Here is a 144,179-nt window from a genome sequence, read left to right as displayed (position 1 = left end):
CAAACGAGCTTCAATGCCATACAACACTCCTTCCGTGGCCTCCAACTGCTCTTAAACGCTAGTAAAACCAAATGCATGCTTTTCAACCGTTCGCTGCCTGCACCCGCACGCCCGACTAGCATCACCACCCTGGACGGTTCCGACCTAGAATATGTGGACATCTATAAGTACCTAGGTGTCTGGCTAGACTGCAAACTCTCCTTCCAGACTCATATTAAACATCTCCAATCCAAAATCAAATCTAGAGTCGGCTTTCTATTCCGCAACAAAGCAACCTTCACTCACGCCGCCAAACTTTCCCTAGTAAAACTGACTATCCTACCGATCCTCGACTTCGGCGATGTCATCTACAAAATAGCTTCCAATACTCTACGCAGCAAACTGGATGCAGTTTATCACAGTGCCATCCGTTTTGTTACTAAAGCACCTTATATGATCCACCACTGCGACCTGTATGCCCTAGTCGGCTGGCCCTCGCTACATGTTCGTCGTCAGACGCACTGGCTCCAGGTCATCTACAAGGCTATGCTAGGTAAAGTGCCGCCTTATCTCAGTTCACTGGTCACGATGGCTGCACGCGCTCCAGCAGGTGTATCTCACTGATCATCCCTAAAGCCAAAACCTCATTTGGACGCCTTTCCTTCCAGTTCTCTGCTGCCTGCGACTGGAACGAATTGCAAAAATCTCTGAAGTTGGAGACTTTTATCTCCCTCAACAGCTTTAAAAATCTGCTATCCGAGCAGCTAACCGATCGCTGCAGCTGTACATAGTCCATCTGTAAACTACCCACCCAATTTACCTACCTCACCCCCCATACTGCTTTTATTTATTTACTTTTCTGCTCTTTTGCACACCACTATCTCTTCTTGCACATGATCATCTGATAATTTATCACTCCAGTGTTAATCTGCTAAATTGTAATTATTCGATTTATTGCCTACCTCATGCCTTTTGCACACATTGTATATAGATTCTCTTTTTTTCTACCATGTTATTGACTTGTTTATTGTTTACTCCATGTGTAACTCTGTGTTGTTGTCTGTTCACACTGCTATGCTTTATCTTGGCCAGGTCGCAGTTGCAAATGAGAACTTGTTCTCAACTAGCCTACCTGGTTAAATAAAGGTGAAATAAAATAAAAAATAAAAATAACTCATTAATCATGAAATACCATAGGAACATTCATTTAGATCACCCACACACAAGATACCGATAGTTTCACTGTGTAGTTGCTCGTACAATCATTAAATATTGTAGTACAAAATATGTGATACATGTTTCATTATGCTACTACACGTAAATACATCACTGTAAAACGACTAGTAGATAGAATACTACAGACACAGTGGAATCATTGAACAAAATATGACATGTATTGATGAAATACAATAAAATCACAACATAGGTTTCTTAGAATCAAAGCAAAAATAATGAGCTACAAAAAAATGAAAAACATTTAAAGGTCAACTGCAGTGTTCCTCACCTGGCTTAATGTAAAAAGCTAAACAAAAGATTGATTACTGTACTTCTATATTTCCATCAACCCTGTCTTGTGGACTTGGCCACAGGTTCTCATCCACATCACAATGGATGTTTTCATTAGCCAAACATCTTTGGAAGAATCTTTGAGCATGGCGAATCCAGGCCTGACACTGGTCTGCCGTGATGTCATTGCATGCGTCATCCATGGCCTGGAGAAGGGTGGCTTGTTCGTGAGGGCGCCTATCATATACCTTCCACCATGTGGAGAAAAATTTCTCAATCGGGTTAAGAAAAGGAGAGTATGTAGGTAAGTACAGGGTGGTAAATTGTGGATGGGCCTGAAACCATGCTTGCACCATTTGAGCATGGTGGAAACTGACATTATCCCACACAATGACATAGGTCATGCCATCAGCTCTAAAGAACTGGTTTAGCTCATCAAGGAAGGTTACATTCGAACAGCGAATCATGTGGCTGCCTGCAACTCAATATATAGAGTATATGGAGTAGAGAGCATTAGATGTTGTTCGACCAAACATTAGAACGGGCAAAATGCGTAATCTAAGCAACTTTGACAGTGATATGATTGTTGATGCCACACATGGGGATTCGAGCATCTCAGAAACAGCTGCCTTCCTGGGATTTTTACGCACTACAGTCTCTAGCTTTACAGAGACTGGTGCGAAAAACAAAACACATTCAGTGAGCGGCAGTTCTGTGGGAAAAACACCTTGTTAATGAGAGAGGTCAGAGGAGAATGTCCAGACTCATTCAAGCTAACAGAAAGGCCACAAATGCTCAAATAACAGCTGTTTAAAACGGTGGTGTGCAGAAGGGCATCTCTTAACGTACAACACCGTGAATAATTCAGGCTGTGGAGGCAAAAGGTGTCTACCCAGTACTAGATAGGTGTACCTAATAAAGTGGCCGGTGAGTGTACAGTAATGTCAAATCTGAAAACATGGTCTGGAAAAGTGGTACATGGGACCATAGAAACAGTGTCTGATAAAGAATGATGATTAAATATTACATCCATAAATAATGTAGTCGAATTGGTTCATGTTCCATGGTAATTGGTGTCAATGGATCTCGTTATCCTGAAACTTTCATGATCTAAACATGGAATATTGTTTGTCAGTTTCCATAAAACTATGCATTAAGAGTAATTTTTTATTTATTTTTATTTTACCAGGTAAGTTGACTGAGAACACGTTCTCATTTGCAGCAACGACCTGGGGAATAGTTACAGGGGAGAGGAGGGGGATGAATGCGCCAATTGTAAACTGGGGATTATTAGGTGACCATAATGGTTTGAGGGCCAGATTGGGAATTTAGCCAGGACACTGGGGTTAACACCCCTACTCTTACGATAAGTGCCATGGGATCTTTAATGACCTCAGAGAGTCAGGACACCCGTTTAACGTCCCATCCGAAAGACAGCACCCTACACAGGCCCTGGGGCATTGGGATATTTTTTTTTTAGACCAGAGGAAAGAGTGCCTCCTACTGGCCCTCTAACACCACTTCCAGCAGCATCTGGTCTCCCATCCAGGGACTGACCAGGACCAACCCTGCTTAGCTTCAGAAGCAAGCCAGCAGTGGTATGCAGGGTGGTATGCTGCTGGCGTGCAACAGTTACTTATCATTTTGAGCAGTTGTATCAATTGATAGTTAGATCATTGTAATGAAATGAATAGACAGTCATCTCAGCTGTAATGTGTGAATTGCATTTTGAAATGGTAATACTTTGATGTTAAGTTGTGTCATTTTGAACCGGTGATTTTAGTTCACTGAACGAATGATCTTAGCTTTATGTGTATTGTGTCCAAGCAATTGGAAAAAGTGTTTGAATTTTGAAAAATGTGCATTTTGATCATTGGTTGTGAGTTTTGTGTCTAGAGTTTTGAAAAATGACATCAAGGTCCCGAAATTAGTGCCAAAGTGATTGTAAAAAAACTGTAACACGGCACGGTAAAAGGCAGTTTTGATTTATTTTAGCACATTCGTTTCATTCTCTTGTCTCGGTTCTCTCTCGCGATACTCCTGTTTGTGTTTTTTCCCCACCCCCTCTGGACATTATGTATGCGCCAAGCATGTCAGCCAGTAAATGGAGCATCAAGGTCATCGTTAGATGCAGGAAGCCTACAGTAATGAACCTTACAATCTAGTATCTAGAACCAGAATGCCTCAGAAGGCACTGCATTCTTCTCACTACAGGATGTTCACCTTATAAACAGTCTAAATACAAAATAAGGTAAGACTTTATTTGAGGCTCCCGAGTGGCGTAGCGGTCTAAGGCACTGCATCTCAGTGCTAGAGGCATCATTACAGACCCTGGTTCGATCCTGGGCGGTATCACAACTGGCCGTGATTGGGAGTCCTATAGGATGGTGCACAATTGGCACAGTGTCGTCCGAATTTGGGGAGGGTTTGGCCAGGATAGGCCGTCATTGTAAAATAAGAATTTGTTCTTAACTAACTTGCCAAGTTAAATAAAGGTAAAATAAAAATGTGGATAGTCCATCTGTAGATGCTCTACAAACTATCAGTAACATTTCAACTAACTATCTACTAACCCCTTTTCTTTACCTCACTGTAACCTTAGCAACCAGTTGCTTATCAACAGATAGTTTGTTGATAGTATGACCATCTGTAGAGCATCTCCAGATGGACAATCCGGACTATCCAAATAAAAAGTGTGACCAAATAGCAATTTTACAATGAATAGGAATATCTTTCTATTTTGGAAAAATACAGCTTTCACACCTGAGATATTTGTGATGTTTGTTAAAACCTCACTGACTATAGTAAATTGTGTTGTCTTCTTTGGGCACGTCTCCCTTGTAGAACACTGTAGTTATGTAATGATCACTGGAGGTTTACAGGTAACTGCCAAAATAATGGAAACACTTGAGTACATGAGGGATACAACGTATATTGAAAGCAGGTGTGGTTCATGAGTTAATTAAGCAATTATGCATAAAAATGCTGGGCAGACCATTATTTTAGCTACCATGGCTATGCCCCCATATGATGACAATACCCTCAACCACAGGGCACGAGTGGTCACTGAATGGTTTGATGATCATGAACACTATGTAAACCATATGCCATGGCCGTCTCAGTCACCAGATCTCAGCCTAATTGAACATTTATGGGAGACATCGTTTCCACCACCATCAACAAAACACCAAATTATGGAATTTCTTGTGGAAGAATAGTGCCGCATTCCACCAATAGAGTTCCAAATTTGTAGAATCTATGCCAAGGTGCATTGTAACTGTTCTGGCTCATGGTGGCCCAACGCCCTATTAAGACACTTTATGTTGGTGTTTCCATTATTTTGGCAGTTACTGTACCTGTACGTCAGAGGTAACCCAGCAAGCCAAAATTGGTTCTGTGAAAGTTCCCAGAACTTTCGTTAGGTTGCGGCTGTCAGGCGTGCTCCCTCTCCGGCCTCTAGGTCACCAGGCTGCTCGTTATGGCGCACACCTGTCACCATCGGTACGCGCAACAGCACATTATGACCCTCACCTGGACTCTATCACCTCCTTGATTACCCGCTCTATATATGTCACTCCCTTTGGTTCCTTCCCCAGGCGTCATTGTTTCTGTTCCTGTGTCTTGTCTGTGCGTTGTTCGTGTTTTCTTGTCTCGGACTATGTTACATTTATTAAAACACTCACTCCCTGAACTTGCTTCCCGACTCTCAGCACACATTGTTACAGCGGCAAATATTCTCATGACAAAAACCCTGTCCAACTGTGCTGATGATTATACAACGTTTTTTATTCAACATTTGCCTGATGTTGCAAGAACGTTCTCCGAACACATTCAATCTGTTCATTGCCTGGACACCTAATGAGAACGTTTGGGGAATGGTGGTTGTTCTGTGGTGGTTGCTACAGATGTTGTGCACAACATTTTAGTGAATGTGAGGACAATATTCCAAGGATATTTCATTTATAACGTTACCAGATGTATGTAATTAAAAAAAAATCAAAAAACGTTATTTTAATGTTTTTAGAATGTTATCATCCTAATGATAGATAAAACCCTAACTTGAACTTAATGGGAATCTTTGCAAATTATCCAGGAATGTTCCCAGTTTGCTGGAAATACAGTATTCCCAAATGTCTCCTCTGATCTGATTTCTTTCAAGTGTGCCACAGTTACCACAACTACCACTGAGCCTTGAGTGGGTTTACTTTCTGTTCAAGTTGAATTGTGTTGCCGCACCAACGGATCAGTCAGGGAGCATTTACATTTCATGGGAAGATCCCAGACAAGTTCGACTCCATGACCAGCCATTCTGGCTCTGCAGCTCCCCAGGCAAAGCCAACATGGCCGTCAGTTTCCACACAGGAAGTGTCAGAAGCTGCCAGAGGGCAGCGACAGGTTGCCTGGCTGTCTGTTCCTTCTGCACCATTAGAGAGCAATGCTTCTCCCAGGGGGCATTTTACTCACTTTAAGTCTCACTGGCATGTGTGATACTGTGACCATGGTGAGATATCACCAGCAGCACTGCCACTGACTGAAAGAAGTACCATGTCATAGATGAGAAGGATTGCGTTATTTTGAGAGATCAATCATCCATGTCCAGAGAAAAATCACATAGCATGATAACCTACACTAGGACCTGACACATTGCAGCTGCTCTGTAAACCAAATGACAAAAATAACATAACATTAACAAAACAATGCTCATAACATCATGCATATCCATCCCAATACATGATTTTAGTGTTTTCTCTATTTTGTATATATAATTTGCATCACACTACTCACAGGTAGTTGACATCGTGACATGAAAGATTGAATCAAATAACCTCTAGATCTCTAGCCTAGAAGGCAATCATGTGGGACGGATTATTAATGAGATATGGGTCGTGTCCCAAATGGCACCCTACTCCCTGACCTTAACCCCATCGGCCCTGGTCAAAAGTAGTGCACTATCAAGGGAATAGGGTGCCATTTGGGATGCATCTACAGACAGAAGAATCACACGAATTAAGAACATGAGAGCAAAGAAGCTGCTCATTATCATTCAAGAGGAGCTGTAAGACAATGACCTTTCCTCTGTCTGCAAGCTAAAACCAAGTTGTATTGCTAAATCACATGTGGCCATCATTATTCACAAGTCCTTGAATTAAGAAAAAACCTTAGACTTTACCTTTCAGGATTACATTCAAGAGATCGTGGACCTTGTGATGAAGGCTTGTTTCAAGTGTATATTTAACCTGACATAGCGGCGTTTCTTTCTTTCTTTTCCTGTTGAGAAAAGAACAACTGTCCAGGGAGGTTCTCTTCTGCACTGTTCAACCAATTCAGTAAATATGGATGAAGAGTTAAGGTGGAGTGTCGCCTAGTTACCGTCTAAAAGGGGATGTGATGTCACAGGCTCTCTTTACATTTCCCCTGAAAACCGGATGCATCCGGTCGTTGACGCCCTGCTGAGGGTGGTGCATATGCTACCAGAGATGTTTATGCAGTTTTTCTCGTTTGCTTAAACACAAAAACTGGTTCCTGAAGCACAAAAACCTTTACGCCTTTCCCAAAAACACACACATTTCCCATAACCGTAAACACTATTCACCTGTTTCCACACGTTTTAATATTCAAAACTCGTTCTGCAAAACCTTTCCTCATTGCACTATATATTCATTCAGCAAACACATGCTCTCAATATAACTAACTCAAGTCATCACCCACCTAAACTCAAAGAGCACACCTTTCTCCAGGTGCAAGCACTAAGCCTCAAAATTGTTAACACATCAATCAGAATTGCAGGATCAATAAATAGGGCCTAGATGCATGTCAATGTGCTTTGGAGCAATGGATCCTAACAATGCCGAAGTTGCAAGACAACAGAGAGGAAGAGGACGACAACGACGACGACAGCAACAACAACAAAGACAAGTAATCTCAGATGAAATCCGTGCCACCCTAGTCCATCATGTGCTCATACATGGGAGGACCATGAGAGAAGCTGGACAGCTAGTGCAACCCAACCTAAGCCGCTACACGGTTGCATCCATTGTCCGTACTTTCAGAAGGGAAAACAGGTCGTTTGCCTTGTTGTTACTGTGACACATGTAATGTTGTAGTGCATATAGACTGAATCTCCACTTTGTTCTCAGTGTAGTTTTTACCACAGTAATGGATGATAGGTCAGTAATGGTCAAATTGAATTTTTGCAGAACTGAGAGGCGGCCGTATATTGGAGGTAGGCGGAGACATTTCACAGCGGAGCAGGAGACTGCTCTGGTGAATATATGGCGATTGCCAGTAACGCCATCCATTTGAGGGAAATTCAAACCCAAATAGTTGAAGACCAGGTAGTCTTCCAAGGAATTGACAGCATCAGCATTTCCACCATTGACTGGATCGTTCAAAAGAACCACATAAGGACAAAGCAGCTGTACTGTGTGCCTTTTTAAAGGAATTCAAATAGAGTTAAAGAACAACGATTCCAATACGTCCAGGTAATTGCTATTCTGTACAGAATTTATACAGTATGTAGAGCACTGTAAACAGTACTGTACAGTACTGTATTTGTAGTACAGTAAAATGTGTGTTTTTGGACTTCTGTAGAGAATCTTTGAGCTAGATGCTATGGCTGACCCACAGGAGTACATCTTCATCGACGAGGCAGGGTTGAAAAAAATGGCGCAAAAGGGGGCGCAACATTGGTCACCGTGCCATCACACAGGTTCCTGGCCAGAGGGGAGGCAACGTCACCCTATGTGCAGCAATCGTGGCGTCCTCCTCCACCATGTCAATGTCCACCATGTCCTCCACAACACGGCACAACTCCTTCAATTTATAGATCGCTGCACAACATTCTTCAACGGGAAGGGGAGCCAGGGCAACCAGAGCAAATATGTTGTCATTTGGGATAACGTGAGTTTCCATTTGGCTGCGCTGGTTCGCGCCTGGTTCAATGACCACCCCAGGTTTACCGTTCTTTTTTTGCCAGCATATTCCCCATTTCTGAAAAAAATCTAACAATTCAGCATGCGGTAAAGAGTGTTTGACAGCAACCCCTACGCACAGCAAAACCTCCTGGAGGCAATGGTGGACGCCTGTGGTGATGTCTGTGGAGTCTATCCAGGGTTTTCTAAGGCACACAAGGTCAATTTTCCCATGCTGCCTGGCAAGAGCAAACATAATGTGTGACTTTGATGAGATATTATGGCCTGTCCCAGACCTGAGATGAGATGATGAGAATGCTGATGCTGATGCTGATGCTGAGTAACCTGTAAATTTGCTTTATTTGGAAATAAAGCTTTTGGAAATTGGGTATTTTACTGTGCATGGACTCTTCCTTACATGTTTTGTCAGTGTGACATTTCAAAGGTCAGGTTTTTGGCCAAAGCAGCATATACAGTAGTATTCCCAAATGCACTAATGTAAGAGGTATTCATTACAGTACTGTTTTGAATTTATCTTGCCAGGGTGTTCCTGAAAGGTTTATCTGGATAGCCGGTGCTGTGATTTTACCAAGTTCCAAATTATTTATCTGAAAACCTATTTTAAACATTTTGGTGGCAGTGTTTTGAATGAATCCCTCCAGTGTGTAACAAACAGTCATGTAGTCTGTGTTTTTGACAGCTTGTGTGTTGTCTGAGGGCAAAGTTTGAATTGGGACGCAGAAGTTAGATGTTTGTACCGTTGTGTGTGAGTTTTAAAACTGTGTGTGAAGATTTGAGAAAATGGTGAGTTGTTTCAAGAATTGTGCCTAAGCAATTGAGAAAAACTGTAATTGAATTGGATGTGAGGACGTCAGGGCTGACATATCATTCTCTCCTTCAGAGAACCGAGGTTACTCAAATCAATACACTTTGGTCACCCTTCAGTCTGTTCTGTTGTTCTCAACTGTCTGAAACAAGTAACACAAAGCGCCAGTGGACAAACTGGACCAGATCCCAGAGGAATTGAGTAAAGCTTCAGTTTGGTCATCTCTAAGGCTGCCTGTCTAACCATACATACAGTGCAGCCCTTCCTTTTATGCAAGAATTCTTTAACGTTACAGCCGTATTCTAAGATTGATTAAAAAAATAGTAATAATAAAAAGCAAAAACAGATTTTTTTAAAACATTTTGCAAATTAAAAAAAAAAAAAAAACAGATACCTTATTTACATTAGAATTCAGACCCTTTCCTATGAGACTCGAAATTGGGCTCAGGTGCATCCTGTTTCCATTGATCATCCTTGAGATGTTTTAAAAACTTGATTGGAGTCCACCTGTGCTAAATTCAATAGTTTGGACATGATTTGGAAAGGCACACAACTGTCTATATAAGGTCCCACAGATGACAGTGCATGTCAGAGCAAAAACCAAGCCATGAGTGTGAAGGAATTGTTCGTAGAGCTCCGAGACAAGATTGTGTCGAGGCACAGATCTGGGGTCCCCAAGAACACAGTGGCCTCCATCATTCTTAAATGGAAGACGTTTGAAATCACCAAGACTCTTCCTAGAGCTGGCCGCCCGGCCAAACTGAGTAATCTGGGGAGAAGGGCCTTGGTCAGGGTAGTGACCAAGAACCCAACAGTCACTTTGACAGAGCTCCAGAGTTCCTCTGTGGAGATGGGATAACCTTCTAGAAGGACAACCATCTCTGCAGCATTCCACCAATCATGCCGTTATGGTAGAGTGGCCAGACAGAAGCCACTCCTCAGTAGAAGGCACATGACAGCCCACTTGGAGTTTGCCAAAAGGCACCTAAAGGACTCTCAGACCATGAGAAACAAGATTCTCTGGTCTGCTGAAACCAAGATTGAACTCTTTGGCCTGAATGCCAAGCATCACATCTGGAGGAATCCTGGCACCATCCCTGCGGTGAACCATGGTGGTGGCATCATTATGCTGTGGGGATGTTTTTCAGCGGCAGGGACTGGGAGACTAGTCAGGATCGAGGGAAAGCTGATCGAAGCAAAGTACAGAGTTCCTTGATAAAAACCTGGGGTGAAGGTTCACCTTCCAAACAGACAACGACCCTAAGCACACAGCCAAGACAATGCAGGAGTGGTTTTTGAACAAGTCTCTGTATGTCCTTGAGTGGCCCAGCCAAAGCCCGGACTTGAACCTGATCGAACATCTCTGGAGAGACCTGAAAATAGCTGTGCAGCGATGCTCCCCATCCATCCTCACAGAGCTTGCAAGGTTTTGCAGAGAATACTGAGAAACTCCCAAAATAAAGCTGTGCCAAGCTTGTAGCGTCATTCCCAAGAAGACTCGATGCTGTAAATGCTGCCAAAGGTGCTTCAACAAAATACTGAGTCTGGATAGTCAGGTAAATGTGATATTCTCCATTTTTTTATATTATATACATGCAAACATTTTTTTGCTTTGTCAATATGAGGTATTGTATGTAGATTGATGAGGATTTTTTTTTATTTAGATAAGGTTGTAACATAACAAAATGTGGAAAAGTCAAGGGGTCTGAATACTTTCCGAATGCACTGTACATACAGCAGGCCTACCTTCCCATACCCAGACTAATAACTCAGCTGTCAAGCTAGAGTTGACCTTCTGAGTGACCTCAATTCAACCTATCAAAGATTATGTGTGCCCCCTGCTAACCTCCCCTCAGCCAGTGGACAGCATGGTCTGACACTCACCTAATTATCCTCATTCTGGAGCTGGCTGGATGATTGCCAGGCAGTAAAAACACATATTTCTGGTCTTTGTGCATATTAAGTACAAACGACAACAAAAAAATTGCAAAATGTTACAACAACAGAGTAATATCTTTCTAGCAGCCCTGTGTCACGTATTCTTGTCCCCCTCAACATCCACATCTGTGATATTATTGGCGGATTGTCAAGAAATTCTCACACACAGTGTTGTAATTGATTTGGTGTTTGTGTGTGTGTGTTTGTGTGTGCTTGCTTGTGTATGTGAATGTGTATTACGTGTGTGTGTGTGTGTGTGTGTGTGTGTGTGTGTGTGTGTGTGTGTGTGTGTGTGTGTGTGTGTGTGTGTATTTAGAACCCAGCCTCAGTACAAAGCCTTAATTTAACAAAAGCTACCCCCTGTTGTGAGGGTGGGGTACAATGTAGACACAGATGAAAGATGCTCTGTCCTACTTTGTTTGTGTTTTTTTGTGTACATGTGTGTACTTGCCTGTGTGTGTGTGGCTGTGTGCGTTGTGTGTTTGTGAGTGTGTGCGCGCGTACATGCGTGAATGTGTGCATGCAAGTGTGTGTGTGTGTGTGTGTTTGCCTGTACGTGTTTTCACATGAGTAGCTCAGGCAAGCAAAGTGTTGATTAGGACTCACACTGTGTGTCTCTGTAGCAATTAACACATACTCAAAATGGCTAATTAGTCTGTTTTACTCTTGCTCTCTCTCCTCTCTCTCTCTTGCTCACTTGCTCTTGCTCTCATTCTGTTTTTTTGTCCGAAGTAATGTGTTTACTGGGCAATATGGTGGCATTAGCTTGTTGTGTTCTTGAAAAGCCTGGCAAGGACATCCAAAAGCGCAAGGCAAAAGAAATTGGCCACAAAAAAAAACAGATACACTTCCTGAAATCTCTGTTTGAATTTTATTTGTCAGGTCATGACTCATAGGAAGTATATTTTTACTAAAGGAACATAATTTTATTCTCAGGTACTGAAAACTGTTTCAGGAATCCCATACAGTGAGTTACCTCTCTACCCCGTATATTTTCTGCCACTGTTGCTATGGTTTTTGATGAATACCCCTAATGATAACGATATGGCGGTCATCTAAGTCAGAAAATGAAACATTTTCCTCTGCTTTGAATTATCGAGAAAGCACAGAGCATTTACCTACAATACAAGGAAATATAATTAACTTCTATGACATTACATGACATACAGTTCTCTTTTAATCAAAGGTCAAATAGGGGGCGCTTATATTTGTCCTGTTTCATGCATGTAACGCGACCCATGATAAGACCCAGATGCAGCCACAGGAGGCAGACGGTTCGAATCTCAGATGTTTATTACAAAACAGGGGCAGGGAAATGGCAGGTCCAGGGCAGGCAGAGGTCGCTAATCCAAGGCAGCGTCAATCAGGGGCAGAACGGCAGGCCGATTCCGGGTAGGCTGAATGGTCAGAACCGGTAAGACTAGAAAACAGAAACTAGAGATACTGAAAACACATTGGTAAGACTTGACAAAACAAGACGAACTGGCAACAGACCAACAGAAAACGCAGGTGTAAGTACACAGGGGATCATGGGGAGAAATGGGAGACACCTGGTGGGGGGTGGAAACAAGCTTAAGACAGGTGAAACAAATCAGGGTGTGACAGTAGCGCCAACTGGTGTTCTACCCGGGCACATACCTAGTTGACAGGGGTGGAACTCAGCGATGAGGGTTGGGTCCAGGATGTTCCTAGCAGGGACCCAGCACCTGTCCTCTAGGTCATAACCCTCCCAGTCAACCAGGTACTGTAATCCCCTGCCCCAAGGTCGAGCACTCAGGAGGCGCCTCACCATGTCCCCAGGATGGCTGTTGATGAGATGCGGGAGAGGGGTGGGCCTGTAAACAGTAGACAAAGGGCTGTGAGGCATAGGTTTAATCCTAGACACATGAAAATTGGGATGTATACAGAGGGCGTGAGGCAACAGAAGACGAACAGCAGAGGGGCTAACAATCTCCTTGGCTAAGGGTAACTTGGAAAGGGGAATGAAATTGGCGGCTTTGGAAAACCTATCCACCACCATAAGGATAGTGGTGTTGCCATCTGATGGAGGGTGACGAAGTCACGGGATAAATGGGAACAGGGAGTGGTTAAAGGAGGCCAGCCGGAGCTTGCCGCGGAGTCTTATTCTGAGCACACACAGTGCAGGCGGCGATGAATGCAGAGACGTCAGGAACCAAGGAGGCCACCAAAACCAAGGGCAGGGTCTGACGGGAGCCAGGATGATAGGCAATTAGACAGAAATGAGCCCATTCCAGGACCGGGGAACCGGGAAGAGTCCGGGACAAACATCTGGTTAGCCGGGACGGATCTGATGGATTAAGATGGGAGCTGTGGTGAATCGATACTTGAGGTCCGAGAATGCCCGATCAGCAGCTGGAGAACACGTGAACGGGACCTTGGGAGAGGTGAGTGCTGAAAGGGGGGAAGCCAGGGTCCTGTAACCCTGGATGAAACAGCAATAGAAATGAGCAAACCCAGTAGCTATAGGAGGACTGGCTCATTGTAACGGCTGGAATGTAATGACTCCGTTCCATTGATTCCATTCCAGCCATTACAATGAGCCTGTCCTCCTATAGCTCCTCCCACCAGTCTCCTCTATGTGAATCGTAGGCCATGTAACTTCTGTCACATACTGTAGTGTGACAAAGTCAACAAAGCTCCCAAGCTGCGTATCCTTACCTTGTGTCTGAACTCACAGCCATTTTCAATGGGTCCATGTAAGCCTTGGTGAGGGTACTCACACACTTATCTCTCAATCAATCATAGGCCTAAGAGTAACATTCATGTACTACATTTGACATTTACGTCATTTAGCGAACCCTCTTATCCAGAGCGCATACATTTTCATACTGGTTCTCGTGGGAATTGAACCCACAACCCTGGCATTACATGTGCCGTGCTCAACCGAGACTACGAACCTAAAATCGGCTAAACAAGATATCTGAAATGTAACATTTGAAATCATGATTTAACAATTTGAAATCATATTCGCTGATGTGGCCTGACATCATAGCATGTAATATTCCCTTCTCACTTTCCCAATCAACAGAATCTCAGTGAAAGTTTAAAGGGCATTTTCCATTCAGTGGAGGTACACAGCTGGAACGGGAGCTGGGAATGCAATGTCTCGATTTTAGTTGACAGGTTTCCTTCGCACTGCGGCTTGCTTTGCTTGTGAGCTGCAGTGGATCCCATGTTTAAAGAGCAGAGGTCACTCTCCGAGCAGTTCAAGGACATTAGATGGAGTAACAACCGTTTATTCTGCTACACAGCTCCTCGATGCGTTCGCTGGAGAGAAAAGCAGGTGCTGTGCTAAGGAGAAATCTTTCCTGGGAATTGTGTGTTGCACAATGATTGGTTAAAAGTTATACTACTACAGAGTCAGAGACATTAAAGTTTACCAACCAAATCAGGAGAGTTGTAAATCATATATATTAATATAGTACAGTCAAATATTGTACAATTATACAGTATATAGCATATACAACCCATAAGTATCCTTCCCGTGCCATAAAATAGAGAGTGTGACAAATAAATGTAGGATTAATGGAGATGAATTGTAAAAGACAATAACAAATTAATTTAAAAAAATGTAGATAATGAGATGATCATAAGTGATCATATCAACGGATCATCTCCCATTTGTTTAAACAACTGCTACATCCAAACCAGGTCATACATATTTACACTTTACCCGTGGAGGGAAACCCCATGATTGTAAACGTCCTGGTGTTATAATTTTCTTTCAGCAGATACACAGGAGGTGTATCTCGCACGGGTTGTGAAAATTAAACTTTGCATGTAGTTACATTTGATGGTGATGGTGAAGATGGTGCTGGGGTTAGATTCGTGGCATACATCCATACATCTAACTACTTTCAATTGACGTTGGGTTAGCACTTTTTATTTATTGGGTATACCTGTGAGACAGTGTTGTTCATTTCCTCCTCGCGCCTCTTCACTGCCATTTGTTTCCTACTGCATATACGGGAGCTTTGTGTACATTAAACACGTAGAGGGAGGTGGTGAACTGAAAATCAATACAATCTCCTCCGGCTGTCACTACCTCCCTGTCTTCCTCCCGCTTTGACAGGTCTTTACCTGGCCCTGATTAGATCCCTTGGCATCCTAAGGGCGATACTCGCTTGCATGATAATGTTGTCCATTTAGAAGAGAGAACAGGGGCCTCAGGTGAAGAGAGAGCGAGAAAGAGAGCAAGTGAGAAAGAGAAAGACAACAACTTTGTCCTCTGTTAAGAACCTTTCAAATCGTTTTGTTGGATTGCTGCTTGCTTCCCTCTTCTCTCTTTATCTGGAGTTACAGGAAGGGCCACGGCGTTACATTATTGGCATGATAATTACGGCTGACCCCATTAACCACAGGAAAGTTCTATGGGAGAGAAGAAAAGCTCTAGATGATAATGTCCTTTCTAGGGGTTTTCACTGCACGCATTAACCCATCCTAAAACTCTTAAACTTTCATTCGTAATGAAAAGGAGAGGAAATTAACATTACACTTTGTGGGGATTTAATAACGCATGTGTTCCTCCACCTTTGACATAGCAACGCCTAATCTTTGCTCAGTATCAATATTAAAACCAACTTAGTGTCCAATAAATATATCGGTCTGCATATACTCCTGCAATTGGAACGCTGAAATATCCGTTGGGTATACAAAATATAAATGTCTATGAGATTCAATGGAGTATACAGTATGTCTGCCAAATATATATATTTTGAAATGTCCCAAAAAAATAAATGAGAGCGCATAAGACCTCTTTTGGTCATATGTGAATCATTTCTTTTTTAAAAGTGGTTCTCCGTATTACTTGTTACATGTGACCATACCATCGGTCTATTGACAGGGTCAGAGGCCTTACTCAGCACTCTGCGACTAGAATGCCAATTGCATTTTATCCATAAGCCAAGCAACAGCTGTAAACATGTTGACATGTACAGCAGCTTTCAATTACTGTGATATCCCTTAGAACTTAGAACATTGAACTAAAGCTACTGTTGAATGGAAGCCCTAGAACGCAGGTATCAAACTCAAGGTTCTGTGGGTTTTCACTCCCCCCTTGTACTTGATTGATGAATTAAGGTGACTAATTAGTAAGGAACTCCCCACACCTGGTTGTTTAGGGCTTATTAACTGAAAGGAAAAAACTAAAACCTGCAGACACTAGGCCCTCCGTGGAATGAGGTTGACACCCGGCCCTAGAAAATACTCCAATCCCCTAAATATAATAGAGTAGAATGGAACAACTGTAGCGAATGGAACTTGCATGGTACAGCCTCTTATTTACAAAAGCCTATTTTACAACGATAGAATTGGCCCTTTGAAATGAAAGAAAAGTATTCTAATCTCACAAACACACTACTTACTCCCTCCATGGAGAGAGAGAGAGAGAGAGAAAGACAGGGAGAGAGAGAGAGAGAGAGAGAGAGAGAGAGACAGAGAGAGAGAGAGGCTGCTGTGTGTAGTATGGGTTGCGTGCAGCCTGATCTTTAGGATCCCTAAGAGGATCGAAGCCAGGTAATTACAGATTTCTGCTCCTGCAAATTGAAGTCAGTCACTGAGAGCACGGTCTATCAGATTTGATAAAAATATAGCAAATATGGAGTGAAAATAAGTGCCATATCATTCATTCACACCCAAGCCTTACATACAGAGAGGAGAGATTTGTTAGCCTGTAAGACCATGACAAATATCATTGTAATACCTGCAATTTTGTAATACCTGCAATGAGGTATTCCAGTTTTCATAAAGCATTATGAAGCTAATCCACTACAGGCATTTGACTACAACAGTAACCTACCAGGGTTGATGCTGAGTCTCTATGAAGGAGATGTCCCTTGCTGCGGAAGCCTACATTAAGCAAATGTTGAAGTGGCTAGAATTCTAAATTACATAAGAGGAATTGAAACACCTCTCGAGGCCAACGATACAGTAGTACATGGTTAACGTTAGCTAGGCTAGGGGTTAGGGTTAAGGTTAGTGTTCATTTTTGGAGTTATATTAAAGGGTTAAGGTTAGTGTTAGGGGTAGGGTTAGCTAAAGGGGTTAAGACTAGGATTAGGGGAAGGGTTAGCTAACATGCTAGGTAGTTGCAAAGTAGTTAAAAATGTGTTAATTAGATCGCTCATCAAGACCAACATCATAGGGCTGTTTGGGATGTTTGATCTGTGAGATAAGCTTAGACAGATGATCACTAACTGCCTTGCATTTGCTCAATTCCATGTCCATTTTACATTTGAGCAAAATGAACAGATATTGCCATTTGAATGGAGATAATAGTACAAGAAATACCCGTAACTTAATATTGGTATGGAGAGGATACTATAAGTGAAGGTTTGAATTAATACGCTCGTCATTGTCGGTGATATGTTTTCCAATATGTGAAAGAAACACCAACACCCAGCAACAAGCATCATCCACAGATCACACACCAGCTAGGGCAACAACAAAAAATCCTGTTCTTGAATTCCCGAAAGAGGCAGAGGAAAGATTACATTTTGTGTGGCCAGAGAGCTCCCTGTCATCCCGCAATATTAAAATGACCTCGCGGGAAGGAATGACTGATTGAATTTGTTAGCCTGAGACAGAACCCTTTGCATTTTGTGAGTAACCCAATTTTCTGTTGCAACTGCTAGGCCACTGAAAAGTTGTTCGCCATGCTCTTGTCCTCCTGAGATACAACATAAATCATAGCCGCCATTTTATCTCACTGTGGAAAGTGACAGGACAAAATAATCCCTGGTGACCCTTTTGTCATTCAGTGTGTGCATTTTAGGTGCACTTATACAGGTACTTGATTTTGATCACGTCAGTATTCATTTGAATGTTTCCATCACAATTAAATCTATATTAAGACACATTTGACTGATGTGTAAAGTTAAATGGTTATTGTTTAAATGGCTAAGCATAAACTGTATTAAAAAAAACAAGAGCTTATCTAATGAGTGACATTCTTGGTCTCAGACCAACTTAGTGTCAGAGCATTTCATATTATTCAATACGTAAATCCAAAACACCCAATTTAGTATGATTTGTTGCGTTTCTTATGGCATGTATTAATTTGTGGATCCATTTCGTATACGTTATGAATTACAATTCGTATGATATATTATGAATTGCAATTCATACAATATATTGTGAATTTGCAAAACATACAATATGTTATGAATTGGTAAACGTATGATATGTTGCTAATTCCAATTTGTTGTGGCTAACGTTAGCTAGCTGGCAAACGTTAACATTAGCTGGCTGGCTAACGTTAGCTAGGCTATGAGTTAGGGTTAGGGGTTAGGGTTAAGGTTAGGTTTAAGGTTATGAATTAGCTAAAAGGGTTAGGATTAGGGTTAGAGGAAGGGTTCACTAACATACCAAGTAGTTGCAAAGTAGCTCGAAAGTAGTAAGTCACTGAAAAGTTGCTAATTAGCTCAAATGCTAAAGTTGTCCATGATGAGATTCGAACAACGTTTTCATTATACTGCCACCCATCCACCCCGACCAACCACCCTACTGTCACGTTCCTGACCTATTTCTGTTAGTTTGTTGTATGTGTTAGTTGGTCAGGACATGAGTTTGGTTGGGCATTCTATGTTTTCTGTTTCTATGTTGGTTTATGGGTTGCCTGGTATGGCTCTTAATTAGAGGCAGGTGTTTGGCGTTCCTCTAATTAAGAGTCATATTTAGGTAGGTTGTCTCACAGTGTTCGTTGTGGGTGGTTGGCTCCTGTGTCAGTGTTTGTCGCACCATACGGGACTGTTTCGGTTTGTTTGTTTTTTCGGTTTATGTAGTCTGTTCCTGTTTCATGCGTTCTTCGTTATATGTAAGTTCTTATGTTCAGGTGCGTCTACGTCGTTTGTTGTTTTGTTAGTGTATAGTCGAGTTCGTGTTTTTCCTTAATAAATAATGTCTACAAACTCCGCTGCATTTTGGTTCAATCCCTGCTCCTCCTCTTCTGATGAAGAGGAAGAGGAAAGCCGTTACAGAACCACCCACCGATCCAGAACCAAGCGGCGTGAGTTCGAGCGGGATACTACACAGGAATCATGGACTTGGGAGGAGGTATTGGAAGGTAAAGGACACTGGGCTCACATTGGGGAATATCGCCGCGCTCGTGAGGAGATGGAGGCAGCGAGAGCCCAGGAGCGGTGGTATGAGGAGGCAGCAAGGAGACGTGGCTGGAAGTCCGAGAGGAGACCCCAAAAATGTCTTGGGGGGGGGCTAAGAGGTAGTGGGCCAAGGGCAGGTAGGAGACCTGCGCCCACTTCCCAGGCTTACCGTGGAGAGCGGGAGTAGGCGGCGTGTTACGCAGTAGAGCGCACGGTGTCTCCTGTACGAGTGCATAGCCCAGTGCCGGTTATTACACCTCCCCGCACTGGTAGGGCTAGATTGGGCATTGAGCCAGGTGTCATGAGGCCGGCTCAACGCGTCTGGTCTCCAGTGCGTCTCCTCGGGCCGGCTTACATGGCACCAGCCTTACGCATGGTGTCCCCGGTTCGCCTACATAGGCCGGTGCGGGTTTTTCCACCTCCCCGCACTGGTCGGGCGACGGGGAGCATTCAACCAGGTAAGGTTGGGCAGGCTCGGTGCTAAAGGGAGCCAGTACGCCTTCACGGTCCGGTATTTCCGGCACTACCTCCCCGCCCCAGCCCAGTACCACCAGTGCCTACATTACGCACCAGGCTTCCAGTGCGTTTTCAGAGCCCTGTTCCTCCTCCACGCACTCGTCCTATGGTGCGTGTCTCCAGCCCAGTGCCTCCAGTTCCGGCACCGCGCACTAAGCCACATGTGCGTCTCCTAAGTCCTGTGCACACTGTTGTTTCTCCCCGCACTCGTCCTGAGGTGCGTGCCCTCAGTCCGGTACCACGCACCAGGCATATATTGCGCTTCGAGAGGTCAGTGTGCCCTGTCCCTGCTCCCCGCACTAGGCTTGAAGTGCGTGTCCCCAGTCAGGTGCCTCCAGTTCCGGCACCACGCACCAAGCCTACAGTGCGTCTCAGCCGGCCAGAGTCTGCCGTCTGCCCAACGGCGCATGAACTGCCTGTCTGCCATGAGCCTGCAAAGCTGCCCGTCTGCCATGAGCCTACAGAGCCTTCCGCCAGACAGGAGCAGCCAGAGCCTTCCGCCAGACAGGAGCAGTCTGAGCCATCCGTCTCCGCAGCGCCATCTGAGCCATCCGTCTCCCCAGCGCCGTCTGAGCCATCCGTCTCCCCAGCGCCGTCTGAGCCATCCGTCTCCCCAGCGCCGTCTGAGCCATCCGTCTCCCCAGCGCCGTCTGAGCCATCCGTCTCCCCAGCGCCGTCTGAGCCATCCGTCTGTCCCGAGCCATTAGAGCCGCCCGTCTGTCCCGAGCCGTCAGAGCCGATAGTCAGTCAGGAGCCGCTAGAGCCAGTCGTCAGTCAGGATCTGCCAGAGCCGCCAACCAGACAGGATCTGCCAGAGCTGCCAACCAGACAGGATCTGCCAGAGCCGCCAACCAGACAGGATCTGCCAGAGCCGCCAACCAGACAGGATCTGCCAGAGCCGCCAGTGAGCCATGAGCGTCCAGAGCCGTCAGCCAGCCATGAGCGTCCAGAGCCGTCAGCCAGCCATGAGCGTCCAGAGCCGTCAGCCAGCCATGAGCGTCCAGAGCCGTCAGCCAGTCATGAGCTGTCCCTTAGCCCAGAGCGGCTATTTATTCAGAACTGCCCCTCAGTCCAGAGCTGTCTCTCTGTCCGGAGCTGCCTTTCAGTCCGGAGTTGCCCCTCTATCCTGAGCTACCTCTCTATCCTGAGCTACCTTACTATCCTGAGCTATCCCTCTGTCCTGAGCTATCCCTCTGTCCTGAGCTATCCCTCTGTCCCGGTGCTGCCCCTGGTGTCGATGTTACCAAAAGGATTTAGTGGGGGTAAGATGAGGGTGGTCATTCATAGGGGGAAATGGAAGCTGGGATTGACTATGGTGGGGTGGGGACCTCGCCCGGAGCCTGAGCCACCACCGTGGTCAGATGCCCACCCAGACCCTCCCCTAGACTTTGTGCTGGTGCGCCCGGAGTTCGCACCTTATGGGGGGGGGGGGTTATGTCACGTTCCTGACCTATTTCTGTTAGTTTGTTGTATGTGTTAGTTGGTCAGGACGTGAGTTTGGGTGGGCATTCTATGTTTTCTGTTTCTATGTTGGTTTATGGGTTGCCTGGTATGGCTCTTAATTAGAGGCAGGTGTTTGGCGTTCCTCTAATTAAGAGTCATATTTAGGTAGGTTGTCTCACAGTGTTCGTTGTGGGTGGTTGTCTCCTGTGTCAGTGTTTGTCGCACCATACGGGACTGTTTCGGTTTCTTTGTTCATCGTTAATTTATGTGTAGGCTATTTTCCCTGTTCGTGCGTTATTCGTGTTATGTGAGTCCGTCGTCCAGGTCTGTCTACACCGTTTGTTGTTTTGTTAGTTTATTAGTCAAGTTCGTGTTTTCGTGTTATTCTTTAATAAATTATGTCTTCAAACTCCGCTGCATTTTGGTTTCCTCACTACTCCTCCTTTTCGGTTGAAGAGGAGGAGGACCGCCGTTACACCTACTTTCAATTTTGCCATAAGTAACCTTCTGTCTTATGTAACATACCAAACGTAACATAACATACACTGAATAAAAACAGAAACATAACATGCAATCATTTAAAAGATTTTCCTGAGTTGCAGTTCATAGAAGGAAATCAGTCAATAGAAATAAATAAATTAGGCCCTAATCTATGAATTTCACATGACTGGGAATATACTGTAGATCACATATGTCAGAGTCAAGGCCCGCGGGCCACATCCGGCCCGCGAGAAGGTTTTTTACGGCCCCTGGGATGATCTTGATTTATTATTAGAACCGGCCCGCAGACCGCAGCAAGCCGGCAGCCCGCAGATCTTTTACACGCACCAATACTACGTTTCCCACAATGCAACGGTGACGCACCGAGCAGTAGGCTGCTTCATTTCAATATTTATTGGCACAGCAGTCGTCAGCATCACAGTAAAATTAACTTTCAGATACCCATCAAAAATGGCAAAACGGAAGGTGGACACTGAGAACCGGGGGTTTCAAACAAGGTGGGAGTCGGAGTATATGTTCACGGAGGTAGCTGGAAAACCTGTGTGTCTTCTGTGTGGAGAAATTATGGCGGTACTGAAAGAGTATAATCTGAGACGACATTATGAAACGAAACACGCGGACAAAAACAAGAATATGGACATGGAACAAAGGCTACAAAAGGCAGAGGAATTAAAACGAGGCCTCAAATCTCGACAGGCTCTGTTCAAAAAAGCCAAATCACAAGGCCAGGCTGCTGTCAAGGCCAGTTTTATTTTGGCAGAAGAGATCGCTAAATCAGCCCGGCCATTTACGGAGGGGGATTTCATCAAAAACTGCATGATTAAAGTTTGTGACGAAGTTTGCCCAGAAAAAAGGCAACTCTTTTTAAATGTGAGTCTGAGCAGAAACACCATTGCCGAGAGAGTAGACCAGTTGTCCATCAATCTAAAAGAGCAGCTTGTGAAAAAGGGAAAAGATTTCATTGCATATTCCTTGGCTGTGGATGAGAGCACCGACATTTCTGACATTGCCCAGTTGTCAATTTTCATCCGCGGAGTGGACTCCAGCCTAAGCGTGACAGAGGAGTTTTTGGCTTTACGTCCTATGCATGGCACAACTACGGGGCATGATTTGTATGAAGAGGTGTCAAGATGTGTAAATGAGATGGAGCTGCCTTGGGAAAAACTCGTGGGTTTGACAACCGACGGAGCACCTGCGATGTGTGGACACAGGAGCGGACTGGTGGCGAAGATACGGGAAAAGATGCAAGAGGAAAACGCGACAGGTGAGCTGACAGCTTATCATTGTATCATACACCAGGAAGCGTTGTGCGGTAAAGCCTTGAAAATGGAGCATGTAATGAGCATCATCACGCGCACAGTTAACTTTATCAGAGCCAAAGGTTTGAATCACCGCCAGTTCAAGGCATTTCTGACGGAGTTAGAAACGGAGCATGGTGATTTGCCTTATCACACAGAGGTGCGATGGCTAAGCCAGGGAAAGGTGCTTCAAAGATGTTTCGAGCTTCGTGAGGAGATTTGTCTGTTCTTGGACAGCAAAGGGAAAGACACAACACAACTCCGAGACGAAATGTTTCTGTGTGAAATGGCTTTTCTGTGTGACATTACGAGTCATCTGAATGCAATGAACTTGCAGCTGCAGGGTCGGGATCATGTCATCTCTGATATGTACAGTACAGTGAAGGCATTTAAAACCAAACTGACTCTGTGGGAGACGCAGATGCGGAAAGAAAATTTGAGCCACTTTCCCAGCTGCCAGACCATGAAAGAGAAGCTCTCTACCAGTGCGTTCCCGAGCGCACAGTTGGCTGATAAAATAGGTATGCTTGCCGCTGACTTTCGACGCCGATTTGCTGACTTTGAAGCACAAAAAAGCAGGTTGGAACTGCTCGGTAATCCATTTGCTGTTGACGTGGAAAGCTCACCACCAAACCTCCAAATGGAGTTGATTGACCTCCAATGCAATGATGCACTGAGGGCAAAATATGCGGCAGTGGGTGCTGCGGAGTTCGCCCGTTTCCTCCCCGACACAATGCCCCAGCTGCGCATCCAGGCTGCTCAAACGTTGTCTATGTTTGGCAGCACATACCTGTGTGAACAACTGTTTTCTTTGATGAACCTGAACAAAACATCACACAGAAGTCGACTTACTGCTGAACACCTCCACTCAATTCTGAGGATTTCCTCAGCTCAGAGCCTTACCCCGAACATTGATGAACTTGTGGAAAAGATGGGACACCACCAAGTATCACCCTCAACCTCAAACAAGTGAACATTACTGTGCAATCACATATTTAGAGTTTTTACTCAGTTCAAGTTTAAAAGTTAAAGTTTAATATTTGTTTTCACTGCATGTTACTTCTCCTTAAACAAAGTGTTGTTTTTGATTAATAGATTTTTGCACTTTATTTTATTGTATTTCAATCCAATTATATTTTAAAAATATTTCAGTTGAGTGGATGATAGAAAATTGCTATTATTGTTTTTTTCTTTGAAGTAAATTTAGCCCACTTTTGCTAAAATAGAAAATATAGGCTACTGATGGTGCCTTGAATACCGGTTTCTTTCATTTAATGTTCATGTTATGGGGATTTTTATATAAAGGAAATTTGTCTTTTGTGTCTGTTGAAAATTAAAGATTACTGACAGAGCCATAAGAAAATATTGCTTTATTTATCTGATCATATTGGAATATATTTGTTAGGTTTTCAGTAGGTTCAATTAGGTTCACTAGACTATATGCGTCATTTAAAAATTTTTCAATGAACATTCGAACAGTCCGGCCCTCGGCTTGTAGCTAAATTTTTTATTTGGCCCTCCGTCCATTTGACTTTGACACCCCTGCTGTAGATATTCCTCTGTTGGTCACATATACCTTTACAAAAAAAGTTGGGGCGTGGATCAGATAGCCAGTCAGCATCTGGTGTGATTACCATTTGCCTCATGCAGCACGACACATCTCCTTCGCATTGAGTTGATCAGGCTGTTGATTGTGGCCTGTGGAATGTTGTCCCACTCCTCTTCAACGGCTGTGCTAGATATGGAATACGCTGTCATACACGTCGGTCCTGAGCATCCCAAACATGCTCAATGGGTGACATGTCTGGTGAGTATGCAGGCCGTGGAAGAACTTTGACATTTTCAGCTTGTTTTGTACAGATCATTTGCGACAGGGGTCATTATCATGCTGAAACATGAGGTGATGGCAGCGGATGAATGGCATGACAATGGGCCTCAAGATCCCGTCACGGTATCTCTGTGCCTAGGGCACTCTGCCATGGGGCACTCTATTTACAACATTGACATCAGCAAACCACTCGCCCACACAAAGCCATCTGCCCGGTACAGTTGAAACTGGGATTCATCTGTGAAGAGCACACTTCTCCAGCATGCCAGTGGCCATAGAAGGTGGGCATTTTCCCACTGTAGTTGGTTACAACGCCAGACTGCAGTCAGGTCAAGACCCTGGTGACCCTGATGAGGACGACGAGCATGCAGATGAGCTTCCCTGAGACAGTTTCTGACAGATTGTGCAGAAACTCTTTGTTTGTGCAAATCCACAGTTTCATCAGCTCCTCTGGGTGGCTGGTCTCAGACAATCCCGCAGGTGAAGAATCCGGATTTCGAGGTCCTTTGTTGGCGTAGTTACACGTGCTTTGCGGTTGTGAGGCCGCTGGACGTACTGCCAAATTTTCTAAAACAACGTTGTAGGCAGCTTATCCTGTTGAGGCTGGGGGTGCTGTTGTCACTATTTATGCTAATCGTGTAATTTTTGAAACGGCTTCCCACAAAATTCTTGATCGTACAATATGCATATTATTATTATTATTGGATAGAAAACAGTCTATAGTTTCTATAGGAGTTGAAATTTTGTCTCTAAGTGGAACAGAACCCATTCTACAGCAATTTCCCTGACATGGAGTCAGATTTCAGAAATGTTGGCCCCTGATCTGGAGTCAGTTAAAAGGGCACTGTTATTGCTATGAGTATACGGACACTGCTTACGTCTTCCCCTGGATGCCTTTACGTGATGACGATTTGAATGGGGTCGATTGCGCGTTCACAGGCACTATAAATTTAAAAACCCTGTAGCTAGCAAGTCTTTTCTTGGTGCGTCATGCGCGTGGAGGACACCGACCCGCACCTGTTCCAAGCATTAGTGTTGGGAGTAATCTTTCTCCGGTCATGTTAAGACTCGTTATAGGAGTTAAAAACATCATAAGGTAGTTAATTTAAAGCGTTTTATAGCAATTTATCCTGTTTGGGATGCAAGCCCGAAATCGGCCGAAAATGACACCCCTGCAGGGCGCGAAATTCAAAATCTATTTTTTAAAAATATTTAACTTTTACACATTAACAAGTCCAATACAGCATTTGAAAGATAAACATCTTGTCAATCCAGCCAACATGTCCGATTTTTTTAATGTTTTACAGAGAAAACACCACATATTTATGTTAGCTCACCACCAAATACAAAAGTGGACAGACACGTATGAATTATGATTATGAAGTATGAATTATGATTGAAGTAGCATGCACAAGCCAACCGAAATAAACTAAAACCAACCTAAAGAGCCCAGAAAAAACTACCTCAGATGACAGTCATATAACATGTTACACAATAAATCTATGTTTTGTTCATAAAAAGTGCATATTTTAGCTATAAATCAGTTTTACATTGATGCTACCCAAAAATGCTAATACATAGCTAGAGTCTGAATCCAGCCGGGAGTAGCCAGAGAAAATACATACACCAACGTCGGCTACTAATTACACCTCATAAAACATTTCAGAAAAACATATGGTGGATAACTAATGAAAGACAGATATCGTGTGAATAAAGCCAACATTTCCGATTTTTGAAGTGTTTTACAGCGAAAACACAATATATCGTTATATTAGCTAACAACATAAGCTAGCATAAGGCAGCATTGATTCTAGTCAAGCGCTAGCCTAGCACAGTTAGCAGACTTAGCATACAACAGTTCGACATATTTATGAAAAAGCATCCCAAATTGGGTCTTATCTTTCTTGATATTCCATCAGAATGTTGTAACGGGGTCCAATGTCCAGTAGAGTCTTTAGTTGGGTTCCAGAACGAATTATTTCCCTCTTTGGTTAGCAGGCACGATAGCATTGCGGCGCTAGAAAGCGTTTCTTCAAAAAATTCTTCCGTCGTTTCACATCTAACGTCCAGAATAAATTGCAATAATATAATTAAAGTATATTGAAAAAACATACTTTAGGATGATTTTGTGACATGTATCAAATAATATCGTAGTCAGGCATCATATTCAACGTTATCTACCTTGTTCCAGAAGCCGAGAACAAATTATCCTTCGCGCCCGGAATTTTTTTTTAACTGCGCAGGTCTCACAAGAAGGTGTGTTATTCAGTCCATGGACGAGATATTCGACTCCTTTCAATTCTCACTTCCGCATTACAGTCTGACGAACGCCTGTGACGTGTCCCTATGGTCCTAAGTCAAAGGGCCTTTTATAGAGAAGGTCTTAAAGAGACACATCGCATTTTGGAAAACTCAATTCGGCTGGGAAAATGGCTGTAAAAATATTTCTGTTCGACTTAGAGAAACAATTCAAACCTTTTTAGAAACTACAGACTGTTATCTATCCAACAGTAGTAAATATATGCATATTGGAAAATAAAAAGTTTCTTAGGAGGCCGTTTGAAAATGTGCACACATTTTCCAGTTTTTTCAATATTCAGCGTGCAGCCATAACAGGTTATATCCGTTTAGTGCGATTTTGGGACATTTATTTCTGAAACGCTGTGAATAGCTGGGCACGCTTCCAGTTCATCCCGAACGCAGTTGGCATTTCCACATGGCAAGAGAACAGCTTTCCACCAAAAGACGATTAGACCCAAGAAAGGATCCTTTGCCCAAGATACTGATGGAAGAACAGCTCAAAGTAGGAACAATTTATTATGATAAATCGTGTTTCTGTCGAAAAATGTTAGTGGCTTAGGACGCCATGTTTTTTGACGTAGCTTCGCTTGGCGCAAATTGTATTGAAAAGTAAGGATAATTAAAAAAATGTAATTCCGCGATTGTATTAAGAATTAAATTGTCTATCAATCCCTGTCCACCCTATATTTTTTAGTCACGTTTATGAGTATTTATGTATAAGAGTAGATCACTGTCTAATATGGCGCACGGACATTTTCTCACCAGCTGGGCTACATTTCACATTGTCTAACCATGATTTTGGTGGCTAAATATGCACGTTTTCGAACAAACTGTATATGCATGTTGTAATGTGATGTTACAGGGGTGTCATCTGAAGAATTCTGAGAAGGTTAGTGAAAAACATAATATATTTTGGCGATGTTTACGTTATCGCTCTCTTTGGCTAGAATTAATGCTGGGGTAATGTTTGCACCTGTGCTATGCTAATATAACGATTTATTGTGTTTTCGCTGTAAGACACTTAGAAAATCTGAAATATTGTCTGTATTCACAGGATCTGTGTCTTTCGATTAGTGTATGCTGTGTATTTTTACGAAATGTTTGATGATTAGTAAGTAGGTAAACACGTTGCTCTATGTAGTTATTCTAGTCCATTTGTGACGGTGGGTGCAATTGTAACCTATGCCATCTACCTGAAATATGCACATTCTTCTAACAAAACCTATCCCATACCATAAATATGTTATCAGACTGTCATCTGATGAGTTTTTTTCTTGGTTAGGGGCTATAAATATCTTAGTTTAGCCGAATTGGTGATAGCTACTGGTGTTGGTGGACAAATAAAAGATGGTGGATTATGCTAATGTGTTTTTAGGTAATAGATGTACATCTTTACATATTGTGTCTTCCCTGTAAAACATTTTAAAAATCGGACATGTTGGCTGGATTCACAAGATCTGTGTCTTTCATTAGCTGTATTGGACTTTAATGTGTGAAAGTTAAATATTTTAAAAAAATATTTTTTTTGAATTTCGCGGCTCTGCCTTTTCAGTGGGGGTGGGGGGGGAGTGCCGCTAGTGGCACCCTCATCCTAGACAGGTTATAGTAGAGAAATTAACATTAAATTCTCTGGCAACAGCTCTGATGGACATTCCTACAGTCAGCATGCCAATTGCGCGCTCCCTCAAAACTTGAGACATCTGTGGCACTGTGTTGTGTGACAAAACTGCACATTTTCTGGTGGCCTTTTATTGTCCCCGGCACAAGGTGCACCTGTGTAATGATCTTGCTGTTGAATCAGCTTCTTGATATGCCAAACTTGTCAGGTTGTTGAATTGTCTTGGCAAAGGAGAACTGCTCACTAACAGGGATGTAAACAAATTTGTGTACAAAAATGTTGATAAATAAGCTTTTTGTACGTATGGAAAATGTGTGTGATCTTTTATTTCAGCTCATGAAAATATCCGTTTATAGTTTTATTCAGTACAATTTAATTTAAACTAACTCGGATTTAGTTTACTATGTTACGTCTACTCTATGAGACCAGGCTGCTCAGACAGATATCCTCAAAAGCAGATGCAATTCTTCTGACAACTATAGAAATGGAAGAGCAAACCATAATAATACAGTCTATCTCTCTTTAACGCCTCACACATGTCTGCCATCCGCTAAAGTCGAAAAGTTGGATCAGATCCATGACAGAGCTGCTTAGCACACAAGATGGCACTGCATCTGTGCTGTGAAGTCACACACTTCCAATTACATAATTATATTTCATCTCCCCTGAAAAAACGTGTCTCATTCATTTTCTCCCTCTCTCTGTATCCATCCATCCATCCATCCATCCATTCATCCATCCATCTGTCTCTCTCTCTCTCTCTCTCTCTCTCTCTCTCTCTCTCTCTCTCTCTCTCTCTCTCTCTCTCTCTCTCGCGCGCGCTCGCTCTCCGCATTTGCTATGTACACTATACGTTATTTAATTGACTGGTGTTAGTCGAATGTTGCTGTGATGAGACGGTGGGAAAGTAAAACATTGAGAGGAGCGAGCTACATTAAGGAGGCACTGCTGTCTGTCCAGATGCCCAGAGCTATACGTTCCAAATGGTACCATATTACCACTCCTTTGGAACAGGACCCACACGGCCCTCATCAGAAGTAGCGCACTGTATAGGGAATAAGATGCCATTTGGGATGCATGGTCAATCTCAACATTTTTCAGCAAAATGTCCTGCAAAAAGTATTTGCTCAGCCTCACTACTTAATACCAAGCAAATCAATGCAACAGGACATCAGAAGCTACTGTGTAGTCATGATAGTATCCTTTCAGTAACAATGCTGTGGATAACAAGCGAAATCCCTGAGCCAAGGCTCAAATATATTGTTTATAAAGGAAATACTGTACTAGACACAAACAAGACTTGTTTTATCCACTTGTGAGTGTACAGTCACACTACTGCATTTCGAAAGTATTCAGACAAGTTGACTTTCTTCACATTACAGCCTTATTCTAAAATGTATTAAATAGTTTTTTCCCCTCATCAATCTACACACAATACCCCATAATGACAGAGCAAAACAAGTTTTTTAGAAATTTTGGCAAATGTATAAACACAGAATATACAGAATTTACTGAAATACAGAATTTACATAAGTATTCAGACCTTTTACTCAGTACTTTGTTGAAGCACCTTTGGCAGTGATTACAGCCTCGAGTCTTCTTGGGTATGACGCTATAAGCTTGGCACACCTGTATTTGGGGAGTTTCTCCCATTCTTCTCTGGAGATCCTCTCAAGCTCTATCATGTTGGATGGGGAGCATTGCTGCACATCTATTTTCAGGTCTCTCCAGATGGCTGGGTCACTCAAGGACATTCAGAGACTTGTCCTGAAGCTACTCCTGTGTTGTCTTGGCTGTGTGCTTAACTTCTTATGGCTGGGTGGCAGTATGGAGTAGCTTGGATGAAAAGGTGCCCAGAGTAAACTGCCTGCTACTCAGGCTCAGAGGCTAAGATATGCATAGTATTAGTATATTTGGATGAAAACACTCTGAAGTTTCTAAAACTGTTTGAATGATGTTTGTGAGTATAACAGAACTCATATGGCAGGAAAAAACCTGAGAAAAAATCCAACCAGGAAGTGGGAAATCTGAGGTTTGTAGGTTTGCCTATCCAATATACTATACAGTGGGATATTGGTCATATTGCACTTCCCAAGGCTAGGAGAGCTCTTTGAGTCAGGTGTCTGGCATGAGCTGAACATGCGTGCTCACGTGAGAGCAACCTGCTTTCCATTGCATTTCTGAAGACAAAGGAATTCTCCGGTTGAAACATTATTGATGATTTATGTTAAAAACATCCTAAAGATTGATTCTATACATCGTTTGACATATTTCTATGAACTGTAATGGAATTGTTTGACTTTTCGTCTGACCTGCGCGTCATAAATTTGGATTACTGGACTGAACGCGTGAACAGAATTGATGTATTTGGACATAAATGATGGACTATATCGAACAAAACAAACATTTATTGTGGAACTGGGATTCCTGCGAGTGCATTCTGAGGAAGATCATCAAAGGTAAGTGAATATTTATAATGCTATTTCTGACTTCTGTTGACTCCAAAACATGGCAGATATCTTTATGGCTTATTTATGGCTCTGAGCGCTGTACTCAGATTATAGCATGGTGTGCTTTTTCCGTATAGTTTTTTAAAAATCTGACACAGCAGTTGCATTAAGGAGAAGTTTATCTAAAGTTCCATGTTTAATACTTGTATCTTTTATCAATGTTTATTATGAGTATTTCTGTAAATTGATGTGGCTCTCTGCAAAATCATTGGATGTTTTGGATGCAAAACATTACTGAACATAACGCACCAATGTAAACTAAGATTTGTGGATATAAATATAAACATGAAGTCCTATGAGTGTCATCTGATGAAGATCATCAAAGGTTAATGATTACTTTTATCTCTATTTCTGCTTTTTGTGACTCCTCTCTTTGGCTGGAAAAATGGCTGGGTTGTTCTGTGACTAGGTGCAGACCTAACATAATCGTTTGGTGTGCTTTTGTCATAAAGTATTTTTGAAATCGGACACTGTGGCTGGATTTACAACAAGTGTTGTAAATTTTGCACAGGTGGACTACAATCAAGTTGTAGAAACACCTCAAGAATGATCAATGGAAACAGAATGCCTGAGCTCAATTTCGAGTCTCATAGCAAAGGGTCTGAATGCTTATGTATATAAGGTATTTCTGTTTTTTATTTACAATACATTTTCAAAAATGTCTAATAACCGGTTTTCACTTTGTCATTATGGGATATTGTGTGTAGATTGATGAGGAAAATATTTTTTTTAATACATTTTAGAATAAGGTAAATGAGACAACAAAATGTGGAAAAAGTCAAGGGGTCTGAATACTTTCCGAATGCACTGTATAATGGTGAATGACTGCAAACCAAAGAGAGAACATGAAAGGCCTTTAGGTCTTTCGATATCACTTGGTATGAAACCACATCCAGTTACTTCAACATCTACATGAATTTAGCACATTCTGTGTTCCTCAGAGGCCTGTCAGCTAGGAAGACAACAACAGACAAGCTGGGAGGCCTCAATGAGACAGACAAAGCTATCAGAGAGTGTCATTAGTTTGCAATGCTGCAGATTTTTTAATTAAGACAACATACCAGTCAGAAACACTTGCAAATGCCAATGAAAAATTGTGTACACCCACACACCACGCACATGCATGCGCACACACGTACACACACACACACACATACACACTTACACACTTACACCCGCACACACACACACACACACACACACACACACACACACACACACACACACACACACACACACACACACACACACACACACACACACACACACACACACACACACACACACACACACACACACACACACACACACACACATACACACACACATATACACAGACACCTGATGTATTACTATCTGAGTCATCAAACAGCAGGCAGTCGGCTAATGGTTATTCTGTGGGGGTGTGAGTGTGTTTGTTATGACAGAAGCTGCACTGATAGAATACAGAAAAATCCATTTACATAAGGAAAGAAATTGGTAAAACTTTACTTGACACCCAGCGTCATAACACGTTATGACACGGTCTTAACCAAGTTATGATATGTCATAACAGCTGACATAATTTGTCATAACCTGTTATGATATGGTATTAACACTGTCATGACACATATACAGTACCAGTCAACATTTTGGACACACCTACTCATTCAAGGGTTTTTCTTAATTTTTTTCTTCTTTATTTACATTGTAGAATAATAGTGAAGACTTCAAAACATGAAACAACACATATGGAATCATCTACTAGTCAAAAAAGTGTGAAACAAATCAAAATACATGTATACTTTAAATTATTCAAATAGCCACCCTTTGCCTTGATGACAGCTTTGCACACTCTTGGCATTCTCTCAAACAGCTTCACCTGGAATGCTTTACCAACAGTCTTGAAGGATTTCCCATATACTTTGCTGAGCACATGCTTTTCCTTCACTCTGCTGTCCGACTCATCCCTAACCGTCTCCGTTTGGTTGAGGTTGGGGGATTTTGGAGGCCAGGTCATCTGATGCAGCACTCCATCACTCTCATTCTTGACAAAGTAGCCCTTACACAGCCTGGAGGTGTGTTGGGTCATTGTCCTGTTGAAAAACAAACGATAGTCCCACTAAGCCCAAATCAGATGGGATGGCATATTTCTCCAGAATGCTGTGGTAGCCATGCTTGTTAAGTGTGCCTTGATTTCTAAATAAATCACAGAGAGTGTCACCAGCAAAGCATCCCCACACCATAACACCTCCTCATCCATGCTTTATGGTGGGAAACACATATGCGGAGATCATCCGTTCACCCACACCGCGTCTAACAAAGACTCGCTGGTTGGAACCAAAAATCTCAAATTTGGACTCCAGACCAAGCAAGTCTCTTCTTATTGGTGTGCTTTAGTAGTGGTTTCTTTGAAGCAATTTGACCACGAAGGCCTGATTCACACAGTCTCCTCTGAACATTTGATGTTGAGATGTGTCTGCAACTTGAACTCCATGAAGCATTTATTTGGGCTGCTATTTCTGAGGCTGGTAACTCTAATAAATATATCTTCTGCAACAGAGGTAACTCTGGGTCTTCCATTCCTGTGGTGGTCCTCATGAGAGCCAGTTTCATCATAGTGCTTGATGGTTTTTGTGACTGCACTTGAAGACATTTTCTAAGTTCTTGAAATGTCCGTATTGACTGACCTTCATGTCTTAAAGTAATGATGGACTGTCGTTTCTCTTTGCTTATTTGAGCTGTTCTTGCCATAATATGGACTTGGTCTTTTACCAAATAGGGCTATCTTCTGTATACCCCCCTACCTTGTCACTACACAACTGATTGGCTCAAAAGCAACAAGAAGGAAAGAAATTCCACAAATTAACTTTTATGAAGGCACACCTGTTAATTGAAATGCATTCCAGGTGACTACCTCATGAAGCTGGTTTAGAGAATGCCAAGAGTGTGCAAAGCTGCCATCAAGTTAAAGTGTGGCTATTTGAAGAATCTCAAATAAAAATATATTTTGATTTGTGTGACGATCTTCGTTGGGAGAAAGAGAGGAGGACCAAAGCGCAGCGTGGTAAGTGTTCATGATGAATATTTAATGGATCAAACTGAACACTGAAATACAAAACAATAAAGTGAACGAACGAAAACCGAAACAGTTCCGTGTGGAACACACAGACACAGAAAACAGCCACCCACAAAACACAATAGAAAACAGGCTCCCTAAATATGGTTACCAATTAGAGACAACGACTAACACCTGCCTCTGATTGAGAACCATATCAGGCCAAACGAAAAACCCAACATAGAAAAACAAACATAGATAACCCACCCAACTCACGCCCTGACCATACTAAAACAAAGAAATAACAAAAGAACTAAGGTCAGAATGTGACAATTTGTTTAACACTTTTTTTGGTTACTACATGATTCCATGTGTTATTTCATAGTTTTGATGTCTTCACTATTTTTCTATAATGTAGAAAATAGTACAAATAAAGAAAAACCCTTGAATGAGTAGGTGTTCTAAAACTTTTGACCGGTAGTGCATTTAGACCTGTTGTTGCATATATCGTGTTATTATATGGCTGCTTATGACACCTACATAAGAGTGTAAAAACCCACAAAACCTACTACACAAGGCAAAACATTCCATTACACCATAACCTACATGTCAACAGTATGTCAGTTGACCATTTTAATTGATAATTGTAATTGCTCACACATTGATGTCAGACACGTGCCTATCTATATTGCTGATGGCTGGGATGAATGCAGGAGCAGATTTCAGGAGCATGACAAGTCACCCTCTTTTTGACTGATGACTGGTATAAGGGCATGCACGCGATAGGCCTATCTGCCATTAACATGGTCATAATGCTTCTTGACAGTGTCATAAAGTGTATTTTCTTAGTCCAGGTAAAGTGACACAGGATGGTCATAATGCTTCATGGCAGTGTTAGAATAAAGAAAAGGAAACTTCTTGGCAGGAAAAAAACTAATTGGAATAAATTAGGGTTTTGAAACTTTTACTGAGCAAGAGGCCAAGTACATTAGAGTGTCTAGTTTGAGAAACAGACGCCTCACAAGTCCTCAACTGGCATCTTCATTAAATAGTACCCACAAAACACCAGTCTCAACGTCAACAGTGAAGAGGTGACTCCAGGATGCTGGCCTTCTAGGCAGAGTTCCTCTGTCCAGTGTCCGTGTTCTTTTGCCCATCTTAATATTTTATTTTTATTGGACAGTTGAGGACTTGTGAGGCATCTGTTTCTCAAAGTAGACACTCTAATGTACTTGTCCTCTTGCTCAGTTGTGCACCGGGGCCTCCCAATCCTCTTTCTATTCTGGTTAGAGCCAGTTTAGTCTGTTCTGTGAAGGGAGTAGTATATAGCGTTGTACGAGATCTTCAGTTTCTTGGCAATTTCTCACAATTCCTCAGAACAAGAATAGACTGACAAATTTCAGAAGAAAATTCTTTGTTTCTGGCCATTTTGAGCCTTATAATCGAACCCACAAATGCTGATGCTCCAGATACTCAACTAGTCTAAAAAAGGCCAGTTTGATTGTTTCTTTAATCAGCACAACAGTTTTCAGCTGTGCTTACATAATTGCAAAAGTGTTTTCTAATGATCAATTAGCCTTTAAAAATGATCAAATTGGATTAGCTAACATAACGTGCCATTGGAACACAGGAGTGATGGTTGCTGATAATGGGCCTCTGTACACCTACATAGATATTCCATTAAAAATGGATTAAATAAAAAAGTTTCCAGCTACAATAGTCATTTACAACATTAACAATGTCTACAAGGTATTTCTGATCAATTTGATGTTATTTTAATGGACAAAAAAATAGCTTTTCTTTCATAAACAAGGACATTTCTAAGTGATCTCAAACTTTTGAATGGTAGTGTACGTTCAAATGCCTCTCCTGTGAAGCCTGGCTTCTTTAAACGGGACACATTTCATTTTAAAACTAATTGCAACGTTCATTCAAGCTTGATTTATGAATTCAATGATTAGATTTGGGCATTACAAATTAAAAAGTTTTAAATTCAAATGCAATATCCTAATACAAATTCAAAATTATGGAATTCTTATTCGATATCCTAATACAAATACTAAATTGTGGAATTCTATTTAACATCCTAATATAAAATCGAAATTATGGAATTCAAATATGGTTGGTGCTGAAATAGCTCCATATCTCTCTCTCTTTCTCCCTGCACAACTGATTTGAAAACCATTGACAAGTACTGCAAATGTGAAAAGAGGACAATATTTTTCTCCAAGCAAAAATCATGAAAACTCTTAAAGGGAATTTTCTCTAGGCCATTATCGTTACCTTGGCAGCCGGTCAGGTCTCCACCACACACAGATGAGAGTTCCTCTCCACTTAACTGTTCAGCATATATATTGGCTCAGAAGATTTCATATTCATCTATTAGGGTCCTTCCACCTAGGGAGGGAATGCAATCAACTGACTTCCATGCAAGAGGTATTTACCTGCATCTTAATTCATGGTTGGAAGAAAAACACCACACACAGCAATAATGTGAAGGGAGGGTGTAGTAGCACCAATAGCTGTGTACTAGCGAGCTATAGGCTGGTCACAGTGGGCTTGACTTTATGCCTTCATGGGCCCTTCCCCAATGGTATTGAGTCAGACTCCTCCCTCATTCCTGCCCACTCTTTATTTGGCTCGCTACCTTGTCAACGTGGCGATCGATACCACTCGGTAATGGCTGCTTGGAAGAGCCGAGGGACTTGAATGACAGACAGTGGTGGGACCGAGCTGAGCATGTCCCAGGCTGAGCTGCCTGACTCTGAGCTGAGTGATGGAACGCTGTAGCTGGCTTAATTAACTTCCAGTCGAGTCTGGAGTATTCATGCTCAGTGAACCCCACCCCATTACCCCTAGCATAAACAACCTACCAATTAAGAAGAAGAGCTGTTTGCGCGTCCAAAATGATACCCTACTCACTTTATAGGGCCATAGGGCTCTTCAAAAGTAGTGCACTGTAAAGGGAATAGGGTCCAATTTGGGACGGATGCCTGGTCTACTCTACAGACACACTCCATGCATGGTCGTGTGTTTTGACTGGTTGTCTTAAGATACATATTTTAACATGCAGTTTGAGACATAACCAGACTAGACAGATAATGTAGTTAATGAAGACAACATATTAAATGATCTTGGCACTTTGGCAAAGTTTTTTTTCTGCATCATAATACCAATTTTCTTTGCCCCCAATCTCTTGCATCAGGGCCTTATACACTGTAGGTCTACAAATGTCAAAGAGATTCCTTTTTCCTTCTGTCAAGTTAGTTTGAAGAGAGATCATACATTGACCCGTGGGAAGGAAGAAAGGACAGCATTGCAAAGCAATTTTACACCATACAGGATGCAAACTCTTGTATGCAAATACCACTAGAGACCCTGCAAACCCAATGCAGCTACACACTTGGCTATTCAGCTCATACATGGGTCTGTTTTTCCTTTCCCCTTCCTGAGCAGAGTGGCAATTTATCAAGTCTGTAAGTCAGTGGTTTTGTCTTTGCTAAACTATTTACAAACTCCGATATAACATTTTAAAAGTTTTGGTTGTTAATTAAATTGCCAGTGTTGATAGTGAATAGGAGTAGAGGACGGAATTGCAACAAGATACAGTATATCCATTTATATGGAAACGCATGTCTTCATTGTGTTAGATAGCAAATGAAGGAGTCGTATTCGATAGCACGTGTTCCAAATCCTGCATATCATGCAACATTTCTTACACAGACTGGCACACACATGCTTAAAAAATGTCCATGAAGCTTTTCTTTAGAAAATACTGTGATATTTTATTAAAAATGCTGCAGAAAATCTTTATACAGGTGTCCAGGCAGAAATATCATCTATCACTGAAGGCAAAACTGCAAACAATATCAGACAAACTAAGTCATTTCAAATCCTACATCAAAACCCTTGGTATCTTGACAGTTGATGGACCAATGGTAAAGATACATCTTTCATTGAATTTACAAATGAGGCATTATTATAAACATTTTTATAAGTACTTGCTTTCGTTTTTTTCTGTACTAGGATGCGGAACGGAAATAATTTGGGTTACTGTTGACTTTGTATTGTACTTATAATTGTTATTATTAATAATATCATTTATCATTATTATTATTTACACTCATTCACTTGTGTTGTAGTAACCCAACATATCAAAAGCCTGGCACAATACTTTACATATTGCTAGCATATGACAATTTGAAATATCTAACATATACTTCTTTACAAACATATCCAACTAATATTGATACCAAAATCCACTGCCTTTTTTCTAAGTAATACATTGCTGGTCACATTTGAAGCTCAGGCAGTGGTGAGATTGCTGCTAGACATAAATAGCCAACAAACCAAGTGATTAAAAGCAGAACAATATGAATCGGGTGACAAAACATGGACTCACGCTATCAAACCTCATTTTGAGACAGAGTCAGAACGCTGCCTGAAAATGTAGGTTATAAAGCAGTTATCAGACATGCATTGTGTCAGAAATGGATACAAAGGATACACAGGACAATATAATGGTTGTCTAGACGATGCACAGTAGGCTCCCAAAAATGGATAGTGTTCGCACTTTTTTATCTGCTGCTGTGAAAACAATGAAACACAGATTTTAATATAAAAACAATGGCTAATGACTGATACTGTTTATTTACATGCACCTCAACAGTAAGAACACGCTTGGAAAAGCCATAGTTAAACTCAAACAACAATAGAAGCTCTTTAAATGTCTCTTTTTTGTTTATTTTTACTCACAACTATATACTGTTTTTTACAAAGTTTTCATAAATACATGTCAGGCTGGGGGGCGTTTTAAATTCAGTGCCCATGACTAGTCTGTCATACTTTACCAATGCAGTAAAGTGGTAATTCACTGTACAATTGTGTGTTGTTGTCCTATGATGTACTTGATGGCACAAAAAGCTTTTTGAGTAATCCTTATCATCACTGTAACCCTTCATTGTTTTGTATTGTCTATTCAAGCATTCGACAGCAGATTATTCGACTTCTCTTCAGGTGTTGCTCTTTCTGTAAAACTCTCTTCGATTCATTCGAGAAACTTCACTCCGAAAACAGTATTACTGTAGTAACATTCACTTTTCAAACATGTCATTAGAAGTCCATATTTGACTTTGATATACTGTTCAAGAAGGCATGGTAGCAAAATAACATCTCATCCACTGAGATGAGTTCTGTGTGAAACACAGTCAGTCACTCTGCTCTCTTTTCTTAGTGCTTGTCCAACATAGGCCAGGCAACATGGACGTTTGACTTCTCCACAAAGAGCTATACCCTGGTGGTGGAGTGTCCGTGGGGAAGATTGGTACTGTTCTGACTGCCGCCAAACGTGTTGAAGTTGTGAAGCGGCTGCATGGCGGCCAGCGAGTTGGGGATCATAGTTATGGTGCTGGGCGTCATGAGGGGGATGTCGTCTGGCGACCTACGTAGCGTGAGGGTATAGTCGGGCGGGCAGGTGAGGCGCAGCGTGTCGTGGGACTGGAGCGACTCACACTCGTGGTGGTGCTCGTGATCCATCTGCTGCTGCTGCTTCATCTGCAGGGACATCAGCTCCTCGCTCTGCAGATGGGCGATGTCATTGGCGTTGGCCGCCGCATTGGCCGGCCCGGCGGAGATACGCTGTGGGCTTGGCCCGCGCCGGTTTGACTCATGCCGCCGCTTGTCCTTCTTGTAGTAGAGCGCAGCGAACGCCAGGATGTTGAGGAAGAGCAGCGAGGCTCCCACGGCGATGGTGACGCTCAGCTCCGTGGAATAGTCCCGTTTAGTCTCGATAACCACGGCTGATTCGTCGGTGAGGTCCTCACCTTTCCGCTGGTCGGTGGTCTGCTTGGTGTTAGCGGAGGGAACCCCAGGGTGGCGGGTGGTAGAAGGCCGATTCCCCGGGAAACGCTTGGTGTAAGGAAACGGGGTGGTGTCCTGCGGCGGTATCTTGGTCGTTGTGGATACATACTGGAACAACTCGTTTATGTTGTGGAGGTGTGGAACTAGTTCCAGCCAGAAGGCTACCTTAGTGGCCCGGTAGTGGTCCCTGACCCTGGGTTTCAGGCCGATGTGCAGGTAGAGCTGGTCCTTGGGGTTGTACTTCGACCAGGCAACCTCTTCAAAGCGGTTGGGTTTTGTATGGATGAACTTGGTGTCCTGAGGAACGGGCTGGTTTGGATCTCTGAAATAGAGAAGATTAAAATAACATGAGTAATTATGAAATTATTATACAATTGTCCTTTCCAGGGCAGTGTTCTACAAACTGTTTAAAAAATAGAGAGAAAAAAGGGCAGTATTCTGAATAATGGCCACCTAAGCATTATTTTATCTCTAGGCTTGTGAAGTCAATGCTCGTGAAATTGAAAATTATTGACCCAAAATGTTAAAATACTAGAAAGAAATGTTATGTTATATTCCTCCCAAGTGAGTCAATGTGGTCATTATTACCTCTGTAATATATATATATATATATATATATATATATATATATATATATATATATATATATATATATATTTCTTTAAACCCACTGAAGGGAATCTTCATTAAAGTAAAAAGAAGATGAAGTCACAAATGGCCACTAAAACTACCCATTAGATTCACTTTAGAGCTGAGTCATCCTACTGTACAGTTACAAGACTCATATAATTGATTAATGCAAAGCATATCCTGTGCCCCCATGTTTAACGTTCATAACAAACACCTCTGTTATTCATAGAACAAATCTGCAATAGTATGAAATGTCCCAATATCCTAGATCATGCTAACATTTTACTGTAGCATAGCCTTTTTATTCTCCCATTGACATTTTAAAGTAGATATTATAGTGGACTGCCTCAGAGTTGGAATCGAGCAACTTTCCTGTGACATTGTGACTGTGATTTCATTAACTTTCAAAGGGAGACCGAGGCAAGGAGTACAATCGAGACGACAACCTTGGAGCCTGACACTGTTGAGTGAGTGGAAGTGTGAAAGGAATGGATGGGGAAGGGGGAATGTCCAGCTGAATGCTGAACAGAAAAAAAGGGCCTCATCTTGAGTCCTACACTGCAGTCAGGCAGCAGGGGACACTCAGGACCCATCAGACCATTCAAGATGACCTCGGATGCACACCTGGGTTCAAACACTATTTGAAATCATCTAAAATACTTTCGCTGGGTTTGATTTTGCTTGCTTGACCCAATAAAACCGATTGATTAGGCGGAAAACGGCAAACTCGGCCCACCTGGCACTCCAGGCAGACTAGAGCCAATGCTAAAATACATTTGATAGGCGTCAAAATAGGTATGTACCCAGAGTTCTGCTCTGCTCCCGAAACGAGCTCTTCGAGTACAGAGAGACTGGGAGACTGGGAGAAGGCTGCTTTTATCACAGCTCCATCCGTCCATCAGGTGGCCTACGAGATAACAGTGGTCTCAGGGGATCAGGACACATTTACCTGGCTAATCCAGCATGACAGTATCTCCGGCTGATGGAGCACTGTTTAATCCTGTCCTTACCGATCACAGCAGGGTCTAAGTATGTCGTTCATTTGTAAAGGGAAGGGTGGACAGAGAGAGAAAAAAAATGGGAAACTATGTCTGTGCATCCCTGGAGAGTAGGATTCAATTAGATCTGATTCAATATGCTATTATTCAATACAAAGCTAATCTTGTGACATTTTGCTTTGTCATTCTATTCGAGAGAACTTGTATATTTGTTTGCGTCACTCTGAACGTCTTGGGCCACAATCATTGTCCCACATTTGCAAAGACCTTACCAAAATGGTTATATTGCATGTTTTACATGTTTTACACTGTCAAAATGTCAACTCTTGGTAAATTAAGCTAATCTCCCTGAAATGGATTCAGTGACTGTCTAGTAATAGTTGTGAATCCCAGTACAGTATCACTTAAGGCCTGTAGCCCTAATAGCAGCATAGGGAAGCGTCTGCTGTAACAATATGCCATTTTCTCCGATACCAAAGACTTGGAATTAAGACAACGCTCCAGGCATCCCATGCCCATCGGACTGATAAATACTTAGCAAGCTATTCACATGTATCTCAGAAGGTCCATAAAACATATGCTTTCACCATGCTGTCAGTCTGTTTTGTGTGATAACAGAAGTACATTCAGATGGAGGGCTAGTCTACACCTCCTAAGAGACTTGTCGTCGCAGGTTTATGGAAATAGCAAAGTCATAGATGTAAAATAAACCGCATGTCGGTCTACCCGGCTTCTGCTTTTTCGCCAGAGGGAGGTGGCTTGCACATCATACTTATATGTATCTACTCAGATGCTCACAAATGTATCCAATCCTATCTCCCTCTGTTTGACACAAAGCCTCTCTTTGCAGGTGAAATCAAAAAATCGGCTTTTCCAGTCTGCCATGTGTTCCCAGCTGTCTTCATTTTTAGCTGACTGTAGCCCGCATGTGCAGTGTGTACTAAGAAACACGCACGGATACGCATACACACAAGCCTCACTCATTGTTCAGTCCTCAGCTTCCCTGTGTATTGTACTTTTCTATTTTGTCCATCGCCCCATTCCAAAGCACTGAGATGAGTAGTTGATGATGTGCCTCTCATCCCTCCGAATCCCCTAGTCTGTTGTCGGGAGCCGTTTTTCTGGAAAACCCTCAATCGAGCGAGGAAATTGAGGATCGCAACGGGAGTGTTTGCCTGCAGTTGGAGAGACTCTTGTGAAAAATGGACACTCTCGAATGCCATGAATTTGCTTTGGGTTCCTGCTTTGTTTGAAGAAGCACTATGGGAAAGCAAAAAGCACTCAGAGTAAAAGATCCTCCCCATGTCAATAACGCTGTCAATCTATTCCCTGCTGAACTGGGATCAGTTGGACGCTAGCCAAGCCGGAGAGCTGGGGGAGGGAATGCTACAGCCTATGAAGCTGTTCAAGAATTTATTTATTCACCTTAAAATTAATTTTCAGTGTGACTGGGTCGCAAACATCCTGCTACCTGGCTAATCCCAGGGTTCAGGAAACAAAGACGTGATCCAAATATCAAGTGATATCTGCAAACGGCAAAGCCTTAATGAAAACCAAAGCCTCTAACAGACTTGTAGAAGCACTGATTTGTTCAGTTTAGTTGAAGCTACGCTCCCATAACTTGCTTACGTGTCTTCTCGGTCCATGACGGATATTTATCCACTTCAAATAAACAACCTGACAGACAGTAGTAAAAACAGAATTGGACAACCTACCCTGTCTTGGCGAAGTTAGTCCAGTAGGTCATAACCACTGCGCTGAGCATGACGTCGTTCTTGGAAAAGTTGCAGTTGAACAGATCCGTGGGTCCGATCATCGGGATCCCGAACACATAGGGCACTTCGTCTCCATGTGCCGAGTCAGCCCAGCTAGGCTTCATGTCACTCTGGCAGTGGTGGTAGAAGGCGTAAAAATACGTTGGCGAACCATACTGGGCATGGAGGTCCGCTGTGGCTACGGCCGGCGCCACCCACTGGTGGTCGGTGAAGAGTGCGACTAACGTCTTCCTTCTTGTCTCGGGGTTCTCCTTGTCGGCCCAGTCAGTGTACATGAACTTAATGGTCTCCCTTAGTGTGTCCTTGCCCTCCGGGTAGCCGTAGAGGTGATCCACAAAGTCCGACACGGCAAAGTCGAAGTCGTTGGCCGAGACGCCGTCCTCGCTGTCCACGCTGCCCTCCACAAACTTGAACCCTTCGCCTTGGTTGACCCCCAGCATGATGTCGTAGTTGAGGAACTCGCCCTGCTCCATGAGGATCTGGGGGTCGTCCGGGATGACATCGCCGTCGATGACTGGGCCGAAGGCGATGTGGTATTTTGCGGGTAAGATGTTCTGTTCGATCAGCTCCTTGTAGTTCTTGCTCTGGAGGCACTCCACCAGGTCGATGGTGTCCAGCATGTTGCAGCCCACCTTCTCAGCCAGGATCCGTGTGTACTTGGCAGGCTGGTAGTTAACCGCCCAGCTGGACAGAGCTGTACCACTCTGGATGATGGCTTTCTGGAAGAGATCTGAAAGGGAGAAAACTGATGTTAGACACAACAAATCTCACACATGGTGTTTGCTGTTTTTCACAAATGAAAAAAAAAATGCACTAAAACTACTAAAAGAAAATACACACACCTGGAACAGCCACATTGGTATTTACTCTGTATATTAATACTTTTTATTTTCTGGTCTGTTTATGCTAGGTATGTGTGTATATGCAGTGTGTATGTATGTATGTATGTATGTATGTATGTATGTATGTATGTATGTATGTATGTATGTATGTATGTATGTATGTATGCAGTGTGTATGTGTATATTATTGTACTGCTCTAGGGATGTAATTATTGTTTGGATAACCTTACTGACTATTATGGCCAGCAGCATACCACCCTGCATACCACTACTGGCTTGCTTCTGAAGCTAAGCAGGGTTGGTCCTGGTCAGGCCCTGGATGGGAGACCAGATGCTGCTGGAAGTGGTGTTGGAGGGCCAGTAGGAGGCACTCTTTCCTCTGGTCTAAAAAATGTCCCAATGCCCCAGGGCAGTGATTGGGGACACTGCCCTGTGTAGGTTGCCGTCTTTCGGATGGGACGTTAAACGGGTGTCCTGACTCTCTGAGGTCATTAAAGATCCCATGGCACTTATCGTAAGAGTAGGGGTGTTAACCCCGGTGTCCTGGCTAAATTCCCAATCTGGCCCTCAAACCATCATGGTCACCTAATAATCCCCAGTTTATAATTGGCTCATTCATCCCCCTCCTCTCCCCTGTAACTATTCCCCAAGTCGTTGCTGCAAATGAGAACGTGTTCTCAGTCAACTTACCTGGTAAAAAAATAAAAATAAAATTATGTATTGATGTATTGTATCATTCTATGTGATGCTCAATGCAGAGAACGCCACAAGAAGAATTATCACTGAATTATCATAGTGAATTATTGTAATGTTTGTTAATGTGTCAATTAATCCCATAAGGGATGGGTTGCCAATTGGCGATTTGACGCAAAAGTAAAATTGAATTTATTCATTCGGTATTATTTAAGTAATTCTGATGTAACATCTTTGGTGAGTGCTATAGTCAGTAAAAAATGTTTTGCATGATTACGCCTGTAACATCCACACAGATCCATAGAAATCAGACAGAGATGTCATGTTTACTGCATATCCTCCTGTACTGACAAAATATGCAGCAAAAGGATGATTAAGGACAGGGACACCACATCTTGTCAACGCTGGTCATAATAAATTAATCCGACTGAAAATAAAAGACACATTTGTTTATTCTGAAATGAGGCCTCGGGCCACTTATTCATCCTGATTTATGTTGGAGCTGCATGTAGCTTCACGATCTGTCTGCCACTGCCACTCTGCAAATAGGCCACAGCGCACTAGGAACATGTTACATTTCAACCCCCAGTATTTTCTACGTTCTATTTATATCCTTGTGATGGTGACTCAACAAGGACGACTTGAAAAGTATGTTTCCGAGCCGCAGAAGACGAAGTCTCCCTCAAGGCATAGTTAGCAACAGAGGTTTATTTCGTCCCCCCCCCCCCCCCATTTCCTCTGGTTAAAGAATATCAGTTAAAGCCTGACTCACCAGAAGTTAATTTAAATATGTTGCATCTGCCTCCTGTGTTTACCTCATTCTGCTTGCTGAGGCGTGCCTGTGGAGCCGTGATACAGAAACATATCATGTCCTACAAAGGGAGCAGCGATGAGGGGCCATGCCACCTGGGTCTGGCTAAAGGGAGCGATGCAGGAACATAGCTGCCTGACTATCAACAGCCTTAGCAAATCCAAGTCCATCCCAACACCAATCCAGGTGATAGGATACTGGGCTAACCTCGGTAACCCAGAACCAAATCTAGTGAGAGGGATTTTAGTCTGGGGGGTTGGGGGGGTATTGGTAAAATGTTTGGCCTAGTGTGAGTGATGGAACCAGGCTGGCGGATGTTAAAGAAATAATCCACTCAAAAACTATCTTGTCCCTTTTGGCCAGTAGTTGTCTCTTCTTAAAGGAATCATTTGTTTCATTCGTCCCCTTTTGATACGGCCCCAAAATGTTTTGCACGTCACCAATCAAGTCTTCAACATATACAACTTTCAAAACGCTAATTGTCACTTACTACATCATAATGATAATGCAAAATGCATCACATAATGCAAAACACGTCATCATGATGATGTGGAAATTAGGATTGTGAGAGTTCTATATCTTGAAAACTTGATTGGTGAAATGGAAAACATTTTGAGACAGTATCAAAAGTGGACTAATTATTCCTTTAAGGAGAGACAATTACTGGGCTAAAAGGGACAAGAAGATCCCTGAATCTGTCTGGTAACACCTCTTCCCAACTTGAGTGTCTTTTTCCGTCCCTATCATATATATATATATATATATATATATATATAGTACCAGTCAAAAGTTGACACACCTACTCATTCAAGGGTTTTTATTTTGACTATTTTCTACATTGTAGAATAATAGTAAAGACATCACAACTATGAAATAACACATACGGAATCATGTAGTAACCAAAAAAGTGTTAAACAAATCAAAATACATTTTATATTTGAGATTCTTCAAAGTAGCCACCCTTTGCCTTGATGACAGCTTTGCACACTCTTGGCATTCATTGTTTGAATTGGACTTCTGAGAGAACGACGACGAAAGAAAGGACTGAAAGCAGAGGATTTATGTTTTTTTTAGCAGCAGCGGGCATGGAGAGAAATGAAAGTCCATTGACGAGTGCAAGACATGTCTATTTCCTGCCGTAACTGATATTGACTTATATTGATGGAAATAAAGCCTGAAGTTGCGAGATGTGCCGGTTAAGATCCATCTGGGGCTTTGCCCTATGGAGACTGACTAGGTAATGCTGTTTTCACAGTCATTTACTCAAACAGCTCCTGGTGAGATTCAGCTGCATAGAAAGAGAGCGAGAAAGTACAGCTAGCTATTCAATTGTCTATCTCTGTTTGCGCTCCAAATGACATCCTATTCCCTATATAGTGCACTACTTTTGACCACTATAGGGAATATGATACCATTTGGGACGCAGCCTTTGTTTGCCTCTCTACAATGTGCTGTGCACTGGGCTGAGGAGAACAACAATGACACTTAATGAAACTCACATTTCTAGGATACTATTTTCTAATGATAATAAAAAAACAGCGAGATGTAAATGTAAAATGTTACGGCGGTGAGCCATTCTAATATTCTTGATATCCACCTACCACTTTTCTCTGGCTGGTCACACAAATATCTAGTGGCTGAGGTAGGCAATATTTTACACTTGAGTGAACCTGGGAACACACTCTAGTTGTTATCTCTGCTATGTGGCCATCAAATGTGACGCTACGTCCTCTGAACAGTCGGGATGGTGCATCCTGACTGTTTAAATAACGCATAGGTTGCGTCCCAAATTGAACCGTTTTCCCTATGTAATGCAGTATGTTTGATCAGGCACCATGTAGGGAGTAGGGTGCCATTTGGGACACAGCTATACCCTCCCAGCGAGAGAGATATTCCTGTTTGAAACAAAATCTCTCTGTAGATATTTATCAAATAAAGCAATAGATATAATAAAACATTTCCCCACAGGTATTTATTTAATTACCATATTCTAAAATTATTGCTGAAGTTCATATGACCATATGAATACAATTAATAATCATTCAGTGCAGTGTATTGTCACGCCCTGGCCTTAGTTATCTTTGTTTTCTTTATTATTTTAGTTAGGTCAGGGTGTGACATGGGGGATGTAGGTGTTTTTGTCATGTCTAGGGGTTTTGTATGTTTATGGGGTTTTGTCTAGTCTAGGTGTTTGTATGTCTATGGCTGCCTAGATTGGTTCTCAATTAGAGGCAGCTGTTTATCATTGTCTCTGATTGGGAACCATATTTAGGCAGCCATATTCATTGGGTATGTGGTGGGTGATTGTCTATGTCTATGTTGCACGTTTGTACATTGTTTATTATAGCTCCACGGTCGTCGGTTTGTTGTTTTTGTTAAGTTTGTAAAGTGTTCTTCGTTTTCGTCTTCATTAAAAATAGAAGATGTATTCTAACCACGCTGCGCTTTGGTCCTCCTCTCTTCCACCATACGACGATCGTGACATGTATAAATCTCACAGTGGACGCCGAGATTTATATATGTTCTGATTCATAAAAAATTCAAAAGGAATTGTATTCACTGACTTATATAAAAAAATATTATATAATCTCAATGATTTCCAAGGAATATTTTTGGGGACTATACATACCTTCTGAGTAGTGAGAGAGCGTGAGCAAGCTAACACACGATGCCCCTGCACCAGAGCCGAAGATTGTCACTCTCTTTGGATCTCCTTTGAAGGCCTGAATGTTCTCTTTGATCCACCTCAGGGCTTGGATCTGGTCCAGCAGTCCATAGTTCCCCTTGGCTGCCTGGTCCCCTGTGCTTAGGAAGCCTGTGTGAACAACAAGAGACAGAACAAACTCATTGATCACCTCCTTGATCTCCCTCTAAAAACAGCTTGTCATTGAAACAGAGGGGAGACAGAGGGACAATTCCTATTGGACAATATTCTGTACCTGGTGGTGATTTAGAAATGTATCATAAAGCAAATTAAATAAAGCAGAAAGTGTAAATACAATGAAATTGAATTTAAATGAATACATTATTGCACCTGCTAACACTTTTCATTGTAGATATTGTTGTCTTTGTGACCATGGGACAAGGAAACACAGTACAGTTACAATCACACACACACACAAAGAAGAGTACTTACATCCCTAGGGGGTGTCTCAAAACATATAGTAATAGCCTGCCTTAGACTATATTTATCACCACAACGAATGGAGGTAAATGTGACGTGAATACATTGAAGTTCCAACGATCAGTGAAATAATGTATGACACCACCATGGGATAAATGGCCTGTACAACACAACACAAAGGGACAGGAAGGAGTTACCTGGCATTCTCAATGAACCCATCTTATGGAACCAATTGTTACTGTTCTATAAGAATTTAAGCACTCAGCGAGTCAGCAACACCCGCATGCTTCTAGTCTTATTATCCAGTCAAATAGCAAAACTCTTCAGTAAGTCACAGTGGTTCCCAATGACCTGGGAATCATCACTTGCTGTTTCGATCAAGAGAATAATGTAGGATAATGTAGGATTGTACTCCCTCAGTCATTCAACCTGAGCTGGCAGAAGTGATTCTAACCGAACCACCATTATACTGAGAGTAGCGGAAGAGAAGACAGAGAGACAGACAGAGAGAGGCAAAGCTCCTTTTCATAGTCAACATTCACTTGGTTTGGCTTCGACTATACAGTCGAATGTGCAGATAGAGAGACAGAGAGAGAGAGAAGGTAAGTTCCCTTTTCATAGTCTGAATTCAACCACACGGCTTTGACTTGGATTCGACTCTATACAGCCGAGTGTCAGGCCAGACAGACAAGCTTGTTGAAATGCTTGTCGAAATCAGAAACTTGTTGACAAATTAGCTGATTAGTTTCAACCCATTAGGTGGTGGGCCTTTGGAGTCTGCGTGAGACGGCCACCGGGGTGTCTGGTCCTCGCAAGCGCCAGGCCTTGGATGTCTTAGCCGTGTCCCTGGCACAGACAGCCCCCAGGCAGTGTCCCAAATGGTGCCCTATTCCCTACATAGTGCGCTACTTTGACCAGAGCACTGGCAAAAAAAAGTAGTGCACTATGTAGGGAATAGGGTTCCCTTTGGGACTCAGGCTCAGCTCTCGGCCTCCATCCCAGGGGGGAGAGCCTAGACAGAGCAGTCTACAGGCTACAGAACAAATCGGATGAAAGGATGGAGAGAAGAAGGAAAAGGAGGAGAAGGGAGAAGAGGAAAGATGTCCTGTGGCCCTGTGATAGGGAGCAGATCCAGTTGGTCATGGTCTGGCTGTGAGGTGGAGGGGATAGAGGGATGGAGGGATGAGGAGGGGTGGAAGGGATGGAGGGGAGGTGGAGGAGAGGGTGGAGGGATGAGGGATGGAGGAGGGGTGAAGGGATGGAGGAGGGGTAGAAGGGATGAGGGATGGAGGAGGGGTGGAGGGATGGAGGAGGGGTAGAAGGGATGAGGGATGGAGGAGGGTTGAGGGGTAGAGGGATGGAGGAGGGGTAGAAGGGATGGAGGATGGGTGGAGGGGCTGGATGAGGGGTGGAGGGGATAGAGAGATGGAGGGAGGAGTAGAAGGGATGGGGGGGGTGGAGGGATGGAGGGGGATAGGGGGATGCAGGAGGGATAGGGGGATACAGGGAGAGGACAGACGGGTGGTGGAAGGGATAGCAGCAGAGGGTGTTGTGGGATTACAAGGCCCCTGGCAGGACTCACACTCCTGGGTGTATGACCTCCAGGCCTCAGCTTGGTCCTCTCTCTCCCCATCTCCCTCTCTCTCTTTCTCTCTCTCTCCTCAGTCTCCACTCACCACCCCTGTCTGAGAAGAGGAGCCGGGGAGAAGGCGAGCGGAGAAGAGAGGATAGCCCACCAGTAACTCCTCAGGGTGTGTGAAAATATTAGTGAAAGCTTCCATTTCAAGAAGTTGCTGCAGATATTACTGAGGAGAACATTGCATTAAGATGTATTTATGGACATGAGCTTTGACGCTATTTTCTACAATTTGAACTGATATTGATTGATAACTACTATAACTGATATTACAAAGCTTGTAAAAACATGCTATGCTAGTATATTTAACATCGATATCAATGTTTTGCATGGAAGAGCCTATCTTCATTTGTATCAAAAGAAGTGTAACACAATGCCTGATTAAATTCACTGTCAGAGACAACACAGATTAAACCTCCATAAAAATGTAGCTAATCAAACATGCTCTTCAGAAATAAAATATTCCTGGAGCAATATTATTTTAGTATTGATCTTACTCTGCCTGGGAATGCATCTGAGTAAAATGTTATTTTCAGGGTTGGCCTCACAATGTGCAGAATGTTAATATTGTAACAACAATATCACAGGGTCGACGCAGAAATGACAATGTCTTTCCAATGCATTTTTCACGTCTCTGGTTTAACGCATCCGCACGCATCCAAGACATTTTGTGACTTTTTTGTTCGTTTTGAACTTCGGTAGGTTTTTTTCCCGGCTGTTCGGCACACAACATTTTATCTCGAGGCCAGCCGAAGTTCGGGAACCGAAGTCTCAAATCAAATCAAATGTTATTGGTCACATACACATGATTAACAGATGTTAATGCGAGTGTAGCGAAATGCTTGTGCTTCTAGTTCCGACCGTGCAGTAATATCTAACAAGTAATCTAACAAATTCACGACAACTACCTTATACACACAAATGTGAAGGCATGAATAAGAATGTGTAGATATAAATATATTGATGAGTGATGGCGTGTGGCATAGGCAAGATGCAGTAGATGGTGTAGAATACAGTATATACATATGAGATGAGTAATGTAGGATATGTAAACATTATTAAAGTGGCGTTATTTAAAGTGACTAGTGATACCTTTATCAAATCCATTTATTTAAGTGGCCAAAGATTTGATCTGTATGTTGGCAACAGCCTCTCTATGTTAGTGATGGCTGTTTAACAGTCTGATGGCCTTGAGATAGAAGCAATTTTTCAGTCTCTCGGTCCCAGTTGTGATGCATCTGTACTGACTTCGCCTTCTGGATAGCGGCATGAACAGGCAGTGGCTCCGGTGGTTGTTGTCCTTGATGATCTTTTTGGCCTTCCTGTGACATCGGGTGCTGTAGGTGTCCTGGAGGGCAGGTAGTTTGCCCCCGGTTATGTGTTTTGCAGACCGCACTACCCTCTGGAGAGCCTTGCGGTTGAGGGCGGTGCCATTGCTGTACTAGGCGGTGATACAGCCCGACAGGATGCTCTCAATTGTGCATCTGTAAAAGTTTGTGAGTGTTTTAGATGACAAGCCAAATTTCTTCAGCCTCCTGAGGTTGAAGATGCGCTGTTGTGCCTTCTTCACCACGCTGTCTGTGTGGGTGGACCATTTCAGTTTGTCCGTGATGTGTACGCCGAGGAACTTAAAACTTTCCATCTTCTCCACTACTGTCCCGTTGATGTGGATGGAGTCCATGATCATTCCCTTTGTTTTGTTGACGTGGAGTGAGAGGTTGTTTTCCTGACACCACACTCCGAGGGCCCTCCCCTCCTCTGGCCACGCAGTCATTTGTGAACAGGTATTACAGGAGAGGGCTGAGAACACACCCTTGTAGGGCCCCAGTGTTGAGGATCAGCGGGGTGGAGATGTTTCCTACCTTCACCACCTTGGGGCGGCCCGTCAGAAAGTCCAGGACCCAGTTGCACAGGGCGGGGTCGAGACCCAGGGTCTCGAGCTTAATGATGGTGGGTACTATGGTTTGGTGGGTACTATGGTGTTAAATGCTGAGCTGTAGTCAATGAACAGCATTCTTACATAGGTATTCCTCTTGTTCAGATGGGATAGGGCAGTGTGCAGTGTGATGGCGATTGCATCGTCAGTGCACCTATTGGGGCGGTATGCACATTGGAGTGGGTCTAGGGTATCAGGTAGGGTGGACGTGATATGGTCCTTGACTTGTCTCTCAAAGCACTTCATGATGACAGAAGTGAGTGAAATGGGGCGATAGTCATTTAGTTCAGTTACTTTAGCTTTCTTGGGAACTGGAACAATGGTGGCCATCTTGAAGCATGTGGGGACAACAGACTGTGACAGGGATTGGTTGAATATGTCCGTAAACACACCAGCCAGCTGATCTGCGCATGCTCTTAAGGACGCAGCTAGGGATGCCGTCTGGGCCGGCAGCCTTGCGAGGGTTAACATGTTTAAATGTTTTACTCACGTTAGCCACAGAGAAAGAGAGCCCACAGGCTTTGGTAGCGGGCCGTGTCAGTGGCACTGTATTGTCCTCAAAGTGAGCAAAGAAGTTGTTTATTTGTCTGGGAGCAAGATCTCGATGTCCGCAACGGGGTTGGTTTTCTACAGGGCTGGGGCTGGCGAAGGGGCTGGTTTTATTTGACTGTAGACCCTGCCATATACGTCTTGTGTTTGAGCTGTTGAATTGCGACTCTACTTTGTCTCTATACTGACACTTTGCTTGTTTGATTGCCTTGTGGAGGGAATAGCTGCACTGATTGTATTCGGTCGTGTTTCCAAGCGCCTTGCCATGATTAAAAGCGGTGGTTCAGGCTTTCAGTTTTGCGCGAATGCTGCAATCAATCAACGATTTCAGGTTAGGGAAGGTTTTAAATGGTCACAGAGGGTACGACATCTCCGATGCACTTGCTAATAAACTCGCTCACCGACCCAGCGTATACATCAATGTTATTATCGGAGGCTATCCGGAACATATCCCAGTCCACGTGATCAAAGCAATCTTGAAGCGTGGAATCCGATTGGTCAGACCAGTGTTGTATTGACCTGAGCACGGGCATTTCCTGTTTTAGTTTCTGTCTATAGGCTGGGAGCAACAAAATGGAGCCATGGTCAGATTTGCCGAAGGCAGGGTGGGGGAGGGCTTTGCATGCATCGCGGAAGTTTGAGTAGCAATGATCCAGAAAGCTACCAGCTCTTGTCGCGCATTCGATATGCTGATAAAATTTAGGAAGTATGGTTCTTCTTCTTGTTAAAATCCCCAGCTACAATAAATACAGCCTCAGGATTTATGGTTTCCAGTTTACATAGAGTCCAGTGAAGTTCTTTCAGGGCCGACGAGGGATCTGCTTGGGGGGATATACACGGCTGTGACTATAATCAAAGAGAATTCTCTTGGAAGATAATGCAGTCGGCATTTGATAAGGTAAGGAATTCTAGGTCGGGTGAGCAAAACGACTTGAGTTCCTGTGTGTTGTTGTGATTACACCATCAGTCGTTTAATCATAAGGCATACACCCCCGCCCTTCTTACCAGAGAGATGTTTGTTTCTGTCGGAGCGATGCGTGAAGAAACTGGGTGGTTCTTCCGACTCTGACAACCTATCCCGAGTGAACCATGTTTCCGTGAAACAGAGAATGGTACATAGAGAGGTCCGGACAACAGGCCCTCCGATTTGACACACTAAACTCTATCTGAGAAGTAGTTGGTGAACCAGGCGAGTTAGTCATTTGAAAAACCAAGGGTATTGAGTCTGCCGATAAGAATGCAGTGATTGACAGAGTCGAAAGCTTTGGCCAGGTCGATGAAGACAGCTGCACAGGAGTTTCTTTTGTCGATGGCGGTTATGATATCGTTAAGGACCTTGATCTAGGCTGAGGTGCACCCATGACTAGCTTGGAAACCAGATTGCATAGTGGAGAAGGTACGGTGGGATTCTAAATGGTTTAGTGATCTCCTTGTTAACTTGGCTTTCGAAGATTTTAGAAAGGCAGGGCAGGATGGATAGAAGACCATAACAGTTTGAGTCTAGAGTGTCTCCCCCTTTGAAGACGAGGAGGACTGCGGCAGCTTTCCAAATCTTTGGGGATCAAAGATGATACAAAAAAGAGGTTGAACAGGCTAGTAATAGGGGTTGCAACAATTTCGGCGGATCATTTTAGAAAGAAAGGGTCTACATCGTCTAGCCCGGCTGATTTGTAGGGATCCAGATTTTGCAGCTCTTTCAGAACATCAGCTGTCTGGATTTGGGTGAAGGAGAAGCGGGAGGTGGGGGGCTTGGGCAAGTTGCTGCAGGGAGTGCTGAGCTGTTGGCCGGGGTAGGGGTAGCCAGGTGGAAAGCATGGCCAGCCGTAGAAAATTATCGTAGATTTATCGGTGGTGACTGTGTTTCCGAGCCTCAGTGCAGTGGGCAGGTGGGAGGAGGTGCTCTTATTCTCAAAGGACTTTACAGTGTCCCAAACATTTTGGGAATTAGTGCTACAGGATGCAAATTTCTGTTTGAAAAAGCTAGCCTTAGCTTTCCTAACTGACTGAGTATATTGCTTCCTGACTTCCCTGAAAAGTTGCATATCGCGGGGGCTATTCGATGCTAATGCAGAACGCCACAGGATGTTTTTGTGCTGGTCAAGGGCAGTCAAGTCTGGGGTGAACCAAGGGCTATATCTGTTCTTAGTTCTAAGTTTTTTGAATGGGGCATGCTTATTTAAGATTGCAAGGAAAGCACTTTTAAAGAACAACCAGGCCTCCTCTACTGACGGGATGAGGTCAATATCCTTCCAGGAAACCCGGGCCAGGTCGATTAGAAAGGCCTGCTCGCTGAAGTGTTTTAGGTAACGTTTGACAGTGATGAGGAGTGGTCATTTGACCGCGGATCCATCATGCACGTAGGCAATGAGGCAGTGATCGCTGAGATCCTGGTTGAAGACAGCCAAGATGTATTTAGAGGGCAAGTTGATCAGGATGATATCTAAGAGGGTTCCCATGGTTATGAATTTAGGGTTGTACCTGGTAGGTTCCTTAATAATTTGTGGGAGATTGAGGGCATCTAGCTTAGATTGTAGGACGGCCGGGGTGTTAAGCATGTCCCAGTTTAGGTCACGTAACAGTACGAACTCTGAAGATAGATGGGGGGCAATCAATTCACATATGGTTTCCAGGGCACAGCTGGGGGCTGAAGGGGGTCTGAAACAAGTGGCAACGGTGAGAGACTTGTTTCTGGAAAGGTGGATTTTTAAAAGTAGAATTGTTTGGGCACAGACCTGGATAGTATGACAGAACTCTACAGGCTATCTCTGCAGTAGATTGCAACTCCGCCCCCTTTGGCAGTTGTTCTTGTCAGAAGATGTTATAGTTAGGGATGGAAATTTCAGGATCTTTGGTGGCCTTCCTAAGCTATGATTCAGACACGGCTAGTCCATCAGGGTTGGTGGAGTGTGCTAAAGCAGTGAATAAAACAAACTTAGGGAGGGGGGTTCGAATGTTAACATGAATGAAACCAAGGCTTTTACGGTTACAGAAGTCAACAAATGAGAGCGCCTGGTGAATGGTTATCTAGAGATTGGACATTGGCGAGAAATATGCTCGGAAGCGGTGGATGGTGTGCTCGCCTTCTGAGTCTGACCAGTAAGCCGCTCCGACTGCCTCTCCTGCGGCGACCGCATTGTTTTGGCTCGGCCTCTGGGATAAGAGCTCATGTCCAGGGTGAAGGTCCGAACAGAGAATTCGCTTCGGGAAAGACGTATTCCTGGTCGTTATGATGGTAAGTTGACATCGCTTTTATATCCAATAGTTCTTCCCGGCTGTATGTAATAACACTTGAGATTTTCTGGGCTAACAATGTTAGAAATAATTAATAAAAAAACAAATAACTGCATAGATTTCTAAGGACATGAAGTCTACGCCCCTTCGTCTCTGATTGGTCAACTGTAGGGTTTCTTCGATAAAGTCTATGTTGTCATTCAACTATAGACGACTCGTTTTTCATGCACATTTTTTCACTTAGAAATTGTAACCCTCTCACCAGGCTCGAATTTGACTCTCACAATATTACCTTGCTTAGAATATCTGAACAGCATGGGATAGTAGGTGAGAAGGATATCTCCAATAAGAATCCCTATTGTAAACTCACTAGGGCGATGACAACCAGGGTATTAACTTCAGATTGAATGATTATAGATTTTTGTTATTATATAAGGATATGCATTTAAATTAAACTGAAACAGTAAATAACACCACCAATGCAACAGACAAGGTTCAAGATGTATATTATCACATTTTTTTATGTACCACATGGTTTCTCACAATCCATGTCCAAATTACTTGGAAGCTTGCTTAAACCCGTCGGCGCGTGATGGAGCTAAAATAAAAATGACGACACAAGGTCCCGAAGCACCCCACCATTGTAGTTACTCACTACTTGTAAATATTTATTCAGCGAAGTATAACAGTTCGGACCGTGCAGGTGTCCTCACAAGATCCACAGCAAGCACAGCTATTAATGCAGACAGTACTCCTTAGCAGCAACAGATATCCCATGGAAACATGAACTCGTTAATCTTCCACAAGCAATTCTCTCCAGGTCTCGCACGATGCTAGGCTAACCTTGAGGCTGTCAAATACCTCCACGAGGAAACGGTAGCTTCAGTCTTAACTAAGTCTTTCTTATCAAAACAATAATAACTCTCTTATAAAATAAAATCAATATTTCCCTTAAAACTTGTAGGTATGGGTTTTGTTCTATTTTTATCGTCTTCTTTTATTGTTTTTCTTCACCAACACTGATAATGTATTCCCATCTTTCTCAACGTCTCTCCCTCTTTTTTCTCAACGTCTCTTTCCCAGGCCTCCTGTTAACCAGGTCAACTCTCCCATTGTCCTCAGCTTAACAAGCTACCTCATTTGTCAAAACTTAAACTTAAAAGAAAAACCAACCTATTCTCTTGTACATTAAATAAATATTTATTCAAAATAAATGCATTAATGACATTATAATTCAGCAGCAATTCGATCACCTTTTAAATCTAATACCAATTAATTATAACAAATAAACTCTATACTTGGTTTTAACAAGAGTATTACAAAATACTGCACCAAACATATTAGTTAAGATGTAAAATTGCGTGACTAAGATCTCCTCGCCAAAAAAACATAAGAGATTTCTTGAGTTATTAATTATTACTACTTTGAGAAAGTGTATACTGGCTACGGTGTCTCAAAATGGCCAAACAGAACTATTTACTTTTTTTTTTCAAGTGAAGGTCTTTTAAAATAGTATGCGAGCATACTAGTTTGGTTCGCCTAGCTGACTTCGGCTAGCTGCCAGCCGTACTGTAACGGCAGCCTTCCCTCTCTTCACTAGAAGAGAGAGTGTAGCAGGGGTCGGACCAACACGCAGCGTAGCCAGTGCTCAACATGTTTAATTAAACGAAAACAGTGAACACTTACAACGATACAAAACAACAAAATGTGGCAAACCGAAACAGTCCGGTGCAGACAAAACACAGAGACAGGAAACAACCACCCACAATCCCCAACACAAAACAAGCCACCTATATATGATTCTCAATCAGGGACAACGATTGACAGCTGCCTCTGATTGAGAACCATATTAGGCTGGACACAGAAACAGACGAACTAGACACACAACATAAAATTCCCACCCAGCTCACGTCCTGACCAACACTAAACAAGCAAAACACATAAGAACTCTGGTCAGGACGTTACACGTACTGAAGCATGCTGACTCCTTTAGAGGGAGATTGCACCATCAGACTAATCTCTCTCTCTCAGCCAGCCTTGTACTAATGCTGATGCTGCAGCAGGGCAGGGGCTGCAAGCTTAATGGTAGTCGGACAGCCATCATTCAGCCTCACAACAGTACAGATCTGGGTTTGAATGGCAGCAGTGACATAAGAGGTCTGCTTGGCCACACTGTCATTTAATGCCACTTTGAAAGGCAAGTAAAGTGCTCCATCCATGTTACCAAGCATGTAGCAGCAGGTAGCCTAACGGTTAAGAGTGTTGGGCAAGTAAAGATCGCTGGTTCGTGTCCCCGAGCAAACTAGTTGGAAAATCTCCCGATATGCCCTTGAGCAAGGCACTTTACCCTAGTTGCGCTGGATAAGAGCAACTGGTAAAATGTGATGTTACCAAGCAAATGTCTCTATGGGACAATAAAGCATTCATTCTCCCCTGCATGATACTGGGCGATACTCCCCTGCATGATACTGGGGGGGGGGGGTATTTAATCCAGAATGCATTTCCTGTGCTTTGTGTAGACATAGAATTATTGTGAGTATGGAGGTGAGTGAAGCATTAAAAGGAAATACAAGCTACAATTTTCACGCAGTTGTTTTTCTTGATACTGTGTGTGCCAAAGGCCTACAGTATGATACAGGACTATGACAAATGCATGTACTCTCATTGAAATGTCAAGATACTGTAGTCACACACACATCCTTTCCATGTTCAGGCCATTTGGTGCTGCTGTCTATTGGATATGTTTAGACACCAGTTGAAGCTGCTGAGGGGGGAACGGCTTGTAATAATGGCTGGAACGGAGCGAATGGAGTGGCATCAAACCATGTGTTTTATGTATTTGATACCATTCCGCTCCAGCCATTACCACAAGCCAGTCCTCTCCAATTAAGATGCCACCAACCTCCTGTGTTGGACACTTGACCTAAATGGTATTGATCCTGTGGAACCATGCTGTGCATTGACAGGACGATTGCACCGATTACACACCATGGGTCTGCATATTTTCCACGTACTGTGCTAGCCTATTGGCCAGATGCAATGTAGGCTAAGAGCACAACATACACTGAGTGTACAGAACATTAAAGGACCCCTGTTCTTTCCATGGCTTAGTCTGACCAGGTGAATCCAGGTGAAAGTTATGATTCCTTATTGATGCCACTTGTTAAATCCACTTCAATCAGTGTAGATGAACGGAAAGAGACAGGTTAAAGAAGGATTTGTAAGCCTTGAGACAATGGAGACATGGATTGTGTACAGTGCCTTGCAAAAGTATTCATACCCCTTGGCGTTTTTCCTATTTTGTTATTACAACCTGTAATTTTATTTTATTTTTTATTTGCATTTCATGTAATGGACATACACAAAATAATCAAAATTGGTGAAGTGAAAATAAAAAATATTACTTAATTAAAAAATTCTGAAAAAACCCCAACAGAAAGTGGTGCGTGCATATGTATTCACCCCTATGCTATGAAGCCCCTAAATACGATCTGGTGCAAACCAAATACCTTCAAAAGTTACATAATTAGTTAAATAAACTCCACTTGTGTGCAATCTAAGTGTCACATGATCTGTCACATGATCTCAGTATATATATACCTGCTCTGAAAGGCCCCAGCCCCTGCAACACCACTAAGCAAGGGACACCACCAAGCAAGAGGCACCATGAAGACCAAGGAGCTCTCCAAACAGGTCAGGGACAAAGTTGTGGAGAAGTACAGATCAGGGTTGGGTTATAAAAAATATCTGAAACTTTTAACATCCCACAGAGCACCATTAAATCCATTATTAAATAATGGAAAGAATATGGCACCACAACAAACCTGCCAAGAGAGGGCCACCTACCAAAACTCACAGACCAGGCAAGGAGGGCATTAATCAGAGAGGCAACAAAAAGACCAAAGATAACCATGAAGGAGCTACAAAGCTCCACAGCGGAGATTGAGTATCTGTCCATAAACCTGCCAAGAGAGGGCCGCTTTAAGCCGAGCCACTTTAAGCTGTACACTCCACAGAGCTGGGCTTTATGGAAGAGTGTCCAGAAAAAAAGCCATTGCTTAAAGAAGAAAATAAGCAAACACGTTTGGTGTTTGCCAAAAGGCATGCGGGAGACTCCCCAAACATATGGAAGAAGGTACTCTGGTCAGATAAGACTAAAATGTAGTTTTTTAGTCATCAAGGAAAAAGCTATGTCTTGCGCAAGCCCAACTCCTCTCATCACCCCGAGGACCCCATCCCCACAGTGAAGCATGGTGGTCAGCATCATGCTGTGGGGACGTTTTTCATCGGCATGGACTGAGAAAATGGTCAGAATGGAAGGAATGATGGATGGCGCTAAATACAGGGAAATTCTTGAGGGAAAGCTGTGTCAGTCTTCCAGGGATTTGAGACTGGGACGGAGGTTCACCTTCCAGCAAGACAATGACCCTAAGCATCCTGCTAAAAAACACTTGAGTGGTTTAAGGGGAATACACCAGCGGAACCCATCCAACTTTAAGGAGCAGTTTTGCCTTGAAGAATGGGCAAAAATCCCAGTGGCTAGATGTGCCAAGCATATTGAGCCCTACCCCAAGAGACTTGCAGCTGTAATTGCTGCAAAAGGTGGCTCTACAAAGTATTGACTTTGGGGGGTCAATAGTTATGCACAATCAAGTTTTCAGTTTTGTTGTCTTATTTCTTGTTTGTTCCACAATAAAAGGAAATATGCATCTTCAAGGTGGTTGGCATGTTGTGTAAATCAAATGATACAAACCCCCCCCAAAAATCTATTTTAATTCCAGGTTGTAAGGCAACAAAATAGGAAAAATGCCAAGGGGGTGAATACTTTCGCAAGCCACTGTATGTGTGCCATTCAGAGGATGAATGGCCAAGAACAAAGATTTAACTGTAACGCTGCTGGGTTTTTCACGCTCAGCAGTTTCCTGTTTGTATCAAGAATGGTCCACCACCCAAAGGACATTCAGCCAACTTTACACAACTGTGGGAAGCATTGGCGTCAATATGGGCCAGCATCCATGTGGAATGCTTTCAACACCTTGCAGAGTCCATGCCCCGATGAATTGAGGCTGTTCTGAGGGTAAAAGAGGGTGCAACGCAATATTAGGAAGGTGTTCTTAATGTTTTGTACACTCAATGTATAGTACACTGCTGTATCACGTCTGTAAATGCATGGAAGTCAATGCACAGAGAATATGAAGTTGCTATATTTCTGGAGCAATATATTTCGATTTGACTCCAAACATGACAGTGTTTTTCAAGCTTTTTGCCACCAGCTGGTGCTCGCCTCATAGCCTGTAGCTACACCTTGATCTGACCAGTTAACAGCTCCGGCCTTTCCTATTGTACGCCTCTCTTATTAATAGAGAGAGACAAGTCTTTTCATTTTCACAAGCCTTGTCTTTCACCAAGACAAAAAATAACATCGTTGGTATTGAATTGACAAGCCTGACTTTCTTTGTATCAACAGAACACATGAGGGCAAGGAAGAAAAAGCTCTGACCTGCGTCTAACCATCTATTCAGACATTCATTGTGGCGGTAATAGTGTCTAATTGTGCTCTCTGTCCAGAGAATAATCCACCCCGCTGCTCCCAGATGAAGTGGTAATTATCAAAGGGAGAGATGTGACAGGAATGTTTGGAATTAGCTGCTCAAGGAGGTCAGGTCACAGCTATAGCTAGCTCAGTGAAAGCCAGTGATTGGCTAGCATCCAAAATAGCACCCTATTCCCTTTATCCAATAGGGCTCTGGTGAAAAGTAGTAGGGAATATAGGGAATAGGGTGCCATTCGGGACACAGCGAGGTGAAGATCTACAAACCAACCTCTGTCTGTATGTCTGTCAAATATGAATCTCTCTGGCGAGTCCCAGGGAATTGGGAACTCTCACAACATTGCCATCACTGGCCAGTCTGTCATATCAACCCTCATTACGCAAATGTATGTACAGTGGTTTAGAATCCTTTATAGATGTACGTCTGCAAGCCACCAAATAACCCCATCACAATGAAAGACATTGGCTATATTTGTCTATCTTGTCAATTGGCTATGTTGAAGTAGAGCCTGTATCTGTTTGTATAATATAGCGACGGAATAATGTGTGTGAAAATGTGGAAATGTGCAAAATGGGAACGTAATAGATAATCCATACAAAGGAAACAGGCGTTGTCCTTCTATCTATCTTGTTCAGTTTGAGTCTATAATCATGGTACAGAGTTAGAGTACACCAGAGGCAGGTGGGCTGGTCGTATTTACTCATAATCCCCAGTGATTGACAGACAGCGACCCGGGGAAGCAAAACATAGCAGCTGTCAAAGTGCATTCACTGATGCTGGTAAATTTGGCCATATTAGTGGTGGCGGATTTAAAATAACAGCAGAGCGATTACTCACACTCCACATGGCATTATAATTATGAGTGAAAAAGACAAATGTGGACATTTTCCTCCCAGTTCTTTTTTTCTCTTCTCCTCCCCGGCCGTCATCGTTTACACATTCAGCAGGCTGTGCCCTAATGTGGTTGCTGCTGCTGCTGCGCGTTTGTGTGTGTGTGTGTGTGTGTGTGTTCAGTTTGCGCAGGCAGGCAGGCCAGGGGCTATACAGAATAATTTGGAATAAATCCGCCATATTAGAGGTTTTTGATGAGGGGAAAGATTACAGGTCACTCTGGGTTGTCAAATCAGGAGCTAAGTTAACAATTCATAATAGTAACAATAAATGGGAAAAATACATCCTGTCATCGTGTTCTGCTTTGATGTAAAGTTGGGATTGATGACTGACTCATTAATCTGGAAAACTCTCTTCCTAAGAGTTACATTATTATTGTGACATGTAGATGTGTTTATTTCCTGGAAGCAATTTGATGTTGCTGAACAATGCATACCTGATATGGGTTTTTGAAGACACATCTTTCGATGAGAGCTGACTTCTCTCTCAGTATGAAGCCAAATGTCTCACTTGTCAAAACAGCAGCATTTCTGTTACCTTCATGAAAATATATGGATTTGGCAACATTAGGTTCAAGAGGAAATTAACATTTTGATTTACTTTTTGACAGATTTAATAATATTAATTTGTGCTTTTTAATGAATAACATTCATTCAAATAATGTGACAATAACTATTGCAGTTCTCTCTCTCTCGCTCTCTCTCTTTCTCTCTCTCTCTCTCTCTCTCTCTCTCGCTCTCTCGCGCTCTCTCTTTTTTTTCTGCCTTATTTGAACGTTTTCAGATGTAGGATCTTGTTTGTTGCTGAGAATTTTCCTGCACGGCAGGAAATGCAAACGTGTAGTGTATTCAAGGTTTAAAATGGTGTCTAAAGTTTCTAATTTCCACTTTAAAATGTCAGATTTGATTTGCCCTAATGAAAAACGTGTCAACCCCTTCAAAAATTGTCCATTAATTATAATCCACATTATAATTCACATTTCCTGTTGCTGCAGGAATATATTGCTGCTGTAGCAAACTGGCTCAAATGAAGATCCTACCATTAGAACAGCTCATTTGAAATACCTTAGAATGTGCATGAAATTTGAGAACCTTTCCTCCCGCAAACAATCAATTAAGTTCCGTACTACAGAGAGAGAGAGAGAGAAAGAGAGAGCAGTATGTTTCTCCCAACCGTGAAGAGTGCAATTGGTTACATCCACGGAGTTAGGGAACAACCCCTGCGATCCACCAGCGTATGTTCATTCAATTGTGCAGAGGTAATTAGAATCTATCGGACACCAGACCCGAGACATTTGCACTGCTTGCAGAGTTCAGAACTGCACAAACATTCCCCAGGCCGCACAGCTCTAAACAGCATTACAGTAGCAACTGTTTTACAGGAAATGCTGCAGTATGAGGTAAGACACAAGTACAGTGTGTTCAACAGCTTAAGTACTTGTAAGCCTAATTGATGTATTCCTACTGGGAATGTATAAAAGAATAACCAAAGACAAATCAATATCAGAAAAATAACGGTATACTAAATTCCACCCCTGACCATTTGACGTGTCTGTCTGTTTTCAAGTTATGACTTCTCAAGTGTTGCCCTACTCCAAAAATAGCCATGTAAATCAAGTATTGACGACCCCGCTTCTCCATGCCTGAGTCAATGCCACTTCCTACGTATTTCTTGTCATTCTGTGCCTGCATGGCATCTATGACACATCCATTACCCCTTAGCCTGAGGCAGGGCTGTTTGCTCTCCTCTAATTTTGACTCTCACATGGTATCAAGTCTTGTGGAATCATCAGTCTCAGAACAGAACTCCATGTGACAACATTCTGGAAACAACCGAGTCACAGCACTCCACGTGACTGATGATATTCTGCCAAGAGACCGAGAACATGAAGTATGTAGTATCTCTGACAAACCTCCATACTTCCAAACACGATCACTGAAGAGGAAGGAATGGCCTCCTTCACCCACCCACTTGTCTGACTGACTCTACCCTGCTACGGAAGCCCTGGCCCTCTAACATGCTAGCCCTGTCTCTTTTCCATAACATCCGGGGTATGATGCTAGCCGGTTAGTCACATAGACAGAATTACCTTTTGGACCTTCCACAAGGACACAGAGATGATCGTGCTGATTTGGACGGTATCATGCATATCTGTGCTGTGAGTTTTGCATGAGTAATGGACCCAAAGTCTAATAAAAATTATAATCTGAACAGCACTTTGAGATATCAGCTGATGGAATCATCAGTCTCAGAACAGCTGTTATTAATCCCTAGATAATTCATAGTTAATGACATGCAGGACAAATGTAAAGGGTTTACAAAATAAATCCCCATTTGCATCTGTTTTGCTTGGTTTATTGTGCTTGTCATTGTGACACGATAAAGAGAGGTTATCAACCATTCTGGCCAGGTGATGCGCCGCATCAACACACTCTGTGACTGAACACAGCTTCTCCACATGTTCAGTACATGTTGACTGAGGCTGTAACTACAGATGGCATGTACTGTATGACAAAACAGTACTGTAGTAGTAATAGGACATGGGCATACTACCTCAGTTGGGCCGACCAACCAGTGCTCCCGCACATTGGCTAACCGGGCCAATGTGCGGTTAGCCAAAGAGCGGTTAGCCAAAGAGAGAGAGAGAGAGAGAGAGAGAGAGAGAGAGAGAGAGAGAGAGAGAGAGAGAGAGAGAGAGAGAGAGAGAGAGAGAGAGAGAGAGAGAGAGAGAGAGAGAGAGAGAGAGAGAGAGAGAGAGAGAGAGAGAGAGAGAGAGAGAGAGAGAGAGAGAGAGAGAGAGAGAGAGAGAGAGAGAGAGAGAGAGAGAGAGAGAGAGAGAGAGAGAGAGAGAGAGAGAGAGAGAGAGAGAGAGAGAGAAAATAATAATATGATGACAGACTCTGTGGAGTGACAGGTCGTCCAGGTAGGGGACAGCTGTGTGACAGTGATGAAGGAGGAGGGATACAGAGCAGCTCAAGCACACACACACTCTGCCACACGTCCCAGATGTCACACACCCAAATACACATACAAACACACTCACAGTTGTCCCAGTCACTCCTCCCTTCAGCTTCACCATTTTATGCACACACACAATGTCTATGTCACTCTTCCTTCACTTTATTTGAGCGTCACCACACACACACATGCTAGGGAAACATCCCTGCTCAGTGCGGATCTGGGTCATGGAGCATTAAATCCCCTTCCTCCACACACACACACACACACACACACCACACACACACACACACACACACACACACACACACACACACACACACACACACACACACACACACACACACACACACACACACACACACACACACACACACACACACACACACACACCACAGCCACAGCCACAGCCCATCACCTCAATACACACCATCTGTCCTCCAAAGCTGGGCTACCAAATCCATTAGGGCCTCATGCAGCGTTCACGACATTTCAGAAACTTGGACATTGTAGAAAGAAAGATGATACCATGTTTCCCACTTAGGAAGTATCAGAATCAACCAATAGGAAGCTCTATGCAAATTACTTACTTTAATCTGAACTCGGAAGTCCAGGGTTTCCAACATGACGTGAATGCGGCATCACAGACAGGTCTCTCTTCCTCTACAGGAACGGAACACATGAACCAGCCATCTGATAGACACCCTGGGCTCTCTAGTAGCCATGCTACAGCCAGAACTGCTCTGAACTACCTGTTAGCCGCAGTGGTGCAGTGGTTCCTGGAGAAGTGGGTATACTCTAATTTGGAAATAAATCCCATATATTGGTCTTTCACAGACAGGCCAACCCAAGCTGTACTTTGCAAGTAGGCTAATAGTAGGCCTAATTCCCAGGTTTCTGATTAAAGTCACACTTTCTAATAGAAAAACAACACAAATGGATGTTCTAAGTACACAACAATGCTTAAACCACATCAGGGGACCACTTTTGAGGTCTTGGAAAAATCCAAGAAATTGAGTTATTTCTTTGTAGTTAATCTTTAATTCCACTACCCAGACATCTAGCACTGTTGTTTTGTTAGTGGTGTTTCTGTAGCATACATAAAATGGACTTTGCAAAAACAAATGGCCACTGGATTGGTGCAAATAATCATGACATCATTCTGCCATGTCTGACCTTGCTTCAAAGTAGCCTTTAGAACAATGGTTGTTCAAGCTGCCAAAGGCCTTATCCTAGTCACATTAGCAACCCATGATAGTTGTTGCATCTTTAGATCTCCCCTATTTTTACATTTCGAATGGATATTTCCATCGCTGTCCATGAAAACGCTCGCATGTGCAGTGTACATCTTAGAACGCCGTTTTCCCACAGATTGCATTTTGGAACATCCGCGCATGTGCACATTGCTGCGCTTAAAATGTGAAGAAATAATAGTTGACCAACATTTTAAGCTAAACATTCTGCTCTGATCTATCAGCCTTATTTATTGATATGGTGTATTCTTCCACTACACTACTTTGATACGCATTGGGGGGATTAAGAAGTGAGTAAACACAATGCCCGGGGAAAAAAGTCTATACAAGTCATACACCTGCGTATACCCTCCATTACACCACAGGTTAGCCATGCTACAGCAAAAACTACTCTGACCACTCTGTTAACCGTGCTACAGCTAAAACTACCCTGACCCCTCTGTTAACCGTGCTACAGCTAAAACTACCCTGACCCCTCTGTTAGCCGTGCTACAGCAAAAACTACCCTGACCCCTCTGTTAACCGTGCTACAGCAAAAACTACCCTGACCCCTCTGTTAACCGTGCTACAGCTAAAACTACCCGGACCCCTCTGTTAGCCATGCTACAATATACAAGGCCAAAATAGTCCACTTTCCAAGTTATAGGTACAATATGCAATATTTATAGCGGTACAATAGTCATTTCAATTATATATATGATATACACCCACTGAGTTTTGAAGAAAACAAATGAAAGGGCATCATAAAGATATTCCAGACCTCTGTTAGCCATGCTATTGCTTTCCGTTTATAACTGGAGTCCTAAAAGGATCAATATCTACATAGTGGAAACCATCACACTCTCCCAGGCTTGCACAAAGGACGTCTCTTAGTTGGTTTAGGTTAAACCATTTAATCCAGAAATACAAAAACACAGTAAGTCCACACTCAAAAAGCATTGCAAAAAGCTAACTTAAATGTACAATTTGCGTAATGTCCCCCCCCCCCCCCAGCATAATAAGGAGAACCAGCATAGCCTCATTAACTTGCAGCTCAAGCTCAACAGCATGGGGGGAGTTCAGTGTCTCTGTCACCCTTCAAAGCAAACAGGTTTGCAAGCCAGCCAGCAGAATAAGATGCTTAATGATTTAGTGGCACATAAACGCATCGGAGGAGCTCCTATGGATTGTCACCCCGGCACAGGTCAAAGAGAGATAAGGGACTCCAAATGTCCTTCCTTTGGAATTGATAAATGGAGTATATGGGGTACAGCAGTTTTACATCTATTTGTTCCAGTCAGGATGAGTCGAGCGAGTTTTGGAAAACATGAAACAGCAGTAATCACTATCTTTTCTATACAGACAAGACTATAAGACGACACAGTATTGTCTGAAACCAAATTATACATTTGCTGTACATAAAATGCTGTTTGACAATGGTGTACTGCCAGTTAGCTGTGACTGGTCCATCCATACAAACCCTTAACACAGAAATGCATCTGTTTTTCCTCAACCAGCCATTGGCCCAAGTACTGTAGATGCGTAGCCCAAAGCAGCATGTTGCCAGATAACGTGTTATAGCACAATTATAGCACCTTCTGAGTGGTTCTCCAAGACCCACACCGAGCATGATTTACCCCAAATAGTTTAACCAATAAAAAACATCAAGACACCCCTGTATAAAGCAACTGTCTGCAAAACATAAAGAAATACGACCAAACTGTTTATCTAAAATGGGAATCGTTAAGGATAATACAGTCAAAGGACCCCAAAGTGACACTGATCGAAGAGTGCACGTGTCATTGGTTGTTGCAGTATTTTTTATTGGCTTGCCTGGCAGTACATAGGGTGCAACTCCACACGTCCTCTCCACAAATGTTTAGTCAACAGAAGTAGGTGCCTGGGATCGAGGCAGAGAACACATTACACAGGGAATCGATACTAAGCAAATACATAACCATGTCAAGAAGTGGATAATCCTTTTTGTCTACAAGAGACACAGCTCTTACAGTGACTGAATCCAACAACAACTCTGTCTGATGCTGACTGCATCCCAAATGGCACCCTATTCCCTACAAGTGCATTACTTTTGACCAGAGCCCTATTGAACCTAGTAATAAGTAGTGCACTAGGGACTAGGGTGCCATTTGGAATGGAACAAGCGCTGTGTGTAAATGAGGTGAAGAGGAGGCTTCCAAAAACCCTCTCTAGAAAATCGATGTGCCACAGTGCTCTAATTGAGTGATAAAAAAAGCCTGTCATACAGTAATTGCATAGATGGTTATTTGTTTATTTTGTTGTTTGTCCTTGGTTTCCCATTACGACATGTAAAAAAAAATATTGCCCTTCAATAATCAAACCGTAATTTGTCAGAAAAAACACCCTGTCTTCTCTTGCTGTTAGTTATAAACTCAGCAAAAACAGAAACGTCCTTTTTCAGGACTGAAAAACACCAAAAGAAAGATGCCCAGGGTCCCTGCTCATCTGCGTGAACGTGCCTTAGGCATGCTGCAAGGATGCATGAGGACTGCAGGTGTGGCCAGGGCAATAAATTGCATTGTCCATACTGTGAAATGCCTAAGACAGCACTACAGGGAGACAGGACTGACAACTGATCATCGTCGCAGTGGCAGACCACGTGTAACAACACCTGCACAGGATCGGTACATCCGAACATCACACCTGTGGGACAGGTACAGGATGGCAACAACAACTGCCCAAGTTACCACAGGAACGCACAATCCCTCCATCAGTGCTCAGACTGTCCGCAATAGGTTGAGAGAGGCTGGACTGAGGGCTTGTTGGCTTGTTGTAAGGCAGGTCCTCACCAGACATGGGCACAAACCCACCGTCGCTGGGCCAGACAGGACTGGCAAAAAGAGATGCACTGCAGTACTTATTGCAGCTGGTGGCCACACCAGATACTGACTGTTACTTTTGATTTTGACCCCCCCTTTGTGCAGGGACAAATTATTCAATTTCTGTTAGTCACATGTCTGTGGAACTTGTTCAGTTCATGTCTCAGTTGTTAAAACTTGTTATGTTCCTACAACTATTTACACATGTTAAGTTTGCTGAAAATAAACACAGTTGACAGTGAGAGGATGTTTATTTTTTTGCTGAGTTTATTTTTTCATGGTGACATTGTCATGGTACGTGTCGATCATTTTCTTGGAACACCTCATTCTCTCCTCCATACAACCTTTGCACTGTTTTGATGTGATTGACAAAGACTGTTGCTTTTGACAGCCTTTTCCTTGTATATGACAACTGATGAATGCTCGGCTCACTTGCTGCTATGACGAACTCGCTGTCTGTGAACAAGAATAGGTTGTTACTTTGAGCAATAATTATAATTTCTTAAACTTTTGTAGCGCTTTTCATTACAGACAGAATCTCAAAGCGCTTGTTAAGCAAACTAAACAGCAATTAACAATTTCAAAGTAAATATAGGCTACAACAGTAGCTAGATCAGCTAGATCTCATCTGTTTGAGTGAGCATAGGCCTTTCCTGCAGTCACATGACCACATTACCCTCTGGTGGCCTCATGGGTGGAATGTTATTAATATTTTTCTTAATTTCATAATTAATAAACATTCTCTTTTTTAAACACTGAAAATCTGGTGTTTATCAAACGGCTTTGCTATATTACAGTCTTCTGTGATGTATATAAAGTGTAATGTTGGGATGCAAATTCAAAATGGAATGCATTTCAACTCTATATCTGACATGGTACTGGTGTCTTCTTTTTTTGAGCCCATAATCATGTGTGTGAGGTGTATATTTTTGTTTAAAAGTAGATTTGTTTAAGACTACCAAGAATCCCTCTTTGTGACCCTGATTTAGCCCACTGCAGTGAAAGCATAAATACATTTTCACAAATATGCATTGTTGGTAAAAGAGCAGATTTACATGAGTTCCTAACCAAATTAATATCTATCAGAGAGGAAAAGCTATCTGGTGAGAATGTACTGTATGTGTGTATGCGCATTCATTTGGATTCAGTCTGGTTAATTAGGGAAATTACAAACAGTCTCTAAACATCCAAGACTCTACGCTTGGTGGTTGGCCTCTCTCTCGCTTTCTCTCTCTCTCTCTCTCGCTCTCTCCTGCACCCACACTCTCTCCCCTACCTTTCTCTATCGCTCTCTCTCTCTCCATCTCTCTCTCTCTCTCTCGCTCTCTCCTGCACCCACACTCTCTCCCCTACCTTTCTCTATCGCTCTCTCTCTCTCCATCTTCCCTCCAGTTGCTGAACGACATTACATTTCAATAAGCTTTTCATCTGGGGAGGAGAATTCTACCCTAAAGAAATCTGATGCAAATGAACCCAACCCAAAACTCTTTGCTTCATTGACCTCTTAATCTGTGGAATCACTGTGGCAAAGACTGTAGTTAATTGGTACTCAAAGTTTCACGTTATATCTTTGTCATAAAGTATTGTTAAATATTCATACTGTATATACTGTATCCAGCTGTGTGAGGACGTAATATCTCAGGTTGGTTGCACAGGTTAAGTTTGACCAATAAGAAAGTTCCTCTGGTATTCCCCAGCCTTAGAGGAACAGAATTGTACCCCTTAACCCACCAATTCAGCTCTGGGCATAGTGTTTGAGCTTCCAGCTGGATGGAGTGAAAGTGATCCGACGCTCTTCTCCAGAGACGTGTCTGGCGGGTGGACACACACACGCACGCACGCACGCACGCACGCACGCACGCACGCACGCACACACACACACACACACACACACACACACACACACACACACACACACACACACACACACACACACACACACACACACACACACACACACTCACAAACACAGTGTGGGTGGCCACCTGGGTCAGTGAGCACGCTCGCATTGGCTTGTTGTGCCTCATCCTTGTCTGTCAAGTCTTAGTGGTGTGTCTATGGCCAACAATAGCAAGCCCCAGCAGAATGTACTGGCAAATGTTCCAGACAGAATAAAGCCATGACCTCCTGGATGTTCCTATCCGTATAGGAAGAGCCTGAAGAAATACAATATCATATCCTTTCTGAAGATATTATAAGACAAAATGGCCCTGACATTTCAGAGCAGTATGAGGCAAAGATAATTGTGTAGCCTATGTTTGTTTAACTGTAGAGGACAGAGTGGACCATTAGATGCTATCTTAAAATGCATTCGAAGATGTATTTTGGGGCTATATTTAAACCTTTTCTTTCAGGTTATACACATCTTGTACTGTAAGTGCCCAGTTCATGATCACATGTTATTCACTGAATACAGTGGTAAAGGAAGGAACAAACTAGCAGAGATAACATTTAAATGGAAAGACTGGAACGCTTTAAACACAAAGTTGATTCATGTTGATTTATTGCAGTAAACTAGCATCTGTATTTAGCTGTCAGAAAAATACAGTTTGTTCCTTACTGGGGTTAAAATGCTGTTTCCAAGTGAGATAACTGGTAAACGTTATATTCAGTGGCAATATTATTCAAAATAATAAGTTAAAAGAATAACATTTTAAAAAGTAGGCATATCTAAAACGTCTGCAGTATATCATTGACTTAGTATCCAAATGCTATGATAAAATCTGTCACCCGAAGTAAACAACATAGCATTTAGAAGATTTTTAACGCATGCAAAGAGAATATCTCAAGTGTCCTTAATTAGCAATGTAACGCGGCCCTTTAACAACCAGGCAAAAATCCACATTCTTAAACTTTGTCTTAAAACATCTTTTCATTACGTTCTTCTTTTTTTTTTTTTTATGTACGTTCACCTTCCTTCTCAACAAGTAGCTTCTTTGAACAATACTTAAAAGCCGGCGGGATCAATATTTTCCAGCACGCACCCAGGAAAAGTGCTAATCGGATTCAAGCTCATGAAATTAAAATGACTCAGCAGGGATCAGGCTGTAATTAGTGTCAAGCTATTAACTTTCTTTCATATGTCTGTTAACTGAATACTTAAACATTGACTTTACTTTAAACATGAACATCCTACACAAACTGAATAGCAGTATAGACTTCATTTTAATCAGAGTGCCATACATGTCTTACATCAATATGTGTTATGAGAACACATAAGGCACATCAACTATAATCCTCTGACATGGGAATACCATGCTCATCAACAAATCAAACACATCTTTAACCAAGCATGATCTAGAAAAATCCATTATCTGCAAAACAGTGCATTTTTTGACATAAAGCTGAAGTACCTGTTGCATCTCTCCGTTACTTAAGTGCCATAATGTTTCAGATATCAAGAAGAATCAATTCTCTCCTCATTTCCAGAGTTATACAGCCAGGCCGTACTGCGTGTGGCTTTGCTGTCATTTAAGGGCTCATCTAGGTGCCGTTGTACTGTCATAATTCAAAATGTCTTCATCCCTTACTTGTGTAGAACATCACAGCAATGTTGACAACACTCGTAGAAAAAGAAAATTGCTATCGAGAACCTTAAAGGGTTCTTTGGCTGTCCCCACAGGTACATGTACAGTTCACAACCTGATCAAATAATCCCTGTGTCTATATGGCTATGGCAGGAAATATCCCTTCTCTCATTTCCATACCACTTTCGCCTGAGTGTAGGAATAAGCGTGAACAGATAAGAGCATTTTCGTAATATCCTCTAAAAGAAGCTTAAGAAGTCTACACTGGATGAAGCGCTGTGTCTCTGATGTTACCAGGGGCGCAAGTGGGGGGGACATCATTTAAATTGTTCTTATCTAGACGGATAAACACTCCAAACAGCCTACCCGACTGCTCGGAGGCGTCCGCATGGTCCTAAAGCACACGTGGCCTTGTTTTCTATCACATTCCAATTATAAAACTGATGGGGGACAAAAATGACATTTCATCATTTTATTTACCTTTATTTTATTTCACTAGGCAAGTCAGTAAATAACAAATTCTTATTTTCAATGACAGCCTAGGAACAGTAGGTTAACTGCCTTGTTCAGGGGCAAAATGACAGATTTTTACCTTGTCAGCTCGGGGATTCGATCTTGCAACCTTTCGTTTACTAATCCAACACTCTAACCACTAGGCTACGCTGGCACCCCGCAGCTGGGGAGTTGGGGGTCCCCCCCTTCCCCAGTGAAAGTTGCACACCTGGATGTTACGGGCGAAGTAGACTATTTGAAGGAATAGTATCCAACGAAGTGAGATATTGAATGTTTCACACTGCCCGGTCTTCAATCATGTAGGGGAGAGAAGAGGATGATAAAAAGGCATCTAACATTTTAAAAATGTAGATGTTGATTGTGTCAATAGCTCAATGTAGCAGAAAATCTAGAATAGGATTGAAATCATGCTTCTTACATAATGCAGTGTAATTAGTTTAATTTTGTGTAAAATTACACTATCTAGTCTTGCTCAATTCCTTTCCTCAGTGTTAATACATTGCCAGTCTGTCACTGTTAAATTGAGTCTTCATCCCCACCTCAGGAACTGAAGCATTTTAACACCTTGAGCTTTGCAAATAAACAAAACTCTGAACATGAATATGCAAGACATTTTACACTGCTAAATTGTGATGCTTAGAGGCTCCCAAAACCTTTAAAAATGAATACTGTTTAAGAGAAGGTCAAACACAAAACATTTTCTCTCATTTCCTAGCTTTTACAATAAGACTACAGCACAGCTGAGCAGAAATGAACAGCATCAGTACTGGTACTACACTGGGAGTTGACGTAATAATAATATGAATAATGATGATGATGATGATGAAGATCAACTTAATAACAATAATATGACAACCTTTCTTCACTATACCCCTACATATACAAGTGTATGGCCATATTTCAGTAAACCGCAACAAGAAATCATATCTGGGTTGCAACTCATGTGGCTTAATATAGCTGTAACGTCACAGATATTTAGAATCTGTATGCGTATTCAATTCAGTGCCACTCTACAGCGAAGTCCCATACTGTGGAACCGTAACATTGAGCGATATACGTTTATTGTTGCTTGGTGGGGTGGGTTCTGATTTAATCTGTCTCTTGATGTCTTCTAAGGTCAACGGACTCACCGTAAATCTCAGAACGATAGTGATCATCAACTGATGAGGCGTTTGCTATGTTAAACCCGTCTTGTGGTTTTAGGCTCTTTTTGTTGCTCTCTGACAATTACGTTCATACGTAAAACTGTAAGAGACACATGATATATATTTTTTTGCAACTATAGAAAACAGTATCCGCAAGAAACATGCAGGCACACCCACCCACCACACTCGCCTAGGCTTCTACTGGTTCACATTACAGCTGGTATAATAGCAATTGAACCTGGAACGGGTGGGTCGTGAAATGTGCGACTTCCTAACACGGCCGGAGTCACGGAGAGAATTACACTGTGATGACCTGGTGTTGTTCAGCCGCACAGTCCACCATAATGGTTAACCCAGAGGTGTAAACATTGCCACCATCCTTACCCGTTTACTAGCCCCCAGCAGAACCAAATCAACTCCCCATTGTGTTGTGACTGTCAAACCTAAACAGCTATTACGGCCACCACGCCATTCCACTTAGCCATTTGCAAATCAGTCATTTTTCGGCAGTCTGAGTCCCATTTAAAAATGTTTACCGTGGCATTTTCCATCCTGCCTCATTATCCACCAGACTGGATAGCGGCGGCTGAGGCTTTTTTAAACCATGGAGGGAGATGAGCGAGCGATGCTCGGTCATATCAACCGATTGTAATTGCCAAAATTCAACGCAGCGTGCAATTCCATTCACTATACTCTGTGTACCAGACCACTTACTTAAAACAAACTGTACAGGATAAAGAATGCATTAGGGAGAGGAAAGGAAGACAGAGAGGGTGAGAGAGGGGGGCATCAGCCATGCACTCATCCTCTGGCGTAACAAAAAGATGCTTTCAGAGAACGTGGAGATTTACTGAGCCACTGACCAAATCCATTTAAAATACCACCCAACTTTCTTTCTTTTTATCATCCCTCGATCTTTCTACTCTTTCTACTTCTGAGACTCAGAAGTAGAAAGAGTAGAAAGTGTGTGTAGTGTGCGTGTGTGCATGTGTGCGTGTGTGTGTGTGTGTGTGTGTGTGTGTGTGTGTGTGTGTGTGTGTGTGTGTGTGTGTGTGTGTGTGTGTGTGTGTGTGTGTGTGTGTGTGTGTGTGTGTGTGTGTGTGTGTGTGTGTAATATCTGTATGTGTATGTAATGTGTGTGCGCGTGCGTTCGTTTGTTTGTGCGTGCGGGTGTGTGTGTGTTGATCCACACACTGATGATGTCCATGTCCCATCTCTCCATCTGGGCCTGTGTGGCCCCACCCAAATCTCTCCAGTGCATCTGGTGTACTGTAGCTTTGCTTGACACAACTGTGTCAGCTCAAAAGCTAAGAAAACACTTAAAGGTGAATGAATGTGAATGTGATAAACTATATCTGTATGGCGGTCTTGGAGAGAGCCTGCATGCCTACTTCCATAAAAACATAGCTGGCTTGTGTGTCACATTCTGACCATAGTTTCCTTTTATGTATTCATGTTATGTTGGTCAGGGCGTGAGTTTGGGTGGGTAGTCTATGTTCTGTTTTCTATGTTGTATTTCTATGTCTGGCCTGATATGGTTCTCAATCAGAGGCAGCTGTCGATCGTTGTCTCTGATTGAGAATCATATTTAGGACGCCTGTTTTCCCACTATGGGTTGTGGGTGTTTATTTTCTGTCTAGTGTCTGTTCACCTTACAGAACTGTTTCGTTTTTCTTATCGTTGTTATTTTGCGTAGTGTTCAGTTTGAAATTAAAATATGACGAACACTTACCACGCTGCATTTTGGTCCTCCTCTCCTTTCACCAACGAGAATCGTTGCATTGTGTGTTTAGCTACTGCCTGCTTTTATATTTATATGCCTTATGAGGACATTATTTTTGGCCAAGTAACTATTATTTTCCCTGAAAGGAACATTTACAGACCATAGAGAAGAGACAGAAGATATCAATATCAATATATTTCAGTGTTTTGTTTACAATTACAATGGATGCTCTTCTACCGAACCATCATGACAGCAATGACCTTTAAAAGTGAACCTGTCTGCGATCAGCCTTATTTTGCTAAATATTGTTACAAAAAGCAGGACGTGAAAAGCTCAATCACACCCCTCCTCTAAAGGTCTTCCAAACACAAACAATCTATTAATATTCGCGATAAAAGCCAACCGTAATCCATAATGGTCTGACAATTACTCAGAAATAACTGTTAACTTGTTTCATTTCTGATTTGCAAAGTCCTTTTTAACAACTCCTTTGTTGTTGTAGTCATATGCTTTATTCATTCTTATCTAAAAGGTAAAAGTTCCAAAAAATAGTGATAATTAATTGTTATACATGGATCTGAATGAACCATTAAATAATAAACAAACAGTCAACATGATGCCAATGCAATTTTTATATACACTTACTGTATTTTACCAGGTAAATTGACTGAGAATGTATTCTCTTTTACAGTTATTTACCATTACTACAGTTTAAGTCCAAATCAACTAGTGTGAAAGAAAGAACCAACTAGCCTAGTGGAGCACGAAATCAAACAAACAGTAGTTCAATGAGATTTATAACACACCACAAGAAAGGAAAAACTCACTCATTGAAATATTACATTTGAATGGTTTCAGAATATTCTGACCTATGCTGCTAAAAAATACATTGCAACGAAAATAATTTTTAAAACTTTCTTCCAGGATATGCCTTTTGAAACCGGCATCCGAACACTTGTCACTACAAACTTTTGAGCTGAGCACGTCAATTTATCTTTCTATCTATCACACACCGCCATCTTCTCTGAGACACATCAGACCTGAATCTGATATAAAGGCTTTTGAAGAAGTAGGCATGAGACTGGGGCACATTTTCAAAAGGAGCTTAGTGAGAGAGGACCATTTGTCATGCTAGCGAATGCTTTGCCCTCCTTTTCCTGCCCCGGCCCATTCCTTGCGTGTGCAGGCCTAAAGGAAATGTATGTATGTTTGTTTGTTTTCTCCTTTTAAAATGAGCTGGGGCTGCTGAAAGAGAGCTGACCAGGGATCAACACTGAGGCAGTTGGCTGCCTCTGTGTTCTCTTCCCTTCTCTGTCACGTCAAAGCGGCCTCTCCTCTCTCCTTTCCGTGACTCAGAATTAGTGTGTTTATTGTACAGTATATGTCATGAACAGCCTCCCAGCCACACACATATTATCTTCCCAAACAAGGGTGATACGGCCGACATGCCTTCATCCCTCACTGGCTGGGGGAAATCAACAGGGGGTTCAGATCTCCTCCTGGCACTTAGCTATCCTTGGCCCAGTGTGAGTGGAGTCAAGCAGGGTCCCCTTTAGGCCCCCTGGGGGCCCCCAGGGCCACCACCAAAGACCAACAACAGCCCGAATAAAACACATCAGCATAGAGAAACCACAAAAAACATAGCAGTATATCTGTAGATAGTGGAAACACAAATACTATGAGATGTTGTTGTGAGACACATCATTCACTGTCTCTCTCAGTTGTTGACATAGACATTACAGACTTACAGTGCATTCGGGAAAGTATTTATAACCCCACATTTTGTTAAATTATAGCCTTATACTAAAATTGGTTAAATAAAAGATGTTCTTCATCAGTCTACACACAATACCCCATAATGACAAAGTGAAAACAGGTTTTAAGAAATTTTGGCAAATGTATAAAAAATATCTACGTAAGTATTCAGAACCTTTGCTATGAGACTCGAAATTGAGCTCAGGTGCATCCTGTTTCCATTGATCATCCTTGAGATGTTTCTACAACTTGATTGGAGTCCACCTGTGGTAAATTCAATTGATTGGTCATGATTTGGAAAGGCACACACCTGTCTATATCAGGTCGCACAGATGACAGTGCATGTCAGAGCAAAAACCAAGCCATGAGGTCGAAGGAATTGTCTGTAGAGCTCCGAGACAAGATTGTGGCGAGGCACAGACCTGGGGAAGGGTACCAAAAAAATTCTGCAGCATTGAAGGTCCCCAAGAACACAGTGGCCATCATTCTTAAATGGAAGAAATTTGGAACCACCAAGATTCTTCCTAGAGCTGGCTGCCCGGCCAAACTGAGCAATCTGGGGAGAAGGGCCTTGGTCAGGGAGGTGACAAAGAACCCGATGGTCACTCTGACAATGCTCCAGAGTTCCTCTGTGGAGATGGTAGAACCTTCCAGAAGGACAACCATCTCTGCAGCACTCCTCCAATCAGACCTGTATGGTAGATTGGCCAGACGGTCAATGAAAGGCACATGACAGCCTGATTGAAGTTTGTCAAAAGGTACCTGAAGGACTCTTAGACCATGCGAAACAAGATTCTCTGGTCTGGTGAAACCAAGATTGAACTCTTTGGCCTGTATGCCAAGCGTCACGTTTGGAGGAAACCTGACACCATCCCTATGGTGAAGCATGGTGGTGGCAGCATCATGCTGTGGGGAGGATTTCAGCGGGACTGAGCGACTAGTAAGGATCGAGGAAAGATGAACGGAGCAAAGTATAGAGAGATCCTTGATGAAAACCTTTTCCAGAGCGCTCAGAACCTCAGAGTGGTTCATCTTCCAACAGGCAACAGGACAATGACCCTAAGCACCCAGCCAAGACAACGCAGGAGTGGCTTCGGGGCAAGTCTCTGAATATCCTTGAATGGACTTGAACCCGATCGAACATATCTGGAAATAGCTGTTCAGCGATGCTCCCAATCCAACCTGACAAAGCTTGAGAGGATTTGCAGAGAAGAATGGGAGAAACTCCCCAAATACACGGGTGCCAAACTTGTAGCGTCATAACAAAGAAGACTTGAGGCTGTAATTACTGCCAAACAAAAAAGTACTGAATAAAGGGTCTGAATATGATATTTCTGTTTTTTTATTTTAATACTTTTGCAAAAATGTCTAAACCTGTTTTGGCTTTGTCATTATTGGGTATCGTGTGTAGATTGATGAGGAAAACATACAATTTAATCAATTTTAGAATAAGGCTGTAACAAAATGTGGTAAAAGTTAAGGGTTCTCAATACTTTCTGAATGCACTGTATACCATACGGTATATACAGTATATTAAAAAAACTACAACGATAGACACACAATTTTACATTACATTTTCTTTGATATAATAACATTGAATAAATGTAATGCTCTCTCTCGTAACACTCTTCACAGTGCAGGAAACTGCAGTTAAATATGTGTCATCTGACACAATCAGCAGGGGCAAGGAGGAAAAGAGGCTTCAAGCTGTATTTGATCTACGGAGACTGACAAGTCCTGCTGAGGCAGAGGCTATCCTAATATGGACACTGTATCGAGATCAATCAGCTAAAATAATATTGTGCTGAAATTGTTCTCCTCGTCCGACTGAATAGGCCTAGAATCTGGGACATATCGTGTTCCCAAAACAATATTTCCATTCAATTCCAGATTCACCAGTAGAACAAACTATTGGTAATCCCCCGTTATATTTCCAGACCTTGTAAGGATGTAAAAGCCCTCATCTGGACCTATATCTGGACTGGATTAAGTCGGTATTTAATTGTATTTTAAGACCTAGATGCCAAACACTCAGAACCTGTGTTTACCAGGGAGAGAGAGAGAGAGACAGATAGAGAGAGAGAGAGAGAGAGAGAACGAGAGACAGAAATAGAGACCGAGAGAGATGGGTGGAGAAGGTGTGGGGAAGGTAAGGATAGAGAGGGTTAAGTGTAGGCAGCCACGACACATGCGTCGGAATCAGGGAGACATCAACAGGCCCCTCACGTCTCGCCATAATGAGCTGGAGAGAGGAGGAGAGGAGCGGAGTGCCATGTGGCTCTGACACATCCCAGCTCAGAGTAATGGAGCTCAGGGAGAGCTCGTCAAACAGATCGGCCCATGTGGAGCTTGGACACAGATGGTGCAGTGTTACGAAAACAGCGTGGCAGCATGGCATGGTACCAACGCGGTCACAGCCAGGGCCAGCCACTGGAAACAGAGCCGGAGATGCTACACACACACACACACACACACACACACACACACACACACACACACACACACACACACACACACACACACACACACACACACACACACACACACACTGCACAGATGACCCACCTACTGCTCTTGATTCCATCTCACACACACTCCGCTGCACTGACACCATGCCATCCTTCTGCGCGTTTGTGAGATTAAGAGGCTAAAGATACCATCCGTCACCATGATAGTTGGTTACATAATATAGCACTGGTTGGTTACATAATACAACACTTCTCTTGTTTATAAAATGAATTGATTCTTCAAACCAAGCGGAGTCTTGAGTTATTTTGAAATAAATGAACACACTATTCAGACATTAAACTATCTGAACACACTATTTAGACGTCAGACTACCTGAACACACTATTCAGACGTCAGACTACCTGAACACACTATTCAGACGTCAGACTACCTGAACACACTATTCAGATGTCAGACTACCTGAACACACTATTCAGACGTCAGACTACCTGAACACACTATTCAGATGTCAGACTACCTGAACACACTATTCAGACGTCAGACTACCTGAACACACTATTCAGACGTCAGACTACCTGAACACACTATTCAGACGTCAGACTACCTGAACACACTATTCAGACGTCAGACTACCTGAACACACTATTCAGACGTCAGACTACCTGAACACACTATTCAGACGTCAGACTACCTGAACACACTATTCAGATGTCAGACTACCTGAACACACTATTCAGACGTCAGACTACCTGAACACACTATTCAGACGTCAGACTACCTGAACACACTATTCAGACGTCAGACTACCTGAACACACTATTTAGACGTCAGACTACCTGAACACACTATTCAGACGTCAGACTACCTGAACTCACTATTCAGACGTCAGACTACCTGAACACACTATTCAGACGTCAGACTACCGGAACACACTATTCAGACGTCAGACTACCTGAACACACTATTCAGACGTCAGACTATCTGAACACACTATTCAGACGTCAGACTACCTGAACACACTATTCAGACGTCAGACTACCTGAACACACTATTCAGACGTCAGACTACCTGAACACACTATTCAGACGTCAGACTACCTGAACACACTATTCAGACGTCAGACTACCTGAACACACTATTCAGACGTCAGACTACCTGAACACACTATTCAGACGTCAGACTACCTAAACACACTATTCAGACGTCAGACTATCTAGCAAGAGACTGCCCAATGTTCTGGGAGAGGAAGTTGGTGCATGTCTGAGGAGAATTTACATTCTGGTCCTTATCTTTATCTGGGATGAATACATTTCTATTTCTATGGCAGAATAGAGGCCATGTAGCTGAGGGATGCTCTAGCCTGAACCTCTACTCTGAGAGACACACAAACACGCGTGCATTTATAGGTACCCACAAAAATGTGCTGCACGCACACGCACACGCGCACGCGCACGCGCACGCACGCACACACGCACACACGCACACACGCACACACGCACACACACACGCACACACGCACACACACACACACACACACACACACACACACACACACACACACACACACACACACACACACACACACACACACACACACACACACACACACACCCCCCTCATCTCTCTCCTCACCCAGTCTATCAAAGAAGCAGAGACAGCCTTAACAAGGGCCTTCTTTCTCCTCTCTCTACGTTTTTTTTTTCTTCTCTCCTCCGCAGTGCATACTTTTCCAGAACACCTTTTCCCCCTGGCTCTCAATCGCGAAGCTAAATATAGCGAGCGGTGCAGACAGCTCAGCTTTATAGTAAATGGAAAGCAGAGCAGCAGCGGATACCGTGGTGTGAACAGGAAATGAACACCGTGGATGTAGCTTTGGTTTTCTTACGGGCTTAACAACACTTCAGCATCTTGGCCTCCATGAAACTACCAGGTTTAGTCTCAGCTCGTCCCCAGGCTCAACTGTTACCGTGTGTAGACAGCGAGGTGTAGTACTCATAGACGGAGAGGTGTGACAGAGACAGAGACGGCTGGTGGACGAGATTAGGAGTTTATCCGAACACTGCAGAAAGAACTGCGAAATGTACTGTACAGTGGATTTAGAAAATAGACATGGATGAATCTTGCTGATGCTTCTGACTAATATAGCTGTTGGTAAAAATAGATCCATGAACAAAGCATAATGTGCGCCCACACAGTATATTCAAGACAGTATAGCTTGAGTGTTTGGATGTCTTCCAATTCGTAGGTCTAGTATAATTTGCTAAAACATGCACAGTATCACTATGGACTGGGATGACAAAGCCTATCAGCTTGATAACCTCTCCGACACCATCGTCCCCAGAGTTCATACTGGAGTTACAGGAGTTGATATGCTGGGGGAAAATAGCTTAATTCCATGTCGGAACATTTAACGTTGTTTTACCAGAAACCTCTCCTATTATAAATATTCTCTTCTCCTACCATCACATTCTCCTCTCTTGTACTATTAGAGCAATCTTATCTGAGATGTCAACTTCTGCCAAATCAGGTAGAAGTAAAAACAAAATCTAAAAATTCTCTACTTTTTTATTCCCCATTCAATTTGTATGGGTTTATTTCCTGCTGTGCCATCAGTTGGGAAAATACTGAATTACAATCCAATATAATTTTACAAAGAATACACATTTTGAAAATACAAATTATACCACATAAACCTCACAATTTTAATCGCCAGCACTTACAGTACTGCAGCCAACCAAAACACACATCAAACGCACAACATGGACGAATCCATCAATCCATAGAATTCACAACACAAAGCGCTAAGAAAACCCAAATGTTATGCTGTGACTTACCTAACACTCCGAGCCTGTAGTTTATGGTGATTACGATGACGTTTCCGTAGCTCGCCAGGATACTCCCGTCGATCATGTTCCCCGTTCCCTCCATGTAGGATCCACCATGGATGTACACCATGACCGGCTTCAGCCCGTTCTCATCATGGATGTCTGGAAAGAAGAGCAACGAGCATGAGCGCCTGTAGATAACACCGAGTCTGGCAGTATGCACCAAATGGCACCCTGTTCCCTTTATAGTGCCCTACTTTTGACCATCGCCCAATGAACCTTTATCAAAAGTAGTGCAGGCTCCTACGCAGGGAATAGGGCGTCATTTGGTTGGTTAGGAAGGAGCCAGCCACATCCTTTACTTTGGATGCATACGTTTGTTTTTAAAAAAAATTAAATCAGCAGGCCAATGGTATATTGGTAGTTCAAAGTGGGTGTCATATGTAAACGCTATTGGACGAGATAGGTCCACTGTAAGTACTGTAGTATTGGAAATACTGTACGAGGGGAAACTTGCCATTTGAGATATGTGATAGCGGCATCATTCTGCAGATATCAGGGTCTATGTTCTTGGAGTTATACCAACACACAAGGACTGTTTCCCAAATGACACCATGTTTCCTATATAGTGCTCCACTTTTGAACAGAGTCCGTATATAGGGAATAGTGTGTAATTTGAGACACGGCCAAACATGACTGCTACAGTACAATTAGGCAGGGTGAGTACTTTATTTTGGAACTTCCCTACTCTAGTTCTGATTACAGCTGGTGATTAGTACATGTGTAGGAGTTGATTATAAATTAAGAGGGTAGAGCCTTAGCATGAGAGAAGATTGGAGAGGGATATCATGTTCCACAAACAACCAGCCTGCTAGTAGGATAAATCACAAGTCAGGGCAGCCAGCAGTCACAGGCCTCAATAGGGTGTTGTTCAATGACTTATAGTTGATTCCTATGGGTCCAGCGTCGCAGAAGTCATAGCTCAACATTCTACCACTGCTTTTCACATTCTACCTGCTTAGGACATGGTGGAGAATCAATGAGTTGGTGGAGAAAACAATGATTTGGGGAAGGAGGGATTTTCAAGGAATTCCTTACTTCAACACAAACAATTAAAGGTGTAGCCTCTGGGTAGAAATACTATACAGTGCAAACCAACCTTATCTAAACCTCAATTTACAGTGCATTCGGAAAGTACTCAGACCCCCTGACTTTTTACACATTTTGTTACGTTACAGCCTTATTCTAAAATGGATTTATTGTTTTTTCCCTTCATCAATCTACACAAAATACTCCACACCGACAAAGTAAAACAGTTTTTTAGAATTTTTTTGTGCCACTCAAGGACATTCAAAGACTTGCCCCGAAGCCACTTCTACTTTGTCTTGGCTGTGTGCTTAGCGTCGTTGTCCTGTTGGAAGTTGAACCTTCACCCCAGTCTGAGGTCCTGAGCGCTCCGGAGAAGGTTTTCATCAAGGATCTCTCTGTATTTTGCTCTGTTCTTCTTTCCCTCGATCCTGACTAGTCTCCCAGTCCCTGCCGCTGAAAAACCACCCCACAGCATGATGCTGCCACCACCATAGGTGCTTTAGGTGCCTTTTGGCAAACTCCAAGCAGGCTGTCATGTGCCTTTCATTGTCCGTCAGCCAATTTACCATAAAAGCCTGATTGGTGGAGTGCTGCAGATGGTTGTCCTTCTGGAAGGTTCTCCCATCTCCACAGAGGAACTCTGGAGCTCTGTCAGAGTGACGATCAGGTTCTTGGTGACCTCCCTGACCAAGACCCATCTCCCCAGATTGCTCAGTTTGGCCAGGCACCCAGCTCTAGGAAGAGTCTTGGTGGTTTCAAACTTCTTCTATTTAAGAATGATGAGGCCACTGTGTTCTTGGGGAACTTCGTTGCTGCAGAAATGTTTTGGTACCCTTCCCCAGATCTGTGCCTCGACACAATCCTGTCTCGGATAAAGGTAGCTTATATGTGCCTTTCCAAATCATGTCCAATCAATTGAATTTACCACAGGTGGACTCCAATCAATTTGTAGAAACATCTCAAGGATGATCAATGGAAACAGGATGCACCTGAGCTCAATTTCGAGTCTCATAACAAATGGTCTGAATACTTATGTAAATAAGGTATTTCTGTTTTTTTTTACATTTGCAAACATTTCTAAAAACCTGTTTTCGCTTTATCATTATGGGGTATTGTGTGTAGATTGATTATTATTTTTTATTTTATTTAATACATTTTAGAATAAGGCTGTAACGTAACAAAATGTGGAAAAGGGAAAGGGGTCTGAATGCTTTCCAAATCCACTGTATATGCGAAAGTATGTGGACGCCCCTTCAAATTAGTGGATTCGGCTATATCAGCCACACCCATTGCTGACAGGTGTATAAAATCGAGCACACAGCCATGCAATCTCCATAGACAAACGTTGCCAGTAAAATGGCATTACTGAAGAGCTCAGTGACTTTCAACGGGGCACCGTCATAGGATACCACCTATCCAACAAGTCAGTTGGAAACATTTCTGCCGTGCTAGAGCTGGTCAACTGTAAGTGCTGCTATTGTGAAGTGGAAACGTCAAGGAGCAACAACGGCCTTGTATTGGTAGGCCACACAAGCTCACAGAACGTGACCGCCAAGTGCTGAAGCGCTTAGCGAGTAAAAATCATGTGTCCTCGGTCGCAACACTCCCTACCGAGTTCCAAACTGGCTCTGGAAGCAACGTCAGCACAATAACGGTTTGTCTGGAGCTTCATAAAATGAGTTTCCATGGCCGAGCAGCCTCACACAAGCCTAAGATCACCACGTGCAATGCCAAGCTTCAGCTAGAGTGGTGTAAAGCTCGCCGCCATTGGACTCTTGAAGCAGTGGAAACGCTTTCTCTGTCGTAATTAATCATGCTCCATCATCTGGCAGTCCGACGGACAAATCTGGGTTTGGCGGATGCCAGGAGAACACTAGCTGCCGGAATGCATAGTGCTAACTGTAAAGTTTGGTGGAGGAGAAATAATGGTCTGGGGCTGTTTCTCGTGGTTTTCGGCTAGGCCCCTTAGTTCCAGTGAAGGTGTGAAGATCCCTGAACACAAGAACATCGAACACATTTGGGATGAACTGGAACGCCAACTGCCAACCAGACCTAATTATCCAGCATCAGTGACCGGCCTCACTAATGCTCTTGTGGCTGAATGAAAGCAAGTCCCCACAGCAATGTTCCAACATCTAGTGGAAAGCATTTTCAGAAGAGTAGAGGCTGTTATAGCAGAAAAGGGGGGACCAACTCCATATTAATGCCCATGATTTTGGAATGAGATGTTCGATGAGCAGGTGTCCACAAACCTTTGACCTTGTAGTGTATCTCGCAAATATCTACTACACTGGCTGAACAAGTGCGGCTATACATCATCCGTGACCATATCATCAGGGCTCTATGTAATTCTTCAAAATGTCACCAAGGATGAGAGCATCAACGATGGAAAATCATAGCACGGCCCCTCCACAGGATTGGATAACAGTCAATGTGAGTGTGCGTATGTGTGACTCACCAATGTATTTTGGAGTATGTATGATGATCCTCAGTGTGAGTATGAGTGAAATAATGTTAGTCAGCGTGTACAGCGATGTAAACGTGTGTGTGTACTGCAATGCTATTTCAAACCATGGAATTCTAAATAAATAAGATTCCACTTGGTCTAGTGTTGCAGGGGCCAAACTATTGGTCATGGAAGCAAGCAGCGGGCTGAACAAGTCAGGGTTTACCCAGCCATGACTCGAACTATGTAATTGGTATTCAACCAAGGCCTTCTCAGTACACTTCGATTATTGGTTTCTGTTGCATCCGCCATTGGCTGCTGCTGCAAAGGGGGCGGGCCAGCTGCCTGGCTGGCCTCTAGGTCACATTGCTTCTGCCTCCGCAGGCTTGGCAGTGAGTAGCAGGGCCTATGGGCAGACAGACGACTGCCTTGCATTGGAGCTCAGCTGAGTGTGTGTGGGTGTGTATGTGTACGCTTGTGTGCGTGCCATGCGTGCGTGTGTTTATATCGCTTCCCCTCCTCTGCAAAAAAACCCCACCAATATATAGAAAGGAGAGGTGAAATACAACCCACAGTGGTAATTAATCTCCGCTGTGTTCTGAGTGGGCGCCTAGTGCTACGACAATGTGAATGTATCTATTAGCACCAGCCTAGCCTGTGCAGTGTGTAGCCTGCAGTCTGCTGTCGCGGCCGAGGCCTTCTTGAGAAGGACCCCCCCCTTCACCTCCGCCACACTCCTCTTGGGCAGGCGGCCAAATACAGTGCACTTCACAGATAGACTGGGTCGACGAGACGAGTTGGAGGAAGGGTAACTAACTCATATCTTCTAACTTATTTAACGGGCCACTTTCTCCATTCCACGCTGAGGTTCTTACTTGTGTTCGTTGGTAGGATAGGAGCTGCTGAAACCATGTGGAACATTCCAGATGCACATTAAACAATAGGGGCAGTACATAAAGTGGTCCGTGGCTCCAGTCTAAAACAGATACTGATCTGATGCAGGCTCTTCTTTAAAGCTCTGAGTTCTATGTTCTGAGATGGAATTTGGCGGGCCTTCGATCGAACATAGAAGGCAAATTGGCTGTCACTCTACATCTCGAATGTTGACTTGCTCTGGGGAGGTTGAACTGGAGGATATTAAGACAGAGAAGCAACTTTGATCCATTCCAAAAGACCATGACAGATTTTTAGGAGCATGGTTTTAATTTTTGATCTTTTCGGGAAGGGGTCGTCTTAGGGTCTCCTTGTCCCAGCGTGTCCCCATCCGGTCACTGCAGTGCACTTAAAACAGAGAAATAGAGAGAGAGAGAGAGAGAGAGGGATAGGGAAGAGAGAATGGAGACAGAGATGAGGGAGAGAGAGCACCATGAAAGAGAGAGAGAGAAGAGAGAAGAGAACACCTCTCTCTCTCTCTCTATTCTCTCTGTAGAGGAGCTGCATGGAGCTGCCTAGCTGAGAGCTGCCTGGCTGGGTGAGTCTGCAGTGAGCATGCCCTAGATATTCATCACTGCCACACCGGGCCGGGGGGATAATATATTCCTCCACGGGCACAGCGGCGCCGCACACATTACTCATCTCTACATGGTGTGGGAAGGAGGGAGAGGTGGGAGGGAGGGAGAGGGGTGAGAGGAGGGAGAGGAGGGCGAGGGAGAGTAGGGAGAGAGGGAGAGGTGGGAGAAAGGGGGAGAAGGGAGGGATCGAGTAGGGGGGGGGGTCATCAGAATTTTCCATTGGTTTCAGCATTTTCCAAGTGTTAGTAATGGGATAGAGGGATGAAAGGGAGGGATGGAGGGTTGGAAGACGGCAGTTAATGGGAACAGTGAACTCCTCCAACCCCACAGTCAGACAGGAAGTAGCTGGTCACTCTTCCTGTTCCTGTTTGATAGAGCTGGGTCGTAATCATGAGAGGACATTGTAGCAAAAATGTTTCGCAACCGTTAACTAGTGTTTCTTATTGGACAAGTTAAGGTAATCCCTCCCTGTTTCAGTACGTTTTTTTCCCAGTTTGGTGCCTAATGGATACGATCTCGCTTTAACACAATCTCTACACACGTCTCCATGTTCCATACAGAGACCTGTCAAGGAAAACAGAAGAGGAATTCCAAAATGAAAGCTTAGTGTCAGATGTCGCAAAGGCATTATATTAGCTACCACACTATAGAGTATTGAAGTACGTACGTACACACCCCACACCTCTAATGTACTTAGACATGGTCTCAATTACAGAGACATTTCAAATAATACCCTTTCTTACTCCAAACTAAGTCATGAAATAATAAGGATATATTTGATCGCTCATTTCAAAGTTTCCTTGAGGGCAAAAGCAAAACAACGGTTTTCAAATGCAGCCATTTAAAACTTCCAAGAGAATAGGAATACGCTTCTATCTCATTTAAGCCTGAGGTGAGTGTTTTTAGCGAGGGAACTGCAGCAGAGGAGGTGGGAGTTAGAGGAAGGAGGGACTCGGTGAGCTGCATTGCTGTGCTGTGAGCGAGGTGTGCATGCGTGCGTGTCCTTTCCGTGCGTCAGTGTGCCTGTGCGCGCATGTGCGCGTGCGTCCGATCCCATGCGCCAGTGTGTGTGCTCGTGCATGGAAATACGTCAGGTGTCTCTGTTCTGCAGCACTGTACTCTATGGCAGCAGGGTTATAACCTCAGGGAAACTGGGGGGGGGGGGGTGTAATTCATCACCAGGGCAGACGTTCAAACAGTCAGTGAGCATCGATCCTCCGCCTGCACTGGTCGTAGCACTCCTGAAAACACAGGTGTGGGTTTGACACAGCACGGCAGTAGTTCTTCAAATCCAGGCACGTTTAGTTAGTCTGAACGTTTAGTTAACATGGTGTAGCTGTACACACAAGTACACACCGAGAGATAGATTCTCACCCAGCTGATCAGACAATACACATTGAGAAAACAGTCATAAATGCATTCGTGGTAATGATCAGTAGATTCTAAAGGTTACAATAGATCTTTCTGGAAAACCATTTGACCATTTCTGAGGGGGAACAAAAAGAAGAAAGAAACATATCTGATAATGCCAAGAGAAAAAGGTTATGAAGAAAAGGTAATGCACACCACATGCCCTTTTAGTAATCTCCCCTAATAAGGATTTTAAGGTGAACCTTATTCACAGCTTTCACTCCTACCTATCTAAGCCTATTACCATTTCACATCATCAAGGCGGCTATAAGAAGGCAATCTGGATGTATTTTTTTTACAGTACATCATTGAGAGGTAGAAAATGCCTAGATAAAGCCTGGTATGTACTGAGGAGATAAAAAAGGGCACTTTCTAGTGTTGCAGCTTTTGAGAAAGAGAACGTCAACCGTCGTAGCACAGTGATCTAGAAATGTCAGCGCTCTGCCCTTTGATTGTAAAACCATGAAGGCAACCTGTGCCTTAACATCACTGAAACCTTTCCCCAGTGCTTTCACTCATCTCCTAGCCATCCCCAGATCTTTAGAGAGACACAATCGAACCACCATTTTGGGTTAATAGTACCATGCACAAGAAAGCGAGCAGAAAACAGATGACATAGATTTTGACAGAGTTACAAATGAACAAGGTTTCCAACTGTCAAAACTGAACAAACGTGGGTTAGTGTAGTGGTCATGCTTCACCGAGCAATGAAGAAAAAGAAAGAAGAAAATAAACTAAAGGGAAAACATGACTATTTAATAACTTCACCTCCGAGGAGGCCAGAGAATATACATGCAGAGTTTCAATTTAACATCTTTCACTTTGCAGCAAAGGGGGAGTGAGGGGGGAGATTTTTGTAAGTGGTGACTATTGGAGCGTACACCTCATTCCCCATTTAGAGGTGACCTTTCACCCTTAGTACACGACCTTCTGATTCGCTGTAAATTATGATCTGCATCTCCAAAGAGGAAAGAGGTTGTTAAAAAAGGAAGATCCCAGAGGTGCCCATTGATACGCACTTCAAGGGTTAAAAAGAGAGAGAAAAAATAAACAAAAAAATTCACAAAAAATGTATCTATAAATAGTTTTGTACATGCACGAATATCAGGCTTTTCTTTTTTTGGGGTCAAAAATGGAAAAAGACAGAAAAATACCTTTGTCTTCGTCACCATCATTATTGGTGAAATCACCGCCTTGACTGTTTGAGTTGGCTCCTACGGTCAACAACAGGAGGGAGAAAAGTAGAGGGGATGAGGGGAGACAGGCTCTTATAAAAACCCAAACATTTTTGGGAGGTGGAAACATATTCATTCTAACAGTGAGTGAGTCAACCAATTGGATAGCATGACACACAAAATTAGGAGCACCAACACAGTATTCTAATAAGAACTGTTCACAAAACACAGCTGTTTAGTACAGGTAAGTATATCTAATGAACAACTCGCCTTCCTATTAGACAATAGATATGGTGGCCCTAAAGGGCATAGGAGCTTTTAAAATGAATTGCCCCTTAGGGACATTGTTGTCATGACGTTTCCCTGTTGGGTGAGGTTTATGATCCCCCCCCCCATAAATACCTTTCCCCCTTTTCTCTCCACTCTACAGAATGGACTCTTGGAAAGCCCTGTGATACCACATAGAAAGTATGGTAACATCAAAAGGTTGGGGAATGGAACAATATTTACCTTTCTCAACCAGTTGAAAGTGTCAGTTGATACTTAAAGAATATGATGTCAGATCAGTTGTTGTCTGGGACATTATATCTGATGATAGGACGACATAAATTGAATCTTGGAAAGTCTACACATTCTAGTTATCAGATTCACATGGAATTGTTGTGCAATTTAAATGTTTAAAGATTAAACTATTTGTGAGAAGATGAAATGTGATTTTATCTCCTAAATGAGATAATTGTTTTCATAAGTAAACTTATGCTCACTCAGTGCCCACGCCCAAGTGAACAGATTTTGGTTGGAGAGGGATGAAACATATTGTCACGTTCCTGACCTATTTATGTTAGTTGTTATGTGTGTTAGTTGGTCAGGACGTGAGGTTGGGTGGGCATTCTATGTTTTCTGTTTCTGTGTTGGTTTTGGGTTACCTGGTATGGCTCTTAATTAGAGGCAGGTGTTTGGCGTTCCTCTAATTAAGAGTCATATTTAGGTAGGCGTTGTCACAGTGTTCGTTGTGGGTGATTGTCTCCTGTGTCTGTATGTATGTTCGTACCACATGGGACTGTAGCGTTTGTTTGTTTCGTTTCGTTTCGATGTCGTCTGTTTCCTGTACGTAAGTTTATGTTTAGTTATGTAAGTTTATGTTCAGGTTTCGTCAACGTCGTTTTCTTGTTTTGTAGTTTGGAAAGTGTTTTGTTTCGTTTCGTGTTGCCATCGCATTTATAATAAAGATGGCTTATTTCCCAAATGCTGCGTATTGGTCTGAAGATCCTTCTCTCCTCACCTCGTCCGAGGATGAGGAGAGCACCAGCCGTTACAGAATCACCCACCACTCCAGAGCCAAGCAGCGGAGTCGACGGAGAAAGGGTCGGGAAAACAAGGATTTCTGGACTTGGGAGCAGATAATGAATGGAGAAGGTCCCTGGGCTAAGGCAGGAGAAAATCGCCGTTCTCAGGAAGAGAGGGAGGCAGCTAAAGCCCAGGAGCGGTGGTTTAAGGAGGCAGATAGGAGACGTGGCTGGAAGCCCGAAAAGCCATGGGAGCAGCTGGAGGCACTGGGGAGTGCAGAGGCTACCGGAGAGAGGAACCGGAGCTATGAGGGAACGCGTCTGGCACGGAAGCCCGAAAAGCCCGTAAGTAATTCCCAAAAATTTCTTGGGGGGGGGCTAGGAGGTAGTGGGCCAAGGGCAGGTAGGAGACCTGCGCCCACTTCCCAGGCTTACCGTGGAGAGCGGGAGTACGGGCAGGCGCCGTGTTACGCAGTAGAGCGCACGGTGTCTCCTGTACGTGTGCATAGCCCAGTGCGGGTTATTCCACCTCCCCGCACTGGTAGGGCTAGATTGAGTATTGAGCCAGGTGTCATGAGGCCGGCTCAACGCGTCTGGTCTCCAGTGCGTCTCCTCGGGCCGGCATACATGGCACCGGCCTTACGCATGGTTTCCCCGGTTCGCCTACATAGGCCGGTGCGGGTTATTCCACCTCCTCGCACTGGTCGGGCGACCGGGAGCATTCAACCAGGTAAGGTTGGGCGGGTTCAATGCTCAAGAGTGCCAGTACGCCTCCACGGTCCGGTATTTCCGGCACCACCTCCCCGCCCCAGCCTAGTACCTACAGTGTCTACACTACGCACTAGGCTACCAGTGCGTATCCTGAGCCCTGTTCCTCCTCCACGCACTCTCCCTGTAGTGCGTGTATCTAGCCCGGTGCCTCCAGTTCCGGCACCACGCACTAAGCCACCTGTGCGTCTCCAGAGCCCTGAACACACTGTATCTTCTCCCCCTACTAATCCTGATGTGCTTGTCCTCAGCCCGGTGTCACCAGTGCCGGTACCTCGCATCAGGGATAGAGTAGGCTTTGAGAGTACAGTGTGCCCTGTCCCTGCTCCCCGCACTAGTAGGAAGGTGCTTGTCATTAGCACGGTGCCTCCAGTTCCGGCACCACGCACCAGGTCTACAGTGCACCGTATCCGGCCAGAGCCATCCGTCTCCCCAGCGCCATCTGAGCCATCCGTCTCCCCAGCGCCATCTGAGCCATCCGTCTCCCCAGCGCCATCTGAGCCATCCGTCTCCCCAGCGCCATCTGAGCCATCCGTCTCCCCAGCGCCATCTGAGCCATCCGTCTCCCCAGCGCCGTCTGAGCCATCCGTCTGCCATGAGCCTGCAAAGCCGCCCGTCTGCCATGAGCCTGCAAAGCCGCCCGTCTGCCATGAGCCGCTAGAGCCGTCAGCCAGACAGGATCTGCCAGAGCCGCCAACCAGACAGGATCTGCCAGAGCCGCCAACCAGACAGGATCTGCCAGAGCCGCCAACCAGACAGGATCTGCCAGAGCCGCCAACCAGACAGGATCTGCCAGAGCCGCCAACCAGACAGGATCTGCCAGAGCCGCCAGAGAGCCATGAGCAGCCAGAGCCGTCAGAGAGCCATGAGCAGCCCGAGCCGTCAGAGAGCCATGAGCAGCCAGAGCCGTCAGAGAGCCATGAGCAGCCAGAGCCGTCAGAGCGCCATGAGCAGCCAGAGCCGTCAGAGCGCCATGAGCGTCGAGAGCCGTCAGCCTGCCATGAGCGTCGAGAGCCGTCAGCCTGCCATGAGCGTCGAGAGCCGTCAGCCTGCCATGAGCGTCGAGAGCCGTCAGCCTGCCATGAGCGTCGAGAGCCGTCAGCCTGCCATGAGCGTCGAGAGCCATCAGCCTGCCATGAGCGTCGAGAGCCGTCAGCCAGCCATGAGCGTCGAGATTCGTCAGTCAGCCATGAGCTGCCCTTCAGCCTGAAAAGGCTAGATACCCAGAACTGCCCATCAGTCCAGAGCTGTCTCTCTGTCCGGAGCTGCCTTTCAGTCCGGAGTTGCCCCTCTATCCTGATCTCCCTCTCTATCTTCATCTACCTCTATATTCTTATCTATCCCTCTGTCTTGATTTATCTCTCTGTCCCGGTGCGTTCCTTATTAGTGATGTTATTAGGAGGATTTTGTGGGAGTAAAAAGAGGGTGGACATACTTGGAGGGAGGAAGCTAGGATGGATTATGGTGGGGTGGGGACCTCGCCCGGAGCCTGAGCCACCACCGTGGTTAGATGCCCACCCAGACCCTCCCCTAGACTTTGTGCTGGTGCGTCCGGAGTTCGCACCTTGTGGGGGGGGTAATGTCACGTTCCTGACCTATTTATGTTAGTTGTTATGTGTGTTAGTTGGTCAGGACGTGAGGTTGGGTGGGCATTCTATGTTTTCTGTTTCTGTGTTGGTTTTGGGTTACCTGGTATGGCTCTTAATTAGAGGCAGGTGTTTGGCGTTCCTCTAATTAAGAGTCATATTTAGGTAGGCGTTGTCACAGTGTTCGTTGTGGGTGATTGTCTCCTGTGTCTGTATGTATGTTCGTACCACATGGGACTGTAGCGTTTGTTTGTTTCGTTTCGTTTCGATGTCGTCTGTTTCCTGTACGTAAGTTTATGTTTAGTTATGTAAGTTTATGTTCAGGTTTCGTCAACGTCGTTTTCTTGTTTTGTAGTTTGGAAAGTGTTTTGTTTCGTTTCGTGTTGCCATCGCATTTATAATAAAGATGGCTTATTTCCCAAATGCTGCGTATTGGTCTGAAGATCCTTCTCTCCTCACCTCGTCCGAGGATGAGGAGAGCACCAGCCGTTACACATATCCTTCTCTTCCCCAGTACAAAAGCCCCCGTGACCTAAATTCACATTGGACTAAGCAAACCCTGGTGTGAGCTGTGGTTGCAAATGGTTGAACAACTACTCTATCTAACAAAATCACCACGCTGGAATGGTGAATTTCGACTAGACCAGCCAGAATACAGCAAGAGCTGATTATGGCAACTTGGTATGAACTTTTAACTATTATTCACTAAAGAATAAGTGATACATCCTAAAAGTCGAATGATCAGGTTCAGCTGTAAACGTACGTGGCCCAAGAAAAAACAGACAATCTCCTAAGAACGACAGGACACTTCAACGCATCCACTCTACAACACTACGACCAGAAAGATTCTTCAAAGGACAATGGCGATCTCTGCTGGGTAAACCAGTCTTCCATCTCTATATAAATGAACGCTTCCGTGGTGCCCCAGGCTATTCATGGTTTAATTGTTGCATGGTTTAATTCAATCACGTAATCAATTAAACGTGAGGTAATCGATTTGATAAAATAGCATGTCATATAATTTAATCATAGTCAGAGACACGATACTGTATAGACTACATCCCTCACACTAGGGCAGAAATCACAACAACATACTAAGAACTCATGCGAAGGACACTGATAAGTAGAGAACAGAACATCAAGGCTAATCAAGTCCACTCCAATCTTCTTCCTAAATTGGATCAAGGATCAAATATAATCAGATTCTATCACTAACTCATCAAATATCCCGAGGTCAAATTCCATGTTTAAAAAATTTAAATCACCAAATGCTATGCGAGTGTTGTCCCTTGCCTTCATATAAGACGTGGTAGACTGGTAAGGTCCACACCAAATCAAATCATATTTTATTGGTCACATACACATGGTTAAGCAGATGTTAATGTGAGTGTAGCGAAATGCTTGTGCTTCTAGTTCCGACAGTGTAGTAATATCTAACAAGTAATCTAACAATTCCCCAACAACTACGTAATACACACAAATCTAACGGGGTGACTGAGAATATGTACATATAAATATAAGGATGAGCGATGGCCGAGCGGCATAGGCAAGCTGCAATAGATGGTATAAAATACAGTATACAGTCGTGGCCAAAAGTTTTGAGAATGACACAAATATGAATTTTCACAAAGTCTGCTGCCTCAGTTTGAATGATGGCAATTTGCATATACTCCAGAATGTTATGAAGAGTGATCAGATGAATTGCAATTCATTGCAAAGTCCCTCTTTGCCATGCAAATGAACTGAATCCCCAAAAAACATTTCCACTGCATTTCAGCCCTGCCACAAAAGGACCAGCTGACATCATGTCAGTGATTCACTCGTTAACACAGGTGTGAGTGTTGACGATGACAAGGCTAGAGATCACTCTGTCATGCTGATTGAGTTCGAATAACAGAATGGAAGCTTCAAAAGGAGGGTGGTGCTTGGAATCATTGTTCTTCCTCTGTCAACCATGGTTACCTGCAAGGAAACACGTGCCGTCATCATTGCTTTGCACAAAAAGTGCTTCACAGGCAGGGATATTGCTGCCAGTAAGATTGCACCTAAATCAACCATTTATCGGATCATCAAGAACGTCAAGGAGAGCTGTTCAATTGTTGTGAAGAAGGCTTCAGGGCGCCCCAAAAAGTCCAGCAAGCGCCTGGACCGTCTCCTAAAGTTGATTCAGCTGCGGGACCAGGGAACTACCAGTAAAGAGCTTGATCAGGAATGGCAGCAGGCAGGCGTGAGTGCATCTGCACGCAAAGGCAAAGCATTTTGGAGGATGGCCTGGTGTTAAGAAGGGCAGCAAAGAAGCCACTTCTCTCCAGGAAAAACATCAGGGACAGACTGATATTCTGCAAAAGGTACAGGGATTGGACTGCTGAGGACTGGGGTAAAGTCATTTTCTCTGATCAACCCCCTTTACGAATTGTTTGGGGCATCCAGAAAAAAGCTTGTCCGGAGAAGACAAGGTGAGCGCTACCATCAGTCCTGTGTCATGCCAACAGTAAAGCTTCCTGAGACCATTCATGTGTGGGGTTGCATCTCAGCCAAAGGAGTGGACTCACTCACAATTTTGCCTAAGAACACAGCCATGAATAAAGAATGGTACCAACACATCCTCCAACACAACTTCTCCCAACCATCCAGGAACAGTTTGGTGACGAACAATGCCTTTTCCAGCATGATGGAGCACCTTGCCATAAGGCAAAAGTGATAACTTAGTGGCTCGGGGTACAAAACATTGATATTTTGGGTCCATGGCCAGGAAACTCCACAGACCTAAATCCCATTGAGAACTTATGGTCAATCCTAAAGAGGCGGGTGGACAAACAAAACTCCACAAATTCTGACAAACTCCAAGCATTGATTATGCAGAATGTGCTGCCATAAGTCAGGATGTGGCCCAGAAGTTAATTGACAGCATGCCAGGGCTGATTGCAGAGGTCTTGAAAAAGAAGGGTCAACACTGCAAATATTAACGCTTTGCATCAACTTCATGTAATTGTCAATAAAAGCCTGTGACACTTATGGAATTCTTGTAATTATACTTCAGTATTCCATGGTAACATCTGACAAAAATTCTAAAGAGACTGAAGCAGCAAACTTTGTGGAAATTAGTATTTGTATCATTCTCACAACTTTTGGCCATGACTGTATACATATAACATGAGTAAGATATGTAAGATATGTAAACATTATTAAAATGGCGTTATTTAAAGTGGCATTGTTTAAAGTGACTAGTGATCCATTAATTAAAGTAGCCAGTGATTGGGTCTCAATGTAGGCAGCAGCCTCTCTGAGTTGCTGTTTAGCAGTCTGATGGCCTTGAGATAGATAAAAGCTGTTTTTCAGTGTCTTGGTCTCAGCTTTTATGCACCTGTACTGACCTCGCCTTCTGAATGGTAGCTGTGTGAACAGGAAGTGGCTCGGACGGTTGTTGTCCTTGATGATCTTTTAAGCCTTGCTATGACTTAGGATGCTGTAGGTGTCATGGAGGGCAGGTAGCTTGCCCCCGGTGATGTATTGTGCATACCGCACCACGCTCTGGAGAGCCTTGCAGTTGAGGGCAGTGCAGTTGCCATACAAGCCCGACGGGATGCTCTCGATTGTGCCTCTGTAAAGATTTGACAGGGTTTTGGGTGACAAGCCAAATTTCTTCAGCCTCCTGGGGTTGAAGAGGTACTGTTGCGCCTACTTCACCACACTGTCTGTGTAAGTGGACCATTTCAGTTTGTCTGTAATGTGTACGCCAAGGAACTTAAAACGTTCCACCTTCTCCACTGCTGTCCCTTCGATGTGGATTGGGGGGTGCTCCCTCTGCTGTTTCTTGAAGTCCACAACCACCTCCTTTGTTTTGTTGACGTTGAGTGAGAGTTTTCCTGACACCACACTTCGAGTGCCCTCACCTCCTCCCTATAGGCTGTCTCGTCATTGTTGGTAATCAAGCCCACTACTGTTGTGTCATCTGCAAACTTGATGATTGAGTTGGAGGCGTTCATGGCCACGCAGTCATGGGTGAACAGGGAGTACAGGAGGGGGCAAAGCACGCAACCTTGTGAAGCCCCAGTGTTGAGGGTCAGCGAAGTGGAGATGTTTCCTACCTTCACCACCTGGGGGCGGCCCGTCAAAAAGTCCGGGACCCAATTGCACAGGGCGGGGTTGAGACCCAGGGCCTCCAACTTGATGATGAGCTTGGAGGGTACTATAGCATCGAATGCTGAGCTGTAATCAACGAACAGCATTCTTACATAGGTATCCCTCTTGTCCAGATGGGATAGGGCAGTATGCAGTTTGATGGCGATTGAATCGTCTGTGTACCTGTTGGGGCAGTATGTAAACTGAAGTAGGTCTAGGGTGGCCGGTAAGGTGGAGGTGATATGATCCTTGACTTGTCTCTCAAAGCTCTTCATGATGACAGAAGTGAGTGCTACAGGGCGGTAGTCATTTAGTTCAGTTATCTTTGCCTTATTGGGTACAAGGAACAATGGTGGCCATCTTGATGCATGTGGGGACAGCAGACTGGGATAGGTAGCAATTGAATATGTCCGTAAATACACCAGGCAGCTTGTCTGCGCATGCTCTGAGGACGCGGCTAGGGATGCTGTCTGGACCAGCAGCTTTGCGAGGGTTAACATGTTTAAATGTTTTACTCACATCGTCCACAGAGAAGGAGAGGGGGGCCCACTCCTTGTTAGCTTCTAGGCCCCTTTAATCTCAATTTCCGCCTGAATGACGTGCCCAAAGTAAACTGCCTTTAGCTCTGGCCCTGAAACCAGGATATGCATATATTTGGTACCATTGGAAAGAAAACACTTTGAAGTTTGTAGAAATGTTTAAATAATGTAGGAGAATATAACACAATAGATATGGTAGGAGAAAATCCAAAGAAAAACCATCCTCTTAGAAATGAGAGACATCCTCTTAGAAATGCAAGAGAAAGCTCATATTGTAAAATAGCTCCCTGGTTTCAATTTCCATGGCTTCCACAGGGTATCAGCAGTCTATGTTCAAGGTTTCAGGCTTGTAACTTCAAAAACGAATAAGAAATAACAGTTCTTGTATGATGACACACTTGGAAATCCGTGTCTTTGTGCGCCATGATGAAGTTGCGCACCTACTAAAATCGGTTTCCGATTTAAAAAAAATCTTATAAAAATCTTATAATTTGATTACATTTTAAAAATACATTTTAAAAATATTATAATATTATAAAAATATTATAATTTGATTACATTTTACGGTGTCTGAGGAGTAAATAGAAACGTATTTTGACTTGTTGAAACACAGTTTAGGGGAAGATTTTTGAACGAGTGGATTACTCCAATTGATGGCGCCAACTAAACAGACTTTTTGGGATAATATGAAGGATTTTATATAACAAAACGACACTACATGTTATAGCTGGGACGCTTTGGATGACAAATCAGAGGAAGATTTTCAAAAAGTAAGTAAATATTGAATCTTTATATGTGAATGTATGAACCCTGTGCCGGTGGAAAAATATTTTTATGTGGGGCGCCGTCCTCAAACAATCGAATGGCATGTTTTCGCTGTAATAGCTACTATAAATCAGACAGTGCAGTTAGATTAACAACATTTTTAGCTTTCAGCCTATATAAGACACTTATATGTATCTAAATGTTTAAAATCAATACTAACTATTTGAATTTATTTGAAATACGCACCCTCCAGTTTCACTGGAAGTTGTCCTGCTAGCGGGACACCGATCCTTAAGAGGCTTAGCGGGCCGTGACGGTGGCACTGTATTATCCTTAAAGCGGGCAAAGAATGCGTTTAGTTTGTCTGGAAGCGTGAAGTCGGTGTCCGTGACGTGGCTGGTCTTCTTTTTGTAGTCTGTGATTTCCTGTAGACCTTGGTGTCTGAGCCGTTGAATTACGTCTCCACTTTGTCCCTGTACCGGCATTTCGCTTGTTTGAATGCCTTGCGGAGGGAATAACTACTGTTTATATTCAGCCATATTCCCAGACCTCTTTCCATGGTTAAATGAGGTGGTTCACGCTTTCAGTTTTGCGCGAATGATGCCATCCATCCACAGTTTCTGGTTAGGGTAGGTTTTAATAGTCACAGTGGGTACAACATCTCCAATGCGCTTCCTTATAAATTCACTCACCGAGTCACCGTATATATCGATGTTGTTCTCTGAGGCTGACCGGAACATTTCCCAATCAGTGTGATCAAAACAATCTTGAAGCATGGATTCTGATTGGTCAGACCAGCGTTGAATGGTTCTAGTATTCGGAGCATGTGACAAATGACATTTGATTTGATTTAGTAGTGTTATGACCTCATGACCTTAGAGACACTGAGGTGATTTCCCTCGCCAGCCCGGTAACAGTGTGCGAAATATGAATACGGGTGTTGTATGGTTTGTATATATTCTGTACTGTCGTGTGCAGGTAGTGTTAGACCCCTTCTCTACAGGGGTCTGATTGGGGTCTTATGCTGTTTGAGGTGGGCGTGTTGTTAAATTTAGATGACGTGATTAGCCATTGCTAGATCTTCAACTGGACCTTTAGCCTGCTGTGGTGTGAGAATACCTGGCTGATAATAGACTTCATTCTCAGATAAGCACTGCAGATCGACTCACTGACAGACCCATCAGAGTAATAATGATGATCATTAAGATTAAGACAGCTGAGACAGGAGTAGCATCCTGTAACATTGAGTAGCCACTTTGCTGGTCTTAGACTGTGGTTGCATCCCACCCGCCTTCAAGAAAAACCACATGATTTGACATGTGAAAACGTATTTTTGGAACACTTTATATCACACTGGGCACACACGTGGAACCAACGTGCAATAGACGTCGAATTGACATCTGTGCCCAGTGGGGTGTGATCACATGTTTTCACGTGTAGTTTCACGTGTAGTTTCACATGTAGTTTCACAGTGTCGCTTTACATGTTGTCACGTTATCACAATAACTTCACATAAGATCACGTGATCACATGAAAACATGTGTTTTTGGAACACTTCACGTGTTCACGTGAAATTCATGTGATCTTTCCATAAGGGTCTATCCTCTATATAGTGCACTACATTTGACCAAAGCCCTATAGGCCCTGGTGACAAGTAGTTAACTATACAGGGTATCGGATGCCAATTGGATTGCATTCTAGTACCAATTAAAATATTATCTCATTTAAAGAAAGCAACAAATATTGCTATGATCACTGTTTGTTTTGACACTATGTTGGTCTGCTATCTCTGAGGCTCTAGATCGCTAGCTGGTTGGTACATAATGAGGCCTAAGGCTTAACACACATGCACACACAACTGAACAGGCCTGTAATCTCACAGTTAACGGTATCTCAAGCTGTACAAACAAAGGCAAGTGGCATGTCAGTTTAACGCAGCAATGCATAAACTCCCACATCTGTCCTGTACAGAATGTCCATACACACACCCACACACGTGCACATACACATGCATGCACTCGCGCACACACTCACTGTACGGCCATCAGACAGACACCCAGCACATCTGTCAGAACAGATGAAAGAAGAATCCAGTCTCTGTGTTTGACTGAGTCTTGGTTTGTTGGTTGCCCTTGAAAAAGGTCAAAGGGGAAACTGAGAGCATGCAGAGTTGTCCAAGGCTGAATCCCGAATGGCACCCCATTCCATATAGTGCACTACTTTTGACGAGAGCCCTCTTCCTCTTCCCTAAATAGGCACCTTATTCCCTATTAGAGGTTGACCGATTATGATTTTTCAACACCGATACCGATACAGATTATTGGAGGACCAAAAATAGCCGATACCGATTAATCGGCCGATTTTTGGAAATGTATTTATTTATTTGTAATAATGACAATTACAACAATACTGAATGAACACTTTCATTTTAACTTAATATAATACATCAATAAAATCAATTTAGCCTCAAATAAATAATGAAACATGTTCAATTTGGTTTAAATAATGCAAAAACAAAGTGTTGGAGAATAAAGTAAAAGTGAAATATGTGCCATGTAAAAAAGCTAAGGTTTAAGTTCCTTGCTCAGAACATGAGAGCATATGAAAGCTGGTGGTTCCTTTTAACATGAGTCTTCAATATTCCCAGGTAAGAAGTTTTAGGTTGTAGTTATTATAGGAATTATAGGACTATTTCTCTCTATACCATTTGTATTTCATATACCTTTGACTGTTGGATGTTCTTATAGGCACTTTAGTATTGCCAGTGTAACAGTATAGCTTCTGTCCCTCTCCTCGCCCCTACCTGGGCTCGAACCAGGAACACATCGACAACAGCCACCCTCGAAGCATCGTTACACATCACTCCACAAAAGCCGCAGAGCAAGTGGAACAACTACTTCAAAGTCTTAGAGCGAGTGACGTCACCGATTGAAACGCTGTTAGCGCACACCCCGCTAACTAGCTAGCCATTTCACATCGGTTACACCAGCCTAATCTCGGGAGTTGATAGGCTTGAAGTCATAAACAGCTCAATGCTTGAAGCACAGCGAAGAGCTGCTGGCAAACGCACTAAAGTGCTGTTTGAATAAATGCTGCTGCCTACCACCGCTCAGTCAGACTGCTTAATCAAATATCAAATCATAGACTTAATTATAACATAATAACACACAGAAATACGAGCCTTAGGTCATTAATAAGGTAAAATCCGGAAACTATAATTTCGAAAACAAAACGTTTATTCTTTCAGTGAAATACGGAACCATTCCGTATTTTATCTAACGGGTGGCATCCATAAGTCTAAATATTCCTGTTACATTGCACAACCTTCAATGTTATGTAATAATTACGTAAAATTCTGGCAAACTAGTTCGCAACGAGTCAGGCGGCCCAAACTGTTGCATATACCCTGACTCTGCGTGCAATGAACGCAAGAGAAGTGACACAATTTCCCTAGTTTAATATTGCCTGCTAACCTGGATTTCTTTTAACTAAATATGCAGGTTTAAAAAAAATATACTTCTGTGTATTGATTTTAAGAAAGGCACTGATGTTTATGGTTAGGTACATTCGTGCAACGATTGGGCTTTTTCCGCAAATGCGCTTTTGTTAAATCATCCCGTTTGGCGAAGTTGGCTGTCTTTGTTAGGAAGAAATGGTCTTCACACAGTTAGCAACGAGCCAGGTGGCCCAAACTGCTGCATATACCCTGACTCTGTTGCACAGAACGCAAGAGAAGTGATACAATTTCCCTAGTTAAAAGAAATTCATGTTAGCAGGCAATATTAACTAAATATGCAGGTTTAAAAATATATACTTGTGTATTGATTTTAAGAAAGGCGTTGATGTTTATCGTTAGGTACACATTGGTGCAACGACAGTGCTTTTTTCGCTTATGCGCTTGTTAAATCATTCGTTTGGCGAAGTAGGCTATGATTCAATGATAAATTAACAGGCACTGCATCGATTATATACAACGCAGGACAAGCTAGATAAACTAGTAATATCATCAACCATGTGTAGTTAACTAGTGATTATGTTAAGATTGATTGTTTTTTATAAGATACGTTTAATGCTAGCTAGCACCTTACCTTGACTCCTTGCTGCACGCGCATAACAGGTAGTCAGCCTGCCACGCAGTCTCCTCGTGGAGTGCAATGTAATCGTCCATGATCGGTGTCCAAAAATGACGATTACCGATTGTTATGAAAACTTGAAATCGGCCCTAATTAATCGGCCATTCCGATTAATCGGTCGACCTCTAGTCCGTATAGTGTACAAACTTTCGACCAGAGCCCTCTGTGGCACAATTGTGCTGCCTCATGACCTAGCCTGGAGATATTGTCCCCTCTCTGCCTGCCTGGCCTTGCCTGCCCCTCCATGCATATGACTGGCTGTCTGAATCACACACTCACAACAGACAGACTGGCAGCTAATAGCTCAGGCTCCAGTGCTGTGAACCCAACTGGCATTGGCAGGCTACTTATGCTCAGAGAAGGGCCTGTGTCTCAAATGGCTCCCCATTCCTTTTTAGTGGACATTCCCTATGGGTCCTGGTAAAAGTAGTGCACTATATAGGGAATAGGGTGCCATTTGGGAAGGGCCCAAAGAGCACGGCTCTCTCTTACACAAGCCACTCACACACGAAAAAGCATTAGAACAAGGTAAACCTACTATAACACTGTATTGAGCTGTCGTTCAAGCCCTGTCAATGTATTTGTTCTCTTTCTTCAATGCACTGTAGCTTTTCTCCCTCCTGTGTTTCTATGCAAAGGAGAATTAGATTCATGATGAAATACAATAATACAGGTTATCTGCTGCACTATCCCATTGATGGATGTGAGTCTGAAACGGCACCCTATTCCCTAATAGAACGCACTACTTTTGACCAGAGCCTCATGAACAGAGCCCGGTACTGTATAATGGGAACAGGGGGGCATTTTGGATGTACTGTAGCCAAGGTGTGGGCCACAGCCATACACCACTATAACCAACAAAGATCTGATAAATCACAGCTCGCCATTGAATTGTAGAGAGGCCATTATCTCTTGGAGCGCACATGAAGGTAACAAGCAGTAGATTTATTGTAATTTCTGCTTTCTATTTCTGTTCCAGTGTTGAATACTAAAACAGAACTAATGTAGGACAGTGTTCATAATTAAAGATGGAAGGAGAAAGAGATGAGGCCTGGCATGCATTCCAAATTGCACCCAATTCTCTGCATAGTACACTACTTTTGACCAGAGCCCTGTGGTCCCTGGCCAAAAGTAGTGCACTACATAGGGAAAAGGGTGCCATTTGGGATGCGGCCCTGCTGTGGTATTGTCTTCTCACTCAGAAGAGCCCTCAAGAGGCTCCCTATTCACTCTGATTAATTCACAATAAAACAGGATCACCTCCCGGCTCTCCGCAGTAGTACCCAGTCTGCAGCCACTGCAGAGGCAGATAGAGCCAGCTCCAGCAACAGCTCCAGGAGCTAGCACGCGCACACACACACAAACACACACAGGGACCCTGCAGCTTTTTGTCTGCACAGACAAACATAGCACCCAAAATTAAAGTAGCTCTGGCATTAAAATACAATCCCAAATGTGCCACTTTTCACAAGCTAACCCCTGCTAGCCAAAATGGCATTCACCACCCACACTGCACAATCAAAAAGGATACAAAAGAACAGAACTTGTGCAGGTTATCAATATGTCACACCCTGCTCTGTTTCACCTGTCCTTGTCTCCACCCCCCTCCAGGTGTCACCCATCTTCCACACTTATCCCCTGGGTATTTATACCTGTGTTTTCTGTCTGTCTGTGCCAGCTCGTCTTGTTTGCCAAGTCAACCAGCATTTTTCTCTCAGCTCCTGGTTTTCCCAGTCTCTCTTTTTCTCATCCTCCTGGTTTTGACCCTTGCCTGTCCTGACTCTGAGTCCACCTGCCTGACCACTCTGCCTGCCCCTGACATTGAGCCTGCCTGCTGCCCTGTACCATTTTGGACTCTGCCCTGGCTATGAGCGCTTGCCTGTCCCCGACCTGTCCCGTTGCCTGTCGCCGACCTGCCTTTTGTCTATCCCTTGGATTATAATAAATACCAGAGCTCAAACCATCTGCCTCCTGTGTCTGCATCTGGGTCTCGCCTTGTGTCGTGATACAATATTTAACAATATATGGCGTAGTCCTTTGTACTTAAATCAGATGACACAATGGAAGGCCTTTTCTTAATCCGTCAGTCCATTTCAAGAGGACAACTATAAAACTATAAATCCTCTTTTCTGATCCTGGGCTGGCAGGATGTCTCCATATTACACAGGATTTGAAAAGGCCAACACTGAGGGCGTCCGTAAGGATGACGGGCAGCCGGCAGTATGGAGAAGAAGAAGATGAACAGAACACGGAGAGAGTTGTCTTCCATGAAGCACTGACTGACTCCTCAAGAGGAGACAGAGCCTGTGTCCCAAATAGTGCACTACATTTGCCATGTAGTAGGGAATAGGGCCCTGGTCAAAAGTAGTGCACTATGTAGGGAATAGGGCGCCATTTTGGGATGCAGGCAAAAATAATATGGAGAGAGTTGTCGTCTTGACTCCTGAAGAGGAGCTGTTGAGTTTTTCCTTCAGGCCAATTGAACTGTAGCTTAAGTTCAGTTGAGTTTTAATACATCAACATTCATGTTCTGCATTCATACATTTTAATGCCAGCAAACGTATCGCAATGTACTGCTACTGCCTTCATTCTGTAATTGACATCTATGAATTCAGGTTAGAAGGCATAATGTATCAAAATGAAAGATACCCGAGGCTAGTTACATTACCTGAGGGTATAATATTACCAACACACAGACCAAGGAGTTCCGATGCCACTGCTAAACCAATGGATAGGCAGCAGCACTGTCTGTCCACGAGAATTCTAACCCTTGATCCATCCACTCCACTTCTACGTTGCTTTCCTATCACATTATTGCTAAAGCCACAATACAACAGAAATGACTGGATATAATGGATTAAACTTGGACATCCTACATATTTGAGTCCAGTTGCCTACATGTACATGAAAAGAGCACACGGGGATTTCTGTTAAAGTCAGTGATTTATAAGAACTTTCCTTCAAATTCTCCGGAGATTGTGGAATAGTATGTCAGAGTAACGACCAAGGCTGTGCATCCGCACTGGGATTGTCAGATTATCTATCCGCTCCTGTGGTATTTAATAATCTAGCAAGAGCTCAGACTAAATGTAGCATAGAGAGGTGTAGAGTTCGGTACAAACACATTGGAGAATTCTCTTCCCATTGACCTTCATAGACCAGAAAGAGTCTGCCTCTTCAGAAGAGACAGCGACAGCGACAGCAACAGTTCATGTTTGACCTTAAACATCTGTGTTCCAGTTGCACTGAGTTAACCAACTCTTTATTTTATTTTATCTTGCTGTAGGAGTCTGATAGTTGGGGCCTGAAGGGGGTACGTGCATTACATCAGTGGTGTAAGTGTCAGGACTACTCTGAGTCAGGAGTGCTCACTCTAACGGGACCTCTGCACTGCACCTAATCAACGGGAGAGAAGGCAGGAGTGGGACATCCTACGCCCTCAGACAGTGGGGAGGTCGAAATATCTCTTTTCTCTCTCTATTAGACCACACACAGTAGTCCACATTCATTTCAAGCCTTCAGTCAAAAAAAGCATTTTGCCCTTTGGTAAAAGTATTGCACTTTGATCAAAAGTGCACCAACGTTTCTGGTTCAAGAAGTTATCCCAGCCACTTTGAACTGCTTCAGAACAAATGGACCTGCAAAGTGAAATACCAATGCAAACACAAAGGCAAACAGAGGATAACAAGATATTTGTGTTAATCAAGGTGTGACATACCATCCTCAGTTGGCACGTAAATGTTTAAATACAGGCAGTCCTCGTTCTGATCCTGCATATAGGTTACCACTGTATCCAAGTTCGCTGTGAACCACACCGGCAGCATATCGTTGAGTAACTTTTCCTCCAGGTACTGTGGACACACAGGGGCGAACTGGGTAGCATTCCTGATCCCAGGCCAGGACATGGGAGGCTCGGGGGGCTGGAAGCGTCTCTCCCCTGTAGGGGCCAAAGCGTACGGGATCCCCAAGTACTGCTCCACGGGCCCTAGGATCTCATTGGGCAGCGTCGTCTTTAACCCCCGCAGCTTCCCGTAATTCGTGGTGACAACAGGGTGGACTGGGGTCTGAGCCACGACCGGCAGACACACAGACGCTAACAGGAAGCCAATCCATAAGAGAAGGTAGACCTTGGATAGGTAGACCATCCCCATTCCATGGGCTATAGTGGCTCCTCCAGAGCTCCATGGAGAGGTACTGCTTCCCCCTGGCCTGGTTCCTCTCAACATGCTCCTGCTGCGGTCAGCCAAGCAGATTGTGGTCCTGGAAATTCTGGAACTCCTCTCCCACCCCCCCACAGCTCCCAGACCAATAACCTGCTCCTCAGGCTGTGATTGACAACTGACAGACAGAGCTCCAGCCAATCAGAGCAGCTTTGCGCAACTCGGTGCCCCCCATCCTAAGAGAGTGGGTCTACTTATATATTGTTGGTTGGGAGCAGTGCCTGTATTTGTCTCCAGATGTCTTTGCTCGTCGACCCAATTCCAGCTCGGTTGGTTACCCTGCAGGGAAGACAGAATGGAACATGTAAATTAATCCTCAACACATCAAAGGCTACATACAGTATGATTTCCAAATCCCTCCCAATAGATGTCCACTTGTTGAGCATATAGCAAATATAGGACTGCAAGTCCCCTCTGTGTATAATCAAAATGTGCAAGAGACGCAAGGCATGAAAATGTATCTTTCTAACAAATCAATAGCCTGGAAAAGACAACAACATACAAGTGTGGTTCCGAGTGGAATCAACAACAGAGATACTATATTGGCAAATTGCTTTATTTCCTTGTGTGACATCATCGTTATGGTCAGGATAATGTTGCACATAGCAGCCGTTTCAATAAAAGAAAACTCCAAGCCTGCGTCCCGATGATTCTCCACCCATTTCCCAAAGTGTGCACTTGCACACTTGCCATTATGGAGTTAACAATGGTGGAAACTCTCTAGCCAATGATTACACCAATCCAATGCTTGCAAATTCATGACCGGAAGTGTGCAAGTACACACTTCTGGAAAAGGGGGGAGAAAAAGGATGCCGCCCAAAATACACACAAAAACATACTACAGTTTACTATAGAATACTACAGTACTTACTATAGAATTCTGTAGTTAACTGTAGGATACTGTAGAATACATTACTTCACACTGTAGTATCCCTTGATCATGTGTACTAAAGTACTTAGTACTGTTGAATACTACAGTATTATTCAAAAACACAAAAAAAAACTGTAGTAAATACTACAGAAGTGTCTGCAAAAACACTACAGTCCGCAAAAACACTATAAAAAAACTATAATAAATACAACAGTACTTAATTTGCATATACCCTACCCATTTCCCTCTCCCATATCAGAAATTGTGCCATCTCTAAGTGACAAACCTACATGCCAAGTATAGACCATATATTGTATAACCTATGATTATAGAAAAGAGAATAAGCTCTGAAATCTCTGTTCAGAACCCAATTCTACCTACTTCCAGGTTATGGAAAATGTGCTTACAGTGTATAGCATTTCTCCAGTAGGTTTCCTCAAGGAAAAAGCCCCCCACTACTATGTAAAATATAATAAAACAAAAACACTATACTAAATACTACAGTAAAGTCCCCAAACACACTAGAGTAAATATTACAGTATACCGCACTACAGTCCGAAAAAACACTATAGTAATTACTATAGTACATACTAGTCTTTTTTTACTACAGTATTTATACTATAGTAAACTGTAAATACTACAGTATTCACTGTAATGTTTTTGAGGACTTCAGTCGCAAAAATACTACAGTGAATACTACAGTAAAGTCCTCAAACACTACAGTGAATACTATTGTATTCCTACCATAGTATATACACTATAGTATATTTATTTTCATATGGGAAGGTGCCTAATCACTACACAGTGTAGGAAACATTCCCTCATGGTTATCCATATACAACCAGAGCACCCCATTCACAAAACTAGCCTACTTAGGTCCTCCTACACTTCAATACAACCTATAAGTATTCTGTTAGTAGTATCATAGCCAAGCAAGGGGGGGATATACTCCAGTCTACTGAATAGATTATTTCTCTTAGAGTACTTTACTCCACCAAGGAGCTTACGTGTGAAGCCTCATGAATAGGAGATAGGAGCTATAGGAGGTGGCCGGTTAAGAAGCCTCTCACAGACATTTGTGTCAGAAGCGGATGGCTTATGCATGCAGCAGGTAATTTCATTTCGTGTGAGGAAGTAGAGACTCTCCTCTCTCGCATCATTCCGCTACATGCCCTCGGATGGTGTTGAGACTGAGACGATGGTGGTCTGCTAGTCAAATCAGGGACGTCGATGAATTACTTTCCCACTCTTGTAACACAGCATGGCAATGATACTCACACTGCCAGGGGGGATTACATCTGATGCCTAACTGCCATTGTTGACTTCCTATGTTCTGTTTGACATCAAAAATTGAATAATTCAATACATAAGTGAAAGTTTAATGTGAGAAACAGAAACAGAATCTAAACAAGGACGGGATAAAGAATGTGATCCAAGAATATGGTCCAGTTTAATGTTAATTGAGGAAATAATGAGATGGAATGGACTATGTTCATATATTTCAGCAGTTCCTGTATAAATGCAATACATTCAGTCTGCCTCTTTACCAGTAACACACAAGAAAGAGAGAGTGAGGAGTAAAGGAGAGAGATGGAATATGAAGAGATTTGAGAGATGGGGCATACTATTCTCACTCTCTGTATGATTACAAGAGATAAGTCTTTTAAATTTCAATAAAGGCTGAATCCATCATTTGCATTTTAATTATTACAAAACATGTGGTTCAGGGAGCTGTATCTCCTCACTGAAGTAGGTAGTCGGTAGAAAATGTTGTAACACTCTTCAGGTCCCAATGTCCTTGAACGGACAAAAAATAAAACTATGTGACGTCCAAAATGGCACCCTATTCTGTATATAGTGCACTACTTTTGACCAGGGCACATTGGGAATAGGGTGCCATTTGGGACGCGAACAAAACAAAATTCAACATGAACTTTACTTGACCTTCTCATGATGCACATACAGGACATCTTTTACTGGCCTCTTAAAGATGGTGATAAACACTGCACAATAGAAAGGAAGCCAGACTTCCTCCCTTACTAAAACGAGATAGAGGGCCAACAGAGACCCCTGACAACCAATAAAGGAATGATATTTATCAACGTTGACAGTACTGAACACAAAGATATTGTCAACCGCTGAGCCCACACTGGAAAAAAGTGTGTGTGTGTATGTGCCTGTGCGTGCATGTGGGTACATTTGTAATGATAGTTTTGTTGACAATTCATGTTGAACTTGGACAGAGAAGACACTTGTTTTTTTTTTTTTTAAACAGGATTGATTTGATAAGGATAGATCATCACGTTGTGAGACTGTAATAACCTTGCTCTACGTAGCCATGCCAGCAGACATGGGTAAAATGTGTCTTCCAGTAACATCCAAATATACATGGATACATGGAACAAAGTTGTTGAACTATTGAACTTTACTTCAGTAGGCTAACACAGTGTAGGTCCTGTGTGGCTCAGTTGGTAGAGCATGGCACTTGCCAGAGTTGTCAGTTTGATTCCCACTGTGGCCACCCATACAAAAATGTATGCAGGCACAATAGTCACTTTGGAGAAAAATGTTAGCTAAAGGATGTATAATTGTATATTACAATAACACAGTTGTTTTATGCAGTCTTACAGTGAATGACTATGCCTAACATTGGATTGCAAATTGAAATGCTGCACAGAATATTTGGATAGGCAGGTCTACATTCTAGTTTGACACTTATGCCATATGATAACCAGGATGTCACCCATAGGCCTGTCACCCATAGGCCTATTCTTGAGGGAAATTGCACTAGTGAGGTAAAATGTCTCCCAATTGTGAATCAAATGTCTTATTATCTGATGGGGAGGCCTGACTCAAATAGGCCTGTAATGATGTCACCAACTGGGAGAGCTATGATGACAGTATGTCACTCCAAATATGTAAAGTGTATTTGAAATAGGCCTAATGTTCAAATAATGTGAAAAGTTGGCCTATTTTGTAACACTTTCCATAGAGAACATACCTACGATGCTTTATAACGTCTTTTTGTGCATTAGAACACTTGTAATGCATTAATACACTTATATTGTGTTATGACAACTTAGACCAATTATTTACAATAAGTATTTGGGTTGAGACCTGATGCCTCTCCAAAGCTTCCAGCCTACCATCACATCTAATCCAAATGCACGCAGGCCTACAGTATTAGAGAACAGGTGTAACCTATTGAATGTATTGGTTGTGATTGCCTTTATATCGATGTAATATTACAATTTTGACATTTCATTCATTACAAATAATACTGTTAAAGACTGTTACATTTCTTACAATGTCTATAATATTATTCTCAGTGTCAATTCGAGTAGCGCACGCCTATTTATAATCTGCCAGAAGGCAAAGGGTTGGTGGAATAGACGTGATGACAGCTTGACGAATCATTCGTAGGAGAGTGACAGCCTTCTCTCATGCTTTCCCGCCTACGTACTGTAGGTTACTGCCTACATTGACATGAGAATATGATATCTTGCTTTCCCAAAGATTAAAAATCTTAAATGGCTCACTAGAATGCAACCAAGATTTGTAAAGGGTTTCCCGTGTGCAATGTAGCCGAACAAAGCAGGATTATTTAAGGTGAGTGTTCAAAACAGTAGCAAACCATTTTACCCAATTCGTCTCATCCCCAAATATCCACCAGATATCCACAGTACCATCTTGTGGTTCTCCGCTGAACTCACTCTGGTAATGTAGTGCCAGATTTCAGCCTGGATGGGAATCTGGAGTCTACAATGCACCTCGCACCTTTTAATAGGTATACGGAGGTGTTCCAATTATGCTGAATGGTGGGTCAAACACACATTCACTGCAAGACGCTCCTCTTCCATTCTAAAAGCCTGCTATTGTATGGAATCTAGATGACAGACAGACAGTGGACCTGGCCCCTCAACACTGATGGTCAGTGTATGGTTCCATTTGCACTTATAGCAGTCTATTTTCTTAAATGGCATTAATTATGGCATCTCCATAGCAGTGCAGCCAAGATCCGCGTTGTCGTCTGCATGGATTAAATAGCACTGGAAATCATGGGTGCTGCTCTCTGTTCAAACACAGATAGCCCTTTCCTAGGGCTTGTGTGAAATAATGTGGCCACAGGCGATTGGGGTTATGAATGGCATGTCCCTTAGGCTATGCGTTTTTGCGCGTTTTTCTCCATAGCCAATTTGTCATTATCGAATCCAACGCATGTTGCTGTGGCTCTACATAAGAAGCGAATAAACCCCAATTTGATCATTCTGGCTTTGAGCAAAGAAACCACTCAACACGTCTTTAAAGTGCGTAGAACGTGGATCAATCGTCTTTGCAATGCCAGGCGATTTCGTTCAACACATGGCTTGTTTTCATAATTACATTGAATGATGGTCATACACATTTCTGAAAAACTGGTTGCGCGCCACGCACTTTAAGCAAATGACAGAATGAATTCCCTGTGGTAGCAGGCTCTTCTCAAAATGTCTGCAGCGCGAGTCCGGACAAGCCATATAACGGGAAAGCCGCCAGAAAACAGCCAGAAAACAAACACATTCAACTAAACTGTATAAAAGAGAAAATGGGTTTATTGACTATTTGTAGGCTAATAACAATACTTACCTTTGCGGTATTCCCACTGTATGAATTTAGCTCGTAGTCCTGACTTCAAAGGATGTGATACTAAAATATACACCACCACACAGGAAAAAATAGATCTCAACAGTGTGCGCTCCTCTGAAAATCCCAACGTGATAGTGCGGTCCAGATAACAAGAGTCAAACTCCGCTTCAGGTTCTATGCAGAAAAGAAAAATTGAGTTTTCCGTTTGTTAATGACACACATAGCATATACGGTCATTTCAGTGAGTCATTGTAGTAGCACGGTCAATTGTGCTGAATCTAATTGCCGGAATAGAGAGAAAGCGCGGAGAGATCGGACAGCAAAGACGAGAGATTGGAAAGGATGGAAAGACCAGAGTTGTTCAGTCGCGCCCCTCTCTCTCTCTCTCTATCTCTCTCTCGCTCTCTCTCACTTTCTCCCTCTCTCTAGCTCCAGTTGCTATTGGACTACACTAAATGAAATGTACAAAGCCTGCAGCCAATGGATTGCCGCATTCTCTCCATCACTGTTAACCAGCTGCCAGTATGGACCAGTTTTGGCATCCGTGAGGAAAGGGCAGGAGGGTAGCAGGTGTAGTAGGGCATACTGTGGTTTTTGTTTTGCTGATCATATTCGCCCAGGCTGGCTATTATACCCATGTAGGTACCTGTAATGAAACGTGTATCAAAAATCTATTAAATAACTATTCAGCTATACAATGAGCCAATTCATCACACCTGACATGCAACATGAATTCAGCTTAAGCAAAGTTTCGATCCAGTAGCCAAGCATTAACATATCTTATTTGAACTGTTAGTGTTTTCCTGTATATTTCATTAAGGTTAAATGGAGGTAATCTGCCCTTAAACTGGGTGAGACGCCGTTCCCTATAGCTATCAATAACTGAATAATAACACAAAGTGAAAAGTAATTTGGGATTTTCAACAAGCAGAGTGAAGCCAACAGAGCCAAAAAACGCAAGAAACAATTATATGTAAACACACATTTACATTTGAATCATTTATCAGACGCTCTTACCCAGAACGATTTAGAAGAGCAATTAGGGCTAAGTGCCCTGTTCAAGGGCGCAAGAACAACTAGAAAAAATCTCGGGGATTCGAACCAGCAACCTTTGTTACTGGCCCAACGCTATACATATTTTATCCTGCATTGCAGGGAAAACATGTCAAAGTTAAGTACAGTATGGATTATCACACGCATGCTGAAAGATAGACCACGTGAGACATGATCAAAGGGACCAGGAGATCTCCCTCTGGGTTCTGTTTCCAGCGTAGATGAATGTGGTCACCTCGGGCAGACTAAAGTAAATACGGATAGCCAAGCTTGCTTTGACTTCGTGTTGGTGCTAGCAAGCAAGCAAGCTAGGTATCAACAGCCAATCCAGTAGGGGCAGGAAACTATAGTGAGCTTCCGATTGGTCAATAGCAACGCAATGTCACGGAGTATTTATATAAAGTCCAGCTTTCCCCAACTTTGGTCCCACGCGGTTCACTCTTCCATCCCCATGTTCGCATCGCCCAGCTTTATTGAGACGGCAATAAGGAAATAAGGAAACCCTTAATTCCCTCAGTCAATTATCCCACTGAGCTAGCTAGCGCACCGAACCTGTGTCAAACATTTGACATTTCTGTCCATTTAAGGCAGAGATTAGCCTACAAAGTAGCCTAGATGTCAATGAATGTTGTGTGAGTCAGTCTTTAATTCACCGCGGTGTATTAGCATGTAGCCTGTGCTGAATGAGTTTGTTCAAGGTAAAGACTTCCTGTGTTTCTTATTTCTTTTTTTGATTTTGTTTCTCTTCAAGGATCCTCTGACTGCACCTTACGGTCGCTGCCCAATGTCCTTTGGAGCTGAACATTAGATCGCGGGATCCAAATTGTGCCGCTGTCCGTGGTGCTGAAATAACCTCTAACCACTATTTGCTTGTCTGTTCAGGCCTACACATCTGAACTTTCTACCCACGGAAACGTCACTATAGTAGGCTAATGAATTGCCTTCAAGTCATGTTTACCATGTCCCCCTAGGGTTGGCTTGCCAAATTCCTCATAATCACTACAGCACCTCACCACAACATGGGTATCGCCAGTCAGAGGCCAGTCAGAGGTCAGTGTGGACAGAATCACGTACTATGTGTCCCAAATGGCACACTATTTTGATAGTGGATTTTGCCAATGAAGCCCTTCATCCTCAGAGTCAGATGAACTTGTGGATATCATTTTAATGTCTCTGCGTGCAGTTTGAAGGAAGTTGCCAACTAGCATTAACGCAATTACTCCAAGTCTATGGAAACATCTAGCCTTAAAGGGATAGTTCTACCGCTCTAATTTCCTTCATACTGGACACAAAGTTCATCTGACTCTGGAGAAGTTGATAAAGGGCTTCATTAGCAAAATCCCGATCCCTTTAATCTGAAAGCCACTGCCAAGCACACATTGTTTTAAAACATAGAGGTGACAAAACATCACTGAATATATTCTTCTAATCTAAGGCCACTCACACACACACACACACACACACACACACACACACACACACACACACACACACACACACACACACACACACACACACACACACACCTGCACAGCCTATGTAAGGTAAGTGTCATGCAGAACCATCCGACTTTCTAGTCAGAAATATAAACATGATCATTCTCATCACATGTTAACAATGACATCATTGTGTTAACAATGACATCATTGTGTTAACAATGACATCATTAAAAAAAAACAATGTTAATACAAAATCCGATGTGTTCTGATAATCATGTTTAGCCAATTAACTGCTGTGAAACTGAACGTTTGCCCTGTTCTTATCTCAATAAAACGTTTCCCCTTCCTGAAGAATCTATGGGAGGAGCTATAGGAGGACGGGCTCATTGGAATGGCTGGAATGGAATGGTACCAAACACATCAAACAAATGGAAACAGTGTGTTTGACTCCCTAGAGTTCATATAGCTCCTCCCACCAGCCTCTGGTGTATACTGTATCTACCACCATACATAGATTCACTCATACAATATTTGGGATGTTTGAGTTTCTCCAAGAAATGCAGCATTGCCAACGGCATTGCAAAGCGCATTGTGCGTAAATTATAACAACTTTTTTCCTTTTTCCTTTTTTCCTATTTCGGACGAATGATTTACATAAAACATAGACCCCAATTCTATCTCCACAATAATGTTTGAAAAAACGTCCAACAGCTGTATCATTTGGGTTGAGCATTGAACACCAGACCGCTCAGCAGTCTAAGTTATATTGAAACAGGAATTACTTACAGTCTTGAGTTTGGGTATCTACTTGGCTTAGTAAATATCTAAAATGCAGAGCTGCTATACAAATGTCTGTTAAATATGAATGAATTCATGATTACATCATTATTTATGAACTTGCTCTGCCTAGATAAATGAAAAGGGATTCTTTAATGCAAGAAACTATTCAACGGTTATAGGTTCCTTTCGGATTATAATGCTATGCAAATGGTTAAGTAAAACAGTTACTGGAGGAAAGAGATGCTAAAGCTACTGTAATAATGAAATATTCATGTCATTTTCCTTTTTAATAAAACGAACAGGAACACGACAGGTCAAAGGTCACACCGGTAGACATACAGTAAGGAGCTAAGTGGCTTTGTAAACTGTTTGGTATCTGCCCCTGCATGTCAGTGGTCTGTTGACTCTAAAAGACAAAGCTATTTCTGGATTTTCAATTGTGTTCTTTTTCTCCTGACTCTGGCCTTGGCTCCTCCTTGATCTTACTGTGATCGTTGTATTTGAATGAGGAGAGTGAGGTTCCTAGACCACTCTGAGCCTCATGAACTTGGAGTGATGTTATGCCCATCAGGGTTTCCCCAGCCCCACCTCTGACCATGGAAAGTCCAGACCTTTTGATCAAAATCACAAATGGCAGCTGCCACAGCAAGTAAGCACGATAGACAAACGGTTTATTATACACTCAGATAGAAATAGGTTTGGTAGATATCCAACATAACAAAAGACCACGATCACAATAATGAAGAAAGGTCAAAGTCCTCTGACTATCGCTGTTAGGTATTTCTTACTGGATTCTCTCTCGTCATTTACTGCACCACTGATCCCCTTTAGCCACGTCTATGATGTCTTGACTATAGTGTACATGTTGGATCCTGGTCAAACATGACCTCTACTGACTCACCATTTCCCAATCAACTTGGCTATGATCACCACAAGTCATCTCCAGTCACACACTCTTCTATGACTGAATCTGGATCCTACAGTAACATACTGGATCACAGTGTGGTGAATTAATGAAGTTCTCTGTATGTCTGGTCTACAGTAAAATGGCTTTCAGCCAGATTATGTTGATCCCTGATCTATAACACAGTGGGGAGGAGTGTGAAATTCCTCCTTTCTGAGGGTGATTAGGAAGTCTTTAGCCTAGCTAATTTGTCAACGAGAGGCCCCTTCAATGGTTGGACTGTGAATAAGGCCTGGGATGCTCAATAAAGGACTCTGTTAATCAGGGGAATGAGATGATGAGGACTGTTGACCATGTGGATTCAAAATCCCCTCCTAAATGGGGTTTATGATGATTGACTGGACTCGGGAACACGTTGAAAAATCATTAGGAGCAATGACTTCTGTTGTCACAAGGGTAGCCTTCAATCTTTCTCCATATCCATATTCTTTGTGATGATTTGTTTAATTATATGGTTTCATACATTGTTTTTCGAACATTACTGTAGTGTAAAGTGTAAACCGGCCTCTAAAATGAATGTTCACGCTATACCCTTGTACCTTCCACTTCAGTCGGTGATTATCTAATATAACATGCAATGCTCTTACCTAAGCCCCTAAGTCACCTCTTGTCCTAGGTGACTGTGGAGTGTGGAATCCACAGGAGGCCTCAGGTTCTGTTGCCTCCATGACGAGTCTTTGCAGAACACCTGAACCCGTATACATAAAACAGTGTGCTGATCTAGGATCAGGTCTTCTCTGTCAATATAGTCTTATTCATTATGATCTAAAAGGCAAAACTGAGAGGGTCTTACAGAGTGGGCCTCAGTGGATGACAGCTTCGTTCAACATTTATCCACAGAGTTCCTGTCTTTCACTGTTTTAGGAAACGGTTTCTCAGACCCAGAGTAAGCCTAGCAAGAAGCATATTTCATGGATTTTCGCCATTTAAAGTGCTTTATAGTCTACGATTAGGCTTAATCTGTATCTGGCAAACCGGCCCTAGAGTTTGATGGTTTAAGGGTGTTAGTTTGGATCAGTAGCATCGGTGTCAAGATCATTGAGGGGCAGCGGGACAAACATGGCAACTTGGAGTGGTTCCTGACGGGCTGTAACCTGAGAAAACACACTGTTCATGGAAATGCTCATGTGCTTACCGTCGGCTCTATGCCAAACATGTTATGATTGCCACTGCCATGAAAAACTGATATTTTATGTATGTATTTGCCTTAAGCAATCTGAAAGCTAATTTGTTGAAGCAGCCTATTGGTGGTGTCTATCTAGGGATGTCAAAATGCTGCAGCTGCTGAATTAAGTAGCAAAACAGCTATACTTATTCATTTATTCATTCATTTCACATTTGTGAACACCGATAATATCAGGGATCAAGGTAAGACCCAGATGCAGATCGTGTCGAAGAAACAATGTGTATTACAGTAACAGGGGCAAAGGTACAGGACGGCAGGCAGGCTCAGGGTCAGGTCAGGCAGAGGTCGGTAATCCAGAGGTGGGGCGAAGGTACAGGATGGCAAGCATGCTCAGGGTCAGTGGCAGACAGAGTGGTCAGGCGGACAGGTACGGGGTCAGGACAGGCAAGGGTCAAAAACCAGGAGGATGAGAAAAGAGAGACTGGGAAAAAGCAAGAGATGAATACAAAAACGCTGGTTGACTTCACAAACAAGACGAACTGGCAACAGACAAACAGAGAACACAGGGATAAATACACAGGGGATTATGGGGAAGATGGGTGACACCTGGAGGGGGGTGGAGACAATCAGAAAGACAGGTGAAACAGAGTGGGGTGTGACAGATAAACTTCAGAGAAATGCGATAGAGATTTTAAAACGTTTAATTGCATTTAACAGTTACATTTACCTTGTGTACATGTTTATTACTGTTGCTGTGATTTTCTGGGTTGTTCGTTATTAATGACTCTAACGGTCTTCACGTTGATGTCTTTTCCTCAAAACAGCGTGAAGTGTCACAGAGAGGGAGACGAGAGAGAGGACACCAGGGAAGAAGATCTGGGCAAGTTTAGCGAGATATATATATATATATGGAATAAAAAGAGATTCCCACTGAAAGTGGATCAGGGGAAGGGGTTCCTAAACACATAGCTGCAGGACTTGAATTTTTTCCAAGCAAAATCAAAATACAGTATGATCACCAAACACCGTTAAATACATGGTTCCAATTTGTCATCTGCTGTAATTGTCTGTTTTGGCAAAACTATTCCACTCGTTGAGAAGAAACCCATGACCTATTATGAAAGACAGACATGACATTGTTAAGGCTGTCGCTCTCCTCATCCTCGGATGAGGTGAGGAGAGAAGGATCTTCAGACCAAAATGCAGTTTGCGGGAAATAAGCCATCTTTTTATTTATAACCGAAAAACTGATGATGATGGCAACACGAAAACAAACACTTTAACAAACTTACAAAATAACAAAACGACGTAGAACGAAACCTGAACATAAACTCACATCACTAAACGTAAACTCACGGACAGGAACGTTACATCAAAACACACGAACAGCCAAACAGTCCCGTATGTGAAAATACATCGACAACGACGAAGACATCACAGGAGACAATCACCCACAAACAAACAGTGAGAACGCCCTACCTAAATATGACTCTTAATTAGAGGAAAACGCAAACCACCTGCCTCTAATCAAGAGCCATACCAGGTAACCCAAAACCAACATAGAAACAGATAACATAGACTGCCCACCCAAAACACATGCCCTGACCATAAACACATAAAAAACAACATAAAACAGGTCAGGACTGTTACAGACATAAAACAATTACTGCTATATCAATGACTGTATCAATTTACAGTGAAATACCATGAAATATGGCACTGAAGCTACAGTATATTTCGATATGGGCACCAAGCATGAAATCCTTCACCAGCATGTGTTTTTTGCATTGGGACTAATAGTCTCTCTGAAAAAGAACCATCACCCCTCAACCCCTTCCTGTCATGTATTTCACACTGTGAACGTGTTAATGGTAAGGTTTGAGGCATTCCCATGCAGTATATTATTCCTATAGGAGTCCATCTCACTCCCATGTTTTATACATGTTGTCACAGAGACCTGTGTAATAGACTGTGTCTGTGTCCCAAATGGCACACCTTTCCCTATTTAGTGCACTACTTTTGGCCAGAGCCTGTAGGGAAACCCATAGAGCTCTGTTCAAAAGTAGTGCACAACATATGGGATAGGGTGCCATTCTGTGACGCAACCTGTGCTTCTTCATATCTCGCCGTTTGACCAGAACATTCTGACCTGGTCTAATACTGTGTAGCACAAACTCAACCTCAACCATTCCTGCTCTCTTTGCTGCAGTCGAGCACACAGGGAACCAACTTTTTTTTTATAAAATGAATTTTGAAAAAGAGCAGATAGTTGGTCATGTATGACATCACCAAACCAGTTATATCACCCACAATTCATCTTTAAGACTTCAACTGTGAACATCTTTAAGGTAGAGGCCTAGCGGGCTCATGGGTTCTGGTCTTTAAAGCAAAGCATAATAGTAGCCTAGTGTACCAGTGAATTGATGACGGTCAGTTTACTGAAACATAACAACCAGCTAACAGGGAGTACAGATTCAACTCACAATGTGCACTGCTCTTCCACATGGCTTGGTAATGTGAACATGGCCAGCCAAGGTGCACCTGGTGCACAGGGTCCAACCTATACACTTTTCCCAGAAGTTCTCTCTCTACATAGTCCAACCTATACACTTTTCCCAGAAGTTCTCTCTCTCTCTCTCTCTCTCTCTCTCTCTCTCTCTCTCTCTCTCTCTCTCTCTCTCTCTCTCTCTCTCTCTCTCTCTCTCTCTCTCTCTCTCTCTCTCTCTCTCTCTCTCTCTCTCTCTCTCTCTCTCTCTCTCTCTCTCTCTCTCTCTCTAGTGTCTCTAGTGTCTCTAGTGTCTCTAGTGGCACAGCGATGCAGTGCCTTAGACCACTGCGCCACTCGGGAGGCCCGTCAAGATCTTTCTAAGGTTTCGATCAGTAACCATGGTCAAATAGTTTGCCACGGTGTACTGTTGATTTAAGGCCAGGTAGCACTACATTTTGCTTTGTGCTTGTGTTTCCCAATAAGTCATGTAGTTTTGTTTTGACTGTGTTGTAATTTGATTTACTCTCTCTCTCTCTCTCTCTCTCTCTCTCTCTCTCTCTCTCTCTCTCTCTCTCTCTCTCTCTCTCTCTCTCTCTCTCTCTCTCTCTCTCTCTCCATTAGTTTTTTATTCATCATAAAGTCTTTGAAAGCTCTTAGGTCTTCCATGTGTCTGGGACAATGTAACTGTAGTTGTCTAGCTCTGGGAATTTATTGCGTTTCTCTTGTTGTTATTTTGGTTGTTGTTGTTGTTTTCTCGAACCTTGTGCTCTCATACTGTGCATGACATGATGTGAGGACATGACTGGCCCATGACTGGCCCATGACTGACTCAGAGCCATCCGGGCCGTGAAAGAGAGAGGCAGAGAATGCCCACCCCTCACTTCAGACTCAGAGGCTCTGCTTTGGGCAACACTCCCTCTGACATGCAGCATCCCTCAACAACCAATGGCTCTCCACACCCCCATGTAACTGGCTCGCAGCACTGCCCCACTTCTCCCTTCCGTTGTGAAAGCATTATGCATGTCCTCTCTCGGCGCCCGCCCGCGCCGAGAGAGGACATGCATAAAACAAGACTGAGCTGAGCCCCAGAGGTTAGTGTGTGGACGAGGGCACAGACGCAGAAAATTCACTGACACAGAAAACCTCTTATAAAACAAGAGAGGAAAGGATACGCTGCTGGACATGTTGGGAGTTGTATGCAGAGTGCAAAAAAAACTTTTTTTTTTACGACTTGGCGTGTATTTGTTTCTATATTTAATGAGGAGAATACCGAGTATTTCTGTTGCTGGGTACATTCTATGTAGTGTATTGTATGTAGTGTCTGCAGTAATATGACATCTTGAGGTTAGATATTGTACACGAGAGTAGTCTTCTGTATGTTTGTGGATATTACTCTAGGGTCACAGAAGCCGATCAAGGTAGGGGGAAAATCAGTCATCCAAACGCATCAAAGAAGGATAGGATAGCTTGGCTTATGTCCTTTTATGATGTACAGCAGAGTACACATCAGTAAGGGACTACAGATCACAGAGGCTGCATCCCAAATGACAGCCTACTGTCACGCTCGCTATCCTCAAACTCCCCGTCATAAATCAACCAAGGCGCAGCGTGCATGTAGTTCCACATCTTTTAATAGGAGTGAAACCTTAACAAACAAAAAAACAAACAGGTAAACAGCAATGAACGTGACGCAACCGAGGTGCACACAAACACACACGGAAAATAATAATTACCCACACATTAGGTGGGGAAAAAAGGCTGCCTAAGTATGATTCTCAATCAGAGATAACGATAGACAGCTGTCCCTGATTGAGAACCATACTCGGCCAAAACATGGAAATACAGAAACCTAGAAAACCAAAACATAGAATGCCCACCCCACATCACACCCTGACCTAACCAAATAGAGAAATAAAACGTCTCTCTAAGGTCAGGGTGGGACACCTACTCCCTAAATAGTGCACTACTTTTAAACAGAGCCCCTTCATCCCCTTATGGTAGTGTACTATCGTAGGGCCAATTGGGATACATCCAGAACGAGCCATGAACAGGGTGTTGGATCCATGGGACATTTTCTTGGAATGACTTGATGGGTTTTGGTTCGGGTCGATGCAGTCACCACCTGCTACCCATCTGTAATGTGTTGCTGGCTCCATCCCTCACGTTAACACCTGTGTGCCGCCTCTCTAACCCTGCAGCTTCTCCTGGAGAAAGATCCCTGTCCATGCAGTTACAACTTCCTCTGCTAAGAGGGCAATGGGGATCAGAGCCATATATAGCCTTAATGTATAGTCATGGCTCTGGATGTGGTTGTCACGCCTATTCCCGCTCCGACGGTCCCCTAACCGCCGGCCCTCAGTGGCCTCAGTCTTCAGGCGGTATTGGTTTTGTTTTTGTGTCCAGTACGCTTCTCTTGTTTCCTATATCTTCATGTTCTTGTTAATAAACTCACCAACTGCACTTGCTTCCTGACTCCCTGCGTCTTCGTTACGCTGGTTCCTGTTCTGTACTTGCTGTTGTTCTGGCTTGTGCATTCATAATCAATCTTGGAAAAATAGAGTAAGACAAACGTTTCATCCTTTATCTCCCATTATTGAAATTAGCTTCTTTAAAATGTGACATATAGACAAAGATACTTAACTACTTTTGAATGGGTGTCAGATATGTGAACCGTGTGATGGGAGGGAGGCCTTGCCCTCTGAGCTAACCTGGCCAATACAACGTCTCCATTCTGCTGAGCTAACAAGGGGGCCTTAGCTTGGACCGCCCATCAACTCTACCAGGCTCTCTTTATAGGCTACAGGAGCCTATGTTGAGGGAAGCAGTAGTACAGCACCATTACTTCCATCAAGATGCGTTCAGACGGAGGTGTTCGGGTGACTTCTAGACTCGAAAGGACACATTTCATTGAACCGTTCATGCCAAATGAAGCTTCTGAATAAGCCACTTCTTGTTATCTCTTCAGACAAACAAATCTTCACTCATTGACATTTTTGTATAAGGAAACAGGCATCACTTTAACAGGAGAGTGTGGAAGTCATGCAATATAAATCAGAAACATCTAAACATGGTCCTGATTGAATAATCATAGTAGACTCCATGGGTTGAGAGGTTCAGTTAAGTATTGAACTAGCCTCCGGCTAATAGCAACCATTTAACTGGGCCTAAACAGACTATTCAGACATTTGGCGATTGCATAAATCACAATCTGTTTGTGTGTGTGTGTGTGTGTGTGTGTGTGTGTGTGTGTGTGTGTGTGTGTGTGTGTGTGTGTGTGTGTGTGTGTGTGTGTGTGTGTGTGTGTGTGTGTGTGATGTGTACATATGTGCGTGCTTGCATGTGTGTGTGTGTGTGTGTGTGTGTGTGTGTGTGTGTGTGTGTGTGTGTGTGTGTGTCCCAATCCTTCACAGGCATTACTGATTACTCTATCTAGCTCTAGCCACAGGATCATAAGGAGAGGCTGAGCATAGTGTCCCCAGATACACTCTCCCATCCAGTAATGGTCAGTCATTGGATCTATCTAGAAATACAGTGCAACCCATGGGGATGCTGCCAACGATGTCTTCATTTGAAGGTGGAAATTGTGTGTGGAGATTAGAACAGTCACCTCTGAGTGTGTGTGTGCGCGTGTGCGTGTGCGTGTGCGTGCGTGAGTGCCACTGAGTAAGTTCCATCAGCTTTATAGTTCTGTGTCTAGAAAGTATCAAATGTAAGTTTACTATGTGAAAAGTCTGTTGATATTACATGAACTCGGTTCGACCGTGCCTGGAACTGCCCATGCTCAGGAGTTCCAGTGATACTTACTCAGAACCCTATGGGCAAATAAGTAATTGGATCACAGGTGGAAAACTAATCCCCGCGTGGACTATAGTAGTTGCTAGGCGGATTTGTCAACAATTACAGAACATGTCCTGGATTTGACAGCCATGAAGTAGGGTTATTACACAAGACAGACAGGCAGATACTGCCTCCCCCTTCTTCCTGAAATGTCTTCCACAGCCAAGGACACATCAGACAACAATTAAATAATCAACACATCATTTATTTTGAATTATACTCAACATGATTCAATGCTTTTTGTATTATAATGTTACAGTGAATAAACACATTATTTATCACAATTCAAGAGACCATCCTTTAAATTATGATGCTTCAGGTTATAATCATCAAATATTAATTTTAATTGTGCTGAAAATGATCCAATGCTTAAGCCGTAGTGAATGGTTGACAATAATATCTCTGAGCTGGACTGTTGGCTGACAGTAGTGTTGCAGCTGGTCTCTCCCTCTCTGTCGAGCTGAGCTGCCTCTCTCTCAGTCTAACTGTCACAGTCTGAATGCTTCTCTCTCTCTCTCTCTCTCTCTCTCTCTCTCTCTCTCTCTCTCTCTCTCTCTCTCTCTCTCTCTCTCTCTCTCTCACAGTCTGAACACTTCGTTCTCCTCTTCTCCTCCCCCAGCTCTCTTTCTCTGGTGAAAGCTATGATCCCTTATTGATGTCACCTGTTAAATCCACTTCAATCAGTGTAGCTGAAGGGTAGAAGACAGGTTAATTAAGGATTTTTAAGCATTGAGACAATTCAGACTGAGACATAGATTGTGTTTGTGTGCCATTCAGAGCGTGAATGGACAAGACAAAATATTGAAGTGCCTTTAAACAGGGTATGGCGGGCATGCAATTCAATATTAGGAAGGCGTTCCTAATGTTGGTATACTGTACTCAGTGTAAGTCAACTTAAGATCCTACACCTGTGTGGCTCAGTTGGTAGAGCATAGTGCTTGCAATGCCATGATCATGGGTTCAATTCTTTCCACCAATACAAAAAGTATGTGTGGACTAATGTCCGTGCGTTCTATTCTTTATTTCGAAGTAACTATCAAGTTCATCCATCATCACATTAAACGCGACTCAACCCTGTAAACGTTCCTGCAGTATTCTAATTATTAATCAAGCCGAATAAAATGAATTGTAGTAGGCTTTTAATTGCTATTGATCTCATGGCTGTCTACATTTTAGAATAATTCAATTTGGCTTGGGTACCATGTTCCACCAGCTGGTCTCTAAACTAGCCTCGTCTCAGACCAACAAATGACTCACAAGCCAACAATACTTTCTTTTGCCTGTAATGAGAAAAAAACAAAGGATATTCATTTGCTTCATTATACTATTAAGTTACAGAATAGCCCAACGGAAGCGTTTCTGATTCTGAATAATAATTCATTAAGCCGGCCCATTTTATTCTCATTGAAATATCCATTTCAAACTCTCAGAAAGAAGATGATTCATTATTTTGTTCATTCGCTTTGCATTGTTCTAGATCTGCAACAGTGTGAAAAGCCTCCCCAAATCCAGTGCCCTCTGGCATTAAGCCCGTCTAATTCAGTTTGAGTCAGAGCAACGAGGATAAAGCAGCGACTGCAGACAGTGTCTATAAACACTATGGGTGCCATTTGGAACACAACCTATATCTGAACAGTAGCCTAGCTATCTGGCCGATGGCACACAACTCATTTGTAAGCCATGATGGAACATTGGCTTTTTCATTGCAGATCAAGATTTGGCGGAAAGTATGCCATATGTGACATTGGTGAGGAGGTTTAGACAGCCTGGATTCAATTGAATGTTTGATGAACGGTCTGTACAGTAAAAGGCAATTGACGTGACTGAAACTTGAAGAGGAGGTGGGGATGGGCTATGTGTGTTTGTTGGCTGCAGTGATCACGTTTGCTGACAATTTTTACATCCACCATGCTTGAAATATATCCAGTCTTGGTCATGAATACAACATGCATTGTGCACATTAAAAGCCAATGGCCTCTGCAGACACCAACAAAGTCTCAAGGTCTCTATCAAAGCTGAAGAAAACATTTGCTACCCAAAAGTGTACAATGGAAAAATATGCGATCTGACATGCAGGTTGAGTTTGGAAAAGCAGATGTAGCCATGATTCATTGAAACAAATGATAACTCCATGTCAAACAATAAAAAAAATGTACACCATGATATCAAGCACTTTCTGAAAAGATGTATAAATAGAAAGACAAGCAAAGGTGCAGTTTCCTGGTTACAGATTAAGCCTAGACCTGGACTAAAAAGCAAACTCAATGGAGAATCTCCACTGAAAGCGAACTCAATGAAGAATCTCCACTGAAAGCAAACTCAATGGAGAATCTCCACTGAAAGCAAACTCAATGGGGAATCTCCACTGAAAATGTTTTTTTAGTCCAGGACTAGGCTTAATCTGTGTCCAGGGAAACAGTACTAACTGTTCATTGATAAAGGCAAAGACTATTTGTTGTTCCCCACTTCTAAAACATGAAACTTCTCTTCTTGGATTACCCACCCACACCATTTGAAGGAGGGTGAGAACGGAGGGAAGGAAGGAGGAAGGAGGGAGAAAAGGGTGGGAAAAGGGGAGGAAGGAAGAAAGGAAGCAAGGAAGGAAGAAAGGAAGAAAGGAAGCAAGGAAGGAAGGAAGGAAGGAAGGAAGGAAGCAAGGAAGGAAGGAAGGAAGGAAGGAAGGAAGGAAGGAAGGAAGGAAGGAAGGAAGGAAGGAAGGAAGGAAGGAAGGAAGGAAGGAAGGAAAATATGCTTCACTTGAGCTGGGATGACACAGGGAGAACTTTTAATTAAAGATCATTTCAGCATTATTTATGAATGTACCCTCTCTGCTACCCAAGTTCCTGGGTTGGCTTCTTTCTTCTGCATCCCAAATGGCAACCTATTCCCTATGTAGTCTGCAACTTTTGCAGTGGGTGATGTGAAGGAACACAGCCCATTGGAAAGAACTCCTTTCAAGACTTCAATTAACAATACATGGTTTAAGCATTAGCACAGAACAACTGTCTACTCTCTTGCTGCTGCCTGAACAATGAGAGAGAGACAGAGAGAGAGAGAGAGAGAGAGAGAGAGAGAGAGAGAGAGAGAGAGAGAGAGAGAGAGAGAGAGAGAGAGAGAGAGAGAGAGAGAGAGAGAGAGAGAGAGAATAAATCAAATTACAACACAGTCAAAACAAAACTACATGACTTATTGGGAAACACAAGCACAAAGCAAAATGTAGTGCTACCTGGCCTTAAATCAACAGTACACCGTGGCAAACTATTTGACCATGGTTACTGATCGAAACCTTAGAAAGATCTTGACGGGCCTCCCGAGTGGCGCAGTGGTCTAAGGCACTGCATCACAGTGCTAGCTGTGCCACTAGAGATTCTGGGTTCGATTCCAGGATCTGTCGCAGCCAGACGCGACCGGGAGACCCATGGGGCGGTGCACAATTGGCCAAGTGTTGTCCCGGTTTAGGGGAGTGTTAGGCTGGCAGGGATGTACTTGTCCCACTGTGCACTAGCGACTCCTTTGGCGGGCCGGGTGCAGTGCACACTGACATGGTCACCAGGTGTATTGTGTTTCCTCACACATTGGTGCAGCTGGCTTCCGGATTAAGTGGGCATTGTGTCAAAAAGCAGTGTGGCTTGGTTGGGTTGTTTTTCAGAGGATACACTGCTCTCGACCTTTGCCTCTACTTGGTCCGTACGGGAGTTGTAGCGACGAGACAAGACTGTAACTACCAATTGAATACCACGAAATTGGGGAGAAAAGGGGGTAAATAAACAACAACAACAAAATCCTGGACAAAGTACAGGCTCAGTGCGCGCAGCCTTGCCATTGGGAAGGGTAGACACAGGAAAACCTGGCTCCCTGTAGAGGAAAGGCTGCGCACCCACTGCACCACAGCAAAACCCGAGACGGAGCTGCATTTCCTGACAAAATGTAAAAAGTATAAAACAATTAGAGAGTGTCATTTCCACAAATTTGTAACCCTTAGACTTCTCTGATGAGAATAGGCTACCCATCCTGTTGGGGGAGGACTCAGAGAGCTGTGGGTTGGCAGACCAACCAACCTGCATATGTCCTCTATGCCATTGTTATTGTTCAATGTATGGTTATTTTGACCCTTGATTATTGTTGTTACTGTTGTCCCGATGACAATATTGATTATTAATTTTGTTCATATTGTAAATCTCCAAAGTAAGCTTTGGCAATATGTACATTGTTGCGTCATGCCAATAAAGCAAATGTAATTGAATTGAATTGAGAGAGAGAGAGAGAGAGAGAGAGAGAGAGAGAGAGAGAGAGAGAGAGAGAGAGAGACGGCGAGAGAGACGGAGAGAGAGACGGGGAGAGAGAGAGAGACGGAGAGAGAGAGAGAGACAGAGAGAGAGAGAGAGACGGAGAGAGAGAGATGGAGAGAGAGAGAGACGGAGAGAGGCAGAGGGACAGGGACAGAGAGCTACCACAGTGCAGTTGGAGACTTGTTCATTTTGGCACCAATTATATCAACAGAGAGAGAACATAACATACTCTGCATCCATGGGAACATTATTTAGTGATGTTGGCTGATGTTAGTTACAGCTCTGTTAGGACTATGCTTTTCAATCTACAGCAGTTTGTCACTCAATATATGGAAAGATATGCTTGAACATATAGTGACTCACTCATGTCAAGTTTCCATTCAAGCTTATAAATGTAAAGTCTGTTTTAAAAAAACAAATGTTCTCCACGTTATGCGTTTATGCTAGCTAGAACAACCTCTTCTTTCTCTTTCACTGGTTTCACTGTCTGCAGAGTGAACTAAGCCATAGCTACAGTCACTGTTGTCATGGATGTGCCCTGAGCAGCAGTTGTTAGACACTGTCCTTTTGTGTTGAACAATGGGAATAAGAAAGTGAGTCATTGGCTCAGGCAGACATCATTGGGTTGTGATAAACACAAAATAGGTCTCCTTCTCAGAAACGCACGCAACGGTTACTTACTCTATATAGAGTTCTGCGTATTGAAAGAAAGTATACAAATGACGGAATAAATAAACCCTAGCAGTGACGTGAAGTAGGGAGTTTGAAGGCGAGAATAGAGACTAACGCTCTTTCAGTGTTAGTGTTCCCAAAGCCTAGCCATCCAGGCCACACATTTTAATAGCACAGATTATTCTGAGCTGTAAAAAGACTGCTGTGGTACGTCAACCAATATTGTATCTAGTCTCTGTATCGGGGTCTCTCTGTTGGTGTCAAAACAGAATCGTGGTTGTCCTTTTAGTATTGATTCCTGTAACTACCTTGAACATGTGTGGAGATCAGAGGTCGTACTAAGGGACAATAGAATCCACTTCAGAACATCATGGTCCACTTTATAAAAGTGCCATATTCAGCCAGATTTAAACTCCTTACTCCACATCATCACAGTAGGGTTATTTATTCAGAGATGTATTTTGTGTTATTGCTCTCCTCAGTGATTCTGTTTTAAACATGGGAAAATTTCCCTCAAGTATCCCTTCTCTTAATTTCATTCATACTTATAGTGAGAGACAAACTTTTCCTTCTGCATTGTTACTGACCATACTGAATGGTCATAGGCCGGGCTGATTCTAGGATGATATTTCTGGGTGGGCACAGGGCAGACATACACTTTTGTTGTTGTCTGTTTCTGAGCTAATATCCTGCAATTTACAGTTTAACATGACTCAAGCATAATCATTTGGGTGGGCAGCAGAGAGAGAAATATGGATGTTCCCAAAAGCAGAACAGTATAGCAAATTGACTGTCCGCTACAGTTCTCAACACGTTCTGTACAAAGTGGTAGAAACTCTAGATGGTTGACAGATATGCAGATAGGCTGCGATAGGCCTGTGTCTGTCATGCCATTTCGTTAGACGGTGATTGCCAAGCAAATAACTTCCAGTCTCACGATAACTGACCGCTAATTAATATAAACACATTTAGCATCTCCTGGCTTCCACACATAGCCTACAAGCCACTGATGCAGACCTTTGGAACATATACAGTCTAATACATCGATTATTTATTTTAGCCATGTCTAAAAAAATAAAAAATAAACATGACATGAAGAAAATGTAGCCTATTTCAGAAGAACAGAAAAGCATACTCTGAGTTGTCCTTATGTTAGGTCTATGAACCCCTAGTGAAAAAAAAACGTCTTCATTGAAAAGAACATACTGAGCTGGGTTCAGTCTGGCTTTAGATCGGGGCACAGCACCGCGACTGCAGCTATGGCAGTGGCAAACGACATCATTAATGCACTTGATAAAAAGCAACATTGTGCTGCTCTGTTTGTGGATTTATCAAAGGCCTATGATTCCGTTGACCATGAATTGTTGCTAGCTAGACTCAGAAGCATCGGACTTAGTGAACGGGCAGTAAATTGGTTTAGGAACTATCTTTCTGACAGAATACAATGTGTATATTCTGACAATCACAAGTCTAGCTTTCTTGAGATTAATAGAGGTGTGCCCCAGGGTTCCATTTTAGCTCTTGTGTTGTTCTCAATTTTTATTAATGATTTGGGAAATGGGATGCAACCAGCAAAGTTACATCTATATGCAGATGATACAGTCATATATTAATGTGCTCCTTCTCTGGTTCAGGCTGTTGAAGAGCTCCAGAGTGCTTTTCAGTCACTGGAGGCCTCCCTTTATGGTCTCAAACTGGTCTTGAATGTACAAAAAACTAAATTCATGACCTTTACCAGAGCTAGAACTCTGCCAGAGAACGCTAGCATTGTCACATCAGGAAGCCACCATCCATTGAAAAAGTGTCATCCTACAAATACCTAGGTATTTGGTTGGATGACAAGTGGTCCTTTAAAGTTCATGTGGATAATCTTGTGACAAAGCTTACATTGAAATTGGGTTTTTATTTTCATAATAAGGCTTGCTTATGGCTAGAAAGAAGCTTGTTCAGGATACTTTTCTCTCTGTAATGGATTGTGGTGACTTGTTGTATATGCTTGCAACCTCCTCCATCTTACAGAGACTGGACTCTGTTTATCATGCATCCTTGCACTTTATTACAAATGCCAAGTCACTCACCCACCATTGCACATCGTACCAAATGGTAGGTTGGACCTCACTTTATACGCGCAGAAAGATACATTTGTATGTCTTCATCTACAAAACCCTTTTGGGTAAACTCCCTCTTTACCTCTGTAGTCTGGTCTCCTTCACCACCAGCAGTTAACATACCCGGTCTGATAGGTGGTGCTACTTGAAGTCCCCAGAACATTCACAGTATTAGGCAAGACTGCCTTCTCTTCATGTGCACCAGATGCATGGAATAATCTACAATTCATGCTTCATCTAGATATGTTAGTGCCACTGAATGAATTTCAAATATTGATAGGAGACTCTCCCTCTCACAGAGGAGTGTACATGCTTTTTTTAGGCTGGATCATGTTGTTGTATTGTATTTTTGTATGTTTTAATTCTGTAATGTATTGATTGTTGCTGCCTTCTTGGCCAGGTCTCCCTTGAAAAAGAGACTCTGGGTCTCAATGGGCTTTTCCTGAAATAAAGGTGAAATAAAAAATTGTCTGTGCGCTACCCTAGTAAATTTAGCAGACAAGATTTGCTTAGAATTACGTGGCATTATTTTGTAGTATTTTATAGTACGAAGAATACAATTGAACAAAGCTGAATAAAATGGAAATAGAAGCTACCTCAAATCTCCAAATGATTTGAGGTAGTGCACACTATTCTGTGTTGAGCGGTTAACAAAGAAACAGGTACTCCTATATGCTTCATTTAGAGGTATTTATATAAACTTTAGTTGTGATGCAAACGGTGGGCTATATGTTTAAATTTTTAATACATTCTTTATATTGATGATTTGAAAAAAGTTGCATGAAAGACATGAGCTCTGCTTTGTTTTTTTACGCAGGCTATGCACACTTCATCAGTCTCTCATTCCCAATTTGACATGCACTTGATAATGCCTCAAATTTCCCAGCTGCATCCCTTTGTCGGGCATGCCCCCTAAAAACATCCATGCCTTTCAGGTCAGTGGCCATTGTGCCCTTGGGCTGAATATAATAATTGAATTCCCTTCTCCCTGCGTGCTGCTTGCTCCGAAGCACCTCTCATTCACATGGCTCTCCGTCATGTGTTCGGGTCTTTCTCACAGGCTACAAGTGAAGAAAACACATCGGGGACGCAACTTCACGCGTCCTTATCTAATTCGGAGGCATATATTGAAGATATTGGAAGAACTGTCCACATTTACTTTTCCTCAACCAACAAGATGAGTAGGCCTAATGAACAGAAAAAAACACTAGGCTATGTCAATCTAGTATCCCCCATAGTACAAAAGTTGACCTATTCTCTGCGAGAAAGAAATGTTCCAAACATAGTCTGGAACAGTTGTGGAATGCGATAGATCCCAAATTAATACAACCACTAGCATAAAAAACACTTTTTTCTCAATGAGCAACAATGAGCACATGGTAGTACGCTGTAAACGCAAATGTTCCATTAGCGTAAAACACCATCAAAAGTGACAGCAAATGCCAACAGCATGTAATGCTTTTATTAAAAAGGTGCGTTTTTATGGTGACAATTATCTACACAAACTCACGTGCTGCTTATGTATGCCAGTTAGGCTCTACACCCATTGTAAAGCAAATTAATGTGCTTAATTTTAAGAAGTTATTTGGCCACTTTAGTTGGGCTAGGCTACATGAGTTGCGGAACTATGATTTGAAAAAGTCGGGGAAAAAAGGTATGCATGTTTTCCTGCCTTAACCAGAGCATTATTCACAAGTGATAATATATCATTCATAAGTGAAATGCTACTATTGTCACCCATCAGAGTATTCTTAATTTATACTAAATAATATGTGCAGTTTGCTTGCAGTTTGCCAAAAGGCCCCTAAAGGGCTCTCAGACCATGAGAAACAAGATTATTTGATTTGATAAAGCCAATATTTAACTATTTGACCTGAATGCCAAGTTTCACATCTGGAAGAAACCTGGCACCATCCCTACGGTGAAGCATGGCGGTGACAGAAGCATACCACCCTGCATACCACTGCTGGCTTGCTTCTGAAGCTAAGCAGGGTTGGTCCTGGTCAGTCCCTGGATGGGAGACCAGATGCTGCTGGAAGTGGTGTTGGAGGGCCAGTAGGAGGCACTCTTTCCTCTGGTCTAAAAAATATCCCAATGCCCCAGGGCAGTGATTGGGGACACTGCCCTGTGTAGGGTGCCGTCTTTCGGATGGGACGTTAAACGGGTGTCCTGACTCTCTGAGGTCATTAAAGATCCCATGGCACTTATCGTAAGAGTAGGGGTGTTAACCCCGGTGTCCTGGCTAAATTCCCAATCTGGCCCTCAAACCATCATGGTTACCTAATAATCCCCAGTTTACAATTGGCTCATTCATCCCCCTCCTCTCCCCTGTAACTATTCCCCAGGTCGTTGCTGCAAATGAGAACGTGTTCTCAGTCAACTTACCTGGTAAAATAACGGTAAAATAAAAAATAAAAAAATAATGTGGGGATGTTTTTCAGCGGCAGAGACTGGGAGACTAGACAGGATCAAGGGAAAGATGAACGGAGAAAAGTACAGAGAGATCCTTGATGAAAACCTGCTCCAGAGTGCACAGGACCTCAGACTGGGGCGAAGGTTCACCTTCCAACAGGACAATGACCCTAAGCACACAGCCAAGACAACGCAGGAGTGGCTTCGGGGCAAATCTCGGAATGTCCTTGAGGGGCCCAGCCAGAGCCCGGACTTGAACCCGATGAAACATCTCTGGAGAGACCTGAAAATAGCTGTGCAGCATCACTCCCCATCCAACCTGACAGAACTTGAGAGGATCTGCAGAGAAGAAAGGGAGAAACTCCCTAAATACAGGTGTGCCAAGCTTGGGGCGTCATACCCAAGAAGACTCGAGGCTGAAATCGCTGCCAAAGGTGCTTCAACAAAGTACTGAGTAAAGGGTCTGAATACTTATGTAGATGTGATATTTCCGTTTTGTATTTTAAATACATTTGCAAATATTTCTAAAAACCTGTTTTTGCTTTGTCATTACGGGGTATTGAATGAAGATTGAGGTGGGGAAAAAACGATTTAATACATTTTAGAATAAGGCCGTAACAAAATGTGGAAAAGGTCAAGGGGTCTGAATACTTTCCGAATGCACTGTAGTAGGCCTAACCTATAGAAAGCTGATGGGATCCTCCTCTTTTTAATAGAAGCCATCCCTCTTTCACACTACCACAGTGATAGAGTTAAGGATAACCCAGGGACCTCTTTCAGTTACAGACACTGCTATGTGAACTTCAAAGTCCCACGGGTAGTCGCTTTCAAAAAAGCCAACATTACATTGTACCAAATGGAGGTTTTACAATTTTATCAGGTTTTCAATTAAATACAACCGGTGGCAGAGATGGATATGGTAGGAATAAGGAGGTTGCGGAATAAGCACTCAAAAGTACAACACCGAAAATATATTTTCAATGTACAGGAGCTAGAAAAATTGTTGTAGGATAATGTGTTAAAACAGGAGAAAAATCTGTTTCATACACTGTTGAGGCTATGGAAAACGGTGTGATAAATCTTCCGTTCTCTCTCTCCCATGCATAAAGATAGCTAGATAGAGAAATCAAATTACTTGTCACGCCCTGACTTTAGTTATATTTGCTTTCTTTATTATTTGGTTAGGTCAGTGTGTGACAAAGGGGTGGTTTGTTTAGTTTTTGTATTTTCTAGGGTTTTGTCTTGTCTAGGGTTTTTGTTATCTATGGGGATTTTGTATTGTCTTCGGGTTGTAGGTTTATGGTGGCCTGAGTGGGTTCCCAATCAGAGACAGCTGTTTATTGTTTTCTCTTATTGGGGAGCCTATTTAGGTTGCCATTTTCCATGTTGGTTTGGTGGGTAGTTGTCCATGTTTAGTTGCCTGTGAGCACTACGTTGGTTTCACGTGTTCGGTTGATGTTTTATTGTTTTGGTGGCGAATTCTTATATTAAACAAGTATATTCGCTCAAAACGCTGCGCCTTGGTCCACTCCTTTAAATGGCCGTGACAGAACTACCCACCACCAAAGGACCAAGCAGCGTGGAGGAGAGGACTGGACATGGGAGGACATCCTGAACGGCAAGGGATCCTGAACATGGGAGGAGATCCTGGCTGGAAGGGGTCTTCCAGTGATGATCCATGGCACAGATCCTCCAGTGATGATCCATGGCAAGAAGCCTCCAGTGATGATCCATGGCAAGAAGCCTCCAGTGATGATCCATGGCACGAAGCCTCCAGTGATGATCCATGGCACGAAGCCTCCAGTGATGATCCATGGCACGAAGCCTCCAGTGAGGTATTCATGGCACAAAGCCTCCAGTGATGATCCATGGCACGAAGCCTCCAGTGAGGATCCATGGCTCGAAGGCTCCAGTGAGGAGTTATGGCACGAGGCCTCCAACAAAGGCCGTCAGTCCGGAGCCTCCAGCGACGCCCTTCAGTCTGGAGTCTCCCTCCTGTCCGGCGCCGCCAGAGTCTCCCTCCTGCCCGGAGCCGCCAGAGTCTCCCTCTTGTCCGGAGCCGCCAGAGCCTCCCTCCTGTCCGGAGCCGCCAGAGTCTCCCTCCTGTCCTGAGCCGCCAGAGTCTCCCTCCTGTCCGTAGCCGCCAGAGTTGCCCTCCTGTCCGTAGCCGCCAGAGTCGCCCTCCTGTCCAGAGCCGCCAGAGTTGCCCTCCTGTCCGGGGTCCGCTGCGAGGATCCCCAGACCGGGGTCGGTGGCGAAGGTCCCACGCTCTAGAGGCGCCACCAAAGTTGGCCAAGCCAGAGGTGGAGCGGGGTCTGCGTCCCTCACCAGAGCCGCCACCGCGGGGAGATGCCTACCCAGACCCTCCCATATAGGTTTAGGTTTGCGGCCGGGAGTCCGCGCCTTTGGGCGGGGGGGGGGGGGGGGGGGGGGAACTGTCACGCCCTGACTTTAGTTATATTTACTTTCTTTCCAGGACCGTGTCCTAGAGTTGATTCAGCTGCGGGATCGGGGCACCACCAGTACAGAGCTTGCTCAGGAATGGCAGCAGGCAGGTGTGAGTGCATCTGCACGCACAGTGAGGCGAAGACTTTTGGAGGATGGCCTGGTGTCAAGAAGGGCAGCAAAGAAGCCACTTCTCTCCAGGAAAAACATCAGGGACAGACTGATATTCTGCAAAAAGTACAGGGATTGGACTGCTGAGGACTGGGGTGAAGTCATTTTCTCGGATGAATCCCCTTTCCGATTGTTTGGGGCATCCGGAAAAAAGCTTGTCCGGAGATGACAAGGTGAGCGCTGCCATCAGTCCTGTGTCATGCCAACAGTAAAGCATCCTGAGACCATTCATGTGTGCGGTTGCTTCACAGCCAAAGGAGTGGGATCACTCACAATTTTGTCTAAGAACACAGCCATGAATAAAGAATGGTACCAACACATCATCCGAGAGCAACTTCTCCCAACCATCCAGGAAAAGTTTGGTGACGAACAATGCCTTTTCAAGCATGATGGAGCAACCTTGCCATAAGGCAAAAGTGATAACTAAGTGGCTCGGGGAACAAAACATTGATATTTTGGGTCCATGGCCAGGAAACTCCCCAGACCTTAATCCCATTGAGAACTTGTGGTTAATCCTCAAGAGGCGGGTGGACAAACAAAACCCCACAAACTCCAAGCATTGATTATGCAAGAATGGGCTGCCATCAGTCAGGATGTGGCCCAGAAGTTAATTGACAGCATGCCAGGGCGGATTGCAGAGGTCTTGAAAAAGAAGGGTCAACACTGCAAATATTGGCTCTTTGCATCAACTTCATGTAATTGTAATTGTCAATAAAAGCCTTTGATACTTATGAAATGCTTGTAATTATACTTCAGTATTCCATAATAACATCTGACGAAAATATTTAAAGACACTGAAGCAGCAAACTTTGTGGAAATTAATATTTTTATTCTAAAAACTTTTGGCCACGACTGTAGTCACCCATGGCCTCAAGCTTCTGAGGTGAATGACATTTTTTATCCTGTATGTATACAGGTGATCTCATTCACACGTGTGGACACACAAACACACACACAACCTGAAATCCCAGATACTTAGTCACTCAGCTCCAAGATGTTCTCAAGGTCTTTTCTGTGAAAACTAAAGACACTGGAAACATACACTGTAGTTCATGAATACCTTTCTAACACAATGTCAACATCTGTACAAACAATAGTACGCAAGGATAAACATCATGGGACCACGCAGCCGTCATACCGCTCAGGAAGGAGACGCATTCTGTCTCCTAGAGATGAAAGCACTTTGGTGCAAATCAATCCCAGAACAACAGTAAAGGACCTTGTGAAGATGCTGGAGGAAACAGGTACAAAAGTATCTATATCCACAGTAAAATGAGTCCTATATCGACATAACCTGAAAGGCCGCTCAGAAAGGAAGAAGACACTGCTCCAAAACCGCCATAAAAAATCCAGACTACGGTTTGCAACTGCACATGGGGCCAAATATCGTATTTTTTGGAGAAACGTTCTCTGGTCTGATGAAACAATAATAGAACTGTTTGGCCATAATGACCGTTGTTGTGTTTGGAGGGAAAAGGGGGAGGAGTCTTGAAAGCCGAAGAACACCATCCCAACCGTGAAGCACGGGGGTGGCAGCATCATGTTATGGGGGTGCTTTGCTGCAGGAGGGACTGGTGTTCTTCACAAAATAGATGGCATCATGAGGGAGGAAAATTACATGGGTATATGGAAGCAACATCTCAAGACATCAGCCAGGAAGTTAAAGCTTGGTCGCAAATGGGTCTTCCAAATGGAGAATGACCCCAAGCATACTTCCAAAGTTGTGGCAAAATGGCTTAACCTCTAACGCCTACCAAACCTGGATCCGGGAGCCCCCCCCCCCCCCCCCCCATCACAAAAGCTGACTAGCATAGCCTAGCCTAAAGTCACAGGGATATCATATAATAAAATGTTCATGAAGTCACAAGTCCAAGACACCAAATGAAAGAATAAAGCCATCATTTCTGATTTTTAAAATGTTTTACAGGGAAGACAAAATATGTAAATCTATTAGCTAACCACGTTAGCAAAAGACAACTTTTTTTTACCTCCACCATTTTCTTACTGCATCAGTAGCTATCACAAATTCGGCCAAATAAAGATATATAAATAGCCACTGACCAAGAAACAACCTCATCAGATGACAGTCTGATAACATATTTATTGTATAGCATATGTTTTGTTAGAAAAATGTGCATATTTCAGGTATAAATCATAGTTTACCATTGCAGCCACCATCACAAATCGACTAGAATAACTACAGAGAGCAACGTGTATTACCTAATTACTCATCATAAAACATTTCTTAAAAATACACAGCGTACAGCAATTGAAAGACACAGATCTTGTGAATCCAGACAATATTTCAGATGTTCTGCGAAAACACAATATAACGTTATATTAGCTTAGTACAGTAGCAAACCAAACAACAGCATTGATTCTAGCCAAACATAGCGATAACGTATTCACCACCAAAATAATAATTTTTTCACTAACCTTCTCAGAATTCTTCAGATGACAGTCCTGTAACATCATATTACCAAATGCATGTAGAGTTTGTTCGAAAATGTCCATATTTAGCGGCACAAATCGTGCTTATACAATGAGAAAAGTTGCCAAGATCCCCAGAAAATTTCGGGCGCCATCTTGGAGAGTCACCTAGTCTAATCAATAAATAATCATAAACTTGACTAAAAAATACAGGGTGGACAGCATATGAAAGACAAATTAGTTCTTAATGCTATCGCTGAATTACATTTTTAAAATTAACCTTACTGCGCAATACTGGGTGCAATACAGGGTGCGATAGCGTAAGGCTACATGGAAAATAATGTCGTCTTATGCATTTTATTTTTTCAACAGAACAACGAATTATCAGCATAAATAGTACTTACTATTAGCTGAACTCCCATCAGAATCTTGGGAAAGGTGTCCGTTGGCCAAAAGAATCGTTGCTGGGTTTCCTTCGACGTTTTCCTTCGACTGCAATTAGCAGTACACAATGGCATTCGAGAGAGAGACACCCAACTCAATACAACGTCAGAAAATGAAATACACAAAAAAGGCAATATACTGACATAAACTGAAATAAATCGGTTTAAAATAACAAGATTATGATGTCTTTAAAGCCTATATCGAATAAAAACAGAGCCGGATATTTCTAGTTTCTAAAACCAGAGCTTCTAAAAAGACATTCCAAGACCCTTTTTGCGTCAGCGCGAAGGTCCAAAAGGCTGGACACCTCGATTCCAACCAATTTATCAACTTTCTGAACTGCGTAGAAACTCCATTTCAACTCTCCCTATTCGCTAGCAACCAGGGGAAGGCGTATGTAGTGCATCTCAACCAATAGAAGACAATCAGGGTTATCTACAGGTCTTGGAACAGCGTGGAGATTTCACCATTTTCAAATCCTCATAGGAGAATTGCTCTAAGTCGAGTTCTGTTTCACTTACAGACATAATTCAAACGGTTTTAGAAACTAGAGAGTGTTTTCTATCCAATAGTAATATTAATATGCATATTGTACGAGCAAGAATTGAGTATGAGGCAGTTTAATTTGGAGACGAATTTGTGCTATGTCGAAATGGCACTCCCCTAGTGGCAAGAAGTTTTAAGGACAACAAAGTCAAGGTATTGGAGTGGTCATCACAAAGCCCTGACCTCAATCCCATAGAACATTTGTTGGCAGAACTGAAAAAGCGTGTGCGAGCAAGGAGGCCTACAAACCTGACTGTTACACCAGCTCTGTAAGGAGGATTGGGCCAAAATTCCCCCAACTTATTGTGGGAAGCTTGTGGAAGGCTATCCACAATGTTTGACCCAAGTTTAACAATTTCAAGGCAATGGTACCAAATACTAATTGAGTGTTTGTAAACTTCTGACACACTGGGAATGTGATGAAAGAAATAAAAGCTGAAATAAATAATTCTCTCTACTATTATTCTTATATTTCACATTCTTAAAATAAAGTGGTGATCCTAACTGACCTAAAACAGGGAATTTTTACAATGATTAAATGTCAGGAATTGTGAAAAACTGAGTTTAAATGTATTTGGCTAAGGTGTATGTAAACTTCCGACTTCAACTGTATGTAAATGTGATATTTCAGTTTTAGCAAACATTTCTAAAAACCTGTTTTTTCCATTATGTGGTTATGTGTGTAGATTAAGGGAAAATAACTAGTTTAGAATCCAGTTTCCAGTTTAGAATAAGGCTGTTAACTTCTACTTCCTCCCAATCCCGGAACCGGGAGCACCCCCATCGGTAAAAAAGCTGACTAGCATAGCCTAGCATAGCGTCACAAGTAAATACTAGCATCTAAATATCATTAAATCACAAGTCCAAGACACCAGATGAAAGATACACATCTTGTAAATCCAGCCATCATTTCTGATTTTTAAAATGTTTTACAGGGAAGACACAATATGTAAATCTATTAGCTAACCACGATAGCAAAAGACACAACTTTTTTTTCCCACCACTTTTTTCCTGCATAGGTAGCTATAACAATTTCGACCAAATAAAGATATAAATAGCCACTAACCAAGAAACAACTTAATCAGATGACAGTCTGATAACATATTTATTGTATAGCATATGTTTTGTTAGAAAAATGTGCATATTTCAGGTATAAATCATAGTTTACCATTGCAGCCACCATCACAACTCTTACCAAAGCAACTAGAATAACTACAGAGACCATCGTGTATTACCTAAATACTCATCATAAAACATTTCTGAAAAACACACAGCATACAGCAAATGAAAGACAAAGATCTTGTGAATCCAGCCAATATTTCAGATGTTTTAAGTGTTTTACAGCGAAAACACAATATAGCATTATATTAGCTTATTACAATAGCCAACCACACAGCAGCATTGATTCATGCACGTTAGCGATAGCGAATAAACCAGCAAAAGATATTACATTTTTGACTAACCTTCTCAAAACTTCATCAGATGACAGTCCTATAACATCATATTACACAATACATATAGAGTTTGTTCGAATATTTGCATATTTAGTGGCACAAATCGTGGTTATACAATGAGAAAAGTAGCCAGGCTGCCAACAATATGTCGGGAGAAATCTTGGGAGAGGCATCTAGTCTAATCAGTAACTAATCATAAACTTGACTAAAAAATACAGGTTGGACAGCAAATGAAAGATACATTAGTTCTTAATGCAATCGCTGTGTTAGATTTTTAAAATTAACGTTACTACAACATACAGCGTGCGTTAAAGCGAGACCGCACCTAGATTAATGGCAGAATTAGAGTTCTACATTTTTCAACAGAACAACGAATTAACATCATATATAGTTCTTACTTTTTGATGAACTCCCATCAGAATCTTGGGCAAGGTGTCCTTAGTCCAAAAGAATCGTTGCTTGGTTGTAGATTGTCCTCTTCAACGTTCGAATTAGCAGTAAACATTAGCCATGTGGCAAAGACGTGTCCGACTCACTAAAACGCAGTACAAATAAATATCCGAAAATCGCAATATACCGATATAAACTGATATAACTCGGTTTAATATAACAACATTATGATGTCTTTAACACCTATATCAAATAAAAACAGAGCCGGATATATCTAAGAGCTATAAAGGGAGCTTTCTATCACGACAGCCAGAGGTCCTTTCTGTGTCAGAGCGAAGTGAACAAAGACCGGACCCCACGTTCCCAGGCCATTTATAAGCTCTCAGATCTGCCTAGCAACACCATTTCAATTTTCACTATTTGCTGACATCCAGGGGAAGGCGTATGCAGTGCATCTCAACCAATAGAAGACAGGCAGATTTATAAACGGATCTCAGAACAGCCGGCAGATTTCAGCATTCTCACATCCTCATAGGAAAATTGCTCTAGCTCCAGTTCTGTTTTACTCACAGATATAATTCAAACGGTTTTAGAAACTAGAGAATGTTTTCTATCCAATAGTAATAATAATATGCATATTGTACGAGCAAGAATTGAGTACGAGGCAGTTTAATTTGGGAACGAAAATATTACAAAGTGCAAACAGCACCCCCTATTGTAACAA

The 144,179-nt window shown here is 43.0% G+C and overlaps 1 protein-coding gene across 2 annotated transcripts; it reads right to left on the bottom strand.

The window, feature by feature from the left end:
- Positions 1-38,091: 38,091 nt before the first annotated feature.
- Positions 38,092-114,891, bottom strand: LOC129859578 (neuroligin-4, X-linked-like). 2 transcript variants are annotated; one of them, XM_055929506.1, is made up of 7 exons: positions 114,408-114,891; positions 108,412-109,192; positions 91,474-91,533; positions 83,873-84,025; positions 48,569-48,754; positions 43,535-44,324; positions 38,092-40,513 (listed from the first exon to the last, which is right to left on the bottom strand). In XM_055929506.1, exons 2-7 carry the CDS (start codon positions 108,917-108,919, stop codon positions 39,619-39,621), a joined length of 2,592 nt encoding a protein of 863 aa, XP_055785481.1. In that variant the 5' UTR covers positions 108,920-109,192; positions 114,408-114,891; the 3' UTR covers positions 38,092-39,618. The 2 variants fall into 2 exon arrangements, with proteins under 2 accessions (XP_055785481.1, XP_055785482.1); XM_055929507.1 differs by lacking the exon at positions 91,474-91,533 and having other exon boundaries at positions 114,408-114,884.
- Between the last annotated feature and the right edge of the window lie 29,288 nt (positions 114,892-144,179).

Source organism: Salvelinus fontinalis, chromosome 7, assembly GCF_029448725.1.
Source record: "Salvelinus fontinalis isolate EN_2023a chromosome 7, ASM2944872v1, whole genome shotgun sequence".
Lineage (NCBI taxonomy): Eukaryota > Metazoa > Chordata > Actinopteri > Salmoniformes > Salmonidae > Salvelinus > Salvelinus fontinalis.
This window is presented reverse-complemented; position numbering and strand designations above follow the sequence as displayed.

Excerpts from the sequence above, each read along its gene's own strand:
- LOC129859578 (XM_055929506.1), bottom strand. The coding sequence starts at position 108,919 with ATGTTGAGAGGAACCAGGCCAGGGGGAAGCAGTACCTCTCCATGGAGC. Across the intron at positions 84,026-91,473 it reads TGATGGTGACGAAGACAAAG|ACATCCATGATGAGAACGGG; the intron begins GTATTTTTCTGT and ends TCTTCTTTCCAG. Across the intron at positions 44,325-48,568 it reads GCTCTCTCACTACTCAGAAG|ATCTCTTCCAGAAAGCCATC; the intron begins GTATGTATAGTC and ends TCTCCCTTTCAG.